The 144,179-nt window shown below is 36.7% G+C and overlaps 4 protein-coding genes, 1 long non-coding RNA gene, 1 other non-coding gene and 1 pseudogene across 7 annotated transcripts; 3 read left to right on the forward strand and 4 right to left on the reverse strand.

Annotated features, from left to right (window-relative positions):
• Positions 1–12,432: 12,432 nt before the first annotated feature.
• Positions 12,433–16,312, forward strand: MOL1 (Leucine-rich repeat transmembrane protein kinase family protein). The gene is made up of 2 exons (XM_079008915.1): positions 12,433–15,155; positions 15,787–16,312. The coding sequence occupies exons 1-2, from the start codon at positions 12,719–12,721 to the stop codon at positions 16,089–16,091; spliced, it is 2,742 nt and encodes a 913-aa protein (XP_078865041.1). The 5' UTR covers positions 12,433–12,718; the 3' UTR covers positions 16,092–16,312.
• Positions 16,313–20,329: 4,017 nt separating this feature from the next.
• LOC145063639 (large ribosomal subunit protein eL39z/eL39x) lies at positions 20,330–21,504 on the reverse strand. Its single transcript, XM_079011236.1, has 3 exons — positions 21,374–21,504; positions 20,632–20,735; positions 20,330–20,514 (listed from the first exon to the last, which is right to left on the reverse strand). Exons 1-3 carry the CDS (start codon positions 21,374–21,376, stop codon positions 20,466–20,468), a joined length of 156 nt encoding a protein of 51 aa, XP_078867362.1. The 5' UTR covers positions 21,377–21,504; the 3' UTR covers positions 20,330–20,465.
• Positions 21,505–27,058: 5,554 nt separating this feature from the next.
• On the forward strand, positions 27,059–28,666 carry LOC145063214 (VAMP-like protein YKT61). The gene is made up of 6 exons (XM_079010806.1): positions 27,059–27,480; positions 27,698–27,795; positions 27,879–27,983; positions 28,061–28,126; positions 28,215–28,301; positions 28,465–28,666. The coding sequence occupies exons 1-6, from the start codon at positions 27,282–27,284 to the stop codon at positions 28,513–28,515; spliced, it is 606 nt and encodes a 201-aa protein (XP_078866932.1). The 5' UTR covers positions 27,059–27,281; the 3' UTR covers positions 28,516–28,666.
• A 2,086-nt stretch (positions 28,667–30,752) lies between these two features.
• LOC145064078 (uncharacterized) lies at positions 30,753–33,121 on the reverse strand (annotated as a pseudogene).
• A 4,725-nt stretch (positions 33,122–37,846) lies between these two features.
• LOC145064079 (uncharacterized) lies at positions 37,847–41,052 on the reverse strand. The gene is made up of 5 exons (XM_079011597.1): positions 40,652–41,052; positions 40,221–40,582; positions 38,981–39,532; positions 38,268–38,756; positions 37,847–37,920 (listed from the first exon to the last, which is right to left on the reverse strand). The coding sequence occupies exons 1-5, from the start codon at positions 41,050–41,052 to the stop codon at positions 37,847–37,849; spliced, it is 1,878 nt and encodes a 625-aa protein (XP_078867723.1).
• A 2,196-nt stretch (positions 41,053–43,248) lies between these two features.
• On the forward strand, positions 43,249–59,929 carry LOC145061742 (uncharacterized). 2 transcript variants are annotated; one of them, XR_013687300.1, is made up of 8 exons: positions 43,249–43,392; positions 43,580–43,818; positions 48,007–48,098; positions 49,009–49,080; positions 49,671–50,081; positions 50,734–51,938; positions 54,497–55,247; positions 59,821–59,929. It is a non-coding gene; the product is annotated as an uncharacterized LOC145061742 (long non-coding RNA). The 2 variants fall into 2 exon arrangements; XR_013687301.1 differs by lacking the exon at positions 50,734–51,938 and having other exon boundaries at positions 59,821–59,928.
• A 76,399-nt stretch (positions 59,930–136,328) lies between these two features.
• LOC145065091 (small nucleolar RNA R71) lies at positions 136,329–136,435 on the reverse strand. Its single transcript, XR_013688243.1, has one exon. It is a non-coding gene; the product is annotated as a small nucleolar RNA R71 (small nucleolar RNA).
• Between the last annotated feature and the right edge of the window lie 7,744 nt (positions 136,436–144,179).

Consider the following 144,179-nt stretch of genomic DNA (forward strand, 5'->3'; position numbering starts at 1 on the left):
AAAATTATATTTTATACTATTATATGCTTTACAAGGCATTTCATGTAGGATGCATTATATTTGTTTTTTTACGCTTAAACATCAATTTAACCAACTTTAATATGTATGTTAAAGGTTACACGCAATAAATGATGTTCAACGCATCGTGGTTCGTTGGATATTTCCTACATAAAGAGTCTTGTGTCGAGTCCTAAAATTCTAAGGATTTATCACACATGTTCTTTATCTATTGAATGTGTATAAGTTGGTAAAACAAACAAAGACCTTGAATGTTTATGTTTTGTGACAGTTGGAGCGAAAACAACAATGTCCAAAAATAAAAAATCATTAAGGTTTGTCACTACAGCATTGCAGATTTTGATAAATTTAATGACAGGCATGAAAGTCACTTTTTTATACCTTCCATTTATATGGTTTTATAAGATTGAGTACATGTGATGAACTCTCCCCTTTCTATCCTCTAGTCTCTAGTACGTGTAATCAATTCCTAAAACTTTGTACGTTGCTTGGAGTTGAGGTAATGATAGATATGATGTATGTCATGCATTTCATATTTTTCACTGTCATATGCTTGTGAGTTTTTATGTAGTTTAGTGTAGTATTTATGTTATATGTGATGTTTATCTATCTGGGGTTAGATTTTAGAATTTGGTCTTTGGATCTAACAAAAATAGTAATCTCATTTACCCTTTCCCTATGTACTAAAGGTTCAAATTGAAAGTCCTAACAAGTAATAAATTGATGGGTCCTTTGGAGTACATACATTCACGAGGTGTGTGATAAGTATTTTTCCCATCACTTCCAACCTCGTGATTGTAAATAGCGTATCAATTTAACTATAAGGGTAAATTACGAAATTGTCCAGAGTGTCGAATTATGTAGGAAAAAAATCAATAAGATTATAAATCATCAAAGAAACTAAGCCAAACCAGAAAAAAGTTGTTTATATTCTCGGAAAAATGGTACCTTAGAGCATCTCCAATTCACTTTCATTTTCCAACTTTTCTCTCGTTGCTTCCTCCATTTCTCTCCAACCCTACCATATTTATTCCCCATTTTGGGGGAAATGAATAGTATAACACCATATTTGGTGTAATAGTATTCATTTCCCCCAAATGGGGATGAACTTTGAGTTGTCAGTTTTAGTCTCTCTTTTTATATATTTATACATTAGTAGTTTATTTTATCTACTAATTATAATTTAAATGTATTATTTAATACTTATAATATTATATTATGTATTAAATTATATTAATTAATTATAAATATAAAGTTTATTTTTTGTTTATTAAATTCATATGAAAATTTAAATACATATTGAAATTTTAAAATACGATAATGTATTTTACAAAAGCTTATAATTACATGTTATAAATATAATCTTATTTATTTAATAGTATTGTAATGAAAAAAAAATATATAAATTATATATTTGTTAAAACCAAATTAGTAGAAGAAGTATAATTGACAATCTATATAAGTTGGAAAAATGGAATATATTAGGAATATACTTTTTTTGGGGTAAAAATTGGGCAAAAAATAGAATAGGATTTGAGATGAAACATTATTTACCATATTTTTTACTTCATTTTTTTAAAACCAAATTAGTAGGTTTTATAGCAAGGGGAGATATTTGTTAGGTTTTATATTCTAAAAAACTTATTAATCATAACAGAAATTAAATATCATTCAATCTTTTCTTCCTATTTGTATTTCTACAGTATGACCAAAGGGCTTCTAGCTCAACGATATCCGGTATTGCTCTTCCTTCTTGAGGTCGAGAGTTCAAGTCACGTGAGGGACATAGATGGAGATTTAGGAGAATTGTAAGAGTAGAATACAATAGATTTGTCGTTCAAAAAAATATATTTTTACGGTATGAAGTGACCATAAATGTCGTATTCAAATAATATTATTTATATTTTAATATTTTTATCGTCATTTCAAATGGATAGAAAAATAAATAAAAAAAAATAATATGAAATTTAATTTCTCAACTAAATAAGGTTTTTTATTTTTGTTTATGGTACTCTTCCGAAAATAATCTTTTTTGTTTACAATGTATAACATCAACTCTTCTATGATATAGAAAGATTATATGGATTTTATCACCTTCATATGATTGGTTATTTTTTTGTTGACTTGCTCGTATTTTAAGAAATAAAATTAAAAAAAAAAAAAAATTAAAGGCAATAGAGCACAGAATGATCGTGGGTCTATGTGTTAAGCACATATTTTAGCATCGGTATAAAAAATTCGAAAATTATCCGAAATCAAAATAAGAAAATTTTGAATTGGTTTATGATCGGAGAAATTAAATATTTTTTTATATTTTATTCCTATTTATATTTTTAACTATGTGAAATGGTGATAATGGTCGTAATATTATTTATATTTTAATATATTTATCCATTTCAAATTGGTAAAAAAAAATGAATAAAAATATGAAGATATTAATTTTCTCAATTCCAATATGACATTTATCACCATATCATATTTCATATGAAATATGAATAAAAATATAAATAAGAAGAAAAGAAAGAAAGATATTTAATTTCTTAGTCATTCAGCTCAAGTCATGCAATAATTAATCCATTAAGCTTTGCATGATATAGATCGTAAAATTTATCATATCATCTCACAATGATCTTCAAAAATCATATTTGCAATAATTAGATATATAATTAAATGAATAATATAATCACATAAATTTTACATACATATAAACACCAAGACTTGCATAGACTCTTTGAAAATAAAGAATCACGCTTTCATATAAGAAAAATATTTTAGACATGCATAATCTCTTTGAATTGTGCAAACCAAACATCATTCATGTAAAACATATTATGCAAGAAAAACACCTTGTCATATTTATGCAATTTTATATTAAGCACGTCCAAAAGTCATTACATAAATAATATTAGTGCATTTATAAAAAAATTATCCTTTTGCTTAATTTTAGACATTTATCTACAGGAGCAAACTCATTCGGTGAACAAACTCAAAGTTTAATAGTTTATTATAAAAACTATCGACAAAAAAGATTATATTAATCAATAAAAATGAAATAATAACAAAAACTATGTTATATATTAATCAATAATAATAGTAAATGATGTCACTAGATTTGAGAAAATAAAAAATCAAAATGTTTTTTTAAGTTTACATAACACATCTTTAAATATTATTAAAATAGAAACTTTATAACATCATCAAAAACAATATGGGTCATTGATTGTGTTTTCTTTATAGGTTTTACACCTTTAGATCAATTTGCTTACTTCACATTGATCAAACAAGAAGTCAATATGTTTGTTTTGAAGCTTCACGAGATGATTTTGAAGTTTCCAAAATCATATTCTGTTACCAATATTAATTTTCGTTCGTTATATTAAGAAATTAAATGTAGGAATTGAATGAAAATAATACTTGAATTCTTTCCAAACTTACAACTACAAAATTGGTTCCTTATTACTGTAAACCTTAAATTTAGGCTCTATTTCCATTCAAAATTGATTTCCAAATATATTATATGTTGAAATCTCGGAAACTATTAATTTCAAATTTTAAAAGTTTCGGATATTATTATGAACCAATACATTTTCAAGCATAATATCTTCTATTTTAAGTTTAAATGAGATTTCAATTGATTACCTGCTAATTTTCATCATATTGACTTGTATATATTTTTCAAACCTTTTTAATAATTGATTTACACAAACATTCTGACATAATTCTTCCGCATAAAACAAAAGCAAAAAAACATCAACATTCTCATCAGTCTGATTAGTCGAATAAATGTATGTACTTCTTCCTTAAATCCTTTTAATCTGTAAGATTGATATTGTTTTCGAATTTATATGTTTTTACTCATTCGTATGGTTCTTTGTTAAGTACTTATAACTTGGATGTATAATGTTGTTTTTTATTTTGATTTTTTTGGATGTTGTGTTTGATTCTTGGTTCCATCTTTTTAATCGGTAACTATGATCCTATTTTTGAAAACAGTAAACTCAATGTTAAAATTGGTTGTTATATATAATCAAATTATGATGTTACATGTGTGTATACCTTTGTAAAAAAATCAATAGACAAGACAAGAGAGGACATGACATAATATAACAGACGGGTTGTACAAAAGACATGAACGCCCTTATTAAAAAGTTTTCTTATGTCTTCGGTAGTAACAGAATAAGAATAAAAAATATATCTTCTCAACAACTGATGTGAGCTTTAAAGTTAAATATAAGCAAGTTGTGAAAGATGAAAATAGGGTCTCTTATTCTTTGTTCAAAAAGAATCGGTACCATATATGGGCAGGTAAGAATGCATGGTATAATAGAAGTGTGTACTCAACTAGAGTCAGCATTTGACCCTGAAATACCAAAAACGCCCCTCAGAACCTTCTGGAAAAAAAATCAGGTATACTCAAGGACCAAAAATGTAATCTACTCTAAACTTAATTTATATATATATATATATATATATATATATATATATATATATATATATATATATAATTTGTTGTTATGTTATACTCTTTTTTAGTTTTGGTCCAAAGGCAAAATGGTCATTTAAGAAAAAAACACTAACAGCTAGGCTGTTAACTTATGTAATTATAAAAGTTTTATGAAACAGTGAAACAAGGTCCAAAAAATGCAACCTGGTTCTTTCAAGGACCAAAACTGAAAAAATCAACTAAACAAAGGGACCAAATATGGAAATTACTAAACAGAGCAACCTGGTTCTCTAGTTTTGAGGTCATGGTGTTGGATTGAGCTTCATCACTTCTGTCTCTAATTTGCTCTTTGCTTTGTAGTAAGGAATGTTCTTTACTACCAATGGATCATTTCCTGCACGTTCAGGATCCATTGATATAATTCCTGATGTATTTCAAATTCAATAACAAAACAGTAATTGATTAATTTCTCATTGAAGTTAATAAATTATAAATTTATCTCACTTCTTGCTCATCCAAGTTTTCTCATTGCTACAACATCACGAAGTTGATCATATCGCATATTTTTCTAAATAAGAAACACTAATATCAACAAAAGAAGCTATTTAATTTTGTAACAAAATTGAATTAAAAAATAAGTAAATAAATAAATAAGAAGAAGAAGAATTTGGTATTACCACCATATTTTATGTTTGACCTCATCATCATATTTAAATCCTCCCATAATTTGAGGCATTGTGATTAACCAAAATCCAACAATACTTGGATCTTTCATGCTCTCAATAATACGCTGAAACACAAAAACAGATGTTTTGAAGTTTTGAAGTGAGATAATTGTTATAAGAGTAAAAGGGGTGAAATCGTAATTGGTGTTTACCTCATAAGGTTTTTTTTTGTTTTTTTCATTATGTTGTAAGCTTTGCATGGAGGCTCGATAATCTGCAAAGTAAATAAAACTAAGGGGGTGTTTCTTTTTTCCTTTATTAAACTCTGTAGTGAATGACTATATGGATAATGTAACGCCCATGTTTTCAGGCTAGGCATTATTGTTGATGTAATAGTCTAAGTTAACCCTTGTAAATCCTTTTGAAGTATTAATGATGAAATATTTGAGGATTATGTGAATTATATGAATTATGTGTTTATTTTCTTAATTATTTTAATTTAATGAATTAAGAATAAAATGAGCGTCAAAATTAAAGTGTGAGATAAGTCCAATATCTTTGCATGAAGATGTAGTGGTTGAAACAAGGATTCTGGAGATATAAAGAACGCCGAAATCCAAGTTATAACGAAGAAGTTATGACCTGTCGAAGTTTCGCGACAAAACCGGCACGATGCTCAATGACGTAAAAAGTGAATTTACGTTAGATTGACATTTAGCCTTAGCGATCTAAACGAAAGTCTTATAGGTCGTTAAACCGAGAGCGTGCATAAAAAGAACGCCCAAATCTGATTTCGTATGAGGAAGTTATGATTTTCCGAAGTTTCGACTTAGCAGTATGCAGCCCGAATACTCGATTTGAGACCGAACGGTTTTTAGCCGAAACAATCTAAACGAGAATCGAAGATCTTGTTAATAGTAGTCCAACGGTAAAAAGACAGACGAAAACGGACGTCGAATGAAGAAGTTGTGAATTTATAACGGAGTTTTCCTGTCCCGGCCTACTAAAAATAAATAATAAAAATAAATTCAAAATTAGCCGACAGAATCTAAATGAAAGTTGTAGAGCGTCATGTGGATATAAAGAACGTCAAAAACGGAGTTCGTATGCGAAAGTTATGAATTTTTGAAGATCGTGGCACGCATACCAAAGCTTATCCAAAGCGTACGCCCAGCGTAACCAAAATTACGCCCAGCGTAATCCCAGACCCAGCAACCTATAAATAGAAACTGATATCAGCCATTTTCTTTGCTCATTTTCTTTCTTCTCTCTAAGTTTTTGCCTCGATTTGCGTGCCAATTATATCCCGAAGCCCCGGTATCATTCCCAAGCCCCAAAGCAAGTTTCGAAGTGCTGAAGATCCCGAGAAGTGAGATTCCCGAGCCGAAGCCCTGCCCGCGAGGAGCCCGGTTTTTGTGAAGATCTTCCAGATCTACTCAAGAATACTACTCTACAAGTTTTAGTGTTGTCCGATCATCTTCTGATTAAGTGAGTGTATAGTCACTTTCGTCTTACACATAGATATGAAGTATTTTATAAAATACGTGCTATGTGTATATATATTGTTGTTTATATGTGTGAGTGTGTGGTTACTTTCTTCTAACACATAAATATGAAGTATTTGCTATGAAATACATGCTATGTGTTTATATACTATTGTTTATTTGAGATAAGTGTGGAATAGATGTTTTATATGGTTTTTAAATGAGTTAAGCTGTGTATGTATTTTATATCTACTAATATGTTGGGTAGAACATGGGTAGATGAGATAGTTGGTATGTGATAAAATGATGAGATAAATGATGAGGTATGTAAGATGATTGGGAATGATATTGGCAGATGCACCAAGTAGAAAATGTCATAATACTAGCAGATGCGCTTGAGAATAATATTGGTAGATGCACCAAATAGAGAATGTCATAATACTAGCAGATGCGCTTATAGGATAATCATGGCAGATGCGCTTATAGGATAATGTCGGCAAATGCGCCCAAAAGAGAATGTCATTAACCTGGTAGCCGCGCCTCATAGTGTATGACGTAATCCTGGTAGGGGCGCTTAAAGGATGATGTTGGTAGATGCGCCTTATGTAGCAATGGATTTTGTGTCTATTCCTTAGGTTAATCCTTAGGAATGAATGAATGAATGATAATTGAATTCTTAGGGTAAAACCTTGAGAAATAAAGAAGATAATGGGGATAGGTAATTGGGTTGATTGTTTGATGGTTGAATATAATAATTATACTATTGTGGGTCGAAAACCCTATATGCTCACTAGGATCCCAAGCCTGACCCACTCAGTTTTCTTTGTATCACAGGTATCAATACAAATACATATTTCATTGAGAGATTAAAGGAGATGTAAATCATTAGTGTAAATAAATGTAAAGTTCTGTTTATGCTTATGTGTCTGTATCGGAACATGACATCCCGAGATTTTGTTATATAATGAAAATACTTTTCTTTAAGAAATGCTTTGATAAATTCTTATCATATTTTGTTTTGGGGACAAATTCCGCAACAATTTTCTTTAAACGATTACTCTGATTTTAAAAACAAAGCATAAACAAATCGGTCTTTTCTGGCCGTGAAATTGGGGATGTCACAAAATGTTAGCTGCTCAGGATCGTCAAAAGAGCTATGCTGACAAAAAGCGAAGACCGATGACTTTTGAAGTTGGAGATTCGGTTTTGCTTAAAGTCTCGTCGTGGAAGGGACTTGTAAGATTTGGTAAAAGGGGAAAGTTGAGTCCAAGGTTTATTGGACCGTTTAAAGTTCTTCAAAGGATTGGGAACCAAGCTTACAAGCTCGAATTACCAGAAGAACTAAATGGTATTCATAACACTTTCCATGTGTGTTATTTGAGGAAGTTCACGGGGGAAGTTCCCGACATAATTCCAATTTCTGAACTAAGATTGGATGAGAACAAGAGGTTGATTAAAGAACCCGAGGCAATTGTTGACCGAAAGACTAAGAAGCTTCGATGCAAGATGGTCGAATTAGTGCTTGTTCGTTGGAAACATTCGAATGGGCCAAATCTCACTTGGGAGACAGAGAGTGACATGTTGAGTCGCTATCCGCATTTGTTTGTTGATGTGTGATTCCGGGGATGGAATCATCCTAAGGTGGAGAGAATTGTAACGCCCGCATTTCCAGACTAGGCATTATTGTTGATGTAATAGTCTAGGTTAACCCTTGTAACTCTTTTTGAAGTATTAATGATGAAATATTTGAGGATTATGTGAATTATATGAATTATGTGTTTATTTTCTTAATTATTTTAACTTAATGAATTAAGAATAAAACGAGCGTCAAAGTTAAAGTGTGAGATAAGCCCGATATTTTGCATGAAGATGTAGTGGTTGAAACACGGATTCCGGAGATATAAAGAATGTCGAAATCCGAGTTATAACGAAGAAGTTATGACCTGTCGAAGTTTTGTGACAGAACCGACGACGCTGAATGACGTAAAAAGTGAAATTTACGTTAGAGCAATATTTAGCCTTAGTGATCTAAATGAAAGTCGTAGAGTTCGTTAAACCGAGAGCGTGCATAAAAAGAACGCCCAAATCTGACTTCGTATGAGGAAGTTATGATTTTCCGAAGTTTCGACTTAGCAGTATGCAGCCCGAATACTCGATTTTAGACCGAGCGCTTATTAGCCAAAACAATCTAAACGAGAATTGAAAATCTCGTTAATAGTAGTGAAACGGTAAAAAGACAGGCGAAAACGGACGTCAGATAAAGAAGTTATGAATTTATAACGGAGTTTTCCTATCTCGGCCTACTAAAAATAAATAATAAAAATAAACTCAAAACTAGCCGACGGAGTCTAAATGAAAGTTGTAGAGCGTAGTCTCACCTAAGTGTGGATATAAAGAACTTCGAAAACAGAGTTCATATGAGGAAGATATGAATTTTTGAAATTTATTAAATAATTAAAATATTAAATTTAATTATAAATTCCGATATTATCCAAAGGGGGGGGGGGGGGAGTCAGCGACCTTATCCAGGTTACACCCAGCGTAAATCGAGGATCCAGCCCCCTATAAAAGGGAGTCCGAGGCTTCCGAGTTTCTTTGCTTAATTCTTCTTCTTCTTCTCTCTCTCTCTCTCTTTCTCTCCCGTTTTACCTCGATTTTCGTGCAAGAGATATCCTGAAGCCCCGGTATCATTATCGAGACCCGAAGCAAGTCCCGAAGACCCAGAGAAGTAAAATTCCCGAGTCGAAGCTCTGCCCGCGAGGAGCCCGGTTTTGTGAAGATCTTCCAGATCTGCCGAAGAATACTACTTCTACAAGCTGTAGTGTTGTCTGATCATCTTCTGATCAAGTGAGTGCGTAGTTACCTTCTTCTAACGCATAATTATGAAGTGTTTTATACGAAATACGTGTTATGTGTATATTTTGTTGTTATATGTGTGAATGTATATTGACTTTCTTCTATCTCATAAATATGATTTATTCTCTATGAAATACGTGTTATGTGTATGTATCTCATTTGTTGTTTGGAATATCTATTGAATGGGAATGCTATACAGGTTTTAAACTATGTATAAAAATATATATTTTTTATCTACTAATATGTTGGGTAGAACATGGGTAGATAGTTGTGTGATAAACATATGAGATGCCTCGATGTTGTTTTTGATTTAGTTATCTAGCGGAATTTAGATGACGACCACAGACTTTTCTAGACAGTCTCGTGGAACACTAGCAGGTTCGCCACCTGTAGGTGTTAATGAACTTGCGTGTTCATTCGTTGTACTCCATCCCTCTCATGGTTGCCTTATTTGACATATATTGTTGGGAAACCCCCGAAGCATGTGTTGTCACCCCGATGAAATATTCTAAGACTAGGTCTCTTGTGTTAGTTTTTTTAGGGACGTAAAGTGGGAATAACGGGAATGGGTAATTGGATTATTATTGGTTGATGAAATTAAATTAATTATTTATTGTGGGTTGAAAACCCTATATGCTCACCAGGCTCCCAAACCTGACTCACTCAGTTTTCTTTGTATTACAGGTAGTGGCGCCAGAGCATAAGTTAGATGACTTGTCAAGTTATTTTTAGATTATAGACTTCTTGTTGTAAATAACTGTTGTAAGGTTTGTATTGAAATGTTTATGCTTTTGGTCTGTTTATCGGAACATGACATCCCGAGTATTGTAATATAATGAAAAATACATCTCTTTAAGAAATGTTTTGGTAAATCTTATTTTTATAATATTTTGTTTTGGGAACAAATTCCGCAACTCTTTTAATCAAATGATTACTCTAAAATCATTTTAAAACCATAAATTAAACCGGTCTTTTATGCCCGTGATTTTGGGGATGTCACAGATAAAGTGTTCTATAAATAAAGATTGTAGATAAAGATGGAAAATAAAAAGCAATGGATTATGAGAAATCACGAAAAAAAAAGAACCAAACCTAGTAACCAACATCGAACAAAAACCCTACTTTCTTTACTTCAAAAAAATCAATGTACCTGCACATACTCAAAGCCGTAGAATTTCACAAAAAAATTTTATTTCATAAAAAAAAAAAAAAAAAGAGCCTGAAAAAAAATGGTGATAAACCGAAGAAGGCATATCAAATGCAACAAATAAAACGAAGATATAAACATAAATGATGCACCTAATAAATGATTTCTATCATATTATCCCTAAAATAAAAAAGAAGCCATCAATGAATCTTAACATTGTCGATGTTAGTGATAGTAACTTAGATTAAGCAAAAAAAGACCTGATACTAGAGATGAAGTGGGGGGATACGATCAGCTTCGTTACAGATTTATTGGTTATAGTTTCTTTATGTTTAATATTGGGGGGGGGGGGGGTTATGTGGTTTATTTTGAAGGAACATAAATAAGTTGCTATTTTTTGAAATAAGAAGTTTTATTTCGCAATATAGTCATAAAATAACAACGTATTTTGAAATTACATTGTCAAATGTTGGATTATACTTATGTAGACCCATTTTCACGCATAGTTGACTATATATAGTTGTTTTCCGTGTCACAATTAAAAATGTTTGAAGGTACTTACTTATATGTGATGAACAAGGTTATTGAACTAATAAAACAAAAAAAATGTTGTCTATACAGAGGTCCTTCAACGCTGTATATATATTTACCGATTTTAGTGTAATTTCTACACATTTCAATAATACCAAATTACCAATAACCCTGCTTTTTTATAATTATTCTGTAATATTTATATAAATTTGTATTTTATTTATGTGTTCCCTATGTTTAACGTTGGTCATAATCTAGTTGCTATCTCAAATTGAACTAGTCATCCCGCTTTCTAATTTTATATTTTTTGTCTAAATCTAAAATTCTGTTGAGAATTTAATCTAAACATCAAATTTTATTTCACATATGTAGAGGTTGTTAAAATTTGAAAAATGAAATGAAGAAAAAAGATTATTTGAAAATTTATAAAGCTCTATTTTAGGGGTGCATACATACATGTAAATGAAGTTGAATCATGAGTTTAAGATTTGAATTTTGAAGTTGACAATAATGATTCTATATCTATTTTCATCATTTTTGGTTTTCTTATCCATTGAAAATATCTTTAAATCTAGGTTAATTTTTTTTTTTGGCAGCTTGTTTACTAAAGCATGTATGTATCGAACCATATGGCATTTTTTGTTTATTATTTTTTTTTGTGTATCATTTTTAAAAAATTTAAACCAACAATTTAATTATGTCTAAAATTTCCAGTTATTTTTTTGGAAACATATTCTCATAAGTTGGTGACTTCTTAAAAGGTATAGATACAAACTTTGAGCTTACATTGATGTTTCTATTTGCTAGCATATTGAATGTATCCCTTATAATTCATTCTAAACATCAGTTGCAAGTAATCAGTACATCCAAATAGTCCATGAATTATATTTCTTTTTTTAAAACGACATACATCAAACACTCCAAATCAATTATCCAAAACTCTATTATTTATTGTATGCACCATTATAATCTGATCAACTACACAATGAATTTAGTAGCTCTGGTTCTTGAGAATATTCGGCTAAAAATGTATAAATGACCAAATTAAAAAAAAAAATCTGGCTTTATTAGACCTAAAACATTTGTAAAACGGATATTTTTTTGAAAAAATATACACTTGTAAAACGGATATTTTTTTGAAAAAAAAAATCTGGTTTTTATGTCATTTGCCCTATGATTCTAATAAAATTAATTTTTATATTTTTTTTTTTTTTTGATTTTGGTTAACAGAATTTCACTATAGAACTTGAACTTGTGTTGATAATGTCTTTTTGTGGAAGGAGTATAGAGTACTTCACGAGTTATTATCCGATCTTCCGACCCCATGGCCATTGCAATTGGCAATACTTCCAAAAGCAATTCAAAACCCCAGCTTACGACTTCACAGTATGATGCCATTCCCTCCTTTTCTGCCAACTTTTTTGCAGTCCCAATGCATTAATAAATCATAATTACGACGAGCATAAATTGACCTAACTTTCTTCGATGTGTGTAATTCAATCCGTTCACAAGAAAACCCCCAATCGAGTTCTTGGATTCAACCTTTCTTCCCCTCTCCAGCTGTAGGTTTGAGATGGAGATTCTTTATTGTTATCTCTTCTTCATGTTCATCTTCTCCGTTTCATCTGCTTCCGATCCTTTCTCAGAAGCACTATTGAGCTTGAAATCGGAGTTCACTGTTCCACCAGATATTTTAAACGATTGGGTTATCCCTCAAGAACAAAACCCATCTCCAAATATTCATGCTTGTTCTTGGACGGGTGTACAATGCGATCAAAACTCGACAAAAGTCATCGGCATAGACCTTTCCTTGAAAAATCTCAGTGGGGTTTTATCTGGGGTTCAGTTCAATCAGTTTGTTGACCTAATTGATCTAAACATAAGTCACAACTCGTTCTCCGGCGAACTCCCTATCGGGATCTTCAATCTCACCAGCTTGAAAACCCTTGACATTAGCAGAAACAATTTCTCCGGCGATTTCCCAATTGGAATATCCAATCTCCAGAACTTGGAAGTTCTTGATGCTTTCAGCAACAGCTTCTCGGGATCACTTCCGCCAGATGTCTGTGAAATTGCCTCTGTGAAAGTTCTTAACTTTGCTGGAAGTTATTTCAGTGGACCCATTCCAGGAGCATACGGATCATGCAAAAGTCTCGATTTTCTTCACCTCGCAGGCAATTCTCTAACTGGGTATCTACCAATCGAGTTTGGACACCTTCAAACTGTCACTCACATGGAGATCGGATACAATTCTTATCAAGGAAACATCCCATGGCAATTTGGTAATATGAGTGAGCTCCAGTATCTCGATATAGCCGGAGCTAATCTTTCAGGTCCAATCCCAAAGGATTTAGGTAAATTAACCAAACTTAACACACTTTTCCTCTTCAAAAACCATCTCTCTGGTTTAATCCCAGTGGAAATCGGCAACATTTTGACTCTTTCAAGCCTAGATCTTTCCGACAACATGCTTTCCGGCCCTATTCCAGAGAGTTTTTCAGATTTGAAAAGCCTAAAATTGCTTAGCCTTATGTATAACGACATGAATGGTTCTATTCCCGAGGGCATCGCGAAGCTTCCAGAGCTCGAATCGCTTCTTATTTGGGATAATCTCTTTAGTGGCACACTTCCACAAGAATTGGGCAAACACTCTAAACTCATATCTGTCGATGTTTCATCAAATGGTTTTGTGGGTGTGATTCCTCCCGATATATGTTCACAAGGTGCGTTAACGAAATTAATGCTCTTTTCGAATTATTTCACGGGTTCCCTTTCGTCAATTTCCAATTGTTCTTCTCTTATTCGTATTCGCCTCGAAGACAATTCGTTTTCCGGTGATATATCTTTGGATTTCAAGCTTCTTAGTAATGTCTCTTATATCGATTTATCTGGGAATAGGTTTACCAATGGGATTCCTTCTGATATATTTCTTGCTTCAAATCTCGAGTTTTTTAGCGTCTCTAATAATCCCGAACTTGGTGGGACCCTCCCGGAAAAAACATGGTCGTCGCCGGCGCTCCAGAACTTTTCAGCTTCTTCTTGCAATATCTCCGGCGAAATCCCTGGATTCCAGTTCTGTAAGTCGTTATACTCCATCGAATTGAACCAGAATCACTTATCCGGAATCATCCCAGAGAGTTTATCTGTTTGCAACAGCCTCGGAACATTAAATTTGGCCGGAAATAACTTTTCCGGCGAGATTCCGGCGAAGTTAGGAAACTCCATGAAGTTGAAATCTCTTAACTTGTCAAACAACGATCTTTCAGGTCCAATTCCATTTACATCAATGGAAATTACTTCCTTTCTTGGAAACCCAAACCTTTGTGGTGCACCCCTGGTAACCCCATGCCACAACGGGAATGGAATACACACCGGAATGGAATTAAGAAGCCGGAATCACAAAATAGCTTGGGTACTTATACTAAGTGCAATAGTAGTTGTACTCTTGGCTTCCCTTTTCGGGATCATTTACTATCGAAAACAAAACGTAAACCGGAACTGGAATCTCGATTCCTTCGGTGGATTACCAAATCTCACGGCTTCCGATGTTTTAAAAAGTTTTGATTCCATTGAAGCGATGGAATCCCCACATTCATCTAATTCCGTTTGCAAAGCGGTTTTGCTAACCGGGATGACCGTAATTGTGAGAAAAATCGAATGGGGGGCAAAAAGTTCGAATCTTTTGATGGATTTTGTGAACCGAATTGGGAATGCAAGACATAAGAACGTGATTCGGTTGTTGGGTTTTTGTTATGATAAGAATCTTGGGTATTTGTTGTATGAGTATTTGCCTAATGGGAATCTTGATGAAAAGATTGGAATCAAGAGAGATTGGGGTTCAAAACATCGGCTTGTGGTTAACATTGCAAAAGGGTTATGTTTTCTTCACCATGATTGTCGTCCGGCTATTTCTCATGGAAATTTGAAGGCAGGTAATGTGGTTTTTGATGAAAATATGGAGCCACGTTTGTCCGAATTCGCATTCAAAACAATATCTGCAATGGAATCAGGTAAACTATATATGAGTGTTTCTTTTAAGATAATGCAGAAATTAGTTGATAAGCTAGCTTATTTTTCGAGTTTTTTTAAGTTGTCATGTATGGCAAGCCAAGAAGTAACTTATAAGCTAGCTTTTAAAAAAATTACTTAAATTAGTTTTTCAGTTTTTTAAACAATTTTCAAACATACCCTTAATTAATTATAAATCACATATTTTTCTAAATGCATTTTTGTGTCATTTTATATCTTCCAACTAGTTTATTAATTAGTTTTTACCAAATGTCATTTTTAGCAGCTAGTTTATAAGCCAGTAGCTAGCTTTTCAGTTAACAGTTAATTTTTCAGTTAGCAACTAGTTTTTCATCTAATATGTCAAACATAGTCTTAATAGAAAAAGACAAAGTAGTTTTTTCCAATTAAGTCCATAACCTTTTACAAATTTCATTTATTTATTTTGGGCCAATCACAAAAATAACCAAAAGCAGAAAGTTAAAATAACCAACTTCGTAACTTTTATTACAAAATAGCCACCCATTTTGTACATGGGTTTTGTGAAATACCTTTTAAAACAAAATTGCATTGCGATTTCTTGCATTTAACAATTTTCTTGAAAATATTTTAAACATCCTTTATCTATGACAGGCGAATACAACGGTGTCACGGATCACGAGTTGAAAGACGATATATTTAGCTTTGGGGAACTCGTTCTTGAAATTTTAACAAATGGAAAACGAAAAAAATGGGGAATGAGTGTCCAACGGACACCGAAAGATGTTATTTTGAAGGAAATATATAATGAAAATGAAGTTGGTGCTTCTTCTTCTTCAAAGTCTACTCAAGAGGAAATAAAGGTTGTTCTTGAAGTTGTTCTTGGATGCACTACAAGCAAGGTTTCTGATAGGCCTTCAATGGAAGAAGTTCTAAAGATTCTTTCACGATTGAAATAATAATAAATCCCATGAGGAATTAAAGATGGATTGTGTATTTAATTAGTGTTTTGCATGTAGGGTTTTAGTTTATAAAAATGTTGATATGTGGTTTGTAAAATGGTTTTGTTTTTTGCTTGTTTTAGAATGTTATATGTTGCGAATTTATGGTGTAGATAAATTGTTTATGCTCTTATTGATTAAAAAAAGATGAAATAGTAGTTTTTACAGCTTTTCGTGTATGTTTTGCTTTTTGGGTGAGTTGATCATTTTGCTTTATTGAATTGTATTTTCGGATCCTAAGTTGATGTTTTCACTTTGCTATTAGGGTAAAACCCTTCCTGGTGAAAAAAGCATGAATAAAGTATGTCATTTACCTACAAATGCGATTATATCTTCTTTTCTGTTTAAGTTTATTTTTTGTTATCAAGGTTATTAAAATTGAGATATCATACGATTTCATCTAGGTAAATCTAGCCCGATCATATTAGGATCGGAGGGATGACCGTGAGATCGTTTGTAAAGTGAATCTAATATGAATCTTATAAAACTTTTTTGATTTGTTTATTGTTAAATGGTGTATTAGAAATGTATTTTTCATGTTATAAAGTATTTATTGTTAATTGATGAATGAATAAGTTTTATGTTAAACGATTTTATATTGCATCCCAATCTTTATAGCCTTAGATTATATATCCATTAGAATTTAAGATAAATCTTGCTTTATTTAGCCGGTTTAAGATGATCTAAAAATAATCCAATGGTTTTATTATTTTGTATTTTCTGAAGATTGATAGTTGTCTAGAGAAGTGATAGAAATAGATGAGTAGGATAAAAAAAATAAGGGATATTAAGTAAAATTAACATAATCTCATGTAAACTTAAAGGAAATAACCCAAAATTTTACTTTTGTAAAATAATCGATTAGCCTCGAATGTTGTGTTCCGGATCGGAATTTGACTGGGTCGTTAGCATGGTACCGTTACTAAGGTCCCCTATATATATCACATTTCGAAGATTTAAGTTCAAATGGTATTTTAGACTTAAGCCAATCTCCATTCTGGTCATTTCACAATTCTTTTTTCTTTTTAAAGAGAATGTCTTCTGATAGTGAATAGTTCGAAGTTTTATCGGCAGTTACATATACATTGCATTAACTTAAGCACATTACATATTTAAATGTTGTCTAAAATACAAATATCTTATTAGGAACATGCACAACATGTCAGGAATGTAATGCATTTTTAGATAAAATATTTCCTTTGAAGTGGTTATTGCTATTTAAATCTTTTGTATGAGTAATAGTTATATTAAGAGCAACTAGAACATCTACCGAGCTAGAAAAAACATATCTAGAACACGAAGTTCATGTCCAAAAAGTGAAGAACTTGTCCGAAATAACGGTGAGCATTTGGACCTCTGGACCGTCTAGGTCCAGGACCAGGACCATGACTTGGACCTAGTAAGCCTCAACATGTCTGGTCCAAGGTTCACCAATTTCTACTAAATCAGTCTGATCCAAGAGCTAGGTCCGATTTAGTCCGGTCAGATTCGGTCCAAATACTTGCCCCTAGAGTCGTAATAGATAAACTAACTTTCGGTATGGCTTTTACGAGTTGTACCATATGCACCTAAAAATGTATACCGGAAAACTCAAACCTGGACATGCCTCAACAGGTCTGGTCCAAAGTCCACTAATTTCTGCTAAACCGGTTCGGTCCAAATTCTTACCCCTAGTTCGAAACACTAAGGACGAATCTAGAAACACAACAAACATTTATGGAACACACGAAAATCTTGTCTGAAATGGGATGCTAATATATAATTTTTGCAGCATGACAATATATATGATGTGATTCTCACAACAAAATTTAAACCATAATTGGATCAGGAAATTATGGTTAGGTTGTAGCCTACCTCGACACAAGCGACACTTTTCTAGGTGCCTTTTTTGGTAGGTGGGTCAATGTCTCGATGAGTGTAGAAGGCCACTTGTTACTATGTTATTATGTAACATCCCAAAAACCTAAATTTAAACCATAATTGGATCAGGAAATTATGGTTAGGCTGTAGCCTACCTCGACACAAGCGACACTTTTCTAGGTGCCTTTTTTGGTAGGTGGGTCAATGTCTCGATGAGTGTAGAAGGCCACTTGTTGCTATGTTATTATGTAACATCCCAAAAACCTAGAATAAAGTTTTCGTTTTTAACATAATATAACATCCATTTTTTATGTAAAGTTACATTCGGAATAAATCATTTGTTCATAAACCATTGTTCAAAAATTAGAGTTATAATGAAGACAATGCGGAATCTCGAATCATAAAGTTGTTGATGTGTGTGTACAGTCACGCCTTCGCAATTCGATAAGTACTTGCAAAATATTTAATCCACAACTGTAAGCACAAAGCTTAGTGAGTTCCCCAAAATATCTCATACAACACAACATAATAATCAGCTATGAGTTATCAACAACCCTGAGGACTATCAGTAGTCCTAGTAGGCTAACAGTATGCCCTGTAGATTAATAGCACACCTCACAGATTAACATTAACCCTAGGGACTATCAGCAGTCCCATGGACTCACAACAGCCCAGGAGTTATCAGCATATCAGTTCACATATAATAGTTATCAACAATTAACACCCAGCTAGTCAACATGCAGATACTACCACACGGACAAGCATAATGAGAGGACTCACCTTGCAAATAGCAGCTAGAAATACGAGAACTCTCGCACACAAGGTAAACAGGAACAACGAGACACCTAACAACAGTAAAGTCATACCATATCAACCTACATTCTTAAAAACCTATCTTGACCCAAAAAGTCAAGCATGGTCAAAAGTCAATGGTCACGTAGTGACCACTCACAGGTCACGTCATGACTAGAAAATGACAAACTAGTCGCGAACACATCTTACGACGTGACATGCTATTTCTCATGTCGTGAGATCTGTTCTAAACAGCTTTGAGCATTAATCTCATAATCCCTTAAGCCCTTAAGCCATTCCTTGAGACTTTCCAGAGGGTCTTCCCCAACCCAAAAGACCATAAAAATCGTGGATTTTCCTCACCATTATCTTGACCCTCTTCCGGGTCCTCATCAACGGCTGGTGCATCAGCCTCGACCAAGTTAAAAATCTTAGATCTACTAACCATGATTCATTTCTAAGCACCATAATAGATCCAAAATATCACAAGACATAGCCTTTGGAACAGGAGTTTTCCAAACTCCACTCAATCAACATAAAGGGATCCAAAATAAGTTAAAAACCTTAGATCTACTAACCAAATGGCATAAATCATGGAGCTTGAATACTTATAAGGGTACATAATATGCTTAGAAGGTTGAAATGCTTCTAGATCTAGCTTCTTGGAGTCACAAACTATTTGCTTCTTCACCAAAGGAAAAACAGAAAGTATTAACTCTAAAAGATGGAAGGAAAAGGGCATGAGATTTGTTCTTTGGATTTCAGGGGATGGAGACTAATGAAAGACAAAACCTTAGGAGTTAGTGCCCTTAAATAGGGCTCAAGGCCCGAGATTAGGGTTAGCGTTTTGCGGTAGTATGTCACGCATAACACTTAGGCGTATCACGCCCTACGTGGCATAACCGCGACACGACCAAGAAACGACGTGTTGTGCCCCATAGCAAAGCCCTATTTCTCAAATTAAAATAAAAGGAATAACTTAACAAATACATATCAGATAACATGTGTTACAAAGAAGATGCAAATGTGTTTGAAACATACGAATCTACAAAATAATATATTAGTAATAAGATCCAATACCTTTATATTATGTAGAAAAAAGTGTGCTATTTGTTGGTGGCATTTGTCTTTATATGTATAACGGTCTATCATTCTTCTCTCAATAGGAAATATAAGCACTCAATGAAATATAAGCACTCAAACAATCACAATTTGCTTCCCTTGTAACATGTTTCCTGTAATATCAACTAATATGTCCTTCAAGAAGTAACTTAACACTTTTTTTTTAGTCGATGATGGGATGCAAACGTGCGATCGAGCATGTCGGACTTGAAAATTATATGCAACCTTATCTTTTGTAGCCCTTAATCGTCGTTTACATTTTTTTCACAAACAAAGTGCTTCAAACTTGTCTATTTTCATCCACAATGCTAACTTAAAAGAAAGTGTTTGATGACTTCAGTCCGAAATACATCAACCATTTTATTCTTGTTAGCTTATTTTTGTTATAATTTAATTATATATTCAAGCAACTTAACAAGCAATTAACGATAACCCAACATTTTCTTACCAAAACAAAATTAAAGTTAAACTACAAAATTAATTTGTCAATAAACAAGGGTATCATCAAAATCCCTATTACAATAATAAAAAAACACATAATTCAAAATCGTAAACACCTCAGAATCCAAGCTTAGTCCTACGCCAGTGTCTGCGCTTTGCATTGTACCTGATTTAAATTTATAGCATGTAAGAACCTAAACGCATTTTCAATTGTTATCACTTTAAAGTTTTAACCAAAGATGATATTTTTAAGTGCAATCATGGGTAAAAACGTAAAATTGACCTGATGGTGTTGTCAGTCCTCATGCGAATCCAGTGAGGAATGGGCCTATTCTGCCTCATCTTCTTCGCAAGCTTCTTCTTGATCATGAATGACTTGTGTGACGGCTGTATACAAAAAAAGGCGACTTATTTAACAGAAGAAAACTCAAATTTCACATCTAGAAAAACAGTTTTTGCTGTGTTTGGTTGGAAGGAATTGAAATCTCTAAGAACCGAATTCAATTAAGGGGAATATTGTGGAATTGGAATCTCTAAGAACTGAATTCAATCTAGGGTTAAAAAGGTAGCTTTATTTAACAAGGGTAAATGCAGAAATCGAATTCCATGGGATATAAGAAGAAATGATGAAACCAATTGGTAAGTAGATTTGTGAAGTCTGGAATTGAATTCCATACTCATTTGGACGGGATTCAAAGGAATTGAATTCCAACTCTCATTATTCTCATTTTGTGAATTTGTACATAATCGAAACGCTTTCTATCTTCAATAACTAAATCTCTGCTTTCGACGTACTAAAGTAGCTTGGATCAAAGCAAATCGATTTAGCAATTAAACATTTAAAAGCCAAAACCGTAAATGCCCCAGAGACGAAATATAGATGCTTCGAAATCAAAATCAACCAAGTATTACGGTTTTACGAAACCTAAAATGTAAAAGTTCTAAATGCCAGATAGAAGCGAATTAGGGTTTGTAATTCGTAAGGAACAAACAGTAAACAAAAAAACCATGGGGAGAGATATTACCATGGCGGAGAATGGAGATCCTCCTGCTTCTTTCTCTAGTGTGGTTTGCTCAGACGACAGACGAAGGCAACGCTTTGAGACTAGTTTATATAGCTAGGGTTTCATTTGTGTGGGTTAGGCTTTAAGCCCAATTGTATTCTGGACTCCTTTGCCATGGTCCATAACAATAGGATCCATTAGACGTGGATAAAAAGGGTCCAATCATCCGGGTTTTTTTTAGGTTTAGTTCGGTCAATGTGTTAACTAATTTTTGGGAAAATGACTTTTGAGGGTAATTAACTTTTGCGTTTGTACTCATTTGGTCCCTTTTTCTTTTTTTTGTATTCAATATACCATCGAACTTGTTGTTGGTGTTTACCATGGCCCTTTTGACCGGCTTTTGACCTGTGATAGTCGGTCAAAGGGTTATGGTGAACACAAACAACAAGCTCGATGGTATATTGAGTACAAAAAAAAAAAGGAAATGGACCAAATGAGAACAAACGCAACAGTTGGTTATCCTCCTGATTCAATTTTCCTTTACTCATTTACAACAAATCCCACATCATCTCCTACTGATATTAATGACTTTATGAGATTCACTCTTGCTTCTCTTCAAAACATAACCTACGAAAGGACATTATTCATGCATGTACAACTTTGTAATGCACTTGAATATTTATTAGGGGAATCTTGACTAAGCCGGCGCATTTCATGACTACATTTACATTTCCAATCAAATGATTTATTGTATCATGGATTCTAGACAAGTCTACAAACGAGTGGAATCACATGTGCTATGATTTTTGAATTTACTTAGCTTTAAGATCGAACTCATGAGATAAGATACAACATCAATATGTACAATATTTTGAATCTACAAAAGCAGCATGATATTGTTAGGGGCAGAACTCTTAAGGGGCCAGGGGAGGCCATGGCCCCCCTGGTTTTTAACCTGTTAATACCCTCATATATATATATATATATATATATATATATATATATATATATATATATATATATATATATATATATATAGATTTAAGATTTTGTACAAGTTATTTAATTTAGAAGGACGTGGTTATAGAAACTTGAAAAGAAATCACCACAAAAGTAAAAATCTAAAGTATGTGAGGATACCTATAATTCCTAATTTGGAGGAAAACTTATCCTCCGAAAAGAAAATATTGAAAATTTTAGTTTTTAATAACCATGGAAACAAAATTTAAACATTAAAATATTAGAAGTAAAACTCAAAACCTAAACCTTAATAATCAGTTATCGACGCTTCTCTTTTGTAGTCACTGACGCTTCTCTTTTGTAGTCTCTGTTACATCGTTGTCAAAGTATTGTTACATGGTTGTCAAAGTATTTGAGTCGATGAACCTTTGCCATCGATTGTCAGGGCTCTCAGCCTCTCTGGCTTTCGCGACTCCGATCGCAGTAAATCTCTACAGCCTTGCTTTACATGTAAGTCGAACACCATACATCTTCTTTCCTTCTTCTCCTGTGTTTTGTTCTCTCTCTTATTAGAGATTTAGAGTTGCTTTAAGGTTTCTTTATTGCTTTTTATTTATCTATGGATGGATATAGTACATTAGTAAACTATGCTCACATGTGTCTCTCTATGCTACACTGTGTCTCATCACAATCACTCAGACTACAACGATAGCTGCTGACTTTTTTTTATTATCCTTTCATAGATACTTACATAACATATGATTATTAGTTACATATATTTTATTAAGTTGTTTAGGAAATAGCTTTGGTTTTTTTTTTTCTTAAGAGACCATAATTTATTTTTTTTTTACTAATGCGTATGACAGAATTTGAGACGTTGGCATGCTTTTATTATTCTTTTTTATTTTTGTGTTTATATTTGCATTGTTTAGTTGTCTAATTAGAGTTTGAGATAAATTGTTACAAAACTAATACTTAAATAAAAACTATAAGGTTTTTTTGATATATTATAAATGTAAACCAAATTAAGCTTTTTCATATTCTCTTTGTTTTTAAGTTTTAGTTTCGGCCCCCCTAATATTGTTGTTCGTGTTCCGCCCCTGGACATTGTACATATTGATGTTGTATATTATCCCATGAGTTCGATCTTAAAGCTAAGTAAACTCAAAAATCATAGCACTTGTGATTCCACTCGTTTGTAGATTTGTCTAGAATCCATAATATGATAAATCATTTGATTGCAAATGTAAATGTAGTCATGAAATGCGCCTACTTAGTCAAGATTCCCCTAACAAATATTCAAGTGCATTACAAAGTTGTACATGCATTAATAATGTCCTTTCGTGAGTTATGTTTTGAAGAGAAGCAAGAATGAATCTCATAAAGTCATTAATATCAGTAGGAGATGATGTGAGATTTGTTGTAAATGAGTAAAGGGAAAATGAATCAGGAGGGTAACCAACTGTTGCGTTTGTTCTCATTTGGTCCCTTTCCTTTTCGTGTACTCAATATATCATCGAACTTGTTGTTTGTGTTCACCATAACCCTTTGACCGGCTATCACAGGTCAAAAGCCGGTCAAAAGGGCTATGGTAAACACCAACAACAAGTTCGATGATATATTGAATACAAAAAAAAAAGAAAAAGGACCAAATGAGTACAAACACAAAAATTAATTACCCTCAAGAGTCATTTTCCCTTTAGGTTATTACGGTTGGATTTCGGATTTTTTGTTCATTTCGGGTTTTTCCCCGGTCCTGTGTTGATGTTAATAAGTTAAATTTTATCAATTAATTATAATAATGATGTTATTAGTAACTAATAAAATACGCTAATTGGCTAAATTATTTGTTAAATAAATTAAACAATAGAGTTAATGTAGTAGCAATGTGAGGAAGTCATCAAAGAGTAAGGTATTGTTTGTTTTTGAATAAGTAAACATGAACCACATCTATAGAAAATGATGTGTGATAAACTTTTGCAGCAAGGAAGAAAATAACTATTTGTTATTTAAAATTTGTAAATTGTATAAAAATAATAAGTTTTTAACTTAAAAAACTTTTCGGATAATTTTAGTTTTACAATACTAAATATGCAACAATCATACCAAACGTCACCCTCAATGACTAAGCTTTATTTACTAAGTTGATATGCATGTGAATTTATTAAAATTTTAAATCGTTTATTTAAATGAGCTAATCAACGGGTTTATCGCAGGTGATCACCAACCTAGCTGGTTGTGATGCATCATGGGTTATAGACTTTAGTGGGTGAGGTTAAGAGTTTGATTTTTGGCTGAACACATTTTGGGGATTTTCCCTGGATTGACGTGGGTTCGATTCTTCGTTCCCTTTGGTGGTGAGTGGTGCCTCTCTTGGTGGCCCGCCAGGCATTCATAATCCATCGGGTCGGGTTACCCTCTATCTATTTGTCGGTTCAAAAAAAATATATATCAGTGGGTTTATCTTAACATAAATATGGATAAAAATAAAATATAGACAAAACTTCATAAATGGTCTTTGTGATTTTATAAAATCTGAAGTTTCGTTTCTAATTTTAAAAAACATCATGAATGGTCCTTGTGGTTTCAAAACTTAGAAAAAAAAAGGTCATTGTGGCTTACTCCGTCAGTATTTGTCCGTTAAATGAATGACATTTCCGTCATTTCGCTATCCGCTGGACCATTTATGAACTTTTGTCTTATTTAAAAAAATAGAAAATAAGTCTTGGACGGTCGCCCCTATCGTCCACCTCTGGGACGGGTCTGCAACTTAGAATAAGATAGAGACCATAAACTACGTAAGATATCCATAGTCAAACCATTAAACCATTAAGGGTGTGTTCGGCAGTCGACACAGAGCATTTGAGTGCTTCATAGTTTAGTCTACTACAAATTTCGTTTCATTTAGATTACTCCCTTTAAAAGTAATATATTTTTATTTACAATCTTTATATCCATACGTTTATTATGAATGTATGTATGGATGTTTTTTTAATAAAATCGTAAGTAAAAATATATTATATTTTAACAAGAGTAATGGTACTGAAAGTTGTAGTAGACTCAAAAAACGAACACGGTGATATAAAGATCGTTAAAATCTGATATAATATGAAGAAGTTATGACGTACAGAACATAAGACCTAATCAAACCACAAGACCTACACAACCATGCTGTCGAGATTGCGATTGACATAAGCATCAACCAGGGGCGGAACCAGAACTTTTCATTAGGGGTAGCATAATTTTTTCTTCACCGACAATAGCAATGCAATTTGTTTTTACCGATAATAACAATGCACTTAAATCTTTTACGAATTATCATAATAGTCAAGTACTTGCATTTCGCTACAATATGGGTGATGTAATATATTTGTTATATATTTGCTATTGTCTTTTCACTAAAAAAATATAAGTACATATTATGGGTAAAAATACAATACTTTTAAAAGACATCTATTTGTAAAAAGGAATATTTGAACAAAGGAAGTAAATGTTTAATTTAATACAATTTTGGAAGCCTATATCAACTCACTTGCACTCCATCTTGTGTTTGCTCCAGAAGTTTCATGGTAATTTGTTTTAGTACTTTTGATTTGTAATATGTACTTAAATTACGAACACTACACCAACCTACCCACACCTAACAATATTTTTATTTGTAGGAACTATAACATATTCACAATTTCCAGAAATGGGGCAATGAACCAAATATGTCATTCGGATGAAGATATTAATAATCCTTTAAATTGAAATCATTATCCTTGAAAAGGAGCTCAAATTAAATAATAATAATTTATTGCTTTTGTGATTAACTCATAGGGGGCACAATAAATAAGGCATATCCACTTTCGATATATGATGCATCAAAAATCAAAAAAACAATGTCTAATTAGAGAAATCGGATTATCTTCTATTGGAAGTTAGAGAAATTTAAAAACAAGACCTAATGGAAGGTTGTATAGATCAAAGGGAGAAATCTAAAAACCTAGAACTAACAAATCAAATCATGATTGCCTTCATTTGGAAATTGGAGAAATTTGGGTTATCTCCATTGTGAAATTGGAGAAACTAACTTTACCTTCGTCTTCATCTCTTAGTAAGGAGTAGCACAACCCATCTATTTTTTCTCCCAGAGTATTTGCTTGCGGCACATTAGAATTAGATATGCAACCGGAGTACATTCAATCTTAGACAAAATTGAGGGGTAGCACGTGCTACCCCTGCCAACCAATTGGTTTCGCCTCTGACATCAACAACCTCAAACACCTTATCAATGATTGCCCCACGTTAGATGTCGTGAGAAAAAATCTTAAGAAATCATTCATAGTATTGAATGAGTACAAAAACAAAAAGATTTATTTTGAAACAAAAAAATATTAAAGACTAAATGAATACAAAAATATCAATGATTAAATGTATACAAAATGAGAAATACATTACCCTATTAAATTATTTTTCCCGACTAACCTGAAGTACTCGGTCATAAAGACCGAATGTATACAATTTAACTAATTGAATGGGTAAATAATAAAAAAAAAAACTTAGGACCCAAAAATATATAAATCAAAAAATAGTTACCTTTTTAAATATTATCCCAATATAATTTTGTCGACTAAAAAATTACGTCCAGATACCCCGACTTTTTACTTCGTCCGGTTGTAATGTTGACGGCTGGATGAAACGGAACATTTGAAGCGAAGTCGGTAGATTTAAAATACGAATCCAACCCCCTTTTTTTCGTTCATAAAGCAAAAACCTAAAGATTTCTTCCCCTATATTCGATCGTCATTGCAACGCAATTCAGAAATCCATATCTAGAATCACTATAATCCTTCTTATCGACCCACGAATTCGGCACTATTTTTCCATTATCGATCACCTACTCACCATCTTCAACTCTGTAGTTGAAACCCTAATCCTGATTTGTCTCAATTAGATTCAGTCATTTGCCAAAGAGAGGCGGAAGAAGATGAAGATCACCGCGTTACTAGTGTTGAAGTGCGACGCGAGATCCGACGGATCGGAACCCGTGATACTAGCAAACGCGACAGATGTGAGTCATTTTGGGTACTTCCAGAGAGTCACCGTCAAGCAGTTCATCGTCTTCGTTGGTCGGACCGTCGCCAAACGCACCCCTCCCGATCAACGCCAATCCGTCCAACACGAAGGTTTGTCTTTCACTTTCATCTTACTCGATTTCTCATCAAATTGATCAGTTGATCCTAATTTTAAGTTTTTAATCAATCATTGTTCTACCAATTTCGATATCATTGAGATTTGGAGCTTGGAGTTTGGACTAGTATTAGGTTAAATTATAGATCTTTGCTTTCGTTGAAGAAATGATCTGACTATTATCTAATTGAATTTGTTTAATCTGTGGTAAAGAGTATAAGGTGCATTCATACAACAGAAATGGTCTATGTGCGGTGGGCTTCATGGATGATCACTACCCCGTTAGAAGTGCTTTCTCTGTATTGAATAAGGTAAAACATCCATATCACTTCCATCTTAAGAACAAATTGTCTTTCAGAAGATTCAGATGCCATAACTAATTGTTCTTGATCAGGTAATAGATGAGTATCAAAAGTGTTTTGGTGATTCATGGAGGACAATACAAGCTGATAGCACCCAACCTTGGCCTTATCTAAATGAAGCTTTAACCAAATTTCAGGTAAATTTCTACTTTTTAGACTTTAATTTCTTAATCTTAATCTTTAAGCTTCGTTAATTGATTTTTAATCTCCTTAGGATCCTGCTGAGGCAGATAAGCTGTTGAAAATTCAAAGGGAGTTAGATGAAACCAAAATTATCCTTGTAAGCATATTCGTATTTTATTGTCATATTTTATATATAAATATGTGAGATATTTTAATTTATTTTGCTTTGTTGTATTTTTTTACAGCATAAAACCATTGATAGTGTTCTTGAAAGAGGGGTAAAACTTGACAGTTTAGTTGAAAAGAGTTCAGATCTGAGTGCAGCTTCACAGGTACATGTTTATTACTTTCCAAAAATAACTATGAATGATTTTTTACTTTTAGTTATTTGAAATGCATATAGTTTAATATTTTCAAACTATATTTAATCAAATTAAATGTTCCCAAGAAGTAGAGAGAAATAACAAGAATTATGGTGTTGATTGTGAAAAACAGATGTTCTACAAGCAAGCAAAGAAGACAAATCAATGTTGCACAATATTATGAGAGTATAGAAATTCTTATGACACACTTTTCACTTGATTTTAAGTAAAAGGTTTTTCACTTTCATGTGTTGAATCATTTGGAGATAAATTACATGTAATATTTGTGTCTACTATTTCTAATTCCTAAATCCCATGTACCATAATACTACTCATGATGTCTATGTTTATGTTATTTGTAATGTTTTTTTAACTAAAAGTTATAAGGATTTGATATTTTTTAAAAGCTAAAAGTTTAAGCTCTCAAAAACAAGTAAAAACTATAAAAATACTTCTATAACTTGTCTAATTTGAATTCAAAACTCTGTTCCAACATCAAATTACACAAATTACATCCCTAGTTACATTCTTAAAATGATTAAATCACAAATATAAGAAATTAAAGTTCAAGTATGACTCTTTTCATTTCTTCAAAATTTACACTTAATCAAGTCTTGAGTGAAAATCACACCCTAATTTTTATTGGTATAGTTTCAAATACATGAAACTTTTCCATATAATTTCTTATAATAAGATATCAAAAGATAAATTTTGAATCCATTTTATTGGAAAGAATATTTGAATTATTGTTTGGGTATTTCTTTTTAGCCGAGTTATTATGAACGATTGCATGAATTGCATTTCTTGATGTCCTTTATCGAAATTGAACCCACAATTCAAAACAATTATAAGTTTGAAGTAAAATATTCTTTTAAAATCATGTCATATTATTATATAACTCATTTTGATGTTCAAAAACTAAAAACATAATAACCGGTTTTTAATTATGATCCCTGAACGCGCCACCCTGTGACCACCGGCACCGCCGCGCCGGAGGTTTCCAGTTTTAAATCAATCGTCACAGCCGCTAAAAAACCCACAAAACATGAAACAGAAAATCATCGGCACAAAGGTAGCATTAACATTTGAGGCTCAGATCTGTTATTTTGATCGGAAAAATGGGCCAACACCGCCATGGCTGCAACAACGGTTGCCCCGCCAAGATACGGGCTGAAATTTCACCATTTCCCCAATCTGATGCTCAGATCAACTACAAAAAAACGAAATCATCACAGCCTCCTTATAACCAAATCCAATCTACAGGCGACAAATTATAAGAAAGGAACATGGAAGTAGAATGATTAATGAAAGCGCACAGAAAGAGCGTGAAGAAACAACAAAAGAAGCGATTGGAAATTTCACACTCACACATCTGTTGGTGAGTGGAAATTAGCTTTCTTTTGTGCTCGATCATACAAGTTGTTGATTGTTATGGTTCATGAAAAAGGGGAAAATGAAATCATTGACTCGTATGATCCGATCGGCGCTCAATGGCATGGATCTAGTCATACGGCGGAGAACGAGAGGCAACCACCCTTGAAAACCTCGATCTCACTCGCCGGAGCCTCTTTCATGTCTGTCTGAGCATCTAATTCAATCCCCTTTCTTCTTGGGAACTTACGAGTCCCGATTGGTATATATTCGTCACACCAAAGTTGTCATTATGGTCCTTTGTTTTTATCAATTGTTACAGTTTTGCACCCTGATATTTTCATCAATTGTTTTTCTATTTTCTTAGACAAATTGGTATAATCTATATCTATATATATATACAGTTATAAATAAGTATATTACAAATAGAAGACATACCTTAGACTAATTCTTACTATAGTAAATACAAGTTTCAAACCAACGTTTAAGTGTACTTTGTTATTAGTTTAGTTTATAATATGAGTTAAATTGTCTATTTTGAAACTTTGGCTTTTGATAATAGAAATCTTTGCTTGATTGTAAAATTATATGTTGATTATAAAGTTACATATCATAAAATAAACATTAACCGAAACTATGTTAACTTTATGTAATATCTACCACGTGTGTGTTTTTTTACTCAAATTACAAATTATAAATATGGAGTAAAATTATACGTTGATTGTCAGGGCCAGCCCCGAGATATTGGTGACCCTGTGCAATTTAACAAAAAAATAGGCCCTAAAATTTGAAAGATCTCAAAATTTAAGCAAAAAAAAAAATAATTTAATTTTCTATTGCAAATACATAAAATTAAAATTCCATTCAAAATAATACAAAAAAATAGCTTCTACTTGAAAACAGTCATCCTCCTAATATTCGTTGAAATAAACTTTTCAATAACATCTTCATAAGTAACTTTATCCAACATGTTACGCTCAATCGTCATCAAAGCCAATCCATTAAGTCGTTCTTGAGTCATTGTAGATCTTAAGTAGGACTTCAAAATCTTCAATTTGAAAAACTCCGTTCTGCAGATGCAACAGTAACAGGAATAGTCAACATAATTCTATATGCAATAGATGTAATAGGAAAACAATCAACGCGTTTTAAAAAATTTAGAATATCAATTGCTGGCAATTTTTCCTTAGGCAAGAGATGTAAAAGTAATTTTAATTCAACATATAAGTCATTTCCATCAATATCCGATTGTTCATCTTTCTTGAGTGAAGTTTCAAGAGACATACAGCAAGACTTTAAGGTTATATCATCTAATGAAAGTAATTTTTCTGAATTAAACAAAAAGCCAAATATTTTATCATATTGTTGATATTATTCAAACGTTGTAGTTAAAGAAGTAATTGTTTGATCAACAATATAAATAAAATATTTAACCCTAAATTTCTCTTGGGCGGATTGTGAAAAACTATAAGAAGTATCGTTTGAAATCTCATCAAAATGTTTTTTTATTTTAGGTTCACGTTTTTTAGGAAATATTGGATCAATGTCCATTTCTAAGGCAATATCTTTTGCAGTTTGTAAGGCATTTAAAAACCCATTTTCTCTATATTCCTTAAAATACGAAATCAACCCCTTTATTTTTTCCATAGCAACATCAATAAGCATATATTTTGATTGCAATTTTTTGCTAATTAAATTAACAGTGTTTAACATTTCATACCAAATTACTAATGCCAATATAAACTCAAAGTTGCCAAGTTCATTTTTTGCTAAGGATTTTGCTTCACTTGTTATTTTTGGATCATTATCATTTTTGGCTACTTGAAGTAAAGCTTTTTGTATATCGAAAATTTGAAATCTTATAGCTTTAACACTATCAACACGACTCTCCCAACGAGTGGATGACAACGATTTAGGAGTTAACCCTTTCACATTATCTTTTAAAATTTGCCATCTCTTAGTGGAATTTGCAAAAATTGTATAGATACGTTGTATTGTTCCAAAAAAACTTTAAGCTTTACCACAAGTATTAGCCATATCACACAAAGTTAAGTTCAAACTATGACAACCACAAGGAGTATAAAAAGACCTTGAATTTATATCTAAAAGCTTTTTTTGCACTCCTTGATGTTTTCCTTTCATATTTGATCCATTATCATAACCTTGGCCACGTACATTATTAATGTCAAGATCAAGCAAATTCAATTCATTTTGTAAAACATCAAAGAGTCCTTGGCCGGTTGTATCATTTACATCTAAAAACCCTAAAAAAGATTCTTCAATGCAAACAACATTTGATGAGACATCTACATATCTTAAAATAATAGTCATTTGCTCTTGGTGACTTATATCGGGAGTACAATCAAGTATTATTGAAAAATATTTTGCATTTTTTATCTTTTTAATAATCATAGACTTTATTTCTGAAGAAAGTAAAAGTATTAATTCATTTTGTATCCTATGCCCAAGATAATGTTTATGGATAACAATTTCATTTGTAATACGTTGTATATGGTCATAAGAAACCATGTCAAACTCAGCCAACATTTCAAATAATCCTAAAAAATTTCCATTGTTATCTTCATACAATTTCTCATTAGTACCACGAAAAGCTAGATTATGTTTAGCAAGAAATTTCACAATAGAAATAATTCTCAACAAAACTTGTCTCCAATGAACTTTTTCTTTTTCTAATTGTTTTTTAGCCGCATTATCAATAGTTTATTTTTTTTTTGTAATCTTAAACGCAAATCATACCAAGTATTTATATTTTTAACATGTTCCATACTAGTTTCATGCTCTTTAATTCTAGTGTTAAGATGTATCCAATCTCTAAAACCCTCATTTGCTAATTGACCCTTCCCACACCCTTTTCGAAATATTTTACAACAAAAAAAAAGTTTTTTATCAATTTTTTTAGAATAAACAAGCCAATCTCTATCACATTTTTCCCCATTTAGTAAAGTTTTAGTATAATATGTTGCAGAAAATCTTCTTAAATATTTATCTTTAGGACCTTTTGTAATAGACAAATCTCTTTTAGGACCTTTCAATACTAAAATATTTATCATATTAGAATCAAAAGCATCCCAATTTCTTGGATCAAATATATCAAAAATGTGAAAATCAACATTATCATCAACAACATTAGGATTATCATTAACATCAACATTATCACTAGCATTCAAATTAACATCAACATCAACATCAACATCAACATCAACATTAACATTATCATTATCATTATTATCAAGATTAGCTTCATTAACGTTTTGTGTTTCATTTTCCGTAAAGTTTTGTGTTTTTTTTGTTATAAACTTATCCATAGATCCTGCTTGAGTTTTATTATCTTCTTCAATTGTTTGTTTCTTCTTAAGTTTTTCATATCCAGATGCATATTTTTTTATTCTAGGAGGCATCATAAGTTATAGAAAAGAAAGAAACGACCTTATTTATGACTTCCAATTTATAGATTCCTTCTTGATTCAGATTTTCCACACTTCTAATCACCAAGAGAAGTATCAAAACTGGACTGCAAAGAAAAAAAAATCAGAATATGCTTTTAAGAAATCACAAAATCTGCAATGATATCATAGCATAAATCCGAAAATACCTTATTATTTTTGACACTTCAAATAAAAAAAACAAGAATGTGCTTCTAAGGAAATCAGAAAATCTGCAATCTGAGATGGTGAGATCATAATTACTTCTTAGTTCTTACAAATTAGAAATTATCATAAACAAAAAATCATAAAAAATAGAAATTTGAAATTAGAATTTACCTCAATTCCTTGTTCCTTGTAAGTTCAAAGCTGTGAAAACTGATATTGTTGATTGTTCCTCCTGATTCAGTAATTTGGAATTAAAGAAAATGAATAAAGAAGAACCGATAAGAAATCTGAAATTATGAAATTACTCAATTAGAAAAAACAAACCCATGAAAAACAAAACTAAAGTTTCAGTTTAGTATTATACCTTTGATTTCGAAACCTTAAGCTATAAGATTTTGATTTTTGAAGCTTCTTATTTCGAATTTCAGAATTCTGATTTTGAACCTTCTGATTTCGAAATTTGATGATTCTGAATTCTGATTTTGAAGCTTCTAAAATTGTTGGTAATCTTTGTAAAAACTGATCAGTGAAGAAGAAGATAAAGAAGGAAGAACTAAGAAGTGAATGTAAATTGATGGAATAGAATCGAAAGATAAATGAATGTAAATTGAAGTTACCGTTCCAGTAATGATGATTCCTATTATCCATGCGTGCGTTATCAATGAAGAAACCGAAGAGTTTTTTTTCCCCGAAAATTCAGTTCCCGCTCCCGCTTTTGTTGCTTCCTGTGTTCGTCAGCTTTTGTTGCTTCCTGTGTTCGTCGGCTGGTGATATATGGTTATGACCTAATTTTTTTGGGCCGAATGAACATACCCTATTACAGACTGCAAAAAAAAAATGGGCCCTCTAATTTTTTGGGCCTGTTCAATAGCACTGGATGAACCTGCATTGGGCCGGCTCTGTTGATTGTCTATTTTGAAATATCAGTTTATTGGATTTCTTATCAAACCCAACGAACGATGAATAAATTTTGTATCAAATTCAATTTTACATGGGGTTTGGAGTTGTATTAAGTTCATTTATAGAAAGGATCAATTGGGATTATAAATATTCCCAAAGGTACATTCATCTTACAGAAAATAATGTATATGTGGTGTGCTTCATGGATTATCATTATTTTGCTAGAAGTGCATTCTCTATAAATGCCCATGTTATTTCCATCTTAATCGATGCTCGTATCTTTGAGCATATCAAATTGACTAATTTATGTTGATCACATGATTTATGAGTATTAAAATTCAAAAGTAGAGTGACATGGGTAGACCTGGCAATAGGGTGAATCTTGATCCAAATCATTTTAACAAATTTCAAAATATGATCCAAACCTGTTTCGTAGTTCACAAGATTTTGAATAATCAAACTCATACCCTTGTCCATCAAATCAACAGATATCCAAACCCGCCCAATAACCCGTAGGTTTTTTGAATAATCAAACATATTTTACTTAATTCTTTATCTATCACATTTCTTAAATAAAACAAAAGTTGATTTAGAAATCGTTGGAATTAAATCAATATTGTAGTAGCTTCCGATTGAATTTTTACCGTCGATTGTAGTGATAGAGATTATCAATTGCAAACTTTCTTCCAAACGATAAATGACTTTATTGATTTATCATTTATACATGAAGTTGATGATTGTTTGATGAAATATAAATAAAATGACATCATGATGCTTGATAGAAGATTGAAAGTCTAGAAGTCGACTCCTCGAGTCCTATATAAAAACAGTTTGACCTTTGGTCTTTGTTATTTAGACTTTCGATTGGAAGCAAAATTAAACTTTAGGCGGTATAAAATATAAATGTATAATTCTAAAATTTATATGGGGAGGGTTATAAATAAAGCAGATTAGTGATGATCTATACCTAACCCTTATGATAAAAGGGTTAGCGGGTATGATCATTAACGGGTAAACAAATCAAAAAATATGCAAACCCATATAATTCTTAAGGTTTGGATCGGATCATAATGCTAACGTTCTACATAATTGGTGAAAAATGAAAGAAGAATACAATACACAGTCTTAAGAGTCGCATAAGGCATTGTAGAGTACCTATCAATAACCATAAATATGGTGGGTGACACCCTATCACCACATACAACTACATTATATCTGTTATACACATCACTACTGATCATCGTTTTTATTTAAAACTAAATAAAAAATAAAATAAAAAACCTACATATTTTTTAAATTACTTTTTCATTTATAAAACTAAAAACAAAGACATTTATTAAAAAAATCCAAAGAACTAAAAAAAGAACATAAAACTCCTATCCATAGAAAAAACTAATCTTTATTCCTATATCTAGCTTGGATGGAGAAATATCTTCAATTTTTCGTCTTTGTGGTCTTCATCTTTCATTTTCAATATCTCGAAATCGGTTTTCGTTTGTAATGAGGTTTGCACGTCTATCATTGTTTGTTCCACCCAACTCATCATCGCGACTTTGCTCACTTGTACTTGGACATATCAATCAGATTTTTCTCTAAAATGATCGATAACGCTAGAATCAAATTTTTTGAACCCGAATAGGAAGATGATTTCTTTGCTCTGTTTCTTCTTATCGGTCGATGAAGAGGTTGTTCATCTTCAACATCCACCGGCTCATCAATGATGTCGATATGTATTCGACCGTCTGATTGTTTCGAACTTCCAATGGTTTCAAACCAGAAGAAGTCCTTTGTGTCATACGTATCCATTTTAGAGCATCCTTTAACCTTAGCCAAAGTTTGACATAAGGAAAAGTTTTGCAGGTTACTATTGTTTTTTCATGTTGTTCCATGGTCGTGTTAAGCACATCAAAATCGTTTGACCCACTTTTGTATAGGTTGGTAAGATTGTTGTAAATTTTGCAAAATTCGGTATATTTTATCCTCACATCATGCAATTCGAAGTAATTTGGCATGAATGTCGACTTATATTTCCCATTAAATTATAGAAAATGGTTCGAACTTTTTCCTAAAAATAATTAGATGTTTGAGCATCTCCGATTAAGGGGCATAGGGAAGTCGAAATCCACGTCTGTGCTAAATTGTTTTTTTTTCTCTTTTGTCAGAACCACCCTCTCACTTTGATTGGTTTAAGTAGTTTTAGAGAGGGAGTTTTTCCCTTTATTCCTTGTTCGACAGAATTGTTTTAGTTGTCTTTCAGCTACAAAATCCAAGGAACCTGATGGTTAAAAATATAGTTGTGAAGGTTGGAGTGGTGAAGTTTTGTGGTTGTGAAGGTGTCATGGTAAGGGTAGTGGTTGTGTTCGAAAATGTTGGTATATGAAAATGGATTAAAAGGTATGTTGAGAAATGATTTCATATTTAAAATGTATGTAATGTTTAATGAATAAGAAATTAATCTTATAAGGGGGTGTTTGGCAAAAAAAAACTTATTGTTTATTAGCTTATAATTTATTAGCTTACTAGGTTAAAACCCATGGAACCCATGGGTGTTGATTTTTAATTGAATTTAAAAATTATTTATTTAATAAAATAATATTTCATTAATTTAGAAAATTTATGAATTGTAATATTTTATTTTTCAATAACTTTTTGATTTGTAAGTATTTAATTACACAGCAAATGGTAAGTATTTAATTATAAATAGAGATTTTTGAAAACCCTTATTTTTGGTGCATGATTCTCGTTGAACATATGCAGATGATACATTACCAGTGTGTGTAATGAAATTAACATAAAAAAAACAATACGTAATTATAAATAAATAAAGTAATACGATGGATTAAGTGTGATTTGCTAAAAAAGAATAAAATATGCTACAAAAAATTGGCTATAAATTTCGAAAAACTTCCTTATAAACAACATTTAAAGTTTTATTTGTGACTTTGCCATCTTTATCTAAAATTAATAATTTTAATTCCTCTCTGCTTTGAATTCTAGATAAGGCAACATACAATTGTCCATGTGAAAAAACTTGATCTTTGAGAAACAAACCAACCTTTGATAACGATTGTCCTTGATTTTTATTAATAGTCATCGCAAAACATACGACTAAAGGAAACTATCTTCTTGTGAATTTGAAAGGATTTTTTTTCCTGATGGAGTTAAAGACATTATTGGAATAAAAGTTCGGTTTCCAATATTAGTTCCGGTTATTATACGTGCCTCAATAACACGTTTGCCCAATAATATCACTTGTAGTCTTGTGCCATTACATAAGCTGTTTTTCTGATCAACATTTCTCAGTAACATTACTGGAACACCAATTTTTAAAACTAACTTATGAAGTTATGATTTGGTAAACTGGATACTTTGAAACCATTTAATACATCAGGAGAGTATAAATTTGCATCAAACTGATCATGGACAAATTCGGATTCACATATGTTGTCTGAACTTAAATATTCAACTTCATCTCCTGGAAACTTCTTAAGAAAACGGTCGTTTATTTCCTGAACAACTTTATTTTTTGGAGCAAGTATCGCTCTTTCTTGGAAATAATTTATATTGATATAGTTCTCTAAAATTGAAGGATATACAAAGTTAATTAAGGAATCTATAGGATCATGTGAATCATTAATTAATGAGAATATCATCTAGAATATCAATAATCGTTTCACCGTCGTTCGGACCACCAAGTTTGCCTTCTCCTATATCCAATAGCCAATTTGCAAAATCTCTTATTTTTTCTATACCAGATTGATCCCTTCCAACAGTTAGCCTCATGTTTTTTGTTAATCTATGGACTTTGCAATGTTTCCATAAATATGAAGAACTCAAAGAAGCATTTACAATGTTCTGTCTACTGCCACCCGAAACAACAGGTAGAATCTGTCTGAAATCTCCTCCAAAGGCAATATATTTGAGATGCTTGAATTTCCGCACCTTAATAAATCTTTTAAAGTTCGATCTAAAGCTTCAAATGCATGCTTATGGACCATTGGTGCTTCATCCCAAATTATTAAAGAGGTTTTTCTTATTAAGCTAGCCAACTAACCATCTGGATTTATTTTACAAAAAGAATCTTCTGTAAGTTCAAATGGAATTATAAATCGAGAGTGTGCTGTTCTACCACCGGACAATAATAAGGAAGCAATACCGCTTGAAGCAACATTTAAAACAATATTACCATCAGATCTAATTGTTGCAGATATTGTCTTCCATAAAAAAGTTTTACCCGTTCCACCATAACCGTAAACGAAGAAGACACCTCCTTTATTTTCTTCAACAACACTCATGATGTTTAGGAAAATGTTACGTTGCTCATTTGTTAATATAAGAAAAATACGATCATAGTCATTCTTTATAATGAGAATGTCGTAATCTAGCTTCTCGGTGATAAGTCGATTGTTTGAAGAAGAAACGGATTCAACATTTGGGTATGACATCTTTGTGAAGTTTTTGAGAGTAAAGTTGTTTCGAAGTAAAATTTGTTCTATTTCGAACAAATTTAAGTTCTTAAGTTTATCTACTCCGAGTGATAATTCTGCACGAAAATATTAAATAATTTAAAAAATATGTGGTCGATATTTAATAATTTTATTACTAATTATTTAATGGGTGTTGAATAATAAAAAGAAATTAATTTAAATAAAAAATAAGAAAAAAAAGTAATACCTGCAGACTTAAATCTTTGTCGTTGGTTATATAGAATTTCATCTGCCAAATATTCTCATGTATTTTCCCAAACGACCTCTGGTTTAGACATACTATTGCACATCAACAATATAGCAAATAAAAATCGTAGATAAAAACTAGATATAGAATGAATTGCTTCTTTAATTGCATCAATGTATTCCTTGTCATCATCTAATAGCCCGAGTGCATAACAAACATCTCTAAAAGAAGAATGTGTTTCACCATTTACCGTGCGAATTTCATCAAATGATGTCGGACATTTTACTTTATTTAAAAGAATCCTTAAGAAATATGCTTCACCTAGTTTAGGTGAAACCGAATGAATTCTACCGATGGCTTTTCTTACTTTCATTCGCTTCCAAAACCGACCATTTAATATCCAAACGAACTTTGTAGGAAATTCAACATATTTAAGTTTTCGTGCTTCACTATCGATTGCATTACACTCCATCCAAGATGTGGATTTTGAAGCAGCAATAGAAGGTTTGTCAAGAACATCATCAATATCATCGTCTTCGCCATATACAATCTGTTGTTGATTAGGAAGATGAAAAGGTAGTTTGAACACAGAAGGATATCTGCAATGAACATCATATTTAAAAATTTGCCATGATGCTTCACATGCTGATAAAAATATACAATCGTAATATTCAGTATTTCATCGACCACATCGTTATTTTCACATTCATTGTTGGTTGGTACAACATCAATTGTAGCTCTATCAGGACCCTTATTTATGTATTTAAACAAATACTTTATAGAAGATCCCTGATTGCACCATTCAACATTAATATATGCCTGATATCTTTTCAATAGATATTTTTTGTATGGAACAACATTTCTATTATCCAACCTTACACCTGATTTTTCTACAAAATGACCATCGTTTCTTCGCCTATATAACAGAAAACCATTTTGATCAACAGACGAATGATTACAAAATTGTTTTAGAAAGCTTTTAGAGCACTTTTTATCCACCACGCATGGACAATTCATATTTTCAACTCCACATGGACCATGAATCATAAACTCATTCACAAGTGAATATAATTCAGGATCTTCAATTCTGTCTGGTATCTCGGCTGAAATTATCGGATCGATAAATTCAACAGTTGGTAGATTGTTGTCAGAATGCATAAATAGACATATATAACTATGCGGCAAACCTCTCTTTTGAAATTTAATGGTATAAACATATGTAAAAGAATTTGCCAAAAAAACCAAAATGTAATTAGATTTTAAAAACATATAAAAAAAATAGAATAATAAGACCAATGTTTTATAAATAATTAAAAAATATAGTTTTAATTACATGCTTGAACTTTGCCGAAAATGTGATTCTCCTTTAATTCTTTAATGAATGCATCAAACTTGATCTTGAACAACCTACATAGTATATCAGGCATGTCTTCTGGTTGAAGTGAAGTATCCTTAAGAAACCTTATAATCTCTGGCCATTTGGTATTACACGTAAAGGTTATGAAGAAATCAGGATATCCAAACCATTTACATAGTGACATGGCATCTAAATAGTTTTGCAGCATATAACGTGCTCCACCGGTAAAGGACGAAGGTAATATGACACGTTGGCCGACATTGGAGATATCAGTAGTTCCTTGAGCTTTTTGGTTACGTAAATTTTCATAACAGTCACATCTAAGAACATGTTGTTGCCTACGTATGTATTACAATCTCTACGTTTCCATCATAGTATAGGCATCTACCAGAAACTGTTGAAACAACCTTTTTGAATTAAGAATGAGAGAGAACGAATGATCTCTGTATTGGATTCTATAAGCGAAATATTCTCTCATTGTATATTTCGCCCGCTTGCTGTTGGTCGTAAATGACACATCTCTATGAAGAATGTCAACACTGTAACCATCATCCCCATATGGAAATAACAATGAATATTGGAGAGGAAGGTACAAAGGATGCAATTCACTGATATGTTGTAGAGAACCATTTTTTGTTTGAACGACAATATCCCTCTTTTCAATTGAATCATAAATGTCACCAACAATTAAAGCGGCAACCTCAGAAGCAGTCGGTAGGTTATATGTTCTTCTATCTTGCTCCATTCTCCCGATAAGTCGTAATTTCATATCAACTTCTGGATTTTTCAGAAAAGTATCTCTTACCATCCTATAAGATCTAACCAAGACATTATTTGAATCCAACATCACCTTAATATCTTCATTAATATCACTATCAATTGATGTTGATTGATCCTTTTCCCCACTAAAATAAATCAATTTATACATAATATTAGTAATATAATAATAATAATAATAATAATAATAATAATAATAATAATAATAATAATAAAAAATTATGAATAAGAAGTTTGAAAAAAAATACCCAAAACATCTTTGTCTATTTGAAATTTCGTTCTCAGTATCATAAATGTATAACTGAGAGAATTTTGGTTCCGATCATTTTGCTGGTAAAAGGCTTCCAATACTGTGATAATTTTGACCACCCAATCTGAAAATGTATGAAGCGTTTCCTCTATTGATTGAATAATCAATTTTACCACCCATCGACGTAAAAGAAAACATTGAATTGTAACGTTGAATGTTTTTCATGAAGTGTTTGCTTTTAGAATCCATATTTCGAAACATTCTTTCATAAGTTGGGGGTGCTTTCTTTAAATCTGGAAGTTGAACTTTGCCGTAAGCACAACATAATAAATAATACGTGTTCCCTTTTTCTTTACCTCTAATGGATTCATTTCTCCATAGCTTTGCATGACATGTTTGACATACAACATCTTGATAACCATGATCCAAATATTCTGTAAAATAAAAGGTGTAAAAGAAAATATCGATGAATTTTATAAGTATATACAACACAGTACTTGAAATGTAAAATGGATATTATTTTTTGATTAACATTTGAGATATCAACTATAAAATTTTCATTTACGACTTGATGTATATTAAATACATCTTCTATCAAATCAATAGGATATGAGATAAATGTCTCATCTTCGTTTTAATTTATGAAATCCTGGATTTAACTTGATTGATGATGAAGAGGTGGTTATTGTAGATGCATTATTCGATGTCATATCATTTGAAAGTACATAGTACTGTCTTTTGTTTGGTAACTTGGAAGTGGCATATTTATCGAAACTGATGTTATCTGACCAAAATAAATAAAATAAGTATATATATCCCGATTATATACAAAATGGATAATAGTATATTTTAAAAACAATAAATAATGACCAGTTCTAATCTTAGATAATGAATTTCTAACATTTGTAATGTGACGTTCTAACATCTGTAAAGGAATGAGAGTATTGTATGGTTGTATTATGGATTCCAGGTGAAGTAAATGAATTGACATTTTGAGTTTGACAAAAAATGTTAGTTCATTGATCTGCAAATAGCAAAAACTTATAAAACTTGAAAGCATATGTATAAAATAAAGGAATAACTTGTAATCATATAATATTAGAAGATAATTAAAAAATATATTAGAAACCATTTATTTTATATAAATGTAAAATAACCGTAAAACATGGAATAAAAAATAATAATAGAGTTTAAAAAATGTTAGATAATAATATATTTATATAATAATATTGAATAAATAAACGTACATTTGTAAGCATCGGTTACTAATTTCGAAGAATATTGATTTGCAGCAGATGAAGAACTTGACAATTTATCTATTTTTTATATTAATACATGTGTATTTTATTTAAATAAATTTTATGTTAGTTAAAAAATAAGAAATAATAATAATGTAAATTTATGAAAAAAGTTACCTTTGTAAATTGAAGTATTAAGAGTTGTAGTTGTTGAAGATAGATGTGTTGATGTAGTACCAAATTAATATTATTTGAATTATCTAAGTATAAACTATTTAATTTTCTAGTATTTTTAGAAGAAAGGGAATGCTTTATATGTTTGCAACCTTAAGAAATAAATGAGATTAGTTTAAAATTAAAATGGTTAAGAAATTGCAAATCAATAGTTCATATAATATTTATCTAGCGAACAAATGTGTAGAATGTGAATTGGTAGTATTTTTAAGTATTTTTGTTAAGGATCGGCAAAAACAATTCAATAATATTATGTAATTTTTTAATTCGTTTATTAGAATGTTTTTATAAATAAGAATTAATTTAGTCAATTATTATTTCTTTTAAAAAAATAAGTCAATTGAAATTTTTTTAAATTTTTAAATAATGTAAAACCGAAATTTGATATTTGTTTATATTGTGTAATTGTGAATTTAATTTAAAATATTAAAGTTAATAATTTAGGGTTAATAATTTTAATCAATAATATACCATATGAAATGCGAAACATATTTTGGCCTTACAACCTGGAGGGAAATCGAAGTTACAGGATACGAAGAGGAGAATGAACCCTAACCCTAAACATGATTTCAGCAAAAAAACAAAGAAATCGAAGAGGAATGAATCAAATTTCAGGAAAAACACTACCTGAGTCTCCTCGTAACCATAGGTCGGACTCCCTATCTCGCTTACTGTTTCAATTATTTCTTGTCCATGTTTCCGTTAATTCGTTTTTATTGAATGAGATTACAATTTTCTGGATAGAATTTGTTTATTGGGTACATAATAAGTTTATGATTAAAGTGTTATAAGATGGTATTTTTCTCAATTTCTCTGTTGTTGTTGTGTGTATGTAGATTCTATCAACCCTAACTTGTGAAAAAACATACCGACAAAGATCTGTAAAGCACAAGGGAGATTTTTTCCAGAATCTTCATACGGAAAAACAATGGCGTACATTCAATCGATCGAGAATTTGATTGCAACGTATCCGGATTTACAGAGGTTGACGGAATGTACGCCGATCAGAGATGCAATTTCCGATGTGGCTTTGCATTAATGCAAACCCTTCAAAAGCTCGACTCGATTGCTATGGGTTTGTTTTCTTTCCCTTTCTCAATTTCAATCGGTTCTAACGTAAACAGTAAAATATTAAATTCCATACGACTATGTTCTTCTTTCTGAATTTCATTGCTTGATTCTCTTGTGTTGGAATAAAGGGGTTTATTTTATTCCAGATGAATGTCTTGCTCAACTTTATTGTATTTGCTCAACTTTTATTCTACATAACCTGATAAACATTTTCTCTACACTATTTGAATTAACAAAGTATTTAACAACATCAACTACTCATTTTCATTCAGGGATAATCAGTTGCACGTAGAACAAAAATGAGCTGATATGGTTGTTTTGGGTTTTCATTTGCACACAAAATCAGAGGCCAATGATACAGGGGGAAAACATGTTCATTTAGGGAATATGCTTTATAAAATATAATTTAAAAAGATAAATTTGACAAATGCAAAGTGATAGGGGGCTTTCTGTTTGCTGGATTTGATTTTATTTGGGCAGAATTTAGGCCTGTCAAATCGGGCCGTCGTGTCATGTTTTTGTCTGACATGACACGACACGACACGACACGACAAAGTTTTTTGTAACACGAACACGACACGACGTCGTGTTTTTTTTCACTAACACGAAAATGAACCAATTGAAAAACGACAATATGACACGACACGACAAAGATAATATTACATAGCTATTATCTTATTTAATTCATATTTATTCATATATAACACGATAAAAACAACAAACAAAACACGACAAACACATGGTCAATCGTGTCAATTTCGTGTGGATTTGTAAACACGAACACGACACGACACGGCATCGTGTTTTTTAAACTTGACACGAACACGACACGAAAACGAATTCGAATTTAGATTTTGTCCCAATTTCATTTTGTGTCGTGTATTTTTGTCGTGTCGTGTCATAAATTGACACCCCTAGCAGAATTGGAATATAATTTCATTATAGTTTTTGTTTTTGTAGATCCAGAAAATCATTTGACTAATGGATTTCAACATTACATTTTAAAATATATGAAATTCTATTTCAAACATTTGATTAACATAATTGAATTCTTCTTTTCTTAGAAGTACCGAAATACCCTTTTATTATTAAAATGGTAATTTCTATATTCATAAAGAATCTTAAGTGAGAGCCATTGAATGTAAATTTTAAAAAGTAGGATGATAATGTGGGTAGATTCTGAAAGTGTAATAGTTTGAAATATAAGTGTAAGAAAAAATATGTTATTTGTCAGGAAAATCATGGAAAAAAACGATCATTTAATATTTTGTTACACAATAGTAATTGTGGCTTATTGTATTAGAAACTAGGCGAATGCCTGCGCGTTGCGCAGACACATCTATATAGTTGAAATCTTTATACATATATGTTTTTTTTTAAATATAACAATAGTTTTTAAACTTGATATAATAATTTTTATAGTAAATTGATATAATATATTCATTATTTTGAATTATATGATAATATATACATTTATTATAACTTCATAATCTCAATCGTTTGAATGACTTCTACCCGCGAGTTACACATGAATAAAATTAAATATAATATATGATATAATGTTATTTATAGTTGTTGTTATTAAAATTGATTTGCTTAATGTTTTAATTTCTAACATTATAATTATTGAAACATCAAACATTAATTTTTAATTTTAAAGGTAACAATATAATCATTTATTATAGAGTTATTTTAAACTATTGTTATTGTAAGTTATTTTAACTTACTTATTTAAAAACTTTTAACGATTATAAAAATAGCTTTGGGAAATATTTTAGTTAAATCGAGATTACATTTTAGTTTTTTGCATTTATCACTACAATTTATCAATTTTAACTATTTACAAAATATTCTTTGGTTTTTAAAGGGAACTGAAATTTATATTTAAGTTGACATTGTAATGTTAAATTTAAGTTAACAATTTAAGTATTTTGTCAAAACTGTTCAAAAGTTGTAGCTTTAAACTGACAATGATTTACATATAACAACATATTAAATCTAATAAATTAATTATAATGTGTTAAAAGTTAAAAAAAAATAACTTTATAAGTAGAAGTAAAGATATTATTTTAATATTGAAATTTAGTTTATATATGATTACACTTTAGGTTTGATATTTATTTAACCTAATTAACCAAATTATAACTATTATTAGAAAGAAATTGAAAAGTCATGGGAGTTTCAAATGAATGTGGTGAAAGAAAAAATACATGGGAGTTTCAAATGAATGTGGTGAAAGGAAAAATGTTTCCTTTATAAGTATACTAGGCGAATTCCCGCGCGTTGCGCGAGAATACAATTATATAGTTAAAATAATAGTAACTTTTACCAAATTATTATTTAATATTTCTACTTTGAAACAAAATGTTAGTAGTAAAGCAAACACATAGTTAACATATTAGTTTTATTAAACATTATAGTTTAACTTTTAAGTCATTGTGATATATATAATTATTTGATAACTTTATAAACCGTATAAAATTGTGTAAATTATATATCAAATGAATGATAATATAACGGGTAACAAAACGTATAAACAAAAATATGAACTGCAACTTTTAGTAACATAAAAATAGAAAAACATCTATTATAACATTTGTATTAAAAAGATATATACAACGAATAACAAAAAATATGAAAAATAAACACTATAACTTTTAATAACATAAAAACACTAAAACATCTATTATAACATTTATATTAACTCTTCATATTTAAATCATAAATCACTTCATATACATTAATGTTTTTAATGAGCAAAACTTTACAACCTTATAAAAGAAAAGGAAAATAAAAAATTATTAGTGATTACTAATTAATAATCATAAGTTAAAACTCTTGAGTTTTAACTAACAAATATACATAAATTAGAAAACTCTTGAGTTGTAGTGTGAGTTTCAAATGAATGCGGTACTTGGAAGTATTATTATTATTATTATTATTATTATTATTATTATTATATTCTTCTAAATAATTGGTTTTGATGCATCATTTTAATCCCTTCAATTATTAAACATAAATATATTTAATTATAAATTTATAACATACATAGGTGCATATACATGTTAAACAAACCACATTATATATATATATATATATATATATATATATATATATATATATATATATATATACACACACGTAAATGTCATATTTAATTCTTGTGGTAGTAATATGGATAAATTACTTTCATATGAAGAACGTATCATGATAAGTCTATCATAATTACATATCAAATGTTCAAAATTATGTTATCTTTTAAATATGGTCTTTTGAATATGTTGTGTAGGATAATCCAACAAAAAAATAATAGAATATAAACATAATCAAAATAGAAAAACTATAATAAAATAAATAAGAGTATTGGGTGGTTGAATATATAAATAAAGATGTTACATAAACATACATTTAAATCAAAAGAAAAAAACTAACATTCGTCAACTTTGCTCAAACAAAAAAACCTATATCCATTTTATGAACCTTCTTTCTTTATTTAACATCATTCAACCATAGAAACTTGATGAAAATTCTTCACTAACCTGCAATCAAAATATTTTTCTTGAAAAAGAAGAATCAGAAAGATATTCCAAGCAAAACATTGATCTTTGGAGAGTCACATTCAAGATTGAGTAATACACACAAATCACATATAAATATTAAATGAGAAATTGAATATAAAGAAAGAATAGAAAAACTTCATTTATTTTGGTTGAAAGAAAAAATCATATTACAATTATCATCGATGCGACATAACCCATTTCTTCAAATCATCATATTTGGATCGTGAATGCTTCAACTATATGAAAACTTTTGAATCACAATATTTTCAAATCCTTCTTACATGTAAGATTTTATATAACACAAATGACACATGTAGCACCTGGTTCCTGGTATGTATTCTTGGTTATTAAATCTCCTTATATTGCATGATTAACCTTGGACTCGACGAGTTCAAGGACTAACTCGCCGAGTAGAAGCGGGACTAGACGTGGGATCTACTCGGTCTACTCAGCGAGTAGGTCCGAGGGACTCGGCGAGTAGACCCTGTTTGGACTTAAACCCTAACCCGGGTGTTTGCACCCTATTTAAACGATCTAACCCAACTTCCATTTCCCCTAGCACTCCCAGAGATCTGTAGAATGAAACCCTAGCCCCTTTTGTGTCCTTGTGGGTGATTTTTAGCATTTTGAAGGTGGTTTGGAGCTTGGGAGAAGAAGGAGAGGGTTGGAGAGTGCAAGAAGGGAAGAAGATCCGGAATCTACTCTGTGAAGGGCTTCTATTCAGGTAGAAAAGTTCCTACCTTGATCTTTAGTTCATTGAGTCCCCTTTTTGTCCCTAAAAAGAGGTTTTAAGCCCTAAGAACCTAAATCTCTATGTGTCTATGGTTAATGTTCTGCAAGGACTTCGGATTTGGACCTTTTGGACATCCTAGTAGCATAAAGTCTCTGTGGTTGAGGTGATTGAGGTCCCCATTGAGTTTTGGACCTCTTAAAGAGCTTGGAATTGCATGTTTGAGCTCATAGGGCCATGCATGCACGTAAAGTTTGCAACTTTACGTGGTAAATGAGCCCTAGGACCTTGGATCTGTGGTTTTGAAGTGTTGCATGTCCCAGATCTGGCCTACTCAGGGAATGGTCGAAGGACTCGGCGAGTCCCAAAGTGGAACTCGGCGAGTTCTATGAAGATGGTCGTCGACTCGGCGAGTTTGAAGAACAACTCGGCGAGTCCTATGAAGATTGCCTGGAGCTCGCCGAGTAGTTCCTCAAACTCGGCGAGTCATATGAACATCCACAGATCACGAGGGGTTTAAGCATCGAAGGCTCAACCCTTCGTACCTGTGCGCGGAATTAACTGTGTAACGTAGTCCCGAAACCCCAAACCCTTGTATGGGGTGTTCTGGTGTGGATTGAAAGCGAGCAGGGGATCTGCTCGAGGAACTCAGCGAGTTGGGACTCGAGTCGGCCCCATAGTCCCGGGTAGCGAGTCAAGGGTGACTCAGTGAGTGGGGAGAGGGACCTGGTGAGTGGGACCGGATCAGTAAGGGATGGACTCGGCGAGTTGCCCGCGGACTCGGCGAGTCCAGTCAACTGGAAGTTGACCTTGACCTGGACTTGACTTGGTAAGGGGTAAAAAGGGTCATTTTACCCTAAGAACATCTAGCGGTGTTTGACTGATCGTTTTGTGGGAATTATAGCCGGGGGACGTCCGGAGCAGCAACAACAGCAGTAGACAGTCAAGTCCCACACAGACCAGCAGCCTTTTCGAGGTGAGTTGTCTTCTAGTAGCAGTGGGTCTACGACCACAATGCCGGCCCACCAGTAGGAGTTGTATGTAGATGTTTGTCTCTGTGATATTCATCTAGGGGTTACTACTACCTGTGCTATGTTTATGTGCTAATATGATATGATGTTAGGTGTTAGTAGTGGCAGGGGAGATAGTCCCCAAGATATCCGGTCGATAGGGCCGAAGGGGTAGTTATACCCAGTCATGCTAGTTGGATTCTGATATTATGATATGTGCTATGTGGTAGTAGTAGAGGGGGAGAGATAGTCTCCAGTATCCAGTCGAGAGGACCGAAGGGGAGGCCAGCACCCAGATATGCTAGGCAGTATCCGGTCGAGAGGACCGAAGGGGAGGCCAGCACCCAGATATGCTAGGCAGTATCCGGTCGAGAGGACCGAAGGGGAGGCCAGCACCCAGATATGCTTGGCAATACCCGGTCGAGAGGACCGAAGGGGTAGGTCAGGCACCCAGATATGCCTGACAATATATGTGTGTTATGTTATTATTGTGGTATGTGGTACGGTGGGGGAACTCACTAAGCTTCGTGCTTACGTTTTTTAGTTGTTGTTTCAGGTACCTCTTCAGCCAAGGGGAAGGAGCAGGCGCGGTAGCGGCTCATCACACACACACTCTTGTTTCCGCAGTTATGAGTTTATTCTGGGATTAACACTCTGATATTCTGGTTGTTTAGATGATGGTGGATTTCAAATTGGTTTTCGATGTGAATTGGTTTAAATCAAACAATGTTTTAATTATTAATGCTTTTTATGTAATGTGTTATAACGAAATTTTTGGACGTGAAATTCGGGTCGTTACAAGTTGGTATCAGAGCCCTGGTTTGAGGGATTTGGACACACCTTCGGGGGTGTGTGAACTCAAATCGAGGGATTAAAAGATTTTCTAAAAGAAAATGTTTCCTAAAAATTGAGAAAAGAGTTTCGAGAAAGAACGAAGTGTGTTATGTGCGCGACCGGCCGAGCTCAAGTAAGTATTCCCCAAAGTACCCATACGAGTTTATGTTATGTTTATCAGCTTTTGTAGAACAGCATGCTAGAATAGGACTAAGAATCTAGGAGTGATGCCTTATGTGCCTGCTTTATGTGTTTCAGTTGTATGAGAATTGCATGCTAGTTATTGAGTAGACAGCAAGTAGGATAGCCTGATTAGGTTATGCCTGATAGTATGAGGTTAGCACTTTATGCTAGTACAGTTCCTGTAAGCAGATAGAGTTGATTGAGGTTGTTACCCTTGTCTGAATGCTGCTTGCTTCGTGATATGTGGGACTCTGAATAATGGGAGTTAGCCATTAGGCGAATACGTCACATCACATGTGATCAGGGTTGAATAATCTTAGAGTGTCGGATTTGATCCTACTGCGTAGCTCTTGTTTGAGTCCAACCGTTGTAAGGACGAGTCGGGTACTCGAAAGATTATCTAGGAACTTGTAAGTAGCAGTGATCCCTCAGGAAGTATCAGTATCACTAATGATTGTGGAAGGTAGTATGGGCCTGTACTACTGAAAGCAGAGGATCCGTACCCGAACCAAGGAATGCCAAGATAAGACCAGGGAACTTGTAAGTAGCAGTGATCCCTCAGGAAGTATCAGTATCACTAATGATTGTATTATGTATTGCAGAATGGTGGTACTTCGATCGAGGCCGATAGATGGCGGTTCAGGAGAGGGGTCAGGTTCGGGATCAGGTTCCGAGCCGGTAGATGAGGGACTACGCGAGTTCATCGCGTCAGAGATTACCAGAGGCATCCTTGAGTCGACCCCCATCATCTTCGGGTCGATCAAGGAAGGGATCATCGAGTTGATGGAGGATCGTCTTCGGGCATTCAGGAGTGATATGGCATCTAGCCAGTCGGGATCTCGCACACTGTCCTTCAAGGACTTCAGGGGCAGTGGTGCGCCAGATTTCCACGGGGTGAAAGACCCCATTGCTGCCAGGCGATGGATTGCAGACATCGAGTCTGCACAGTTGACTAGCTTTTGCCCCGAGGGGTCGAAGGTGAGGTATGCAGCCAGGTGTTTACGGGACCGAGCCCGGGATTGGTGGGAGTCAGTGGGTGACTCGTTGGGAGCCTCAGCTATCGAGGCTATGACCTGGTCGGACTTTGTGACTAGGTTCAGGGCAGAGTTTGCGCCGGCTGTCGAGCTTCAGCAGTTGGCCAGAGAGTTTTTGGACATGAGACAGACGACGGAGACTATGGCGGAGATCACCGCCAAGTTCTGGGAGAGGGCCTTGTTGGTGCCCCAGTATGCTGGTGACGAGGATATGAGGAGGACCCGTTATCATGATATGCTACGAGCTGACATCTAGGAGCATGTTAGCTTTTTGGCTTGCCCTACCCTGGATTCCATGATTGCCAGGGCGAGGGAGAGGGAGATAGATTTGGAACACATCTGGAAATGGAAGACAGAAGAGGGTCAGTCAGGAGGGGCTTCGGGGAAGAAGCCCAAGGGATCAGATGCGGGGCCGAAAGGCCAACATGGACGGGGACGCTGTAGGAAATGCAGCAAGGCGCACGAGGGGGCGTGCAGGTTGGGATCATCAGGTTGCTACAAGTGCGGCAAGTCTGGGCACTTTAGCAGGGATTGCACTGCTCCGACAACAGTTATTCAGACGTCTGAGTTGCTGTGTTTCCACTGCAACCAGAGAGGCCACAAGAAGGCCAATTGCCCCCAGTTGACAGTTTCAGCGCCGGTGAAGGCGCCAGCTCCAGCTACCCTGCGGATCACGGATGGCCGGCAGGGCAAGGCAGAGGCTCTAGTGGTGAGGAGCCGAGCGTTTCAGCTGACTACCGAGGAGGCACGCGCCGCACCCGATGTGGTGACGGGTATGATTCTTTCCCTCTCTTTTATTTTTATAATGTTATGATATTGATATGTGCTCCGTATGTATATGTATGCACTAGGATCGTTCCATGTGAACGACATCCCAGTTCAGGTGTTGTTCGACTCGGGTGCGTCCCGATCATTTGTTTCCCTTGCGCTTAGCAAGAAGTTTCAGGAGTCTTCGGGCGAGTTAGATTGCCCTTTAGAGGTAGAGATTGCTGATGATCGATCGGTGCGGGCATCGATGGTATTTCGAGATTGCGTACTGCGTTTGTTTGAGGAGCGTTACTTGGTAGACTTGGTTCCCATTCCGTTGCGTGGGAACAAGGTGATTATAAGCATGGATTGGTTGAGCCCTAATGGGGCAGTGATAGATTGCCCGCAACAGCTAGTGCGAGTCAGGACCCCAGGAGGGGGAGGGTTAGTGATTCATGGCGAGAGGCCACATGGCGGACCCACTGTATGTGTCAGCAGCGAGGGCTAGGCGCTATCTTCAGCAGGGATGCACAGGATATGTCGCGTATGTGATGGATACCCGTGAGGCGGGTAAGACGACAGTGAGCGAGGTTCCGGTGGTTCGAGATTTTGCAGATGTTTTCCCGGAGGAGCTTCCTGGGATACCTCCGGAGCGACAGGTGGAGTTCAGGATTGACCTCGTTCCTGGTGCGGCTCCGATAGCCAAGGCACCGTATCGGTTGGCTCCTCCCGAGATGCAGGAGTTGTCTACGCAGCTGCAGGAGCTACTAGACAAGGGATTTATTCGTCCGAGTAGTTCACCCTGGGGAGCCCCGATCCTATTTGTGAAGAAGAAGGATGGGTCGCACCGGATGTGCATATACTATCGGGAGCTGAATAAGGTAACGGTGAAGAACCGTTACCCACTCCCGAGGATTGATGATCTCTTTGACCAGCTTCAGGGAGCGTCTTGGTTTTCCAAGATCGACTTGCGTTCGGGATACCATCAGATGAGGGTCAGGGAGGAGGATGCGCCGAAGGCCACTATGAGTTCGTGGTGATGCCGTTTGGGCTCACCAATGCTCCTGCCGCGTTCATGGACCTCATGAACCGCGTATGCAGACCGATGCTGGATCGGTCTGTGATAGTCTTTATCGATGACATCTTGGTTTATTCCAAGACCCAGGAGGAGCATGAGGAGCATCTGAGAGAGGTGTTGGAGACCCTGAGGAGGGAGAGCTTGTATGCGAAGTTCTCCAAGTGTGAGTTTTGGTTGCGCGAGGTGCAATTTCTCGGGCACCTCGTCAACCAGAACGGGATTCTGGTCGATCCGACCAAGGTTGAGGCCGTGATGAGATGGGAGGTTCCGAAGTCTCCATCTGAGATTCGGAGTTTTCTGGGACTAACAGGCTACTATCGGAGGTTTATTCAGGATTTCTCCAAGATAGCCGTACCCTTGACGCGACTGACAAAGAAAGCCGTGGTCTTTCGGTGGGGACCCGAGCAGCAGGCTGCATTTGAGACGCTGAGACAGAGACTGTGCGAGGCGCCGATCTTTGCCCTGCTAGAGGGCGTAGAGGATTTTGTGGTATACTGCGACGCGTACATTTATGGGCTGGGCGCGGTACTGATGCAGAGGGGGCATGTCATTGTCTACGCATCGAGGTAGATCAAGCCTCACGAGGAGAACTACCCGACGCATGATTTAGAGTTGGGGGCGGTGGTTTTTGCCCTCAAGATTTGGCGGCATTACCTCTACGGGGTTCGATGTACCATCTACACGGACCACAAGAGTTTGAGGTACCTCATGGATCAGCCGAATCTGAATATGAGGCAGCTTCAGTGGTTGGACGTGGTAAAGGATTATGATTGCGAGATCCTCTACCACCCAGGGAAGGCCAATGTGGTGGCCGATGCGCTTAGCCGCAAGGTGGCTCCGATCAGGGACGTATGCATGAGGATGACCGTGGTGACCCCCCTGTTGGAGCGAATTCGGGAGGCTCAACAGGAGGCTATCAAGGAGGATCATCGGAAGAGCGAGCGTGTGGTGGGTCAGGTTTCCTCCTTCGATTATGATAGCCGAGGGCTATTGACACTACACCGTAGGGTGTGGGTGCCGTATCACGGAGGGCCGAAGGGGTAGTTATCCGGTCGATAGGGCCGAAGGGGTAGTTATACCCAGTCATGCTAGTTGGATTCTGATATTGTGATATGTGCTATGTGGTAGTAGTAGAGGGGGATAGATAGTCTCCAGTATCCGGTCGAGAGGACCGAAGGGGAGGCCAGCACCCAGATATGCTAGGCAGTATCCGGTCGAGAGGACCGAAGGAGAGGCCAGCACCCAGATATGCTAGGCAGTATCCGGTCGAGAGGACCGAAGGGGAGGCCAGCACCCAGATATGCTTGGCAGTATCCGGTCGAGAGGACCGAAGGGGAGGCCAGCACCCAGATATGCTTGCCAATACCCGGTCGAGAGGACCGAAGGGGTAGGTCAGGCACCCAGATATGCCTGACAATATATGTGTGTTATGTTATTATTGTGGTATGTGGTACGGTGGGGGAACTCACTAAGCTTCGTGCTTACGTTTTTCAGTTGTTGTTTCAGGTACCTCTTCAGCCAAGGGGAAGGAGCAGGCGCAGTAGCGGCTCATCACACACACACTCTTGTTTCCGCAGTTATGAGTTTATTCTGGGATTGACACTCTGATATTCTGGTTGTTTAGATGATGGTGGATTTCAAATTGGTTTAAATCAAACAATGTTTTAATTATTAATGCTTTTTATGTAATGTGTTATAACGAAATTTTTGGACGTGAAATTCGGGTCGTTACAACACAAAAGATTGACCTTTTTATAGTAACATTTTCACTAAATGCTAATTAAACATAATATAAGTTATAAAACTTTTGAGTGTTAAATCATAATTAAGAAAACTTTTGAGTTGCATTAGTTAAAAAATGAGGTTTCAAATGAATGTGGTTTGAGAAAGTTAAAAAATGGGGTTTCAAATGAATGAGATTCAAGAAAAATGCTAGCTTTATAAGTATGTATGATAATGATAATGACATGGTGTTTGTTCTTATACATCAGGTGTAGTAAAAGAAAATACAGACATAAACTAATGAAAAGAATACTACCAATTAGTTTGAAAACACTAACCTGATATGGGATTATGGAAGTGTTGCAGGATTAAGAGGGCGAAGGATTCACTAGTAGTTGATGTGTGAACTGAATAGATGGATAGAAAGTTGATGAAGCAGTTTGAGGTAACAAAGACGATAGAAATTTCACAAATGCTTTTGAAGGACCAAGAAGACGAATATTGAATTTCATAAAGATGGATTTCACGTATAGAGGTATATCCCCTATCCTAATAAATAAGTACAATATGTCCACATACCACTCTCCCACCCCCCCTAAATTGTGTTTTCCCGCTTCTTTTCTTCATCTACATTTACGTATCTGCCCTCCGAAAAAATCTGCACCGATCAAATTAAATACATTCAACAAACGGAAATATATATGAAAGATTTCCAAATAATAATTGAAAATAATATGCAGAAATCGTAAATTCAAATTTCAAATTCGTTCATATCCAATCCAATAAAATATGGAAGTTTGTTTATTCTAATTGGAAGTTAATTAATTTCCAGTCATTAAATCCCAAAAAAATCTGCACCAAATAAATGCATACCGAAATATATACCACTATACCATTTTTACGCTTCTATTTTGTTCACGATTCTACTTCAGAGAATTCATTACAAACGGTATGCTTCTTCAGTTCCTCTTTACTGTATCTTCTCAGTTTTATTTCTTTTAATATAATTTATTCAATAAATCAAGTTGCTAACATAAGTTCTTCAATCCTTCTTGTCTGCACCAATTATAGTTTTCCTTGAATTTGTGATCGTTTACTGCATATTCATCCTCCATGACAGGAACAACTACACAAGGTTAGCAATCTGAAAGCCTGTTCAGTCTTTCTTTTACAGGACAATCTGAATGCATGCATTTGTACAAACTCGATAACTGCATATATTTTTCAGAGTTTTCATGTTTATGTACTTAATTCTTCCTCTTTAAGAATTGTACAGTGTTAATCTTCTATTCTTTCCTCTTAAAAAAATATCAATTTATCATTTTTAAGGTCGATACTAATTTAAATCTACGTACGGACCAATTTAGTATGTATTATTTTTATTGTTTACGTTTTTTACATTTGACAATCAATCAGTACACCAAAATGACCAATTTATTCATTTTAAATCTTGTTGAAACATTTCCCATACGGACAATTTATTCAGGTTTAAAATTCAAACACTAATATTTTTTTAAATCCTGTTTAGTTTTTACTTTACAAAAATGCCAATATTTATTTACAAAAATTTTTATAGGGATCAATAATGTAACACTGTAACTTTTCCATAAAACTGCTATGTTTGAAGAAACTTTCAAACACTTTTTTTTTGTTATCTTATTTGCTATATTTCTACTAAATATGAACCATTTTATTATGTATTTGTATATATTCGATAATTGCATATATTACGTTACAAAAATGCAAATATTTTTTTACAAAAATTTGTATAGGGATCAATAATGTAACACTATTAATTTAGATATGCTATATTTGTACTACATAGAAATCATTTTAGTATGTATTATTTTAACTATTTAAGTTTTTTTACGTTTGATAATATTGTATTACACTAAAATGACCAATTATCTAAAAACATTTGATCTAGGGACCATTTCTATAACTTTTCCAAAAAACTATTATGTGCAAAGAAATTTTCAAACACTTTTTTTTTTTATTATCTTATTTGCTATATTTCTACTAAATAGGAACCATTTTAGTATGTATTTGTATAAATTCGATAATTGCATATATTACTTTAAAAACACTACAAACATTTTTTTACAAAAATTTGTATAGGGATCAACAATGTAGCACTATTAATTTAGATATGCTATATTTGTACTACATAGAAACCATTTTAGTATGTATTATTTTAACCATGTAAGTTTTTTCTTTTGATAATGTTGTATTACACTAAAATGACGAATTATCTAAAAACATTTGATCTAGGGACCATTTTTGTAACTTTTCCAAAAAACTGCTATGTGTAAAGAAAATTTCAAACACTGTTTTTTTGGTGCATATATCTTATTTGATATATTTTTACTAAATAGGAACCATTTTAGTATGTATTTGTACAATTTCGATAACTGCATATATTACTTTACAAAAATGCTATTTGCTTACATTTCTATATGCTTTCAATCGTTTTGCAGGAAATGGATATAAGGAATAAAGTTTACCTAAAAAACATTGAACAAATTGATGATAATTCACATATCAAGGCACGGGTGCTGAAAATGTGGAACTTTACCAGGAATAATACGGTTTGTTCAATTGAAATGATCCTGATGGACGAGGAGGTTTGTTGTACTTCGCTTATTTTTTTGTAGCCCATTCAATATTACATATGTTTCAACAAACAAATAATTTTTATTTATTTGATTTAACAGGGTACAAAATACCATTCTCGTGTCTTCAATCAGAATTTCTCCAGATTTGGTCATCTATTAAAGGAAGATGAAACTTATGTAATTCTAAAACCCAATATGGCGGTTGTTATTAACGGTTTTAGTTATAAAGGTCATAACAAACCATAACTTTGGATTGGAAAAGTATCCAAAAAAAAAACGTGAGGATACTTTTCCAACCCAATGTTATGGTTTGTTTATGACCTGTATAACTAAAACCATTAATAACACCCGCCATATTGGGTTTTAGAATTACAAAAGTTCCATCTTCCTTTAATAGATGACCAAATCTGGAAAAATTCTGATTGAAGACATGAAAATGGTATTTTGTACCCTGTTAAATCAAATAAATAAGAATTATTTGTTTGTTAAAACATATGTAATATTGAATGGGCTACAAAAAATATACGAAGTACAACAAACCTCCTCGTCCATCAGGATCATTTCAATTGAACAAACCGTATTATTCCTGGTAAAGTTCCACATTTTCAGCACCCGTGCCTTGATATGTGAATTATCATCAATTTGTTCAATGTTTTTTAGGTAAACTTTATTCCTTATATCCATTTACTGCAAAACGATTGAAAGCATATAGAAATTAAGCAAATAGCATTTTTGTAAAGTAATATATGTAGTTATCGAAATTGTACAAATACATACTAAAATGGTTCCAATTTAGTACAAATATAGAAAATAAGATATATGCACCAAAAAAGCAGTGTTTGAAAATTTCTTTACACATAGCAGTTTTTTGGAAAAGTTACAGAAATGGTCCCTGGATCAAATGTTTTTAGATAATTCGTCATTTTAGTGTAATACAACATTATCAAACGAAAAAAACTTATATAGTTAAAATAATACATAGTAAAATGGTTTCTATGTAGTACAAATATAACATATCTAAATTAATAGTGTTACATTATTGATCCCTATATAAATTTTTGTAAAAAAATGTTTGTAGTGTTTTTAAAGTAATATATGCAATTATCGAATTTATACAAATACATACTAAAATGGTTCCTATTTGGTACAAATATAGCAAATAAGATAATAATAAAAAAAAACAGTGTTTGAAAATTTCTTTACACATAATAGTTTTTTGGAAAAGTTATAGAAATGGTCCGTGGATCAAATGTTTTTAGATAATTGGTCATTTTAGTGTAATACAATATTATCAAACGTAAAAAAACTTAAATAGTTAAAATAATACATACTAAAATGATTTCTATGTAGTACAAATATAGCATATCTAAATTAATAGGGTTACATTATTGATCCCTATACAAATTTTTGTAAAAAAATATTTGCATTTTTGTAACATAATATATGCAATTATCGAATATATACAAATACATACTAAAATGGTTCCTATTTAGCAGAAATATAGCAAATAAGATAACAAAAAAAAGTGTTTGAAAGTTTCTTCAAACATAGCAGTTTTATGGAAAAGTTATAGTGTTACATTATCGATCCCTATAAAAATTTTCGTAAATAAATATTGGCATTTTTGTAAAGTAAAAACTAAACATGATTTAAAAAAATATTAGTGTTTGAACTTTAAACCTGAATAAATTGTCCCTATGAGAAATGTTTCAACAAAATTGGTCATTTTGGTGTACTAATTGATTGTCAAATGTAAAAAACATAAACACTAAAAATAATACATACTAAAGTGGTCCATACATAGATTTAAATTAGAATCAACCTTAAAAACGATAAATTGATATTTTTTAAAGAGGAAATAATAGAAGATTAACACTGTACAATTCTTAAAGAGGAAGAATTACGTACATAAACATGAAAACTCTAAAAAAATATATGCAGTTATCGAGTTTGTACAAATGCATGAATTCAGATTGTCCTGTAAAAGAAAGACTGAACAGACTTTCAGATTGCTAACCTTGTGTAGTTGTTCCTGTCGTGGAGGATGAATATGCAATAAACGATCACAAATTCAAAGAAAATTATAACTGATACAGACAGGAATGATTGAAGAACTTATGTTAACAACTTGATTTATTGAATAAATTATGTTAAAAGAAATAAAACTGAGAAGATACAGTAAAAAAGAGCTGAAGAAGCATACCGTTTGTAATGAATTCTTTGAAGCAGATTCGTGAACAAAATAGAAACGTAAAGATGATATAGTGGTATATATTTCGGTATGCATTTATTTGGTGCAGATTTTTTGGGATTTAATGACTGAAAAATAATTAACTTCCAATTAGAATAAACAAACTTCCATATTTTATTGGATTGGATATGAACGAATCTGAAATTTGAATTTAAGATTTCTGCATATTATTTTCAAATATTATTTGGAAATCTTTCATCTATATTTCCGTTTGTTGAATGTATTTGATTTGATCGGTGCAGATTTTTTCGAAGGGCAGATACGTAAATCTAGATGAAGAAAAGAAGCGGGAAAACACGATTAAAGGGGGTTAGGAGAGTGACATGTGGGCATATTGTACTTATTTTTTAGGATATGTGATTAATTTATAAGTTAATAAGTAAATGTAAGATAAATTATGAAAAAATGATTTATTAGAGGTTCTCCATTAGAATAATTTATTTTCATCCAAATATTTTTTAAACTTATAATGGTGTGGAACCTTAATAAATTGTTTTAAAAAACTTAGCCAAACACCCTTAAGACTATCAAATTAATTATCCTCTTTATTTACCTTCACGATATGAATTTAAAACTGAGCCTATGTGATTTATATGTTTTAGACCAAATTGGATAAACAAAATTAATGTTTTGGTGTGAAAATAAATGCAAACAAAAAAAATAATATGATTAAATAGAAGCCTCTATATTTTGTGTAATTATATTCATTAATCCAAAATACCTTTTTGAATTGTTTAATATTATTTTGGTTAGATTCTATAACTTCTACAATTTTATTAATTGTTACAGTTTATATTATAATATTAAAATATATTTTTTGTATAACTTTTTACTGTAAGATTGTAATAGAAAAATGTTTTAATGTTAAAAATTCATCAATTTAGTATTTTTTTTAGTGGTAAGTTGATCTTATTAGTCACAAAGAAAAAGAAAGAGCGACTACACAACAATCTTATGAATGCCATTTTCAATTTCTATATTCAAAGAAAAACCATGCAAATAAACATATTATAATTATAAATTCTAATATTTTGTTGTTACTCAAATATTTTCATGAATACATTTAAGCAACCAATCGTTATAATTTCAAATTCACAAAAATTCATATTAAAAGTTTTCAAGAAAATTGGTAAAGTATACAAGAATCCATATGAACTTAATCATCGATAAACGAAGTCATAAACGAATAACGAAAGAAGGCTCAGATTCGCCTTTATTCAGACAAAAATCGGAGATGTCGACAGCCATGGCTGCGAACCCAGTTGCCCGGCGTCGCCTCCCTATGACCACCGGCGCCGCCGTGTCTGTGATTTTTCATATGAAATCAATCGTCACAGCCTCCGTAAAAACACACACACACAGAATTTGAGATTTAAAATCATCGGCAGAAGAAACCAATCGGAATCTCTGTGCGTGTTTTCATCCTTTCTTCCTGCCTCATTCTTAAACTAATGAGATTTTGCCAATGTTTGATCCGTTTCCCCATTATAAGTCACCCTTCTGGTCTCTGAAGTTGACCTAATTATTTTTAGGCTTTCTCGATTTTGAATTGGGCTGGCCTTAATTCAGGCATGAAAAATGGGCTTACTGACTATTGTAAAAAAGTTCTTTGCTCAACATATAAAAATGATATTCTTCTTGATGAAAGTAAACGTTATAAAAATGAAAGCAAATTTCTTCAGGTACTTTGGTTTAGATGAATTACACCTTAAAAACATAGACAATTGCATATACAAATTCATTTATTCATGTTCACTGATTCCTAAAATGATTAGATTCGCGTTCGCTACAACTAATCCTTTAGCAAACAAGTCAATTCAAACAGTGATCAGTTGATTAAACTAACATGCTTCCTAGTGTTCGGTTCGTATCGAGCAAGACTTGTACTAATAGTTAATCAAATTGGTCATTCAATTAACCTCTTGTTGATGGTCATCAAACAAGGCTCACACATTAACTTACTTATTTCCAAATTAATTCTAGTTTCACATTCGCTATTTCTAGACTTATAATATTGATGGTCATCAAAGTCATAAGACACAAGTAATCAAGCAGATGTTCATACAACTTAATTTACTTAATAATTAACAGCAAATAATTATCATTAACACATAAGGATCTTTTAACAAGCTTGGCAAGATAAATTAAACATAAACAAACAATTCAATATAGCAATTAGTCTAATAATCAAGGTTTCATTCAATAATAAACGCAAAGTAATATGTTTTTTACACCTAAATCAGAAACTAAACACATAATAGTATCACAATGGAATGCTAAACATGGTCACGTTAACAACCCATATGATTACCGACATGTATTCGCTCTCCAATCCTTTCGATCTTCGCTCCCGTTAGCTTAACGGCCTTCCGGCCGCCTTCTAGATCCTCAAAACGGCTTAACAGAAGTTAATTGTCGACAAAATTCGGTTAGAAGTCGAATCCCCCCTTCTGGTTAGATGATAATCGTTTTTATAGCCCTTGGAACCGACTTACGTACGTTGGGCGTAAGTCGGATTACGCTGGGCGTACTTAGAAACTTATCGCGGAGAGGTTATCTGGATGCAACAGTTACGCGGGGCGTAACCATATATTACGCTGGGCGTAACTCGTTTTTTCTATTACGCTTAGCGTACATGTTCATTACGCGGGGCGTAATTGACTCTTACAACATTTTTTTCTTTCTTTTAGCTTGTAAGCCCTAATTCCGCTCCAGTCTTTTCTTTTGTGCTCCATCAACAACGAATAGAATAATAAAGGCTAAAATATTACTGCAAATCATAATTCAAAGCATTATAAGTACTTTTTACTTCTAAAAGAGAATAATAAAGGCTAAAATATTAAGATATAATGTATAAAAATATATATAAAAATACATATATCAAAATACCCCACACTTAACCTTTGCTTGCCCCCAAGCAAATTTACTTTTATTTTACCAATATCGCACTAAACAATCCATTTTAAACTTAGCCATTATGTCAAAACCACAATGCATGCATTTGTGTCTAAAAATTTTCTTAAAGTACCCCCCCCCATATTTTAAATATTCACAATCTTCATAAACACTCGCCCACTTCTTCGAACAATGCTCATTTTATGCATCCCTCCGAATCCATCCGCAGAAAACCTCCTAACTCAAGGTGTTTTTGGTTGAGCAACCCAAACATACATAATCTAGAATTACAATTTATGATACCACTATGGAGCTCTTTTGAATTCTTCACTTTCTTGATAATTTAATCTTTGATTTCTTTGAATTCACCACCTTGTTTGATTTTTGATTTCTGGTATCTTCAACTTTTTGAACTTTTGGAATTTTGATCTTTTGATCTTCACTTTAGTTGCTCAAAAATTCTTCAAACTTTTCTTGCAATTCTCTTTTTTTTTTTACATGTACCTCACTTTTTTCACTCAAAACCCTACATGCTTAAGCAGGGGCGCTCAACTTCAACCTTTATTGGCTAACGATAATAATTTTCCTGGATACCTTTTTGGTTTAGGCTGCTAAACATATTGCATCTCTCAAACTAAGCGAGGTTGTGTTTTTGTTCCATGATTTCACTAAAATAAGGGAGGCCACAAATGCACTATAACGTGTATTAGCTCAACTAAACATTTGAGTTCTCATCGGATCATCTCATATAATAATAGCAAAATTTTTTTAAATTATCACTAGATTTTTCTAAATTAAACTATTATTTCAAGTTTCTAAATTTTTAAATTTCCTAAATCTAGCAATTTCCAAACTATTATTTCATTTTTTTTTAATTTTAATTTACTTTTACCGACCCCTACCCCACACTTATTTCATACAATGTCCTCATTGTATGTATAAAACTAATTAAGCACATAAAAAGGGAGAAAAAGGAACAGACTACCCATGGGGTAGTTGTGGCGAGACCGAATGGGGCTGCTACAAGTTGCTCCAAATATTGCTGAAAGACTGAAAACTAGAACTGTTGTTTCTAAATTTGCCGATAAATACAATCAAGAATGCCGACTTCGAAAATGTGGTGCAAAAGATTGCAAACAAATGCATGTATAGTAACCATGACATGGGAAAGTGTCGACCACGTTGTCTCGTCAAGAATGACAGCCTCTTCTCGCGATGAAAACTCCCCCACAACATAGGAAAGTGTCAACCATGTCGTGGCAGCCGGGATGATACTTCTTCTTCGCGTCGAAATAAAAATCTATGGTGTGGGAACAGCTCATCCATACCATAAGAGTTAAAAATAAAATGCCACTCTTCTAAATAATCGCTCACGAAATCAATATGCACCCCACACTTATGACAAATCGTGGGTCTTGACTATAATCTTCGAACTCTCACACGACTCTCTCTAGCAACAGTCGGACCTAGCTGCTGAACTTACTGCCAGCTTTCTAAGGGCGAAAATTCTGCAAAGATCTAAAACAATCAAAGAGCATCAACATGGAAAAGAAAAGTAAAACACCCTAAATTAAACTTAATTACACACCAAATAAAAATAAAAACTAATACTAAGCGACACATAAATAAACTACAAATAACACAAAAATAAAAATAAAAATAAAAATGATAACTAAATCACTCGTCATCCCTATCATCATGCTGTTGTATCCCAGATGTACCGGCTCCATCAGGTCGTGACTAAAATGGTGGAGGGAAAGGAACCGAGTACTGAAACCCCTGGTGGGCAAAGAATGCGGTCAACGCATCCCCATACCACTGCTGTTGTCTCTCCACGTGTGCAACGCGCTCCCCCAGGCTCTGAAATCCCTCGTCAATGCGGAAAAATTGCTTGTCCATGCGCTGAGCCAGATAACGTATATCAATCTCCGGCTCAGGTCCCTGCTGCGCTCCCCGTGGAGCAGGTCTACGCTGCTGGGCTCGTCTCGGCTGTGGCTTGACTGCACCCTCCTCGTCCGCCACGTCATCTGGTCGTACCCGCAAGACACCATCTCCGCCCTGCTCAAGTACACGCATCGACTCCAATAACTGAAGGCTCATCGGCCTCATATCATGAAACACCATCGATCTCGTAATCTCACGCGTCAACAACTGATATGATCGAGCTAATCGCGTGATAAAATGCCCCCCCACAAATCGGGCTATCCTCCTGAAGTCCCCTGGCCCTCTTACCCAAATATGCGGCTAAAGCAACTGGAAGGTTCAGGTGCCTCCCTGGAGTAACAAGTGCCCATAAGAAATACAAGTCTGTCGAAGGCACTCTCTCACTGTTCTTATGGTGCGTGAGAGATATGGAAATCAAACGGTGCAGCAGTCTGTATGTGGTAGACCGAATCATCCTCCCCCGTGTAGTAGATGGCGTGTATACTCCCCCTGTAATCTCGACCCAAAAAGTGTTTTCATTATAGTCATCTGGCCGGACCGTGAGACAATCAACAAGGAATGCCGGGAAGTGGACACTCCTCGTCTCATCCGCTGTATATATCCCAACTCGAGGGGAGAGCTTAATCACACTGCACTCCCGACTCACACCACCCAGTCTGAAGGAAAAGGTTGTCCTATCATCGGGTGTCTTCCTAGGGTCATAGGAAACTGTAGCATAAAACTCCAGCAAAAATTCCCGATACACAGGCTCCTGGATCCTGAACAGTCTTGCCCATCCCTGACATACGAACAAATGCACTCCACTCACGTCCGAGTGCGTGTATTGCAAAAAGTCCTAGATCAACGCAGTAAGTCCAATCTGGGTCGCCAATTCCCAGTCAAATGAAAGTGCTATGTCGATCTCCTTAGCGAGCAGCAGACTCAGATTGGTGACATATCGTGCCCGGGTTGCATCGTTTAAAGTTCGCGGAAATTGTAAGAAACGGTGATCGGTCACGTCCTCGGGTGGGTTGGTCCTTTGAGTTCTTTGGGCCATAATCTTTGTGATGAATTTTTCAAGAAAGGAAGAAAAATCGGAGATCTTGTGAAGACTCGGCCGTCAAAGCGTATGCGAAGGAAGAGGAGTTTGAAAGAATAACAAAAAAGTCAAAGGGTAAAAAGATATAACCTGTCGTCGATTTACGCTGGGCGTAAATGCACATTTACGCGGGGCGTACCTCCAATACCGAGAAAGAGTCATCCGCGATCAATGTTTAGTACGCTTGGCGTGAACTCCATTACGCTGGGCGTAAATTAGCTAGAATTTTTTCCTTTTCCTTATTTGAAATTCCTTTTTTTTTTTTTTTTTAAATTTGGGAACTTCTAAATATAATTTTTTTTAATTGCTTCAACAACAGCCATGACTTTCCGATGAGTGACATATTAAAAAATGAGACATCATGATCGTTTGTCTTTGTCGAGATCAAACAACAATGGTTGATTAAAACCCTTGCATGCAAGAATTGGTTTGTGAAAACAACCACTTTCGGGACCCGTTAGAATATTTTCTTTGTTTTCTTTGCACCTTTAACTAAAAATAGAACAAGAAGTGACCTGACTAGTCAAGAACAACAAGAGCTCGGTCTTCCACTTAACCACCACAATACGCCTTGCTATACTACGCCTCATGGATTGAGTTGGACAAATCAACAAAGTAGTAGGCTAAGTAGGTCAAGAATTCTCTAATCGCTTGCATTCTCGAAACCCATGCAAAAGGTAAAGTCAAACAATGTGTACGATCCCAAATTCCTGCAATTAACAACAAGAACCTTCCCGACAAGTGAAATGATATCATCGAAAATAAAACTAAAAGAAAAATAAAAACTAACTAAAAACAAATAACGAATAATCAAATAAACTAAATTAATTTCAAGCCGTTCCCCGGCAACGGCGCCAAAAACTTGATGTGCACGAAAGTACCCACTAATTTTAATATTTATAACCTAACAAACTTAGACTAACTATGCACTTATAGGCAGTGTATCTAGTCAGATTACAGTATAGCTTAGGTAAGTCGGGTGTCGATCACAGAGAACGGTGATGAATTAATTTAAAATATTTGATTATAGGTTACAGGACACACGAAAGGAATAAAGAAATGGTTTTTGAATCTCGAACGAACAATTAATTAACAAATCTCGATAAACTAACAGGAAAGCAAATCTCTTCAGGTACTTTGGTTTAGATGAATTACACCTTAAAAACATAGATAATTGCATATACAAATTCATTTATTCATGTTCACCGATTCCTAAAATGATTAGATTCGCGTTCACTACAACTAATCATTTAGCAAACAAGTCAATTCAAACAGTGATCAGTTGATTAAACTAACATGCTTCATAGTGTTCAGTTCGTATCGAGCAAGACTTGTACTAATAGTTAATCAAATTGGTCATTCAATTAACCTCTTGTTGATGGTCATCAAACAAGGCTCACACATTAACTTACTTATTTCCAAATTAATTCTAGTTTCACATTCGCTATTTCTAGACTTATAATATTGATGGTCATCAAAGTCATAAGACACAAGTAATCAAGCAGATGTTCATACAACTTAATTTACTTAATAATTAACAGCAAACAATTATCATTAACATATAAGGATCTTTTAACAAGCTTGGCAAGATAAATTAAACATAAACAAACAATTCAATATAGCAATTAGTCTAATAATCAAGGTTTCATTCAATCATAAACGCAAAGTAATATGTTTTTTACACCTAAATCAGAAACTAAACACATAATAGTATCACAATGAAATGCTAAACATGGTCACGTTAACAACCCATATGATTATCGACATGTATCCGCTCTCCAATCCTCCCGATCTTCACTCCCGTTAGCTTAACGGCCTTCCGGCCGCCTTCTAGACCCTCAAAACGGCTTAACATAAGTTAATTGTCGACTAAATTAGGTTAGAAGTCGAATCCCCCCTTCTGGTTAGCTGATAATCGCTTTTTATAGCTCTTGGAACCGACTTACGTACGTTGGGCGTAAGTCGGATTACGCTAGGCGTACTCAGAAACTTATCGCGAAGAGGTTATCTGGATGCAACAGTTACGCGGGGCGTAACCATATATTATGATGGCGATTGAATGGCTATCCACTCTTACCCACCGCACTCTTGACTAGTGGAGGTTCGTTAGCCGAACGGGTAGGATAGGACAAAACCTTACATTATAAGTATAATCAAGTACAAAAGTAACTAAATATTTTACAAATTCCCAGTCTTAGTTACTTAGGAAAAAGTGAATTGATGCAATTCCATGAAATTACACTTTGTGCCCTTGCGAAGACGTTAGTGGAGCGTGTGTGGTTAACCGGCACACTAAATGGTTCTAAGCAAAGGTAGCAAAGGGTGACTCAATGTTTGTCATAGTTCGGTGGAGCGTGTGTGGTTTACCGGCACATCGAATAGGTGACTGTAACATGTGAGGGCACCATTTAAGTTTGCATGGTTATTCACACCCGCTTTGTGATCCTCAGCATCCCAGTCACAAACTAGAAGGGCATATCGTGATTTAAACATGTCATTGAAATGTTCAATGAATCTCAAAGGATCTAGGAGTTTTCATAGATTTAAAACTTAAATTTCTTTTTCGTCTTTCATGGTGGAAACTAGTGAATCGCCATTCACTTACCTTCAAATATTCTGCAACTAGATTACGACATCCCTTTTCTAGGTTGTAGCATATTGTGTTGGGTCCTAGCCTTAGTATCTCATTTGGGTGATTTACTAAGGACTCAATCAATCAACTAACTTGAATTCGTTTTCTCCCGTTTTGTAGATGTCAAAGTGTGACAACTATGGTCTTCCCAAATCCCATGGAACAAGCATTCCGCATGAAGATGATATTCCACGATTCGATCGAGGAACAAGAGATCATGCTTCTCTTCCTCCACCTCCTCCAATTATTCTCCCTAACCCACAAGTTCGAAGGCTTGAAAAGTTCAAGCTCACTCAAGCCCTTTTGGAAAGTAAACATAAAGAAGGAAAGTCGGTGTGTGCACACGTCCTAGGGATGAAGTCACACATTGATAGGCTAAGAATGTTAGGATCCACTGTCTGTGAGGAGATGGCTGTTGATTGGGGTTCTTCAGTCACTTCCTATCTCATATAGTGAGTTCGTAAGAGAGTACTATATGATGAACTGCGACGTGACCCTTATAGATCTCGCCTATATGCTTATTGCTGCTGAATCAGCAATGGTTTGGCGCAATAGAAAAGCAAAGTTGATTGGTGAATCTACCTTCAATACCTCTATGGATATAAACAATGGCAACGAAAGACATGCTATGATCGAAAGGTTTGATCATAAGAGAAAGGAAATGTCTGAAGTAGTTCCATGTCTTGTTCCAAAAGAGTCAATTTGCTTTTATTGCCAAGAAAAGGGGCATTGGAGACGAAACTGCCCTATTTACCTAAGAGATCTAAGAGATGGGAGATTCAAAACGTATGGCTTTGCTTTAAGTAAAATCCATTGACTAGCTCTTTTAAGCTTCATTCTAGATTCTTAATACATAATGTGATAAGATTACAATTGATGTTTTGTAGGATCGAAGAAAAGAAAGGAAGCTTAAGGGAAGAAGTGAGCAGAATCTAACCGTGAAGAAATGGATTTCAATCGCATTACTTGAAGATTAGATTCTCGAGCTGCTACTTAGAGTTAGAATTAGATTGCTAAGAAAGATGTATTAGCATAGTTTTTCAATGAATTGCATTGTAAGGACAAATTTTTCCGCAATAAAATAAATTTTGATTTTTATATTATTTATTTATCCTTGCAATGGCGTATATGAAAAATTGATGTTTGAATGTTTCTATTATTAGCACTAATGGATTTGATTCTTAATTATATTATTTGTGGAAATGTCGAGAATTCACCAAATAGGGAGAGTTTCTCATCACCCAAGTTTCAGTTGGATAGAAACTTGGAATCATGCAACTTGGTTGCACGATGAATGAAAAATTTCATATTTGGAAATTAGACTAATACATTGACAAAGTGTCAAGTGAAGGACTAGGAGATCGAGTACACAAAGTTGCGTGTTGATCAAGTCCACCATAAGAGTAACAAAGATATTCGTCATGATTTACTAAAGGTTTAGTAAATGTGATTATACTTATAAGATTAAGTGTAATTCTGAATTGATTGAAAAAGTTTAAATCAATAGCAGAACGAATAAGAAGAATCAAATAGGCAGAAAGATAAAAGTTTCTCCATTCTAAGAAGAAGGGAGAGTACCTTTTATGTTTTATGATAAGTCTTAATGATTAAGAACCATATCTCAATTGATCCTCTAAGTGAGTCTTAGTACAATTGTATGTCTAAGAAGAGGAATCAAGAATTGAAGAAATGGTTAAAATCAAGAAGTCAATCATACTTCGTTCCAAACAAGTCTTAGAGTTAAGATTATGACAATGAGTGATATGTATTAAGAAGGTTTATAACATTCATCAAATGAGGAAAGTTGTGATGTCTTGGATAAGACAAAGACCAACTAGGACCAATTTATGAAGTGTTTTGATAAAAACTACACTAACTCTTGAATATTTGTTTGTCAAGAAATGTTTATTGACAAGAGAATCTTATATGTCAAGGAGTTAGTGGGAGTCTTAATGGTCTTGAAAGGTTTCGAGAACAAATCAAAATAAACCTTATCGGTCATCACTAGCACACGAGTTGAGGTTTACAACCTATCGTGTTGACATTATTATGTTTCTGTGCCGTTCCAATTAAGTTAATTATGTATGTGAGTTCTATGAGTTCTCATTTGAATGCATAAAAGCCAAGGACCTTGATCGATGAAAAGTACATTGATAGGAAAGGGTGAGCTGCTTAACTACTTGGAAGACATGGTGGGCAGCTGTGCTACCATAAGGCAAAGAAAGTTCAGTCCATATGAGTTTGAATTTGTCGTAAACTTTGGTTTTGACAAATTCACATGGATAGGAAAACATACACCATTAAAATCTAAGTGTCAAAGATTCCCTCCTTCATGAAAGTGACTGTGAGGAAATGCTTTCACTAAGAAAGATTTTAAAAAGATAGTGATTTTGGAAATTGTATTCTCGAATTCGATTATGGTTACGGTATCCCTTTCCATGATTCAAATTGTGAGATTTGGCAATTGATCTGAATTGTTTAGACACACATATGAACTATCTAAGGAAAATGTGTATAAGAACAAGAAGCCTTGATAAAAGATTATCAAAGCATTGGGTATTAGAAACATGAACTTAAAAAATTCAATAAGTATTGTTTTTCTGGAAGTTAAGCTGGTTTCTAAATACATGTCAAAGCTAGTGGGAGCATAAGTGTTATGTTTATAATAATCATTATGATAGTGGGAGCATAAATGTTATGATTGCATGATTATTATGGAAAGTATTGCAAGTTAGCAATATTAATTATAGAAAAACAAAAGTCATACTTTGCAAAGTTGTAAAGGTTGAATAGTTGTTTTGCTATAATTAAGGGAGAGAATATTATGCTTCATTTCAAATCTAAAGGCTTAGGTTGTGGAATGTTAATAATTTAGTCAAGGAAACATAGTGTGTTCTCAAATTTCGATTATGATTACGGCATTCCTCTTCATAGTTCGAATTTTGAGAACGCGCGTAGCACATAAAATATTATGGCAGAAGATTGATAAAGTATCAAATCTTTATGTAAGACATTATGCATCGTGTCCCATACGCTTCGGGTATAGGATCGATTGCAAATGCTATAATATTTGACCATTCTAAAATTTTCCAAATGTCTAGCGCATTTAGAGGGAAAAAGGACAAGAATCGGTTTTGACTAAGATAATTAAACAACTATCAAAGGATAATCCAAAGTTCGCCTAGGATTGGTCGCTTGTGAGTAGTTGGAAGTATAGTATTGGATGGACCATATCGACATTATTATGAATAGATAAGATTCTATTGAGAATGAGTTGTCATATGGTAAGTATGGAAAGTTTTCCATATTGGGAATTGAATATTGAAAATCTATGTCTAGATTAGAAACTTTTATGCAAAAGGATGTTCAAAGAAATGTACTTTGAGTGAGAGACATCATATCTAAGGAATTGTCTTGTAACAATCTACGATAGAGGACTTTGTAATTTCATTGGCAATAGTCATTGTGACTTTTGTGCTATGACATTACGAAAGGATCATTGCATAAAATGTTAGAATCTAGCATATTCCATAAGTGGCAAGAATTTGATATTCTTTCACTTGTGAAAAAGGATTGGGAGTTATGAAATGAGTATGATTGGAAATGTGTTCATTTGATCTATTTCGCAAAGTAAGAACCATAGGTAAACATTGTGTGCATGCTAAGAGCATGGGACAAGTGTTGTAATAATTCAAGTAAGAAGTTGATTACCCGAAAAAACAAATAATGAGTAATCGATATGGTGATAAATAAAAGGTGTTTTATTTATACTCAAAGGTTTGAGGCCATATGGGATTAATATTATTCTTGTGTTTCACTTTGCATGTTTTGACTTCCTGAATAATTTAATTGGTTTAGAACAGTCAAATTATTCGAAGGGGCCATAGTCGTTCATATGTTGGAAGTAAGTATGAATAAAGACTGTCATGAATTGGTGTGTGGATTGTCTAAAGAGTATTAGACATAAGCAAATGTTTGCTGCAAAGTTCATGAGTGCTTATGAATATGATTTGAGCATTGGATTAAACCCACGCTCACTTGGATCACTCCATGAATTGTATCACGAGTGATTGGTGAGACGATAACATCTTATATTCTTGAAACCGAGGTGTGTGAGTTGTATCTTGCAAATCGGTTGCACATTGATAATATGTAAACGCACCAGTAACTTGGTGTTATAAAACTTATTGTTGTGTGTGATTCGGTGAGTAAGTGCAAGCGAGGATTGAATCAAAGTTTATCCGTTCCTTTTATCCAAAGTAGGATAAAAGTGATATCTTTGGGCCCCTCGATGATTTAGTGATGACAAACGTAAATGATCGGCCGGGCTAGGGCTAACTTGATTTGTTCAATTAGTCAGTCATCATAAATCAGAAGTCGAGAAATAGTACAGAGAGAATGATTAGAAATCATGTCTCATACGATATCTAGAATGGAGGAATATATGATCCCTTATCTAAAGGACACGCGTATCTGATAGGATAAGAGTTGACAGTGGCTTTGGAAAGCTACGATTGCAGATCAGGATCTGAAGTCATACGCAGAATAGTTATTAGACTTATCCAAGTGGGAGACTGTTGGATTAGTGTCTAAGTCCATAACTATTTTGGTATGTACTTGACCTGATGGTGCATGGTCCTTTTGGGTTGCCTTCACCAAAGCAACTTGATAGGATGAATTATGGAGAGAAAAGATTAAATATGATTTATTAATATATTATGAGAATAATATATTAAAGGAGAAATCATATTGTTTAATTAATATTAGTCAAGAATTAATTGGTAATTAGTTATGTGACTAAAAGAGATTAATTAAACTTAAGGGACTGGAATTGTAATTATAAGATAATTGCAATTTGGGCTATGGATTGCCTTATATTAAGGAGTGGACGAATTCTATGGGGAAACCCATTAGAAATCGTCCAAGGCCTTTAAGGAAAGGAGTCCATGGGTTGCTTAGGGCTTAAGCATCCAAATTAGGGTTTCCTTGTTAGATAACCCTAATAGCCTCACTATATATAGAGTCCTTATGCCCCAAAAACGTGGACAAGCTTTCTTCTAGGGTTTCCACACGTTTTGGGCAGCCTTCTTCTCTTCTCCTCTTCATCCTCTTGCTTTTGATGTTTGTGAACCATTAGAGGAGTGACATTTGTGACTCTAAGCTTTCTAAAGTCAATACAAGAAGGATTTAGGATTGTTATTGCTACATAACAATCAAGGTATGATCTAAACCCTTATTTATATGTTATCTTGATTATCATATACTAGATCTAGGGTTTATAGTCTTGGATAACTTGCATGTACAATAGAGAAACCTAGATCCAAGCATTAGGGTTTGTATGAGCACATAGGATGTTCTTATGACCAAAACCCATCAAATATACCTTGAGGTAAACGTTTATATTGATAAATATACCTCTCATACACAATCATATCCTTTTGAAGAGAGGTGTTGACAACTAACCATAGTAAGCATAACATAGACCATGTTTTAACAAAGTTACCCCTCTAAAACGCTCTTCATATACGTTATAGCCAAAGAAGGTTGTAGTCTTTGATAATTTTGCAGCTTTAATTTCATTTAACTTTTCGGGGAAAATGACTCACAAGGGTAACAAACTGTTGAGTTTGTTCTCATTTGGTCCCTTTCCTTTTTTTTTTGTACTCAATATACCATCGAACTTGTTGTTTATGTTCACCGTAACCCTTTGACCGACTATCACAGGTCAAAGTCGGTCAAAAGGGTTATGGTGAACACAAACAACAAGTTCAATGGTATATTGAATACAAAAAAGGAAAGGGACCAAATGAGTACAAACGCAAAAGTTAATTACCCTCAAGAGTCATTTTCCCTATTAACTATTCGCAACACGCATATTAGTAATTGTTGCAAGTGTTGTTTGGAAATTTTTGATCAGGCTAGCTAAAGTTGTCGTATCGTAGTTGTCATGGGGTGGAGGTTCGAATCTTGCCATGCCCCTTAAGGAGGATGTGTGTACTCCCACCGCACACTGCAATGGGTTGAGCTGGCTAGTGCGGGGTGTGGGGAACACCACATCTAGTGGTGTGTGGGTGTATGGTGAAGTCCCACAAGAGATGATTCCACCATGTGGTTCTTCACTTTTTGATCATTGCAATTAATAAAATTTGATTTTTTTCTTCATTAAACAACACACCTTAAATTCTATAAATAAACATCTTTGTATTCTTTATATATGAAATTCAAAATGTCAATATCATCTTCCACTTCGTCGGATATGTTGTCTTTGAGGGAATCGATGTTTTCCGGAACATTATGCAAAGACCACTCGTTTATCTACAAAAAAAAAAAAACGAATTCGAAAGTTCGTGTAAAAAAAAAAGATAAAGTCCATTACAAAGAAGGTGTGTGGCTAGAAACAATCATCTTGTACAAAGACTATTTTGTCGATGTGACATGATGCCCTACATTGTAATATACAATGAGAAAAAGGAAAGTATATGACCAAGCTGAACATCACAACCATTGTATTGATTTGGGGGAACATATTTATAACACTAATCTAAATACTGTCGACGACAATTTGTAAAAGGATTTTTATTAGACCATACAAATAAGGATAAGATCAGGGGCGGAGTCAATAGGGGGACTAGCAGGTGCGCTGCCCCCCTAATGTTCTCTTATGTTGCTTATATTAGTTGTATTGTATATATTACTTTCTTAGTTTCTTACTAATAAACCCTTTTTAATTCTTTAAGCCCAAAAGAAATCCATCATAAGCCCAACAGCCCATTCTATAGCCTATTTATGTATTGTGCAATTACAATTTCCCTATACTACAAAAACAATTGCATACCTAGGGCGATTACAAATCATCAGCAAATAGGCTACTTCAATTGAATTTATCGGCATTCTCTTTTACCCACTTCAATTTCAAAAGAAGGTAATATTCAATTCTTATTAGTTATTACATATTTAAGTTTTTTGAAATTTGTGATTAATATTTTCGTTGAACAATATAATTTGCATTTAATAATAATATTCAGATTGGATTTTTAATTCTTATAATCATAGGGTAAATCATTAGCAATCATTTTTGCAAAAGAAAAAATATGCTCATGACCTACAACCGCATCTTGTTAGTGATAATATTAGTATAGATGTTCATAATACATATCTATAACCTTAAAAAAAGTAATATGAAAAAGCCGATTAGTGTTGAATCTGAAAAAATGATATTTCAAATTTATAAGAGGTAAATTTAGATTCTTTCATTCTTCATCCCATAGATGGAAACAAGTGAATTGTGGTAACAATTTTTAATATATAAAGCCCCCCTTATCCAAAATTTCTGGCTCCGCCCCTGGATAAGATGTTTGAGGATGATTCGGGCGATGATTCATACAACAATATGACCAACTATGAGGCATGACGTACTATTTTGATATGTTTTAGTTTCGTTTGAATTTTAGTTATGTAATTTTTATTTCGATTATGTAATTTTTTTTAATTAATGAAATAGTTTTTTTTATTAATTTTATAGAATTATAGAATTATCTTTTTATATAATTATTTTAAAAGAAAAAAAAGAAAATAAAAATAAGGACATGTGACAGATGATATGTCCTATCAGTTGCACCATGGGCGAGAGAAAATAATGATGAATTGATTTGAAAAAAATTAAGAGAAAGTGATCCACACTGCTTAGGCTTAATTGTTTTGTTTTATGTAGTTTTTACGCCATAAGACTAGATAGAGTGCATGGGCTAAACCCACTCGCCACGCATGTTACACATGTCAAACATTGTGCCCTAACACATGCTAAGGGGGTTTGCTATGTTCCATGCATTGTTTCACTAGTGAGAAGAGATAATGAAAGATTGATTGTTGTTGGCCCCTTTTGACTATTTGACCAGATTTTTACCTATGTCAGACAAAATTTCAATCGTTTCTTTTAAAAACCAACCATTTATTATACAATTCAAACCATTTTTATGAAAAGAAACTAGTCAATGTTTTTTTATAAAATTTAAATTGTCAAACTTTCTTACAACCACTATTAATACACACTTGAAGCTTCACATTTCAGCACATACAATTCTCATTACATCTCTCGATACATCCATCACTTTATAAAAATGTCGTCGTCATCTGATAGGTTTTTCTAGGTTACAAAATTTTAATCAAAATGATTTGCACATCGGAAATTTACAAAAATGGCGCACACCCAAAACCATAGAAACTCTAAGGAATGATTTGGAGAGTGGATATATAACATCCCAAAAATGTAGATAAAAATTTTCATTTTAAAAACATCAAATCCATACATCATTTATTTCAAAATCAATCATAGTACATTATGAGTTATATATGTTACAAAAATCTTATTTTGGCGGAAAAACTTAAGCTCTAAGTTCACATGCAACCTAAAGGATCTATCTTCTCACTATGATTGACAAACAACTATTGAATATCAAGAACTCTAAAAGTATGTTGATATTTTCGAAATTAAGAAAGGGTTATTAGAAAAACATAACTTTAGTTTATTATAGCAAATAAACTAATATTCTTTATTTGTTGGTCTCCAGAAAGAAAGCATTAGAAGTATTGTGTCTCTAATGGCTCATATTCAAACCTTAGCAAGTTTGAGGCTTAAGAGGAGAGAGGAAGATGAAGGAAGGAAATTTCAGATTTCTCTCTTGGAATGAAGTGAATTCTGAAAATCAAACCCAATGGGGTTTATATAGGTGATAGGGAGGCTAAAGATAATGCATGTTCCTTTTAGATAATCCTAATCCTTTTGCTTTCTCCATAAGGCATACAAGTTTCCTTAGATCCTAAGAAAAGCTCTATAAACCCTCTAGAAATAGTTCCCACTATGGTAGGTTCTATAATTGTTCAATGTTCAACTTTTGAACATTGTCACCTTTCGTCCTTCCACTTTTAATTAATCCAATTAATCCCAAAATTAATTCCAGTTAATTTCTGATTAATTTTTAATTAAATAGTACTATTTCTAATCAACATATCATTCTCATAATATATTAATAAATTATTCATTTTAATTTCTAATTAGTTTATTAACCATATAATAAAATAATGAATCAATCTCTCTCTCTCCAAAAAGCATTCTAGTCAATTACCAGGTTTGAGGACAACCTAAAAGGACTTTGTTAATAATTCAAGATTATACTAATTTAGTTATTGGCTTAGACACCTAATCCAACAGTCTCCCACTTGGATAAGTCTAAAACTAAATTACATGTATAACTTCTAAATCAAACAGTGAAGGGTGCTTTCCAAAGAAACTGCTGAACTCTGATTCGATAAGATATTTGTCCTTAGATAAGTGATTAGATATCCATTCATTCTACAAGATATCATATGAATATGAGACATGGATTAGAATCAATCTTATTGTCCAAATTTTGTTTCCCGATTTCCTGATTTGTGATGATGTCATAAGACTTCTAATTGTAAACATCAATTTAGTCATGGCTGGGCATATCACTATAAGTCAACACCAAATCACCGAGGGTACGAAATATATCACTTTTCTGGTTAGTTCAAATGGAAAGAATAAAATTTGACTCGTATGCTTCTATTCTTTACTGACCAAATCATACATGGCTCTACGTTTTATAACATCAAGTTACTTATGTATTTTCACAATACTAATGTACAACCAACTTGTAAATTACAACTCATATATCTCCGTTTCAAGAATATAAGATATTATCATCTTAGAATTACTCGTGATATAATCCATGAAGTAATTCTATGAGCGTGGGTTTATCCAATACTCAAATCTCCATTTTCTAAGTACTCGTGAACATTGTAGCAACACAATTGCCATGTCTAAACTCCTTAGACAATCTACAATCCAATTCATGTCAGTCTTTATTCACTACTTACTTCCTAAAGTATAAGTGAATGTGGAGCTTCGAATAATCAACTTATTTAGGAAGTAAAATATGCAAAATGAAACACAAGAATAAATAATTGACAAAGGCAGTAAACAAACTCATAAATAATCTGTATTATTCAATCACCAAAATCAATTACATTTATTCTATTACAAGTTTCAAACTAATCATCTAACTATTAAAAATAATATCATCTCTCAAATCAATGCTCCTAGCATGTTGACTATGTTTAACCCTACTCAGAGCCGTTGTGAAAGGATATGCAAGATTCATTTATGATGAAACTCTCTTTACTATGAGATAACCTTCTTCAACTCTATGTATAATATAATGGTACTTTTTTCGATATGTCTTGATTTATGATATATATTTTATGTATTAAGTAATAAACCTACTAATCTAGACTAACTAGTACACAATAGGGAATGTACCTAATCGAATAACAAGATAGTTCAGGTAAGTAAGGTATCGAACACTGGGAACAAAAATATAAGCTAAAATACTAGTAGATATTAACTAATTTAAACAAGTCATAAAAGAAGGGGGTTTTCTAGTTTTGCAAGTCTAGAAACTTAAAACTATTATCACCAAAAGCAATTAAACTAACAAAATCAATTCAAATTAAGAAGTAAAACAAGATATTAAAGAGACTTCCGTATAAATTCGATTCACACTATTCCTATGGTTGATTTCTTGGATAAGTACAATGGATTAAGTTGTTTGTTGCTTACCAATTCCTAAGTTGATTAGACTTTATGATCAAAAGAATAATCCTTTAGTAAACTAATTCATTCATGCATTGGTCAGGTGAACAAACAAATAAGAGTGCTAGTATTAAATTCAAGTTATGATAGACGTGAACTAATGATTGGCATTAATGGATAATAACAACAATTCAATACATGAATGATCATCACATATTAACTACCACATTAATTTACCTATTCTTCTATTTAACCCTAGATTTATGATCAAAACACTAGTATAATAACTTTGATGGTCACAAATTCATAAGATTCAAGTTTACCAGATAAGAATGATCATCCAATTCAAAAAAAACTCAACAATAAATAGAAGAAGTAGTTTTCATTAACCCAAAAGGATCTTTAACAAGCTATCATAACAAATAACCAACCAAAAACAATCCAAAATCCAATAAATCAACCATAGTCATAATGATCATCAAATCTAAACAAAAGTTAGAGTTTTTATCCCAAGATTTTTGGATACAAACACTTAAAAACGAAGTTGATAATGTAAATCATAATGAAGAACAAAGTAAATAAGTTTTAGAAGTATTATTGCCTCAAATCTCTTCAAAATCTAATCTTCAATTGAAATCTGAGCTCCTTCTGTGTTCCAACACTTCTATGGTCTCCAAAAGTCGAATATAACTCTAAGCATTTGTTAGGGTTGAGAGAATAATTATCATATTTATAAATCTCGAATATGACACACCATGTCATGGTTGACCGCCACCACGATGTGGTCTTATTTAAAAACACACAATCGCCAAGTCACTATTTGATCGAGATTTCTTCAACCACCATGATGTGTTGGAGATCACCACGTCGTGGTCTTCCAATTTTAAGGCTTCTTTGACTTTGATCCAATTTTCAGCTTCCATCTTTGTAATAGATTCTTTTTTATCCAAATCATGTCTTCGCTGCTACAAAATAGATTTTAATCAAATTAAGTACCTTTTGTTATATAATGAGCATAAATGTAGCAAAAAGTATTTAAATAATGGATGAAATATATAACTAAATATGCACATATCAATTTACCATGATCTCTCAATTCTTTGGTCAAAGCAACCGCTCCTTCATTATCACATAAAAGTTCCATTGGTTACTGAATGGTCGGAACTACTCCGAGATTGCCGATGAAGTGCTTTATCCAAGCTGCCTCCTTTGATGCTTCACTCACTGCTATGCACTATGATTCACAAGTAGAATCAACCACCATGTCCTGCTTGGAACTTTTCCAAGTAATTGCTCCTCCATTTAGTAGGAACACCCAACCAAATTGAGAACGAAGGTTATCTCTATCTGTTTGAAAGTTGGCGTCACTACACCCACTTAATCTCAATGTATTACTGCCGCCAAGGACTAGAATTAGATCCTTTGTCCTTCATGGATACTTGAGAATATTATTTACTACTATCCAATGAGCTCTACCAAGATTTCCCTAAAAGCGTCTGACCATGCTTAAAGCAAATGACACATCAGGGTGAGTACATGTCATAGCGTACATGATTGATCCTACAATTGAAACATATAGGACTTGACTAATTTCTGCTTTCTCTTCATCTCTACTAGGGCTCTAAGTCTTACTCTGAATATGTAGCTCTCCTTTCTTGGAATTCTCCATACTAAAACATTTTAGTACCTTATCCAAGTATGTACTTAGACTAAGACTAATTAATCTTTTCTTTCTATCCCTTAAAATTTTTATCCTAAGAATATAGGCTACCTCTCCTAGATCCTTCATAGCAAAACACTTTCCAAGTCATGACTTTACTTCTTACAAATTTGGAATGTTGTTTCCTATAAGGAGTATGTCATCAACATACAATACTAGAAAGGTTACTATACTCCCACTAGCCTTGACATATATACACACATGACTCATCTTCACTCCTAGAGAAACTAAATTCTTTGACTTTCTCATAGAAGAAAAGATTCCAGTTGAGAGATGCTTGTTTCAATCTATAAATGGATTGATCAAGCTTACACACTCTATTAGGAAACTTTGTATCTACAAAACCCTCTGACTGACTCATGTAAACATCTTCAACCAACTTTCCGTTAAGGAAAGCGGTTTTGACATCCATCTGCCATATTTCATAATCATGAAAGGTAGCTATGGTGAGCATTATCCTAATAGACTTACCTTGGCCACTAGTGAGAAAGTCTCATCATAGTCGATCTCTGGGGTTTGAGTAAAACCTTTCGCAACCAGTCGTTCCTTGAAAGTGTGTACCTTTCCATCCATGTGGGTCTTCTTTTTAAAGATCTATTTGCACCCAACTGTCTTTCGACCAGGTTCTTGATCAACCAAATTCCAAAGTTGGTTATCATACATGGACTTGATCTCGCTATCCATTGCCTCTTTCCATTTAATATCCTCAGGGCCTGCAATCACTTCCTTGTAATTAGCTGGCTCATCCAAATTTACTTGTGTATGATCACTGATAAACGTATCACCATTCAATGTTATATGGAAACCATAGAATGTTGGTGGCATGCTAACTCTACTAGAACGTCGAAGAGGTAACGAATTGTTAATGTGTTCAACAGGAGTCTCATCCTATGGTCGAGTTCTAGTACCTTCTAAGGTTACTTCATTGGTTGGTTCTTGAATATCGTCAAGGTAAATTTTACTCATACTATCCTCTTTGCATATGATCTTTCTCTCACACAAAAGACTCATCTTCATGCTACAAAGACCACGTTCTCACTAGGTATGTAGAACAAATATCCAAAAGACTTTTTGTGGGTAGCCAATGAAAATACATCTCTCACTTCTAGGTTCTAGCTTTTCATGAATCTCTCATATAACAAAAGCTTCACAACCCCAGACCTTGATTTGTGCTAACGAGGAATCTTTCCCTGTCCACATCTCATGAGGTACTTTGGCAACCTTATTGGTAGGGATAAGATTGAGGATATGGATGGCTGTCTCTAAGGCATACCCCCAAAAATAAATGGGAAGAGGAGATCAACTCATCTTGGAACAAACCATGTCTAACAAGGTCCGATTATACCTTTTAGCCATACCATTAAGTTGTGGTGTCCTAGGAGCAATTAATTGAAAAACAATTCCACATTCCTTGAGATAGTCATGGAACTCAATACTAAGATACTCTTTGCCTTTATCAGATCAGAGCATCTTTATATTCCTACCCAACTGACTCTCAACTTCATGGTTAAACTCTTTAAACTTTTCAAAGGTTTCTAATTTATGATTGATTAAGTAGATACAACCATATTTGCTATAATCATTTGTAAATGTCATATAAAATTGATTAGCATCCCTTATGGTGGATCTGAAGGGTCCACACACATCTGTATGTATAAGATCCAATAGACCTTCACCTCTTTCATAAGATCTAGTGAAAGGTGATTTTGTCATCTTCCCTAAAAGACAAGATTCACATTCATCATGTAGCCTTAAGTCAAATGATTTCAACACTCCATCCTTTTGGAGTTGGGTGATGCGTTTCTTGTTAATGTGCCTAAGACGACAATGCCACAAGCATGCATACCATTAGACGAATCTATATGGAATACACTATTACCTAAGCTATCAACACAAATCATAGTTTCATACACACCATTAAAAGGTAAAGCTTTAAATATAAAATTCCATTCATATAAAACAAAATCAATCCATTCATATCATTAAACGAATATCGAAAACCTTGTCTAAATGTGCATGAAAAGAAATAATGTTTCATATCTTTTCTTACGAATAACAACAATTAAAGAAATATAATATAACATCACCACTAAGCATAAGACTATAAGTTTCAATCTTGGTAACAGGAGATGATCACCTATTGCCCATGATTAGATTTATCATTCCATGCTCCACCTCTTCACTTTCTCTTTAGTCCCTACAAATCAGAACAAATGTGAAAACTACATCCTATATCAAGGACTGAAGAATGAGTAGGTTGTGAGTTATTAGTTTGGATAGTGTAAATACCTGCCGACGATGGCTTCACTTTTCATTACTTGATGTCCTTCAAGTACTTGGGAAAACTTCGTTTCTAACGGCCCTTATCATTGCAATAGAAGCAAATGGACTCTTTGGGATCACTAACAAAAGGAATTATAGAATTGGGCTTCGCCTTTGGGCTATTGCTAGACGACCCAACATGGGACTTTCCCTTCCAGTTTTGATTAGGACCGCCTTTCCTTTTCTTTCATCTGTTTTACCCAATTGAAAGGACAAGAGCATTTATAGGGGTAGGAGTTTGATTCTTCTTCATTTCTGACTTAGTTGTTCACAACAGGTTGTGGAGTTGGGCCTATGCGGTTTCTGTGTTGTTCAAATTATAAGCTAGAATGAACAGATCATAATAAGGTGGCAAGGAGTTAAGAACCATGTCAATGGCCAACTCCTTTTTGAAATTCACATTTAGCCTTTTAAGGCGCTCCACGTATCTTTGCATTCTTTACACGTGATTGCAGACAGACTTTCATTCCTTCAATTTTCAAGCCATTAAAGCTCTGACGACCTCATACTTTTCTTGATGGTCTCTCTTGCGAAGCTTTTCCATAAGATCCAAGTTCATCTCGTATGGCTAGTAGTGGCAACCATGATGCAAGCAACCTTAGTCGCATCCTCATAGTGTTTCTTGTAGGAGACTATTTCTTCAGGAGTAGCAATAGCTTCATCCATCTCAACGAGTTGTTTCTTAAGGACATACTCTTTGCCCTCATATCAAAGAGCCATCTTGATGTTGCACATCTAATCATTGTAGTTGGTGCCATCCAATTTCACCTTGGACACAATCTAGAGAAGCGAAAAGTTGTGGGAAGAGTTTCGAGGAGCAGAAGCATCACCAGAAGTAGACATCTGATATGTGCATATATATATATATATATAACATCACATCTTAATATTTTTAGTAATTTTTATGCTCATTATAGAACAAAAGATACTTAATCTATTATATGTTGTTTTGTTGTAGTGGTAAATGACAAGCTCGAAGCAAAGAGGAAGCCGGAAGCTAGGAACTTGGATCAAAGCCAAAATGAAAAAAAAGACCCATTCCCACGTCGTAGTCACATTACCTTGTCGTGGTGTTTTGAAGTTTCCCGTCGAACCTTGAAGACTTGTGTATTACGTTATAAACCTGAAGACCACGTCATGGTGCACTTACCAAGACGTGGTGGACCGACTTTTAGAAAACTATAAATAGAAGAAATATTCCTCCGAAAACCTAACTTTTGTTGGAGCTTTTGTTGATGTCTGAAGGACAAGAACATACTTTGAAGCTTGAAGTTGTAGAAGATCGATTAGGAGCTTGGATTTAAGAGATTTGAGGCAAAATAACTTTTTAATACTTTTTCTTCTTGAGTTTGATTATGAATTACAAGATGAATTTCATTTTTATGTGTTTACTTGCTAAAATCATGGGCTAAAAACCTATGACTTTCATTTAGATTAGATTACTTGACTTTTTATGGTTTGATTTATGGTGGATTATGATTAGTTGGTTAGATTAGATTACTTGACTTTTTATGGTTTGATTTATGGTTTGGATTATGATTAGTTGGTTATTTGTTACTTTAGCTTATTAAAGAACCTCTCTATGCTTATATGAACTACTTTTCTGTTTATTGTTGAGTTTAATTTAGTTTTCATGACCATCATTCTTGATTAAAATTGAATCTTATGATCTTTGGGAATTGTAAAATTGTAGGACTAGTGTTTTGACCAAAACCTGGTTAAAGTTCAATGTCAGCAGTGTGACAACCGTCAATTTTTGGCCAAGTCAAAGTCAACTAAAGTCAACAAGTCAAACCGGTCAACTCATTTAACCCTTGTATGTTTGGGTTTCCATTATGATTCTTATTGTACTACTCGCAATCTTAAAATAAAGTATCACTTAGAGTTTTCACGCGTTTGGAAATTCTAAACCCTAATTAGGGTAAGTGATGAGTCTACTCGATAAAACATTATTCCATATCCCTCAAGAGCGTATAACGTTTGTAACAAGGCTTAACAGTGTGTAAGAACCTTGCGTTGCGAAGCCAAACACTCAAAAAGGTCACGAAAGAAGTCTCTCCAAATCTCTTTCACTCTAACTCTCCCAAATATATCTTTGAATGAGAAATCTCTCCAAGAATGTCAAATCTCTCCCAAATCACTCCAAGTATGTGAAATCTCTCCCAAATATCTCTCTAAATGAGAAATCTCTCCAAGAATGTCAAATCTCTCCCAAATCTCTCCAAGTATGTGAAATCTCTCCCAAATATCTCTCTGAATGAGAAATCTCTCCAAGAATGTCAAATCTCTCCCAAATCTCTCCAAGTATGTGAAATCTCTCCCAAATCTCTCTCTATATGAGAAATCTCTCCAAGAATGTCAAATCTCTCCCAAATCTCTCCAAGTATGTGAAATCTCTCTCTGTTGAGAAATCTCTCCAAGAATGTCAAATCTCTCCCAAATCTCTCCAAGTATGTGAAATCTCTCCCAAACCTCTCTCAAAATCTCTCTCAACTTTTTATAATCACTCGGGGCATCCCGACCCTCGAATTTGGCAGAAACGGCTAAAAAACGGAAGTCTACGCGAAAAATGGACTTAAGGAGCCGAAACCCCTCTTAGGAACCGAAACCCCTCTTAGGAACCGAAACCCCTCTCAAGGAACCGAAACCCTCTCAAGGAACCGAAACCTTTTAGGAGCCGAACTTCATAAGAACCGAACCTCCCTTAAGGAACCGAAACACTAAGAAGCCTCCTGGACCGAACTTCACTTTCGCTTCTGACAAGAATGACCCTCGAGTCTGACAAGAATGCAACCTTCGCTCCTTAGCAGCCTGCGAGACCCTTCGGTTCCTATGCTCAGCCGAGCCTCGCCTTCGGTTCTAAGCTCCTAAGGAGCCGAACCTTCGCACCCTCGGTCCAGAACTTTGGATTTCAACACTTTTTACCCGGTTTTCAATATTTTGAGCATTTTAATCCCATTTTTGATCATTTTAACGCATAATTTTCACCCAAAATTATATTTTAACATATAAGACCCAATATTTATTAAATAATCACGTTTTTGGGGATAAATCTTATCCAAGAAGAGTGGGTGAAGTACAAGAGGTGGAGTGTTGACTTTTCTTTGATTTATGACACAATCAACCACCACACCCACTCCATGACTAACCCACACACCTCCCCACCATACCTTGTCACTTCCTTGTACTTTTTTCCCTCTCTCACAAGTTATTCCCACATTCTTAGAGTTGGACACTCATCTTCTCTCCTCATTCTCACTCACTTGCTCTCATTTCACTAAAGATCAAACTCAACTTTTCTCTCTAACTTTCTCCCTCAATTTCGGGATTACAAGGCTGATCATCAAGCTTTCTTACACTCTTGGTAAGTATAATTCATCCTCCTTGTGATAATTACACTTCATTTTACTCCAATTATAGATTGCTTACACAAATTCCATCACATTGGTGTTAGAATATCGAATCTTCAAGGCAATCTTCTTAGTGTTCTTGAGTTGAACACTCCTTTTTCTTCAACATCCATCCACTGAAATCACACAAGGTGAGTTCATACCCCTACATTTTAATGTTTTCTTATGTTTTAATGGGGGGATACAAGTTAAAACACCAAGAACACAACTAAACTTTTTCAACAGCTTTCATCAAGAAAGTTTAGCTCCATTCACGGACTGTTTTGGTTAACTTAAACATTTTAGTTTTCAAAACTGTATTAGATGCAAATAGTTCAGGTTTATACCTTTAAAATGACTACCTGCACATCTCCTTACGATTTTTTTATGATTTATGGTGATTTTTACAAAACAGCCTATCATTTCAAGAACAATTCCGGACCAGTATGTGAATATGGATATTTTTACACAAGTTAGAGAGCACTAAAAATCATAATAAAATATATGAACAAACTAGACTCATTTTCCAAACTCTCAGAATTTACGGATTCAGATTTAGGCCTTTAATGATTTTTCTATGAATTTTATAAAAACAGAATAGAAGTGGTAATACTAGAAAAATGTTTTCAATTTCATTTGCACCTTGTAACTTGTTGAGCAAGGTGTGTACCTTCATGTGATGATATGTTATTGCCATATTTTTCATTTTATCTTGTTATGTAGACATACATCAGAAAACAAATGGATTCTTACCTTCATAAGTATGGTAAATATATAAATGGTATTACAAGGTTATATCCATTGAAATACGAACATTGGTAAACTATGACAAGTATAGTTTATGCTCACTACCCCAACAATTATTTGATAAACTATAATAGGTATAGTTTTTGATTCATTTACATAATAAACACATTACTAAAGGTATTACATATACAAAAGGGTTACTACCACTACAAATAATTATGATAAACTGTAATAAGTATAGTTAAGTCTATTATACCCCCACACATGAATACGCTAGTTATAATCGATACAGTTACGGCGTATATACATTACAAACAATGTGATAAACTATAATAGGTGTAGTTTATGTTTCATCCACACTACGAACTTATAACATGAAGGGATTCATTATCACCACCACTTTTGATAAGCTATGATATGCATAATTCATGTTCACTACCACTATCACTATTTGATGAACTGTGATATGTATAGTTTATGTTCACCATCGCCATCACATTTGATAAACTATAATATGCATAGTTCATGTTCACTACCACTATCACTATCCGATGAACTATGATATGTATAGTTTATGTTCACAACCACTATTACTATTTCGTACACTACACTAGGACTTGGTTTCGATCTTTGGTTTAAGACTACATTCTATCTAGAATTGTTAGTTTTCAGCTATAGTTTCTAAGTGTATATGCTAGAGTTATATAGAATCTAGTCGTGATTGACTTAGAATTGGTGGGTCCGCCTTATTTCCTGTTCCTTGTTTGGTTGTGGGCCTAGGGCAGACCCATTACATTCGACGTTTTATCTAACTTTAATTTTATATAACTTATATATATTTGGAGATTATAGAAGGAAACTATAGAGAATTATAGGATGCACTATTTCATAACATAGAAACTTTCAATTCACTCTTTAAGGAAAATATCGGATTTTCTGGAACAACTTAATTGCTTTTACAAGGAAAATAGTTTACTTCTCAATTAAAACTCTTATGAACTCACCAACCTTTGTGTTGACACTTTTTCAAACAACTTGTATTGTCAGGAAATCGCTAAACAGGTAATCATCCGCTTTCGAGGACGGGGCGCTAAGGCGTTAAATTCAAAACTTATTTTGTTATCATGATGTAATTGATTTTGAAACATGTAAACTTACTCTATGATGTAACTCTTTCAATTATATTGATGATGGTTGTGTTTGCTTTCTTTACTATTATATTTGTTGTTATGATACTATACATGAAGTCATCCACCCATGAACGTTTCCGCCGTTCTGGTTTGGGGGTGTGACAAGCATCATAGAGGTTCAGAGTAGACTTGGGAGCCGAAGTCCGAGATGTGTGAGCGGTATCCAGAGCTGTTTCCAGAGGATGACTTCGAGGGCGAAGTCTGATCTTAGTAGAGAGAATTGTAACATCCTGAGATAAGGTATGTATCGATGACCCTAATGTTTATTGTATTTGTCAAAAATATCCCTTAATTGAGAAAAAGGGGGAAAATAAGTATGCGGGCGTACGAATGGGTACGCTCAACATACTCATGTGCGTATCATAAACGCGGAGACCACCTAGTACACTGGGCGTACTAGGCTCAGAGTGTAAACGCTAATTGCCTTGTGTGTCCCTATTTAAGGAGCATGATAGCCTCATTTCTGGCCACCATTTCCAGCCTCCAACTCCCCTCAAACCCTAAATCCCGTTTCCATAGCTTGTGTGAGCATTTGTGGCTTATTGAGTGTTCTTGTGGAGTTCTCTTGTGACACTACTAGAAAAACAGCCTTTTACGACACTCATTGCGCGTCGTAAAAGGCTCAGACGACGCGCAAATGTGCGTCAAGGAAGGCCCTGTCATAAAGAGAGACGATGCGCATTTACGACGCGTAATTACGACGTGCGTTTACGACACGCAATGCGTATCAAGGAAGGCCCTGTCATAAAGGAAGACGACACGCATTCGCGTGTCGTAACCTTACAACGCGAGTGTTAATGACACGTAATGCGTATCAAGAAAGCCCCTGTCAAGAAAGGCCATGTCATAAATGAAGATGACACACATTTTTGCGTATGATAATTTTAAATGTTTAAAAAAAATATTATTTATAGATTTACTTGTATTTAATGTTTCATAATAGAAAATAAAATATCATATACAAAAATTAGAATCCATTGCATAAATTTAATGTCATACAATTCTATTTCTTACAATATATAAATTTGCATCTAATCTACTATGTACATCAAATTCCAACTAAGTAAAGTTGCATCTTGCCTTTCATAATTCTTTAAGACTAATGCTCCAAATAGCTGATTATATGGATAAGAGTTGTACATTGGCCCATCTCACTCGATAATGACTTAGCCAAATTCAACTCCAAGTCTGTAATGTGGATTATTCTCAAGGGCATCGCTATCACTTTGCTCTTTAGTATCCTCTACAAAACAAAACAAAAAATATATATCAAAAAATGAAATTTTTTTTATTCATAAGAATAGGATATAAAATATACGACGCATAATGGATATAAAATATAAGTTACCTCTCTGAAATTGACAATGTCCTAAGGATAGGGTCTTGACTCTTTGTAGAGTTGACCTAAGCACATATCACAAGGACAAATCCACTACTATTAAGTTAACAATAAATAACAAGTGTAAAAGAAAGTATGTTGTTGTTTCTTGCATTTAACAATAAATAACAAGTGTAGTAAAAAGTAAAATGTAACCCTGTGTAGCTCCAGGGGCAGGAGTGCCAGTAGGTTGGGTGGTGGGACAGATGTGATGCCAGATCAAGAAAGTATGTTGTTGTTATTTGCTACGGCTGCCACTTGTCCCTGTAGTTACAGCATGACTTGCCAGCAATCGTGTGTTGAAATGTGATGCCAGATCAAGAACAACATCAACATATGCCTACATATTTGTCATTTCATCCTTAAAATTACCAAACAACTAACAATATGATCAATAAAATCATGATTCAGTTCAGTGACAACTGCCAACCTGGATGGTTAATACAAGTGCAGGGTCAACAACCATTGCTACATGGTCAATGTTGTTTAATGTCTCACCCGATGCCTACCATGGCTTATCAACTAGAGCTGAAGGATTAATCAGAGCTGATTCTATTCCTTTCCCTAACATATCAAGTAATAATCGCACTTGCATATATCCAACACCATTGCTCTCACCTCTTGAGCATTTGTTCCTTCTAATAGCTTGCATTTTATCTTGTCTAATCCCTTCATTTTTTTATTTTTTAATTAAATCCAACAGAATAAGAACCATCCATAAATTAGAGAAATAGCTTAAACAAATTTATTTATTTATACTAAAGTGGCATGTTTGAAAAATTGAAAGAAAATTTCATACCAAGAAAAGAACATACCTTTTGTTCACTTTCAGGGTGCCCAGCAAAAGATGCACCATCACAATACCACATCTTTACCTTGTTCCAGTTAAAGAAATCTGAACAAGTGTCAATGCATTGAATGCTAAAATAATGAATAAAAATGTAGCAACTTTTTATACAAATCTATGAAAAAGTTAGGATAAAGAACATGTGAAATTACATTTTTAGCCAAACCTTTTGCATTCTAATTGATGTCAAAAGTAGCAAAAATTTCTATTTTAAAAGATTTATGCCTAAATCAAAAATCCAAGTGGCAGCAATAGTCAGTCATATCTAACTTGGGTTATGAGATGGATCACTGCTTAAAATCCTAGAAAATTGAACTTGGTGTTCCATGAAGTTTGAAAAGCTATGAAAAAGTGAAAATGCCCAATAACTTCGACTCAGTAGTTTAATTGTAATTTATCGTATTCTCTACTAGAAAAAAGCACATACCAAGGTTTATTCAGATAATATCATTCATCAACCATAAACGCTGAAAGTATTTGGGTAAAGGGAGCAAGCATCTAATAGTTGATCAATAACCTTGATGTGTAGAGGCCATCTCCTAGAGCCAGATCCAAAACCCTTCTGAAAATGATATGCAGGAATACTTCCATCTAAACAATCTGCATGTAAAATTTTGCAAAGAGAAGTAATGATATGCTTCATTCATTATCACTCAATCGATGCATCATCAGGGTACAAACCCTATTCTACTCCTCGTACAAAAATTACCATTAACTAATAGCTAATATTTATATCTGCTTCAAAATTTAATGATTGCTTATAGGTTTGGAGTTTAAGAAGTTCAAAAGTTAACCACCACATTCAGAACCGCAATCACATTGTTCAGTGAAACTGAGTAACAATATAACAGCCACAACATCAGCATATGTTCTTGAAATGACAAAACTACCCTTCACTAGCTAATTTTTTAGGCCCAAAGTTTTTTTGGATTACAAACTTTGCTAATTCATATTATTACCAATTCCATCCTCAGCAGCACTTTGTGTACAAGCAATAGCATCCCACCAATCAACTCCAACCATCAGACTCCACCAAAATCTGGGATGTGTTGATACAAAATGCCATGTCAGCATTTCTTATAGCTTCAAATTTCACGAGTTATGTAGAAATTAACTTAGAATACCTTTCTGCAATTGCACGTTCCTTGGTTATATCATGCTAGACAGTAGCAAAACCGCAACTTGTATAAGAAAATGCATGAGAAGCAATTGCAGAAAAAAAACATTGATCTGATAGTTATTAATAGGTGTAAAACTAGAACCAGAATAAATATGGACCCCACCTCTTAGAAACACAACAACAACCTCACCACCAAGAGCAGAATAGACTATGCGAGTAAGGGTTCTAACATCACTTGGCAAAACTTACATGGGAAGGCTGAGTCCAGATAGTGATTCTCCCATGAAGGTGACCATTCAATAAATTGAACTGAATCGCGTTGAGAATCTGGAATAGTTATTCAATAAAAAAAAATCATGACTTAGAATAAAGTTAAACCACAAGGAACAGTTTAAAGATACTAAAAGAATTTCACATAGAGTACCTGCTATGACATTGAATACGGTTGACTCAGTAGGTCGTTCAGGGATCACAATATGTATTGGAATCCAAAATGGTGGATTTGCATTAGAACTACAAGAAGGAGAATAAATCTTAGAATGAAATGTATTAAGTATTAACCACAAAGAAATTTTTTCAAATTGTGGAAGGTTTACATGGAATTGTGTGCACGCATCTTAATATTTCTCCTGAAAGTGAACTAGATGATAAAACTTGAAACTTTACCCCGATACAAAAAATATGCCAGCCAACGTCACATGGTTGGAATACAGATCATATTTCATTCCACTCTTGACCAGCCTGCCCTTGTCCTGTGCACCATCTATAACAAAAAGGATCATTATTTATTTTATGCATTTTCCCCTGTTCATAATCATATAACATTCAACTATTCTTGCCTTCATTGCTTGAATGATATCTTTATCTACTTTGCTTAGAGAAAGATTGGTATCTGTTTTGATTTAGGTACAGAGGAAAGATCGTTCACCTGTCAAGTAGTAATGAAGATGATGATAATAAAAGAATAAGAAATTATTTTTCTTTTTTAGGGGAATGAATCTAACAGAATCTTGTATTTGGCCTTGGGTTGACACCTTTCATACTGGAAACTCAATGTATTTCCGATTGTTTCAAGAGCTTTTTGTGAGGCCATAGAAAATGGATCTGAAATCAAATACATGTAAATATAAACATCTGAAGCTCTATATAACTAAAACAAAACTGACAGCCTTAAAGAAGAAACATATGTGTTAATAACAAGAAGAAGAATGTGAATGTCATAAACTCATAACTATACCTATCCAGCACTCCATTTTGGCACAATGTGAAATCTTTATTACATCGGGTGGGTCCACGCTGATATTCAAACATAGAACAAGAGCAACACATCCTGTTTTCATCTGTAGTTATTAAAAAAACATCATTTCAGAGCTAACTATAAAGAAATACACTACTAATAACCACCCAACACAGCATACCATTTGTTTTCAAATGCATATTTGTATTAGCAATGAATTATCACTGTTACAAGAACAACATGATGAGCTTTGTCTATCACAGCAACAACAATATGTTGCTGTGTTTAGCATATAACAACAGCAACACCTCCTCCAGTTTCTTCCTACTGTATGTCAAAACAAAGCCAAGTTCCAGTATGAATCCACATCAAATTCAATTCCTAGCATTTGGGGGATTCAATCAACGGATAAAATTTAGATTTGCAAATGTACTGGTAAAATGAAAGGCGTATACAATACCTAAACTTCATGTAAGTATAGGCGTCCTTTCTACTGAGTTCAGATAAAGAAGCAGCGGAAGTAAACAACGGCCGTCCGTTGGGGCCGATGTCAAGTGACATACCACGCTCATCTTCATCGAGGAGGCGCCTCTGGTTTCTTTCATCCGAGATGACATCATGAGTTGCATCATCGATGGAGGAACCAACAGCCTCTTCCTGTTTCGACTTTGTTTCACATCGACTTTGGATTTAGGCTGAGCTTTCTTATTGCCCGCCTTTGCACCCGAGGAGTTGGCTTTCTTTGCCGCGAAGGCTCTGGAAGATGTCAACTGAGAAGATTTCGAATTCGATGCTGCAATGGACGTCAGGATGAGATTTGATTCTAAGCCTTACAAAGGTTCCGTGATCTGGTCCTTTTCTAAGAATACCAGTAGAATGAAAGAAGATCAACTTCAGTAGATAGCAGAATGAGTGTGGATGGGTCCGATTTATCATCATCAAAAAGCTCCGATCTTTATGATAGTATAGGATCTCCAGTCTCTTCTAAAAAAAACCCTAAAAAGACAAATCACAATCGATCCAATAATCGGTGATTTTAATCCAATAATCAATGGGGAAGGACCAGTGGTCAACAGCAAATGTGAGGAACGATATTTTTGATGAGACCGATAAGAAGGAGGTCAGGAGTAGCGGAGAAGCGGATCGGAGAGGAGAGAGATGAACCGAGAGAAGAGAGTCGATCGAGAAGATGAAAGACAGAAAAAAAAGGTAGAAGGCGGGCTTTCAAAATTTTTGGGGATTTCGTTTCCCCATCTCTAAACGCGTGTTTCATTATTAAAATTATAAAGCGACAAGTATAGAGGACGCGCCATTAAGATAAAGCGCCCTCCGTGTTTTTTTTTTCTTTAGACACTAATTTAAGGGCACGCCATAATGCGTGACGTAAATCCTTAAATTTTTTTGAAGAGATAACACTATTTTAAGGCCACTCTCCTTTGCATAACATAAATCATTGTGTGTCGTCGTTTGCGCGTCGTAAAAGGCTGTTTTTCTAGTAGTGTGAAAAAGGACCCTTGAAGGATGAAGAGTTGGTGTCCAAGCTTTTGGATCTGAGTTTTTCTGTGGTTGGTGCATCATCCAGAGGTATCAAGCTTAAAGCTTTCTTATTTTTTTTTGCTTAGTTCATGTTTTGGTCCATTTTTAGGGTTTTATGTCCCAATCTTGAAGCTTTTCGAGTTTGATGAACTCCAGAGCAGAATACTTGTCCTTTTAGGTGTTTTTAGTCGTTTGGATTCATAAAAATGAGATCTTGGTCATCAAAATCTCTCCATGCATGAGATATGTGGACCTTTGTGAGTAAAGGATTAGAGCTTTTGAGTTTTAGACTTGTCCAACCATGCTAAGGCTTAAAGTCACAAACTTTGTCAAGTAATAGTCTCTAGTTAGCGCATATCTAAGATTGTAGTAATTGTCTTAACGGATTAAGACCAAGAGAGTAAGAAAAATGAATATGGGACGTACGCTGTGCGTACCCCCAGTTACGCGCAACGTAGCGCTGAGTCCACCCCGATGCATGCATGACCAGTTCTATGCCTAGTGTAGAGGGTTGTACGCCAGTGTACACATTGGGTGTTGACTTCCGTTGACTTTTAGAATTTTGGTCAATTTGGGGACCGTGGAGGCCATAGAGGGGTAAAATTGTCATTTACCCTTCTGAGGTTTAGTAGAGAAACTTAGCCAACATCTTTTACCCTTATAGTGTTACAAGTTGGTATCAGAGCCTTTGTTTGAGGGATATGGATGCACCCTCGGGTATGTCTGGACTCAAACCGAGGAGTTGATAAATTTTCAAAAAGAAATGATTTTCTAAATGAGCAAAGAACTTTTAATAGGAAAGTGAGACAAAGCAGTGTGTACAACCAGGCAGAGCCCGAGCAGTGATTTCCCAAAATACCCTTACTTGAGTATATTATGAGATGAGTTACTCTTAAGCTATTAGTATTGCATGCTAGATGGTAGGATAGGTATTTTCAGGAATTTTGAGCTAGAGTTGCCTGATTCATGATGCTATAGCCTAGGAGGTCACTCTTGAACGACGTTATTCTTGCCATTTACTCTGTGTGTGTTGCTTAGTTATACATGGCGGAGATATTTACGAGACAGATTAGAGTTGAGGAGTGATCTAGGAGGGGTATCTAGATGTTTAACTTAGGAAGTCTATTGTGAGAGTAGTTAGATATCCATACTGAAAGCACTGGATTCGTACGCAACTCAAGTAGGAATCTCAGGATACTAAGGATCATGTAGGGATGTGTAAATGTGTGTGCGCTTTAGCACGTCCCTGATGATTTATGTGTTTATGTTTCAGAGAGAGACTATGGTGGTTACCCGAGGTTTAGGCTCCAGCAACCCCGAGAGGGTGAGTACCAGTGACGATGAGATCCGCAGGATTATTGCGGGTGAGGTGGCCGCAACTATCCGGGAGGCCATTCCGGAGATGTTCGAGTCTATTAAGACCACGCTGATCGAGAATTTTGATGAGCGTTATGCTACCGTCACTGAGGCTGCTGCTGTCCCAGCCACCACAGTCCTTGCAACTGCGGGGCCATAGGGGTGATTCGTTGATGTTCCGAGAGTTCAGCAACATGAAGCCACCAGTATTTGATGGGACCCTGGACCCGATTGTTGCGATGCGATGGATCTCTGATATCGAGGGATTCTTTTATACTTGTTCATGCCCTGAGAACCTGAAGGTTCGATTTGCGCTGAACCAGATTCACTTGGGAGCGAAGGATTGGTGGAAGTTTGTGACAACTGATTATTCTCCTACAGACCATGCCATAGTGACTTGGGAGAGATTCATCCAGCTATTCTGAGATGATTTCATTCCCCAGGTGGAGAGGGAATGGTTAGCCCAAGAGTTTTTGTCTCTCAGGCAGAAGACAGAGACGGTGATGAAGATCACAAGGTTGTTTCATGAGAGGGCGTTATTTTGCCTTGAGCACGTGTCTACTATGCAGGCACGTGTGAGCCGACACTTGAGCATTTTGAGGAGGGACATTCGGAAGTTCGTGGCGAACTCATCATATCAGACATTGGCTGAGCTACAAACTAATGCCAGGCGGAAGGAGATCGAGCTGGAGAGTCAGACGAAGGAGGAGGGAGAGTCTCAGGGGAGAGACAGGAGACCAGTGCAGTCGCAGCCAGCGACCAAGCGAGCTAAGCCCGCTAATACTAGAGCATAAGGCCAGAAGGGACGCACTTGTGGTAAGTATAATAAGAGTCATGAGGGATCTCGCTGATCGGGGATTTGTTCTAAATGCGACAAGGAGGGGCATATGGCGAAGGATTTCCCCAAGGGATTTTTGGTTTGCTTTCATTACAACCAGAATGGCCACCGGAAGGCTGAGTGTCCTTAACTCACTCAGGGATCAGCCCAGGCCCCTGCTCCTGTTACCTTGTGTGTCACTGATGGTCGTCCCGAGAAGGCCGATACTCCGAGAGCTCGTGGGAGAGATTTCTAGTTGACTGTGGAGGAGGTCCGTGCAACACTTGAAGTTGTTGTTGGTATGTATCTCTTTATTCATGTTGTTATTATGATTCGTTTATGTTTATATTGCGCTGTCCCAGCCACTGCATCCCTTGCAGCTGCGGGGCCATAGGGGGTGATTCGTTGATGTTCCGAGAGTTCAGCAACACGAAGCCACTAGAGTTTAACGGGTCCCTGGACCCGATTGCTGCGATGCGATGGATCTCTGATATCGAGGGATTCTTTTATACTTGTTCATGCCCTGAGAACCTGAAGGTTCAATTTGCGTTGAACTAGATTTGCTTGGGAGCGAAGGACTGGTGGAAGTTTGTGACAACTGATTATTCTCCTGCAGACCATGCCATAGTGACTTGGGAGAGATTCATCCAGCTATTCTAAGATGATTTCATTCCCCAGGTGGAGAGGGGACAGTTAGCCCAAGAGTTTCTATCTCTCAGGCAGAAGATAGAGACGGTGACGAAGATCACGAGGTTGTTTCATGAGAGGGCGTTATTTTGCCTTGAGCACGTGTCTACTATGCAGACATGTGTGAGCTGGTACTTGAGCATTTTGAGGAGGGACATTCGGGAGTTCGTGGCGAACTCATCATATAAGATATTGGCTGAGTTACAAACCAATGCCAAGCGGAGGGAGATCGAGCTGGAGACTCAGACGAAGGAGGAGGGAGAGTCTCAGGGGAGAGACAGGAGACCAGTGTAGTCATAGCCAGCGACCAAGCGGGCTAAGCCCGCTGATACTAGAGCATAAGGCCAGAAGGGACGCACTTGTGGTAAGTACAATAACAGTCATGGGGGATCTTGCTGATCGGGGATTTGTTTCAAATGCGAAATGGAGGGGCATATGGTGAAGGATTTCCCCAAGGGATTTTTGGTTTGCTTTCATTGCAACCAGAATGGCCACCGGAAGGCTGAGTGTCTTCAACTCACTCAGTGATCAGCCCAGACCCCTGCTCCTGTTACCTTGTGTGTCACTGATGGTCATCCTGAGAAGGCCGATACTCTGAGAGCTCGTGGGAGAGATTTCTAGTTGACTGCGGAGGAGGTTCGTGCAACACTTGAAGTTGTTGTTGTTATGTATCTCTTTATTCATGTTGTTATTATGATTCGTTTATGTTTATATTGTGCTTAATATAGGTACTTTTCTTGTGAATTTTGTGCCTGCCTTGGTGCTATTTGACTCGGGTACGATTCGATCCTTCATGTCTTTATCTTTTAGTCATTGCATTAGTGTTAGACGCGAGGCTTTAAGTCGACCACTGAGGGTTTCTATAGCCGACGAGCATGTGGTTTTTGCTACTGATTTATTCCAAGATTGTGTTTTGGAGATTTTCGGTGTGGAGTTTCCGATAGATCTAGTGCCGATAGTGATGGGCGATGTTTGCATCATACTGTACATGGATTGGTTGAGCCAATTTGGAGCTGTGATTTATTGCGAGCATCAGATGGAGACGATTTGAGACCCTAGTGGGGGAGTACTTACTGTTTATGGCGAGGGAACTAGATCGGTATCAACTTTCTGCTCTGTCGCTAGTGCAAGACAGAGTCAACAACATAGATGTATGGGCTTCATATGTTTTTTTAGTGGATACTCAGGCTGTCAAGGAGAGGTTGATTTCTGTTTTCGATGCTCCAGTGGCATGTGATTTCCCGGATTTTTTTCTCGAGGATTCTCCGGGTGTGCCTCCTGATAGGCAGGTGGATTTCCAGATTGATTTGGTTCTGGGGGCAGTGTCTATTTCCAAGGCACCATATCATCTTGCGCCTCTCAAGATGCAGGAGTTATCCTTGCAGCTTCAAGAGCTTTTGGGGAAGGGATTCATTCGGTCGAGTAGTTCGCTGTGGGGAGTGCCGATCCTTTTTGTCAAGAAGAAGGATGGTTCACACCGGATGTGCATCGATTACTAGGAGTTGAACAATTTTATCAGTTGCAGGGAGCGTCTTGGTTTTCCAAGTTTGATTTGAGACCTGGATATCATCAGACGAGGGTCCACAAGGATGATATTCAGAAGACGACCTTTCAGAATCGTTATGGGCATTATGAGTTCATGGTGATGCCTTTCGGGCTCACCAATGCACCGACAACGTTCATGGACCTCATGAACTGGGTGTGTAGGCCCATGTTCGATCAGTCAGTGATCGTGTTCATTGACGATATATTGGTATACTCAAAGTCTAGGGAACAACACGAGGAGCATCTTCGGGAGATTCTTGGAGTGTTGAGGAGGGAGAGGCTTTACGCCAAATTCTCCAAGTGTGATTTCTTGTTACGAGAGGTTCAGATCTTGGGACACCTCGTTAATTAGAATGGGATTTTGGTCGACCCAGACAAGATTGAGGCGGTTATGTAGTGGGAGGTACAAAGATCCCCATTCGCGATAAGAAGTTTTCTTGTCCTGGCAGGTTATTACATGCGATTTATCAGAGATTTCTCCAAGATTGTTATCCCGCTCACCAAGTTAACCCAAAATAATGTCGTTTTTACTTGGGGGTCTGAGCAGCAGGCATCAATCGAGACTCTTTGTCAGAGGTTATCTGAGGATCCAGTGTTAGCTCTCCCGAAGGGAGTAGAGGACTTCGTAGTCTATTGTGATGCATCCATATCGGGATTGGGTGTTGTGTTGATGCAGAGAGGTCACACGATAGCATATGCATCGAGGCAGCTGAAGCCTCACGAGATGAGATATCCCACCCATGATTTGGAGCTGGGGGCGGTGGTATTCGCCCTCAAGATTTGGCGTCGCTACCTCTATGGTGTCCGATGTACCATATACACAGACCATAACAACCTGAGGTACCTTATGGATCAGCCTAACCTGAATATGAGACAGAGGAGGTGGTTGGATGTAGTGAAGTACTAAGATTGTGAGATTTTGTATTATCGAGGCAAGGCTAATGTGGTAGCTGATGCCATGAGTCTTAGAGCAATGAGTGCTCTGATTCAAGACGTGTGTATGAGGATGACGGTGATGACTCCAGTCTTAGATGTCATCCGAGAGGCCCAAGTGGTAGCCATGGGACTAGAGAACCGCAACAGAGAATGGGTGATCGGGTAGATTTCTGAGTTTGGGACGGATAGTCGGGGGATTATGACCTTCCATGGGCGGATATGGGTGCCATATACAGGTGGAGCTCGACATATTTTAGTAGAGGATGCCCATAAGTCAAGGTTTTCCATTCATCCTGGGGCCACGGAGATGTACTTGGATTTGAAACACGGTTATTGGTGGCCTTGTATGAAGAGGGACGTGGCATGGGTTGTTGAGAGTTGTTTGAACTATTGTAAGGTCAAGGTAGAGCACCAGCGCCCTCATGGCAAGTTGCAGCCTCTGGAGGTTCCCTTATTGAAGTGGGAACAGATCTCCCTGGATTTTATTACCAAATTGCTGAGGACTACGAGGGGTGTGGATACGATTTGGGTGATTGTGGACCGATTGAAAAAGAGTGCTCACTTCCTGGCTATAAGTGAGAATTATTGTGTGGAGAAGATGGTCGAGGTCTACGTTCGAGAGGTGGTCGCTCGACATGGAGTGCCGACATCGATAGTGTCTGAACATGATGTGTATTTTACTTCCAGGTTCTTGAAGAAATTTCATGAGGTGTTGGGAACTCGGTTACATTTTAGCATCGCATACCATCCACAGACAGACGGGCATAGTGAGCGAACGATCCAGGTGCTCGAGGATATGCTACGCGCTTGTGTTATGGACTTTGGTGGGAGTTGGGATTCCTATTTTCCCTTGGCTGAGTTTTCATACAACAACAACCATCACTCCAACATTGGGATGCCTCCCTTTGAGCTTTTATTTGGGAGGAGATGTCGGACTCCTATGTGTTGGGGGGAGGTCAGACAGAGGGTGATGGGGAGCACCGAGATACTGCTCAAGACGACAAACCATATCCAATAGGTTAGACAGAGGTTGTTGACGACCCAGAGTCGTCAGAAGAGTTATGCAGATCGAAGGCGTTCTGAGCTAGAATCCCAGGTCGGCGACTTTGTTCTCCTAAATGTATCCCCATGGAAAAGGGTGATCTGATTCATTAAGCGGGCAAGTTGGGCTCTAGATTCATTGGTCCTTTTAGGGTGATTGCTTGAGTAGGTAAGGTAGCTTATCGGTTAAAGCTTCCTAAGGAGTTGAGCTAGATTCATAACAATTTCCATGTATCCCAGCTGAGGAAGTGTGTAGCTGATGAGATGGTAGTGGTTCCTTTAGAGGAAATTCAGGTTGATGACCGATTAAACTATATTGATAGGCCGATAGCGATATTGGATAGGAAAGTAAAAATTTTGAGGAACAAGGAGGTGCACTTGGTTAAAGTTCAGTGCCAACATCGTAGAGGTTCGGAGTAGACTTGGGAGCCGGAGTCCGAGATATGCGAGCAGTATCCAGAGCTGTTTCCAGAGGATGACTTCGAGGGCGAAGTCTGATCCTAGTGGGGGAGAATTGTAACATCCAGAGATAAGGTATGTATCAATGACACTATTTTTTATTGAAATTTGTCAAAACTAGCCCTTAATTGAGAAAAAAGTGGCAAATGAGTATGTGGGGCGTACGCATGTGTACGCTCAGTGTAATCATGTGCGTATCATGAACGCGAAGACCACCTAATACGCTGGGCGTAATAGAGGGTATGATGGGCGTACTAGGCTCAGAGTGTAAACCCTAATTGTCTTGTGTGTCCCTATTTAAGGAGCATGATAGCCTCATTTCTGGCCACCATTTCCAGCCTCCAACTCCCCTCAAACCCTAAATCCGGTTTCCATAGCTTGTGTGAGCATTTGTGCCTTATTGAGTGTTCTTGTGGAGTTCTCTTGTGAAAAAGGAGCCTTGAAGGATGAAGAGTTGGTGTCTAAGCTTTTGGATCTGAGTTTTTCTGTGGTTGGTGCATCATCCAGAGGTATCAAGCTCAAAGCTTTCTTATTTTTTTTTTTGCTTAGTTCATGTTTTGGTCCATTTTTAGGGTTTTATGTCCCAAGCTTGAAGCTTTACGAGTTTGATGAACTCCAGAGCATAATACTTGTCCTTTTAGGTGTTTTTAGTCGTTTGGATTCATAAAAAAATGAGATCTTGGTCATCAAAATCTCTCAATGCATGAGATATGTGGACCTTTGTGAGTAAAGGATTAGAGCTTATGAGTTTTAGACTTGTCCAACCATGCTAAGGCTTAAAGTCACTAAATTTGTCAAGTAATAGTCTCTAGTTAGCGCATATCTAAGGTTATAGCAATTGTCTTAACGGATTAAGACTAGGAGAGTAAGAAAAATGAGTCTGGGACCTACGTCGTGCGTACCCCTAGTTACGCGCAGTGTAGCACTGAGTCCACCCGATGCATGCGTAACTAGTTGTACGCCCAACGTACACATTGGGTGTTGACTTCTGTTGAATTTTAGGGTTTTGGTCAAGTTGTGGACTATGGAGGCCATTGAGGGGTAAAATGGTCTTTTACCCTTCTGAGGTTTAGTATAGAAACTTAGCCAACATCTTTGAGGGTTGTTAATATCAATTTTTAATTAAAGGTATATGTGAAATATGTTAGGCGGAGTTTAGACCGGCAGTTCAGGTGCGAGATTTACTTGCTTTAATTTATGAGGTGAGTCTTCTCACTATACTTACCTGAGTGGTAATTTATATGTGACCGAAGGGTCTTGTTCGTGTTACTGACCGGAGGGTCTTATTCGTGTTATTGACTGGAGGGTTTTATTTGCTTATACTAAGTTATGTGTTATTATGCATCTTGTCTTTATGACTTATGCTGTTATATTATTTTGTGTATATATTGAGTTATGACCGGAGGGTCCATACCGAGACGTGAGACCAGAGGGTCTTCACCGAGACACATGACCGGAGGGTCCTTATCGAGATATAGTCATGAGAGGCTAATTATTTGTGTATGTGGTATTTTGGGGAACTCACTAAGCTTCGTGCTTATAGTGTTTGTGTAAAATGTGTTTCAGGTACATCTCAGGATTGCGGGAAGGTGCCGATATGATTGTACACACCAGCTTGATGATTTGTGTTTTTGTGGATTCTGGGATATTTAACAAACAATTTCAGATGTTTTGTGTTTGAGAAAATTTCAATTTGACATGAGAAATCTTAAACTGTGTTTTCTATGAAACTTTTAAAATGAAAATTTTGTTTGAAAATTTAGAGTGTTACAAATAATGATAATTTTTGAGATGACCATTATTACTCTTTATAGTCACAATTAGTGTCGGTTAACCACACACGCTCCACTAACCACATATAAAGTATAATGTGAAATTTTATGGACTAGGATACTTTTCATATTTTTCCTAAGGTAACTAGGAGTGAGATTTTATAAAAATAGTTTAGTTACTTTATATCATTATACTTATTAATGAGATTATGTCCTATCAAACTCATTCGGCTAACGACCTCCACCATACAAGAGAGCGGTGATAAGAATGGATACTCAATGACGGTATACCATTGATTTGACTTACTTTATCTTATACATATAGTAAATTAAACTTTTAATTATAGTATAATGTGTATTTTGAAACTTTTCTAAAATATTAGGTTTAAATTAAATTTTTTGAAATTAATAAAATTTAATTTAATTTAATAATAAACCACTCTTGATTTAATATTTATCTTTTAATTAAACAAATAATTAAATTAATTAATCATTATGTATTAAAAAATTACTTACAATTAACCAATTAATAAAATAATTCAAATTTAATCCTAATCCTAAGCCTTCTAATTTTCGAAAATAGGGTAGGATTTATCAGGGGTTAATTGTTCAATTTTAAGACTTTTAAAATAACAAATAAGGAAACAAGGTAAACCTTAAAAGGGGAACCTCAATTTCCAAAAATGGGTAAAGGATGCTAGGGTTTCTAAAGTCGTTGCTAAAATCGAAAATATGAGGGTGGAGGCTAGGGTTTCAAGAACCCGAGGGATTTTTCGAAAATTGCCTCCTTAGGGTTTAGTTTCTATAAACCCTAATTTTGATCTATTCAGCTTTGTGCAAGATTAATGAGAACAATGGTTTTGATACCACTAATTGGTTATATAGGTTGCAAAGTCTTATTTTGGTAGAAAATGTTAAGCCTTAAGTTCACATGCAACCTAAAGGATCTATGCTCTCACTATGATTTGCAAACAACTATTGAATATTAAGAACCTTAAAAGTATGTTGATATTTTCAAAATTAAGAAAGGGTTATTAGAAAAACATACCTTTACTTTATTATAGCAAATAAACTAATATTCTTGTTGGTCTTCAGAAAGCAAACACCAGAAGTCTCATGCCTCTAATGGATCACACCTAAACCCTAGCAAGTTGGAGACTTAAGAGGAGAGAGGAGGAGGGAAGGAATAATTTGGATTTTCTCTCTTGGAATGAAGTGAATTCCAAAAGTCAAACCCAAGGGGGTTTGTATAGGTGATAAAGAGGCTATAGATAACGCAGGTTCCTTTTAGGTAACCATAATCCTTTTGCTTTCCCACTAAGACATCCAAGCTTCCTTAGAGCCCAAGAAAAGCTCTAGAAAACCTCTAGAAACCCTCTAAAAACCATCCCCTCTATGGGATGTTTCTAGAATTGGTCAATGTTCAACTTTTAAACATTGTCACCTTTAGTCCTTCCACTTTTAATTAATCCAATTAATCCCAACGTTAATTCAAATTAATTTATGATTGATTTTTAATTAAACAATACTATTTCTAATTAATATATTATTCTCATAATATATTAATAATTTATTCATTTTGATTTCTAATTAATTTATTAACCATATATATATTAATAAATCAATATCTCTCTCCAAAAATCATTCCAGTCAATTACCAGGTTTGAGGGCAACCCAAAAGGACTTTGCTAATAATTCAAGATTATACTAATTTAGTTATTGACTTAAACACCTAATCCAATACAGATATATCAAAATCTGCAGTGTAAATAATCATCGATGCGGAAATCATAAGGGGATGATGTGCAGTCAAGCCAAGCCCTCCCTTTTGAACTGGAAGTACCTAAAAATGTTAAACCACAAAATCTTAAGCACAAAGCTTAGCGAGTTCTCCAAAATACCACATACCATACAAATGGGTCCAATACAGCATGTAAATGAGCCCAACCCAACGTACATAGAAATGGGCCCAACCTAATCATGAAATGGACACAACCCAACATACATATAAATAGGCCCAGTCCAACATATAACAAATGAGCCTAGACCGACAGATAAAAAACAGACCTGACCCAACATATAATAAATAGGATCAACCCAACATATAATAAATGGGCCTAGTCCAAGATATAACAAATGGGCCCAACCCAACATAGACATGCAAAATTCACATAGACAAATAGCATCCTACACAATATAGTGAGAAGACTCAGCTCGCAAATGTAATCAAAAGTCAAAGGTTTAGACAATCAGGAAATAGGTGCTAAATGCCACCTAGATAAACACATAAGATAAATCCTTAGTCTACCTATCAAAACTAAAATTTTGATCAAAACTCAACGAGGTCAAAGGTCAACCCTCAAAGTTAACGATCAAAGTCAAAGTCAAAATTGCCAACAACAAGCCTCCATGTCGTGCCCTCCCATTGGCCACATCATGGGCACAAGATGACAAAAGAGTCGACTAATCCCTCAGTTGCCACATCGTGGCAACCCCAGGTTATGCCGTGGGAGTTGTTCTGAACAGCTTAATCAGGCTAAGCTACTTTCTGCCAATTCCAAGGGCTCTAAAGCCCAAATCTGATCCTTCCCAAGGCCTTGATGGATAAAGCTTCCAACTTTATCCATTACGATATCTCAGTAAGACATGATCTCTAGCCCTAGGTCCTTAAATGATTTAAGAATAAAGAGCTAACCATTAAGCCCTTAATCATCAAAGACACTCCTCTAAACTTTCCTTAAGGTTTTCCTTTATCCAATGGATCATAAAGATTGGTGCTTTATGTACATGCATGTCTAATTCATTTCTCTTTCATTTTAGGTTAAACATGTGGATGAAAAGGAATCAGACTCATGCATGATTTCCAAACCACAAACAACTCTTAGATCTATGAGATATAATGTTCTTGGGACTCATAGAAATCATAAAGTTTCAAACTTTATCTCTTGGCTTCACTCAAAATCCACTAAATGGTTCTAACATGTAAGATAACCTTAGATCCACTACGAAGGAACTAAAAGATCATATCATGTAACCTTGCAAATGGTCCAGCAAGGTACTTTCAGAGATCAGGAAGTGTTGCTTGCTTGCTTCTTGCACAAAACCTTTATCTACTTCCTTTAAAATGCACTAAAACACCAAAAAGAGATTAAGAATCACTAATATGGACTTAAAGATCACCAAAAGGGATTAGGGTTAGGGTTATGAGGTTTGAGAGTGATGGAGGCTGAGGGTAAACAAACACTAGCACATACTTTCCTTTAAATACTAAAAAAATTAGGGTTTTCTCATCAGATGGTCGCCACACCATGGGAACGAACTTAAGACCCACGAGCATTCTGGATTTGCCATGTCGTGGTGGTGCCTCCACCATGTTGTGACAAATCAGACTCAACATTTTAAATTATATAAATAAAATAAGAATGCCTTTAGGAATCCGGATGTTACAACTCTCCCCCACTTGACTCAGACTTTGTCCTTAAAATCCACCGTTGGAAATAACTCGGGGTAATGCTCCCTCATCTCCTCTTCGATTTCCCATGTCCATTTAGAACCCTTTCGGTGCTTCCATTGCACCTTCACCAATCCTACCACTTTGTTGCATAATGAATTTGTTTTCTTGTCAAGTATTGGAAATGGTCTCTCCACGTAATTCATGCGCTCATCCACCTGAATATCATCCAATGGAACTACTGTAGATTCATCAGCTAAGCACTTCCGCAGCTGATAGACATGGAAACTATTGTGGATTTGGTTGAGCTCGTCAGGCAAGTCCAACTGATACACAACCTTGCCCCCCAGAGCGATAATCCTGAAAGGACCAATGTACATGGGGGCCCAAATTTCCCCTCTTCCGAAACTTTATGAAACCTTTCCGAGGCGAAACTTTAAGAAGCACAAAATCCCCAACCTTGAACTCGAGATTTGAACGTCGCTGGTCGACATAACTCTTTTGACGACTCTGCTCAATCTGCAGCCATCTGCACAACTGTTGTATTAACTCGGTGGTCTTAAGTACTACCTCAGTACTCCCCACAACCCGATTCCTGACCTTGCCCCAACAAACTGGGTTCCGACATTTCTTCCCATAAAGCATCTTGAAGGGAGGTCGATTGATACTGTCGTGATAAATGTTGTTGTAGGAGAACTCGGCCAATGGAAGATAAGTATCCTAAGTCCCTCCAAAATCCAACACACACGCTCTGAGCATATCCTCAATCATCTAAATCGTTCGCTCACTCTGTCCTTCATTCTAGGGGTGGTATGTTGTGCTAAAATGCAGCTGAGTACCCAAATCCTCATGAAATTTCCTCTAAAATCTAGAGGTGAAACGAACATCTTGATAAGAAACCATCAAAACTGGCATCCCATGTCGAACCACCACCTCCCTAATGTAGATGTTAACCAATTTCTCGACAGAGATGCTCTCAGTAATGGGTATGAAAGGAGCACTCTTTGTCAATCTGTCAACAACCACCCAGATAGAATCAATCCCCCGTGTTGTCCTAGGAAACTTTGTAATAAAATCAATAGTGATCTCTTCCCACTTCTACATGGGAATGGGTAACGGCTGCATTTTGCAATGGGGTCTCTAATGCTCAACGTTGACTTTATGGCAAGTCAAGCACCGCTCCACGAACCAAGCTATCTCCCTTTTCATACATGGCCACCAATTACTCAACCTTAGATCTTTATACATCTTTGTGACCCCCAGATGGATCAAAAACTTCGATTTATGAGCCTCCTCCAGTAATGCCTTCCTAACCCCACCAGGATCCGAAACCCAAACCATACTACACTGAGTTAATAACCCACGACTATCCTTGAAAAATAACATGATTTGACCCCTGACCATCCTTCCTTGGTTACTTTTGAAAACAATTTTTGGAAACCATTTTGAAAATTCTAACAGGTCCTTAGTTTGAGTATGGATTCACACGAATGATCATCCAATTCTCTCAAACTAGGGCTCTGATACCAACCTGTAACATCCCAAAATCACAATAAAAAAATTTCATTTTTAATTAGAGAGAAATCATTATTTTCACTCAAATCCAAGTCATAAGTGTTGGATAAGGTGTCTAAGTCCATAACTATATTTGAGATGTACTTGACCCGACCCGACATGGTCCATTTGGGTTGCACTTCACCCGAACAATTTATATGGATAATCTTTAGAGAATAGTATAAGTTATGATTTATTAATATATTATAAGTTCTAATATATTAATAAGAAATCATATTATTTAATTAGTATTGATCTAAAATTAATTTACTGATCGAAAGTCTAACTAATTAAATATGGACTCTTGTATTTATATAGTGTGGGCTAAGTGCTTATTTAGAATGGGCTAGGCTTGCATGGTAAGTCCATGGATAGTCTATGGAGATCTAACCCATGGATCTCATGGAAATGAAAGGTCATGGGTATTAGGGTTTACATGGATGTAACCCTAATCCACCACATTATATAAAGGAGTCCTTGACACTTGAAATCAAACTGGTTATTGTGTGAAAACTAAGAGGGCCAATATCAAGAAGAGTGTTACTATTCTCTCAAGTTTCCAATGTTTGTGGTGATTTGTGAATTCCATTTTAGGCATCCCCATTATTGGTGCTAGTCTCTCAAACTCCAAGCAATCAACCATTACTAAAAGGATGTTACTCTACTAGCTTATTATGTTTTAAAAGCTCCCCATGCCATGCTAGTTAGGTTAAGAACCTTGGAAAAACAAATTTGCATGTATCATAGTAAAACATAGATCCAAGGTTTCTAGGGTTGCATGTACACTATAGGAGTGTTAGAATGCTCAAAACCCTAAAGTGGTATAAGAGCCTAGGCTTGTTTATTTGATACTTGATGCAAATTGTTGAAAAAACTCAAGTTTTTTGCATTCTGAAGCATGAACTCGCCGAGTCCATGTGTAGCACTTGGTTCTTGGTATGTATTTCTTTTTATTTTTATCTAAGTATTTTGCATTTTTGGCCTTGGACTCGGCGAGTTGAAGGACCAACTCGTCGAGTAGAAGGGGGGTGGGACGCGGGGTTTAAGCAATGGACTCGACGAGTCGGGTCCCGGACTTGACGAGTAGACCCTATCTGGACAAAAGCCTTAATCCAAGGGTTTGCACCCTATTTAAACAATGTTATGTCGACCACAACGTCCCTTATGCTCCCAGAACACCTCTCATTGAAACCCTAGTCGTTATTGAAGTAATCTAAGCCTTGTTGGTGGATTTTGGTGCTTGTGGTCTTAAGAAGGAAGGAGAAAAGCTTGAGGAAGCAATTAGAAACCAAGGGAACCCGAGTTTGTGCACCTTCTACAGTTCATTGAAGGTAAAAAGCTGTAACCTTGCTCTTTCATTTGTTAGTTCCCTCTTTTGGGAGATTTAGGGCTTTTATAAGCCATTTTTATGACCAACCATGATTGCAAACATGGTTGGGGGTTGGAGCTTCTAAGTCAAGTCATTAAAGGAGTCACAAGGCAGCTGGGGGTTGCTTTTGCACCCATGAAGTGTCCCATGCATCTTAAGAGCTTGTTTTATGTCTTTTTAAGCTCAAAGTCCCATGCAAGCACGTAAAGTTTGTAACTTTACGTGCTAGATCGATTGTAGAAACTTGGATCTATCTTTTGATTAAAGGTTGTACATCAGAAATCGAGGATTTAGAGTGTGGACGTGACTGACTCGGCGAGTCCGTTCCTGGAACTCGACGAGTCCAAGGCTTTGAGTCCCAAATCTGTTGAGGGTCAAAGAACTCAGTTGAGTGTTAGAAGGTTTGTAGTCGGACAGAAAGAGTGACCCAACGCATTGGGCGTAATTTTAGACCTGGAGTTCATGGGACTCGACGAGTGCTAGAATAGAATCGGTGAGTCCAAGGCAATCTCCTTAAGATTGGAGATGAACTCGATGAGTTGTTCATACAACTCGGCGAGTCGAGGACAAGACTTGTTCATCAGATGAAGGTGGACTCGACGAGTGTTCATACAACTCGGCGAGTTGGATGAGGTTCATACGATGTTCATATGAGAGAGGAACTCGTCGAGTCGATGCCAAACTCGACGAGTCGAGTCATGGATAAGGACGAGTAAAGGGTTAGGGACTCGACGAGTTGACGGCCCAACTCGGCGAGTCGGGTCAACTTGAAGTTGACTTTGTCTAGACTTGGACTAAGCCTGTTTAGGGTTGCACGTGCTGTGTGTAGACTTGAAGGTTGTCGTGTAGGGATCGAGGAGCCGAAGGGAGTCGACTTGTGCGCCGAGGATAATTCAAATACTGCACAACATTGAGGTGAGTTACCTTCCAGTAGGGGTGGGTCTAAGGCCACAATGCCGACCCACCAAAGAGGAGTATTTAGAAGATGATTGTCTTTGTGATAGTTATCTTGGTCTAGCTATGTGCTTTGGTCATGAGATTTATCTGTATGATATGTTATGTGTATAACAGGGATTAGTTTCCCTGACAATGGTCCTTAGGACCAAAGGGTAAGTCAGTACCCGAATATGCCTGACTGTATGCTTATATCTATTGTTGTATGCTAGTAGTAGGGGGTGAAATAGTCCCCAGTTACCGGATGAAAGATACCGATGACGGATACCGGTTGAAAGATACCGATGAAGGTTACCGGTTGAAAGATACCGATGATTTTGTATGGTATGTGGTATGATGGGGGAACTCACTAAGCTTTGTGCTTACAGTTTTGGTTTAGGTTTCAGGTACCTCTTCGTCGAAGGGGAAAGAGCCGACGGTGTAGCAGCGCATCACACACACACGCAGGGTTTCCGCATTGAGTTTCTGGGATTGTACTATGATTTTTATTACTTTTGATGTCATAGTTTGGGACACAACACTATGATTTTCAAACGTGTTGTTATTTGACCATATTTTGGTCAAATGTTTATTAAATTATTAATTTAAAAATGAAATTTTCGGGCTTGAATTTTGGGATGTTACACCATGGGGGGAGTCGACGAGTCCATGAGTAAATTCATCCTACTCGTTGAGTAGGTTAGTGCACTCGATGAGTAGGAGCCCCAGAATGCAGATTTTCGAGTTTTGCTACTGGAAATGGAGTAGAAACATTACCCTAAACTGTTTTGGTGCTATAAAACTTGTTTTAGATGGTGTAATGGTTATGCTAATCCATTTTCAATAGCTATTATCAAAATTTCAAGTTTTATATGGTTATTTTATGATTCTTGAAATTGTTGATATGCATATTCATAAACTTATGAGTTTAGAAGATCATAAGAATTATTTGTAACTGGCTTGTTAGATTAATTCTTGATCATTATGTGTTTTAATGGAATCCATAATTTGTCCTCAAGTTATGGATTACCAAAAGTCACTCTTTTAAAGTCCATTAAAGAAACACATATGTTACATAAAATGAAAAGTCTCTCATTTTATTAAACCATTAACTCATAATTTATGAAAGATGAAAAGTTTTGAAAGTTACAAAACTTGCCCTCAAGTTTTGGAACATGTAAAGTCACTTTAAAAACTTTAGTTCCAACCCCTAGAATTTTAAAAGTTAAAATTCAACCCTTATACTTTATAATATTATAAGTTTAATAATAATTATATATGTATAAGAAAAAGTCATTTTACTGTTAGTAGGCCTCATTCACGAAGCCGGTCTATAGGGGGGTATAAGGTTGATGCCTATAAAATGGCAGCTTAATGGGTGTCCACTCTCACCCACCGCTTCCTTGATCGGTGGAGGGTCGTTAGCCGAACGGGTAAGACAAGGACTTTAAATTCTCATTAAAAGTATGATGAATATAAAGTAACTAAATGTTTTTATAAATTCCCAATCTTAGTTACTTTAGGAAAATGTGAATAAGGCGCTAACCCATGAAAGTACACTTTGCACTTTGATTAAGTCGTTAGTGGAGCGTGTGTGGTTAACCGGCACATTAACCTGGACTTAACAAGGTAGGCAAAGGGGAACTTAATGTTTATCATAGTATCGATGGAGCGCGTGTGGTTAACTGGCACATTGATTGAGGGGTAAATATTAAGGGTACCAAGTAATTTGCATGGTTACTTCACACCTTGTTTTGTGATCCTCGGCATCCCAGTCACAAAACCTGAAGGGCACACTCGATATTGAAACATGCCATTGAAAAGTTCAATGAATCTCAAACAATCTAGAAGTTTCAAAACCAATTAAAACCTAATTATTTATTTCATTTTTCATGATGGAAATTGGTGAATCGTCATTCACCTACCTTCAAATATTTTATAGCTTGGATTACGACATCCCTCTTCTAAGTTATAAAATATTGTGTTGGGTCCTAGCCTTAATATTACGTTTGGGTGTTTTGTTAAGGACTATCTTTATATCTAATCTAAACTTGTCTTTCTTCTTTTAGATGACTTCCAACAATGTTGCTTCTGGCTCAAACCCTACCGGCTCCTTCTCTCTATTGAACGTTTGTGGGAGAGTCATCTTTGATGGTACCAACTTTAATGATTGGATCAGGAACATCAGGAGGGTCACGCGTTACGAGGACAAGGAATATGTCCTCGACAAGGAGCTGAAAGATATTGATGAGTCAACTGCCACTCTAGAGGAGATCGCAGACTTCAGGGCACATGAGAGAGATGCAACCACAGTGGCATGTATCATGTTGGCCACAATGACAGCTGAACTCTAGATGTCCTATGAGGATTACTACCCTTTTGAGATGCATATGGACTTGATGGACCACTACCATCAAAGTGCTCGTCAAGAGAGGTATGAAATCATCTCTTCCATGATAACAACCTGAATGAAGGATGGTGAACCCATCACGGGCCACATGCAGAAAATGCAAAGGTATGTGGACCGTTTGCTGAAGCTAAATGTGAACTTCCCTGAGGAGTTAAAAATTGACATCATTTTGCACTCCTTACCTTCATGTTATGATCAATTCCGTATGATATACCACATGAACAAGGAGGAAGTTACACTCAACAAACTTCAAGGACTCTTGAAGACCGCGGAAAGTGGTCTTAAAAGTAACTCGGTTGTTACCACTCCTACTCCTACTGCAACCCTTGTCTTGGCAATCGGTCAAGGCAAAGGAAAGAAGTGGAAAAGCCCTTCGAAGGGCACCAAGGGAAGACCCTTGATGGCTCCTCTTCAAGTGGAACCAAGAATGGTATCGTCACTCCTTCTGCTAGCCCTAAAGAGGCGGAATGCTTCTATTGCCATGAAAAGTCGCACTGGAAGCGAACTGCCCAAAGTACCAACAAGATGTGAAGGATGGGAAAGTAAAACCTAACCATGCAGGTACATACACTATATTGTCTAATAACTCATCCTATTCTTATTCTTGGGTCCTTGATACAGGATGTGGTATTCGGATATGTACTGATTTGCAGGGACTAAGAGGAAGTGAGAATGTGGAGCATGGGAAGATAAACTTGATCATGGGGAATAGGAAAGCTTCACCTGTCACCAAGATTGGAGTTTATTCTTTGTTTCTAAGTAGTGGATTAGTATTAGATTTGAATAAGTGTTGTTACTCGTCTGAAATGGCGAGAAATATTATTTCCTTTCATGGTTTGTACAAACAAGTTTTTACCTTTTCATTTGATAATGATAGTGGTGGTATTAATGCTTCCTTTAATAATGTTTTTTGTTTTAAAGTATTACCTTGTGATGGTGTGTATGAAAATGTGTCGGTTGTTGATAACCTAGGAAATAATGTATTGTGTATCGATTCTTTCACTAGTTTAGATAAAGCATCATTATGGCATTGTCGTCTTGGACATGTAAGTAAGAAACGCATAGGCCAACTCCAAAAGGATGGAGCCTTGGAGTCGTTTGACCTAAATTCAGATGATAGTTGTGAATCTTGTTTGCTTGGGAAAATGACAAAGTCATCCTTCACTAGTACTTGTGCTAGGGGTGAGGGTTTGTTGGACCTCATACATACTGATGTGTGTGGACCCTTCAGAACCGCCACAAGAGATGCTAACCACTTTTATGTGACTTTTCCTGATGATTATAGTAGATATGGATATGTCTACTTAATCAAGCATAAGTCAGGGACCTTTGAAAGATTAAAAGAGTTCAAACAGGAAGTGGAGAATCAGTTGGGAATGAACATTAAGATGCTTCGATCCGATCGAGGTGGTGAGTATCTTAGTATAAATTTCCTTGACTATCTTACGGAATGTGGGATTATCTCACAATTGACACCTCCCAGGACACCACAACTTAATGGTGTGGCTGAGAGGCGCAATCGAACCTTGTTGGATATGGTTCGTTCCATGATGAGTCGAGCTTCGCTACCAATCTAATTCTGGGGGTACGCCTTAGAGAATGCCGCCCATATTCTTAATCTAGTCCCTATAAAGAAGGTTGCCAAAACACCTCATGAGATGTGGACCGATAAAGTTCCCAGTCTGGACCACATCAAGATTTGGGGTTACGAGGATTTCGTGAGGCGTGAGTCCCATGACAAGCTCGAACCTCGAAGTAAGAGGTGTATTTTCGGCTACCCACAGAGATCTGTTGGTTACCTCTTCTATAGACCTAGTGATAATGTGGTCTTTGTAGCAAGGAGAGGAGTCTTTCGTGAGAGAGAATTCATGAGCCAAGGAAACAGTGGGAGGAAAATTGACCTTGAAGAAATTCAAGAGTTAAGCGGTGAAGGAACCTCAAACCCTAACAATCAACTTGAGGAGGAAACTCCTATTGATCCGACAGAAGAGTCTGTACCTCTGAGACGTTCCACGAGAGTTAGGAATGCACCTCAGCATTACTATAGTTTCCATATTATTGCGGAAGGTGATACACTTATCAGTGATAGCACACTGGTAAGTCTGGATGAACCTAACAGCTACACAGAAGCCATGACAGGCCCTGAGGCTGCTAAATGCAAAGAGGCTATGGACATCGAGATACAATCCATGTATGACAATCAAGTTTGGAACCTGGTTGACAATGTGATAGTCGGGTGCAAATGGATCTTCAAGAAGAAGACCGACATGGATGGTAATGCACACACTTATAAGGCGCGACAGGTTGCAAAGGGATTTTCTCAAACTCCGGGAGTTAATTATGATGAGAGCTTTTCACCAATAGCAAAGATTAAGTCTATTAGGGTTATGTTAGCCATTGTTGCATTTCATGATTATGAAATATGGAAAATGGATGTCAAAACCGCTTTCCTTAATGGAAATTTGGCTGAGGATGTTTACATGAGTCAGCCAGAGGGTTTTGTCAGTACAGAGTACCCTAATAGAGTGTGTAAGCTTGAGAAGTCCATTTATGGATTAAAGCAATCACCTCGCAGATGGAATCTTTGCTTCGATGAGAAAGTCAAAGAGTTTGGCTTTTCGAGGAGTGAAGATGAATCTTGTCTATATGTCAACGCTAGTAGGAGTATAGTCAGCTTTTAGGTATTATATGTAGATGAAATACTACTCATAGGAAATGACATCCCAACTTTGCAGGAAGTAAAGTCATGGCTTGGGAAGTGTTTCGCTATGAAGGACCTTGGAGAAGCTACCTATATCCTAGGGATAAGGATTTTGCGAGACAAGAGTAAATGACTAATTGGACTTAGTCAGAGTACCTATGTGGATAAAGTGTTGAAAAGATTTAACATGCAGAAGTCCAAGAAAGGTGAGTTACCGATCCAGAGTAACGCCAGACTGAGTAAGACTCAGAGCGTGAGTACAGAGGCTGAGATATCAGAGATAAGTCAAGTTCTGTATGCTTCCGTTGTAGGCTCGATCATGTATGCTATGACTTGTACTCGTCTTGATGTGGCCTTTGCACTAAGCATGGTCAGCAGATATTAAGGGAATCCTGGAAAGGATCACTGGATTGCAGTAAAGAACATTCTCAAGTACCTACGGAGGACTAAGGACTGGGTCCTTACCCTTGGTGGGAGTGATGACTTGAGAGTAGTAGGGTATAGTGATGCTAGCTTCCAGACTGATAGGGATAATTTCCGCAAACAATTTATATGGATAATCTTTTGAGAATAGTATAAGTTATGATTTATTAATATATTATAAGTTCTAATATATTAATAAGAAATCATATTATTTAATTAGTATTGATCTAAAATTAATTTAGAATTAATTTAGTGATTAAAAGTCTGACTAATTAAATATGGACTCTTGTATTTATATAGTGTGGGCTAAGTGCTTATTTAGAATGGGCTAGGCTTTCATGGTAAGTCCATGGATAGTCCATGGAGCTTTAACCCATGGATCTCATGGAAATAAAAGTTCATGGGTATTAGGGTTTACATGGATGTAACCCTAATCCACCACACTATATAAATGAGTCCTTGACACTTGAAATCAAACTAGTTTTCGTGTGAAAACTAAGAGGGCCGGTATCAAGAAGCGTGTTACTATTCTCTCAAATTTCCAAGGTTTGTGGTGATTTGTGACTTCCATTTGAGGCATCCACATTATTGCTTCTAGGCTCTCAAAATCCAAGCAATCAACCACTACTAAAAGGTATGTAAGTCTACTAGCTTATTATGTTTTAAAAGTTCCCCATGCCATGCTAGTTCGGTTAAGAACCTTGGAAAAACAAATTTGCATGTATCATAGTAAAACATAGATCCAAGGTTTCTAGGGTTGCATGTACACCATAGGAGTGTTAGAATGCTCAAAACCCTACAATAAGAACCCCAGATCAAGTACAAATGTTCCAAAATCAATGTATCACAATCATCTCCAAAACATGTCACTAAAAGTTGTGTACGATCATGCATTTACTTTCCCCCGATCGTCTTAAGTACCTAAACCATAAAACTTAACTGCAAGACAAAGCTTAGTGAGTTCCCCCAAAGTACCACGCACAAACAATTACAGATAACAACATGTATATATGAGCCTTCAGCCTAACTAGACCACCTTTACATGGCCTACAACCTATCTAGACTGCTCTTTAGGCATTTGGCCTGATTGGACCACCTCACAGGCTTTCAGTCTATTCGAACTGCCCCATGTATCCTGGCCTTCTGCACAAAGCAGGACCGTATCAACCCAACAAACCATAACATGTCGACATATACAAATAACGATCGATAACCAACAAATACAGGTAATCATACTAATCTACCGATCTAACACATACCCAGTGAACACATGTAATCATTCAGACATACCAGTCTATCAAATAACCAACATAACCTCATTCCAATAAACCAAGATACATAATCCAGTGGGCCGACATTGGTGCCTTCGACCTACAAGTACATTGAGGAAAACTCACCTGACAATCTGGAAGGATAGCTAAGCAGATCACAACTCCTATTGCTGACTCTACAGGTCACATACACAATAGACAATGACCTAGTCTCACACTACTGCTCAAAATACCCAAAATACTCCTAAGTCAAACATGGTCAAAATCTTGGTTAAAGTCAAGGTCAACAAGTCAAATATTCCATATTGGCTGAGTACGCCCTGCTTACTCCCCTCTACGCCTAGCATAGAGGGTGCCCTTCCAAAACATGGGTTCGATCCCTGGTACACGTAACGCACCTCCAGCTATGCCCAGAGTACCAAAGTTGAATCTCTAAATCACTATTAAGCTCTTATGTCGTTAAGCCAAAGCACTGAACTTCAGATCCAGGTGGATATCTTAATGGATAAAGTCTCTGACTTTATCCATTTGCATGCATACAAGAGGGTAAAAAATCAAACCCTTGATCCAAAAGTTATCCAAAGTCCCAAAACTCTTATATGCATCAAAGAGAATGCCAAAGCTCTTATTTTTATGAATCTACAAGCTCAAAACTATAGAAAACTACATTTCAAGGATCTGGAATAGCTCATACATTCTGGATCCAAGATGCCTTGAGCTTCCAACTGGATTCCACTTCTTTCTTCTTCATTCAAGATCACCAAAAGCACACTTCCAAACTCAAGATGATCACATAATGGGTTAGGTTTAGCAAGGGACAATTTGGGAGGTGGAGGCTGACGAGGGAAGACGACTTAAAGAGATAATGATGTTTAAATAGGGCTCAAACTTCAAAAATTAGGTTTTGATCCCCATTCACGTATGCCCTGCGTACGTCGAGTAAGCCTAACATACTTGACAAAAACACGCGATCTCACTTAATGAGCCAAGGGACTAGTTTTGTAATTTAATTTCAATCAAAGGGTATAAACGGGAAATACCTTGGTCAATATGTTACATATATGTTTGTTAAACATTTTTAGATATAATTCTTAGCTAGTATGCATGAAATAAAAGAGAAGCAATGAGAGTAGGTGCAAACCCGTCTTGAAAGGTAGGAGAAGCAACAAAAGGAGGTACTAGCCAGTCTTGAAAATGGGGTGTTGATATGGGAAAAGACGTAACACAATCTTCAACAATAAATGAATGGATTTTTGATGATATTCAACCAAAATGTGTAACATTCGAAAATTCTTGAAAATTTTAAACTTTTAAAATAACTACAAAACCATCATTTATTACAATTTATTTTCAAAATAAGTTTCACATTAGAGTTTTCCCAGAAATCATAACATAAAACACGAGGAGGTGCATGATCAAGCCTTCGCCTTCCCACGATCATCTGAGGTACCTGAAACATAATCAAAACTATAAGCCCAAAACTTAGTGAGTTTCCCCCAAAATACCAGCACACAACAAAACCCGAACAATACAATAAACAACATGCATATAGAGCCTTCAACCTGACTGGAATGCCCCACTGTCCTTCAGTCTAACTGGTATGATCTTCGGGCCTTCGGTCTGACTGGTAAGCCACCTTCGGCATTCAGCATATCCTGGACGCCCTAGGTTTGTTGGCCTTCAGCACAAAGCAGGACCGCCTTAACCCAACCACACATAACATAACAACATATATCATATCAAGTACTAGCTAGCATGCACAATCAATTATACGGATCTAACAGATCACTAAACATAACATTATTCTATAATCGAAATACATATCTAACAGATCCCTACACATAACATCAGACAATAACCATGGTAACAATCCAATGGGCCGGACTTGGTGCCTTCGACCCAGTATGTATAGTGAGGAAAACTCACTTCACGAGCAACGCTGACTGATAAGATCCAACTCCCAATCTCAGCTCCTGACTCTAATTCCTACAACCACCATGTGACTAGTTCCATCAAACTCTGAAATACCCAAAATGCCCTGAAAAGTCAAACTTGGTCAAAGTCAATAGTATATGTTGACCCAACTCGTCGAGTGTACCTACCAACTCGTGAAGCTCCTATAGTATTCAGAGAATCAGGAAAACCCTCGCCAACTTGACGAGTTGGCTGGAAAACTCGTTGAGTTTTCCCAACTTAACACATTCAGTCCTTTTTCATCAAGTTGAATGCTTTAAAATGTAGATCTGATACCCGAGAGCTGGAAAACCATGTAAAGTTGCTAACTTTACGTACATGCATGTTACAAAGAGGCTTCAAAACTCAAGGAAGGCTTAATAAGGGACCTAAAGCATCAAGGAGGCCTAGAACTTGATAAACCTTGAAACTTTAAGTCCAATGAGGCCACAGAATGTTCAAATCTGAAGTAATAACTTCAAGAAATACTCAACCCATGAACAACCCCAAAAATGAGCCAAATATGACAATAAACTTCCAAGGAAGAGATCTAAGCAATAGATAAGCGAGTTTTCGACTTTTTACCTCAAAAGAACTGCAATACTAAAAGTATTTTTGGATCTGAAGCCTTCCCTTCAATCTAGACACTTCCAACCTCAAGTTCCTTCAAAAGAACACCAAAAGGACACACTCTTCAAGCTCACACTCTCAACTTGGGAGAGGATGCACAAAAATTAGGGTTTTTGGACAGAGGAGGCAAATAGGGAGGCCATTCATGGGACTTAAGACCGTTAAATAGGGTGCAACACCCTAAAAATTAGGGTTTCTTAATCAGCCACCAACTTATCGAGTTTACCTCTCCAACTCGACGAGTTGGTCAAAAAAGATTTGCGGCGTAAAGCTTTTCAACACTTGAAGTTGAGGCCATCAACTGGACGAGTTCAAAGGAAAACTTGACTTTTAAAAAATAATACATATCATACCTAGAAACCAAGATGTTACAACTCCCAACCACTTGGACTAGGTTTTGTCCTCAAAGCCTGCTGTGATGAACAATTTCGGATAATGCTCCCGCATCTCAGCCTCCGGCTCTCAGGTCCACTCGGATCCCCTCCGATGTTGCCGCTGTACCTTTACCAAAGGTACCTACTTGCTAAGCAGAACCTTTACCTTCCTTTCTAGAATAGCTACCGGTCTCTCGACATAGTACAGGAGCTCATCAACTTGAATATCATCCAAGGATACCATTGCATTCTCGACCAAAATGCACTTCGGTAACTGCGAGACGTGGAAAGTGCTATGAATCTGACTGAGCTCCTTCAGAAGATCAAATCTATAAGAGACCTTGCCAACCCTAGAAATAACCCGAAATGGTCCAATAAATCGGGGACCTAACTTCTCCCTTTTCCTGAAGCGAATCACACCTTTACAAGGTGAGACCTTCAGCAACACCATGTCACCGAACTGAAACTCCAACTCAGATAAACTTCTATCGGCATAGCTCTTCTGCCGAATTTGTGCAGTCTGCAATCTCTATCTGATTTGCTGAATCATCTCTGTAGTCTGTAGAACCACCTTGGTCCGAACCGTGACCTTGTGACCACCTCCCTCCAACAGACTGGGGTATGACATCTCCGCCCATACAAAAGCTCAAAAGGCGGGGCCCCAATACTGAAGAAGAAACTGTTGTTGTAGGATAACTCTGCAAGAGGTAGGTAGGAGTCCCATGTCCAACCAAAATCAATGATGCAGGATCACAACATATCCTCGAGAGTCTGAATGGTACGCTCGCTCTGGCCGTAGGTCTGCGGATGATAAGCTATGCTGAAATGCAATCTTGTGCCTAGTTCCTCATGGAACATCTATTAGAAACGGGAGGTGAACAGAACATCACAGTCTGAAACACTAGAGACCGGAATCCCATGGAGAGCAACGATATCATGAATATACACATCGTCCAACTTCTCGGCTGACGAGCTCTCCCGGATTGCTTGAAAATGGTCACTCTTGGTCAATCGATCCACGATGAACCAAATAGCATAAAACCCTTTGTCATCTTCGGCAACTTGGTGATGAAGTCCATTGATATCTGCTCCCATTTCCACATAGAAATCTCCAGAGGCTACAGCTTGTCGAGCCCCCTCCGATGCTCCTCAAGCACCTCTTAACGTACCAAGCGATATCCCTCTTCATGCATGGCCACCAATAACTCAACCTCAGATCCCGATACATCTTGGTGGCCCCCAGATGAATAGAGAAGCGGGACTTATGAGCCTCCTCCAACACAATCTGACTGAACCCACCGGACACGAGAACCCATACCTGGCCGCAACGAGTCAACAACCCATGACTGTCCGGAACAAATCTGGTAATCTCACCCCTGATCCTATTAGTCTTCCAATTTTCCTCTCGAACACCCTCAGTTCGAGCTTCTCTAATCAAACCCACAAGTGGAGAATCCACATATATCCTCATACATGACACCCGAACAGAAGATCCAGCCGACTTGCGACTCATGGCATCCACCACCACATTCACTTTACCCGGATGGTAAAGGATCTCACAGTCATAATCCTTGACTACGTCCAACCTCATGTGCTCACCTCATGTTCAACTTAGGCTGATCCATAATATGCCTCAAACTCTTGTGGACCATATAGATAGTACTGAGGACTCCATAAAGGTAATGTCTCCAAATCTTCAGGGTGAAAACCACCGCCCCAAACTCAAGATCATGCGTGGGATATCTCGTCTCATGCAGCTTCAACTGCCATAAAGCATAAGCTATCACCCGTCATCTCTACACGAGGACTGCTCCCGAGATGGTGATGGAAGCATCACAGAAAACCACAAAATCCTCAACTCCCTCCTGGATAGTCAAAACTGGGGCCTCACAAAGTCTTTGCCGAAGGGTCTCAAATGCGGACTGCTGCTTAGGGCCCCATCAAAAATCCACCCCCTTCCTCGTCAGATGAGTGAGGGGTACTGCAATCTTGGAGAAATCTAGAATAAATCTCTGATAGTACCCTGCTAAACCCAGAAAACTCCTGATATCCGAGGGAGATTTCGGAACCTCCCACTGCATCACCACCTCGATTTTGGCCGAATCGACAAAAATCCCATCTTGGTTAACGAGGTGTCCAAGGAAGTGAACCTCTTGCAACCAAAACTCGCACTTCGAGAACTTAGCATATAGTCGTTCTCACCTCAAAACCTACAGAAGCTCACGAAGATGCTCCTCATGCTGCTCTCTAGTCTTGGAATACACCAAGATATCATCAATGAACACAATAACTGAGAGATCGAGCATAGACCTACATACCCGATTCATTAAATCCATAAATATCGCATGCACATTGGTGAGCCCGAAAGGCATCACCACGAACTCGTAATACCCATAACGAGTCCGGAACGTGGTCTTCTCCACGTCCTCCTCCCTCACACTGACCTGATGGTACCTATACCTCAGATCAATCCTGAAGAACCAAGACGCTCCCTACAACTGATCAAAGAGATCATTAATCCGTGGAAGGGGATAACGGTTCTTCACTGTCAACTTGTTCAGCTCCCTATAATCGATGCACATCCGGTGCGAACCATCCTTCTTCCTGAAAAATAGTATCGGTGCTCCCCACGGAGAACTGCTCGGACGGATGAACTGCTTGCCTAGCAGCTCCTGCAGCCGAGATGACAGCTCCTGCATCTCAGGCGGTGCCAATCGGTACGGCTGTAACATTCATAAAATTCTTGAAAACTTAAACTTTTTAAAACAAAACACAAAACATCATTGTTTACAATTTTTTTTCAAAATAACTTCCATATCAGAAAAATCCCAAAGTCATAAAACAAAACATGAGGAGGTGCACGATCACGTCTTTGCCTTCCAACGATCCTTTGAAGTACTTGAAACATAATCCAAAACTGTAAGCCCAAAGCTTAGTGAGTTTCCCCCAAAATACCAATACATAATAATTAGCATATATATATATATATATATATATATATATATATATATATATATATATATATATAATAACAACATACTATGGGCCCAATCAACCATCGAGTTGGAATGCCAATATACTATGGGTCCAATCAACCATCTCGTTGGAATACCCCAGGCCCTCAACCATCGGGTTGGAATGCCGACATAGTATGGGTCCAATCATCCTTGGGATGGAATACCCTAGGCCCTCAACCATCGGGTTGGAATGTCCTGGCCTGTTGGCTTACGCACAAAGAAGTGAAGCCTCAGCCACCAACCAATCATGTGCACATAATACATATAACCATACTATTAAACAGCTAGCAACAAATAAGCAGATCTTACAGATCACAAAGCATGGCATCATCCTAACTATAAAGATACTAATCTATAGACCACTATAGCATAACATGCACAACATGATATCAATACAAGGGACGACATTCGTGCCTTCGACCCGCAAGTACAGTGAGAAAAATCACCTCACAATCAACTGAACCGATAATGCTCTAACTCCGAAACTCAGCTTCCGACCCAAATGCCTACAACCACCATGTGACCAATTCCATCAAAATCCTGAAATACCCAAAATGTTCTCAAAAGTCAAACTTGTTCAACTATGGTCAAAGACAAAGGTCAAGGTCAATAGTCTATGTTGACCGAACTCATCGAGTGCACCCACCAACTCGTGGAGTTCCTTCAGTACTCAGAAAGTCGTGAAAACCCTAGCCAACTCGCCGAGTTTTCTCCCCTGCTTAACACATTCAGATGATTCTTTGATTCTAGGGACTCTAAGGCTCAGATCTGAACTCCAAATGTGTCTTAAAGGATAAAGTTTCCAACTTTATCCTTTGGAACCACCCTAAATGCTCAAAGGCTCTTATCCAAGGCTTGAAACTCAAAGACTTAACCATTAAGCTCAAAACCCTAGAGATCCGGAACCCTAACCTTTATAGAAGATATTTTAACCTCAAAAACATCCCAAAGTTTGATGCTTTATAGACATGCTTGTCCAATGCATGTCTTGAAGCCAAAATGGGCCAAAAAGAGGAAATATGCCCAAAAATCCATGCATGGCATCAAAGCTTGACAAAAAGCTAGATCTAACCCTCTATGAGGCCATCTTGCCCTGGAGATTCATACAGTTGCAAACTTTATGAATTCCATCCATGCAAAAACCAAGAACAGGGAGGAAAAAGGGGTAAAACTCAAGATCTAACTATATATATAGATAAAAATAAGATCTTGAATACTTACAACAGTCCACAAGAGTGCCAAACTGAAGACTAAAGGCTTTGCTTGCTAGATCCTTGCCTCCTCACAATCTTCTCCTTCTTTTGCTCCAAAGTGCCACACTAACTCACAATATGAGACAAAAAGAAGATTAGGGATCACAAGGTCGATATTAGGGTTTGGATACTGAAAAAAGATCAGCCTCAAAGACTTAAGGAGATTATATAGGATGCAAAACCTAAAATTTAGGGTTTCTCTTCCAGCCGCCAACTCGTCGAGTTGGTCCAAAAAGATGCATGACCAAAAGCTTTCCAACACGCCGAGTTGAGGCCATCAAATCGACAAGTTCAAAGGGAAACTTGCCTCATAAGGAATAAATTTCATACCTAGAAATCGAGATGTTACAACTATGCCTTGGCAATAGGGCCTGCACCTGGCACAAGGTCGATCCTGAACTCGACCTGCCTCTCAGGAGGCACAACGGGTAACTCCTCCGGGAATACATCAGTGAACTCCCTGACAACTAGAACATCAGCAACCGACACCTGAACCCTAACCCGCATGTCCACCACATAAGTTAAGTACCCTACACACCCGCGCTAAATATACTATCGAGACCTGACTGCCGAACAAAACCCTGAACCCAACATGGTGCCCTCTCCATAAATAACCAATTCTCCCCCACTTGGGGTTCGAACTACCACGCATTGACCCTCACAGTCGATCATGGCTCCGAAATGGCTCAACCAATCCATACCCACAATCACGTGGACATCCCCCATGGGAATCGGAATCAAATCAATCGAAAAGGATACCCCAAAGATCTCCCATTTGCAACCTTGATAAATGGACGAAGCAAAAACCCCATGTTCATTGGCAATAGAAACTCACAACAGACACTCCAACTCCCCTATGGGCAAAACAAAATCCCTACTGAAGGACCGATAAACAAAAGACTGACTCGCACCCGAGTCAAACAAAAATAAAGCAGACAAGTAGTTCACTAGGAATGTACCTACCAGAGCTATAATTATAAGAGCATAAAACAAACATAATCAATAAGATAAGGGATAGAGACATACCACCCATGACATTTGGAGCGGCTCTTTCCTCCTCGACAACGATATGAAAAGCACGACCCCGAGCCTTTGGGGGCTCCACCTTCACCTGGCGTGTATCTGCAATCCTTAATTGGGTTGGCGTGGGGGCCTACGCCGACTTGGCAGCGAGCAATGGATAATTGACCTTGATATGTCCAACCTAATCACAATGATAGCAAATCCTCGCACTCTGAATGTAACGCTCCGATTCTCAGGTATTGATTAAATAAAAGGTTCTTTGGTTTTAAGTCCTACTCGACGAGTTGGTTGCCCTACTCGTCGAGTAGCAGCGGGGTGGGATCGCTTGTTTAGTGACCTACTCGCCGAGTCCATAAAGGGACTCGACGAGTAGGAGCTGGCAGATGAAACCCTAAATTTCGGGGTATTTCACCCTATTTAAAGGATCGTTGGCCTTCCCCAGCCTCCCCTTCACTGCTTCTTGTCCCTCTAAAGCCCTAATCGTGTGTGTTCTCATTTTGTGCATTCTTAAGCTTGGAGGAGGATTTTCTTGGAGAAACGAGATTGGGGATCAAGCATTCAGAAGCAAGGAGCTTGAAGGACCTGAAATCTATTGTATTTAGCTTCTTCTGGAAGGTATAAATCGTTACCCAAACCTCATTCATTCTAGATCTCCTGTTTGGTCAAATTCTACGGTTTTCATAGTATGATTGGAAGCTATTCTTCTTTGCAATCTCAGATATGAAGTTATAACTTCAGAAATGAGCTCCCTTGGGCTTTTTAGTACATAAAGTTTCCAGCTTGTGCAAGAATGAGACTCTTCCAAGGTGTAAAGCTCCATTGGAGGCATAGATTGGTCATTTAGGGCCTTTAGAACCTTGCACGTGTGTAAAGTTTGCAACTTTACGTGATAATCGCGCCTTAGAAGCTTGGATCTGTAATCTTGAGCAATGACATGGCTTAAAAAGCGTCTGCATGTGTAACACCCATAACCAGAAAGACCAAGAAAGGAAAGGAAAACCCTAAGTCAAAGGGGTCAACTCGTCGAGTCCAGGGTGGAACTTGACGAGTCCGAGCGGCATCCGTGTTGAAGAGTAAGTGATCGACTCGACGAGTCGGAAAGTGGACTCGACGAGTCCGGTCTGGATTGGGAAACCCTAAGTTCGGGACTTGGTGCCCTATTTAAACGTCTCATTCTCTTCCCTAGGGTTCATATACAGTCTCTCTCACCCAGAATACCGAACCCTAGCCACCATATCCATTTTGAGCAAGATCTAGCCTTGGTGAAGTGATTTGAAGCTTGGAAGAGAAGGAGGTTCATAGTGGTGCAAGAGGAAGCCTTGGATACAGAGTTGGTGTGAATTTTCAGATCCTTTGAGGTAATAAGCTAACCTTATTGCAGTTAGATCTGTCTTAAGGTTGAGATTTGGGCATTTTGAGTATGGAGGAGGTCTATTTCGAGTTTGGAGTAGATCTGAGGTTGCTAGCTCAGATCTAGGCTATTAAGGATCCAGAAACCCATAAAGTTTATGCCAATAAGTTGTTGGTGAAGCCCCTTGGTCACAAACCCTATCCCTAGAGTGTTTTAAGCCCATATCTCTTTGGTTTCACATAAAGTTTGCAACTTTATGTGTGGAATAGACTTAGGAAGAGTGGATCTATGAGTTGGAGCCCCTGCATGGCTCGAAAAGCCACTGTATGGATTAAGAACTAAAGCGACTCGGCGAGTCCCATGGGTGGACTCGGCGACTTAGATGAAGATGGGCATGGACTCGATGAGTTGGAAGAACAACTCGACGAGTCTGTTGAAGATTGTCATGGACTCGGCGAGTCTGTTCTTGGACTCGGTGAGTCAGGTCACAAAGCACTAACCCCTTCTGGTTAAGGCTCAGATCAGTGAGTTGAATGGTGACCCAGTGAGTTGGATAGGATGGGAATCAGAGATCATTGAACTCGATGAGTCTTGTGGTGACTCGGCAAGTTGGGTCGCATTATGAGAGTTCTGAGTATATGTACTCGACGAGTCAAAGGACTGACTCGGCGAGTAGAGTCAACCAGAAATATTGACTTTCACCAGAGTTGATTTAGTTTGGCTTCTAGAGTTCATTTTGGAACTAAGAGATATATGTATATTGATATTGGTAACTCGGGGAGCTAGTGGAGCAGCGGTTCAGAGAATTGTCGATCAACAGTCAGAGGGTTATCAGCAAGTTCACAATGGGTCTACGGCCACAATGTCGGCCCATGTAGTTATGAGTAGGAAGACCCGGGGGTTAGCCTTAGGCACTGTTTGCTAGTATGATATTTCGGACCAAGGTCCGATGTCGTTCGGGTGCCCAAGGAATGGTTTGCATGATAGAGTATACTTGTTGTCTGGGTGATGCAGGTATGTTCCTGGTAGGAAGGTGAGTGTGGGCGAGGTCGCGTATCTCACCAATAGCAGAGTATGGACGGTGTTCCATATCTCATTGGTAGCAGAGCATGGGCGAGGCCCGAGATAGGCATGGAGTAAGTGTGGGTGTGGGCCCGTACCTCACTTACCGTAGGAGCTTGGACGGGGTTCCATGACTCACTAGTGACAGGACATGGGCGAGGCCCAAGACAGGCAAGGCCTAAGGACAAGAATGTAGTAGGGTATGTTCATTTACGTGTTATATGCTATTTTGTACTATATGTGGTTAGCGGGCAGGGTCCAAAGACAGGAAGGGCCTAAAAGAAACAGATATGTATCCGAGCGGGGCTCGAAGCCAAGCGGGGCCTGGAGCGGCGGGGCCGTTGTAGCAGGCGGGGCCCGAAGTAGCGAGCGAGGCCCGGAATAGCGGGTGTGGCCCAGTATATGCTGTATGTGTTTGTGCATGGAATGTGGTAGGTTGAGGAACTCACTAAGCTTCATGCTTACGAGTTTTAGTTTTGGTTTCAGGTACTTCCGGTAGTGGAGGGAAGAGGTCGGGGTGATCGCATGGCACACGCCATTGATTAGTCAGCTTGGGATGTTTTACTTTGATAATGAAATATGTTTTGGAATTAATACCCTGAATTTATGTTATGACTTATGATATGTTTCTATGAATATGGCTTGATAATGATTTAAAGAAAAAGTTTTCGTATGGATTTTTGGGATGTTACAAGTTGGTATCATAGCCTTGGTTTGAGGGATTTGGACATACTCTCGGGTGTGTCTGAACTCAAACTAAGGGATTGGTCTAAAAGTTTTCAAAATGAAAAGACAGTTTTGTAAAAAGAGTTTTTAGAAAGGAAACAATTTTAGAAAAGCGAAAAGAATTCAGAAAGAAAAAGAACTTTGATAAGAGAAAAGGGTGTGGTGCATGTAATCAGCCGAGCTCAAGTAAGTACCCCAAAATACCCATACAAGTTTATGTTATGTTTATCAGTTAGTAGAGCAGCATGCTAGATTAGGACTAAGGATCTAGGAGGATGCCTTATGTGCCTATTATATGTGCTTTGAGCTGCATGATAGTGCTGATTAGACAGTAGTAGGATAGCCTGTTTAGATTATGTCCGAGTTTATGAGCTTATGTCGCATGCTAGTGCAGATTCTTGATATGAGATTATCATTGTTGAGTATGTTATGGTTAGATTTTTTCCCTTGTCCGAATGCTGCTTGCTTTGTGCATTGTGGGATTCTGAGTAATGGGAGTTACCCATTAGGTGAATACGTCACGTCACATGTGATCAGGGTTGAATAATCTCAGAGTGCTGGATTTGGCCCTATTGCGCAGCTCTTGTCTGAGTCCAACCGTTGTAGGGATGAGTCTTCTACTCGAAGGATTATCTGAGCCTCGTCACATGTGATGGTATTCAGGTGATGGCTAATTGGCATCACAAGGAGGACATCAGCTGCTGAGGACTGGTTTGAGTTGAGTCAGAGGTTTCCCTAGGGTAAGCTTAGGATGAGATAGTGCTGGGAGCAGTAGTAGTAGAAGAAAGGCCCTGGTGGAGTCGAAGCAGTTCTTGAGGAAAGTACGGATAGATGTGGAAGGTAGTATGGGCCCGTACTACTGAAAGCACAGGATCCGTACTCGATTCGAGAAAGGCCGAGATGAGACCGGGAAACTTCTAGTGTGTGCGTATGATCCCTCAGTAGTGATGAGTATTCTGGTAGTTATTGCGATATGTTTTCAGCATGGTGACATTGCGAGAGAGACCAGTGGGCAGATCAGGCGCCGGAGAGGGATCAGGCTCGGGTTCAGGGGCCGAGCAACTCGAGGAGTGGATAAGGGAGTTGATATCAGCGGAGGTTACGCGCATTATCCTAGATCAGACTCCTGTGATCTTTGGCACGGTCAAGGAGGGTATACTGGAGATCTTGGATGAGAGGCTGGGAGCCTTTCGTACCGAGATAATGGCTTTGATGGGAGAGCGTACTATGACATTCCGAAAGTTTAGAGCTTGCGGAGCACCAGATTATCATGGGGCTAGGGACCCCATCGCTAGCAGCAGGTGGTTGGCCGATGTTGCCAATGCATTCCGTACGAGCCGGTGTCCCGAGGGGGACAAGGTCAGACTCGCCTCCTATCTTCTGAAGGACAGAGCGAGGGATTGGTGGAAGGAGGTTGGTCATGCCATTGGTGATGATGCCGCATTGGACACGATGACATGGAGAGGTTTCTCAGCCAGGTTTAGGGCTGAGTTTTCACCGATTATTGAGGTGCAGCAGTTGGCACGGGAGTTTCAGGATTTGACGCAAACTACTGAGACTGTGGTGGAGATCACCGCCACGTTCAGGGAGAGGGCCCTCCTTTTTCTACAGTATGTCGCAGACGAGGAGATGAAGAAGGCCTGATATCATGAGATGTTGAGGGCTGACATCAGGGAGTTCGTGAGCAGGTCCGGTTGTAAGATGCTGGAAGATATGATTTCTCGAGCTAGAGAGAGAGAGAGATTGATTGGGAGCAGATCCGGAAGAGGAAGCCGGATGAGGTTCAGGTAGCCACAGGTTCGGGCAAAAGGCCCAAGGGGTCAGATTCGAGATCGAGGGATTACCAGAGCCGCGGCTGATGCGGGAGGTGCGGCAGGATGCACGAGGGTGAGTGTAGGAGTGGTAGTGGTGGAGATTCGGGCTGCTTTAAGTGCGGCCAGACTGGTCATCTTAGTAGGGATTGTACTGCTACCACTACACAGGGATCAGACTTGATATGTTTCCACTGCAGTCAGCGGGGCCACAAGAAGGCCCAGTGCCGCAGTTTGTTTTCGGCAGGACGGGTGATAACACCTGCCCCTGCAACTCTGAGGATCACAGACGACCGTCAGGGCCGAGCAGAGGCTCCTGCAGTAGGAGGCATGGCTTTTCAGATGACTGCCATGGAGACGTGAGCAGCGCCGGACGTCGCAGGTATGCGACTTCCGTTTTCTGTTTCCTTCATTCATGATTATATTGTTAAGGTTCTGAATCATTATTGGTATAAGTATTTTAGAATTGTGTGGCTTGCTTGTGATTTAGTTATATGCCATCTGCATACCTTGGATAATAAAATGGTAGTTTAGGGGGTGGGGGTTGTGCCCTATGGAAGCAGGTTACTTAGGATGTTGTAGCTATAGCATGCTTGTGTGGAACTCAGTAGTGACCCGCTGGATTCAGGAAGGTGTTATCGAGTAATGGATCGGTTAGATCCCTAGTTGTGGCAAGCTTGGGATTTTCAGCAGATTGTCTAAGGTATAGTAGAGAAGATTGGGAATTTCTCTCAAGCATTGAGCAGCGAGGTATAAACAGGATCACAGTAGGGGAGAACCCTTCGAGTGTACAGGTGTAAGAGCACGCAGATCCAGAATGAGTATGTGACCTCTGAGAAGGAAAAGAAGTAGCAGAGCGATTGATGGATTGAGGAGTTCAGCGTTGGGAGTTTGAGGAACTTCCCAACAGTTAGTTCATGTAATCAAGATGGTTAGTATCTGGGTGGAATTTCAGGATGGAGGATCGCCTGCAGAACTCGAAAGAGTTGGAATGAGGATCTTGAGAATGGTTAGCATGGGATGCTTTTGTGTTAGTAGTCAGTGGCAGAGACAACATGTAGGGCATGGTAGAGCGGCGGGAGAGCCGCAACATTTTGCGTCAGCGTCCCAGAGGTGGAAAGTGTTGTAACACTACGGGGTAGTCATAGCATTCACTAGCAGTCAGTGATTATGGAAGGTGTTGTAAGACTACGGGTAAGTCGTAGCATTCCCTAGCAGCTTAGTTAGTGGAGTGTGGGCGGAGGCCCGTATCTCCTAGTTAGCAGAGTTAGGGCGAGGTCCTTACCTCCTAGTGATCCAGGTAGGAATCAAGAATGGGTAGTGGATGAGAATAGTATGGAGCTTGCCTGCATAGCACTAGAGAGGTGAGACGTTGGGAGAGGCCGCTCCAGGATGTAGTTGGGTGAGACCCGTGGGCAAGGCCCGTATGAGAGTAGCAGTATAGGTAAGACCTGAGAGTAGGGTTGCTCAGTAGTGTGGTCGGGTGAGACTCGTGGATGAGGCCCGTGAGTTTTAGTAGCACATGTGGGACCTGGTAAGGACCTTAAGGTCGAGTTGGGGGGATCGAGGATCCCAGGACTTGTAGCGCCAGAGTGGCAGAGTAGAGGCGGCAGTATTAGGTAGCCTAAGTTTCCTCGGAAGTCGCTGGGAGCTATTGGAAGTTTGTGTTGGGGCTAGCGACCGGTGGGAGCCGGTAATCTAGATAGTGATAGATCAGTAGGGACCAGGGTGGTCTCGGGTCATCCGGAAGGCGGATAAGGGACAACATAAATTTTCAGTCAACGGCAGTGATGGTAAGCAGACTATGGTGGAATATAGTTAGTTGATCGAGGGGTGCTATGCACATCACAGCAGGTTGGTAATCTCAGAGGGAAGGGTTTGATCCTGTTGCGCAGATCTCGTATGGGTCTAACCGTTGCGGGGATGAATCTTTTACTCGAAGGATTATCCAAACTATTTGCTGGGAGGGCTGCTCGGCACTAAGTTATAGTAGTGAGAAGTGTCCAGTGGATACTGGCGGTAATGACTCGTACTGGAAGTAATGGGAGTAATGGAGTTGGTGAAGGATAGGACCTTCACAGTGAAGAGGAAGTAGTTGGGTATGGAACGTTGCCTTGGGGAGGCCAGAAAATGCACAAGGAATGGGGGTGAACCCCTAGGGTGTCCAGCATAAGTACTCGGGGAGTACTAGAAGGTTTGTCAATTGAGTAAATTGTGTTCCCAGGATGGTCAGGGTTAGGGTTAACCTGAGAATATTATCCGCAAGGATTAATATTAGTCAGAATGACCGGGCGGAAAGCTAGCGAAGGTACTCAGCGGATGTTAGGTCTACCAAGCAGAGTGTTAAAAGCAGATTGCAGGGCGATTGGCCGTAGAGAAACTTCGAGGATGAAGTTTAGTTTAAGTGGGGGAGAGTTTTAACACCCATAATCAGAAAGACCAAGAAAGGAACGGAAAACCCTAAGTCAAAGGGGTCAACTCGTCGAGTCTAGGGTGGAACTCGACGAGTCCGAGCGGGATCCGGGTGGAAGAGTAAGTGACCGACTCGACGAGTCGGAAAGTGGACTCGGCGAGTCTGGTCTGGATTGGGAAACCCTAAGTTTGGGACTTGGTGCCCTATTTAATCATCTCATTCTCTTCCCTAGGGTTCATATACAGTCTCTCTCACCCAGAATACCGAACCCTAGCCATCATATCCACTTTGATCAAGATCTAGCCTTCGTGAAGTGATTTGAAGCTTGGAAGAGATGGAGGTTCATAGTGGTGCAAGAGGAAGCCTTGGATACAGAGTTGGTGTGACTTTTCAGATCCTTTGAGGTAATAAGATGACCTTATTGCATTTAGATCTATCTTAAGGTTGAGATTTGGGCATTTTGAGTATGGAGGATGTCTATTTCGAGTTTGGAGTAGATCTGAGGTTGCTACCTCAGATCTAGGCTATTAAGGATCCAGAAACCCATAAAGTTTATGCCAATAAGTTGATTGTGAATCCCCTTGGTCACAAACCCTAGACCTAGAGTGTTTTAAGCCCATATCTCTTTGGTTTCACGTAAAGTTTGCAACTTTACGTGAGGAATAGACTTGGGAAGAGTGGATCTATGAGTTGGAGCCCCTGCATGGCTCGAAAAGCCACTGTATGGATTAAGAACTGAAGCGACTCAGCGAGTTCGATGAAGATGGGCATAGACTCGACGAGTTGGAAGAACAACTCGGCGAGTTTGTTAAAGACTGTCATGGACTCGGCGAGTCTGTTCTTGGACTCAGCGAGTCAGGTCGCGAAGCACTAACCCCTTCTGGTTAAGGCTTAGATCAGTGAGTTGAATGGTAACCTAGTGAGTTGGACAGGATGGGACTCAGAGATCGTTGAACTCGACGAGTCTTGGGGTGACTCGACGAGTTGGGTCGCATTATGAGAGTCCTGAGTATATGTACTCGACGACTCAAAGGACTGACTCGGCAAGTAGAGTCAGCCAGAAAGATTTACTTTGACCATAGTTGACTTAGTTTGGCTTCTAGAGTTCAGTTTGGAACTAAGTGATATATATTGATATTGGTAGCTCGGGGAGCTAGTGGAGCAGCGGTTCAGAGAATTGTCGATCAGCAATCAGAGGGTTATCAGCAAGTTCAGCAGTGCAGGTGAGTTTCCCTTTGTGTGAATGGGTCTACGGCCACAATTCCGGCCCATGTAGTTATGAGTAGGAAGACCCGGGGGGTTTGCCCTAGGCACTGTTTTCTAGTATGATATTCTAGACCAAGGTCCAATTTCGAGCAGGTGCCCAAGGAATGGTTTGCATGATAGAGTATACTTGTTGTCTGTTGTCTGTGTGATGCATGTATGTGCCTGGTAGGAAGGTGAGTGTGGGCGAGGTCCCGTATCTCACCAATAGCAGAGTATGGACGGTGTTCCATATCTCATTAGTAGCAGAGACAGGTGATATTGCCATATTTACACTTATTTTTAGGCAGTATTTAAGTACATTTTTATTAATAAATTGATAATATGTTTAGAATAATGATACTTATGAGTTTAAATTGTTATTTTCAGTCAATACAAAGGATTTTCGAAGAAAGGGACCAAAGGTGACAAAATGGGGAACATGGGAGGCTTGGAAGACAAGAAAATAATAAATTCACGATAAGAGCTAAATTCACGACGTGGCGATGAAGCCCACGACGTGGCACGGGTGTTCCAGAAGATAAGCATCGCGACGCGGAGGATTTCCTTGAAGGATACGGATTGCTTGAAGCCCACGACGTGGCGAAACCTGGCCACGACGTGGCGCGAGTTTTTAAGTATTATATAAGTTCTCCTGATTATTACGAAAAGGAAGACTTTTAGCAGAAGAAAAAGAGTTCCAGGAGACGAATAAGAACGAAAGAAAGGTTCTGGAAGAGGGTTTTCAACACCAAAAGAAGTAAAGGTTTATTTTTAGAACATGTCTTTCATTAGTTTTAGCTGTGTTAGTTTAATTACTATGATGAGCAGCTGAATCTAGCTACTCTTGTTTAGCTAGATGAAGCTTTGAACTTATGAATAGTTATATGATTATGGATTAAGCTTAGTTGGTGAAAATTTGCTTGTGTTTGATTTGTATGACCTAGCATGTTAATATTTGTTTATCTAATTGCTTAATTACATGTTCTGTGTAGCTTAGTGACCGTTAAACTGCATGAACCTGTTTACCTAATAATTTAGTGAACATTGAATTGTTAGAGCTAGGATTGACCAATCTTAGTTAATAATTAGAATAAATAAAGTTTAGCTATGCTAGAGAACGAGAATTGTGATCATAATTGCGTTTACACAACAAATCTTATATAGCGTATTTACAACTATAATTAGTTCTGTGTTTAATTATGTGTGAACATACATGGTTTGACATGAATTAGTTAAATATTGGTAAGATAGAACTAAATTACTAATATAATTAAAAACCAACTTAGTAATCCGTAATTGTTAGCTAGCCATAAGGGAGAAGTGGATTCAATCTAAACAAGAGTGTGTGTTTTTACTTATTGAATTGGATTTAAGTTCATCTGATCTTGTAAAATCAGATAAAACCCCTTTATTAAATTTGTTAATAAATTAGGTTAATTTAATAGTAAGTAAATTAATTAGAACACCGTTCCCTGTGATCGACACCCGACTTACCCAAGCTATACTGTAATCTGACTAGGTACACTGCCTATAAGTGCATAGATAGTTAAGTTTGTTAGGTTATAAATATTAAAATTAGTGGGTACTTTTGTGCATATCAAGTTTTTGGCGCCGTTGCCGGGGAACGGCTTAGTTTTTAGTTTATTTATTTGCATTAAATTAATTGATCCTTCTTGTGGAGTCACAGCCACAAAAAGTTAATTTTTCAGCACAATAAATTTTTTTTTTGTTAATCACAGAGTCCACGACGTGGCCACATACTTGCCACGACGTGGACAGGCAAAATTTTTAAAATTTTTTTTTTTAGTTGGTAGTTAGTTTTTCTTATTTTAGTTCAGTTTTACGTTTTAGTTTAGCAAGTTGCAGGAGTTCATGACCAGAAGCTCAAACACACACTTGGTGCCACCACTGGAAGACCTCGAATCTGCACTTCACAAGAAAAAGACGCCCTTGCAAGAATTGAAGTCAGCCTTTTCTAGGAAGTCGGGAAAGAAGACAGGAGAGTCCAGTTCATCAGCGAAGCACAAGAGCAATCTTGAGCATTTGGATCACACACCCGTGCAAACCGAGTCCGAAAGCGATACCGAGCCAGAATTTGAAGAACACACAAGTGAACCCGAGAACGAACCAAGGAACGAGATGACAGCGATTGAAGAAATGTCCATGGGAGCATACAAAAAGCGGATCCGAGATGATATGGGTCCTGGGTTAGTCCAACCCGCAATTCCTGCCACTGCCACATTCGAGCTGAAGGGACACATATTGACAGCACTGAAGGACATCCCATTTTTCGGGAAGGATCATGAGGATGCTTTTAAGCATCTAGACGAAGTCAACGACATTGCAGATTACTTCAATGTCCCAAATGTCACCAGAAATACAGTCTTTCTTAGGATGCTTCCCATCACTTTCAAAGGAGTTGCTAAGGAGTGGTTAAAAGCACTCCCACCAGGTACAATCACCACTTGGGCTCAAATGCGTGAGCAATTCCTGGACCAGTTCTGCCCGCCATCCAAGATAGCCAAACTCAAGAAGGCGATAGCCAACTTTGAGCAACAACCGGGGGAGTCACTATACGAAGCATGGGAGCGGTACAAGGGCTTACTCAGAAATTGCCCTCAACATGACCTAAATGTGCAGCAAGAGATGTCAATCTTTTATGATGGGGTCAATGTAATGACAAGACAACTCCTTGATTCTCAAGGACCGTTGACAAAGAAAAATCCAAGGGAAGTCAAGGAGCTCATCGAAGAATTCGCGAAACACTCCCGCGAATACCATAACCCCAGGCAAGACGGAAGTAAAGGCGGTGGAGGGGCCCAAACTGAAGACATTGCAGCTGTCATGGCCATGCTAAATAACATGGATCGCCGGATAACACAAATGGACCAGTCGATACATGCTATAAGAGTGGGGTGCGAGCGATGCAGTGGTCCACACTTGACCAAGGACTGCAATATGGATGAGTTTGGGAACAGAAAAGCTCAAGTGTGCTACGCTAGTGGGGATAAGTTTGATGACGACTGGAGGAAACCAAAGAAGGAGTGGCTGCCATATGAAGAGTATAAAAAGCAAAAAGAAGAGAAGTATAGGCAGGCAGGTCGAGGCTTTTACCAAAAGGAGCAGCCACCAATCGAGAAGAAACCCGACCTAGAGACCATTTTGATGAAGTTTATGGAGGCTTCGGAAAAGAGACATGATGCCACGGATTCCGCTATCATGGAACAACAAACATTGATAAAGAACCAGCAAGCCTCCATCCATAACCTTGAAGTACAATTTGGTCAACTAGCCACTTTAGTCCATGAAAAATTGTCCCCGAAGAATCCCGAAGTAAAAGCCCAATCTCACGTAATGGCCATCGATACTGAAGAAGATACAATATCCGAGTTCCTGGAGGCGTTGGAAGAACAACCGCAGCAGCCCAAGAAATCAAGGATCGAAAATGGAGAGAATGCTGAACCAGGCTCGCCACGACGTGGCACGCCTCTGGCCACGACGTGGCGCAAGTCTGAGCAAAAATCTTTTGAGCCTATTCCAGATTATCATCCACCTATGCCATTTCCCACCCGTGCAACACTTAGTCAACTGGAGAAGGAACATTTAGAGTTTATGAAGCATGTGAAAGGGATTCCAATTAATACTCCCTTTGTTGAGTCCTTATCCAAAGCTTCCGAGAACCAGAAATTACTGCAAGACTTGATAGATACGCGAAGGCAATTAAAGAAACAGTCTACAGTGATTCTAAGTGAGCAAATTTCAAAAGTTGTGTTGGGAGAAACACCAGAAAAGATGGGGGATCCTGGACGCCTCACTCTTCCATGCGAGTTTGGGAATAAAATGAAGGTTAATGCTTTAGCCGATTCCGGGGCTAGCATTAATCTAATGCCTTTTTCATTTTATCAAAAATTGGAGATTCAGAAGATGAAGGCTACAAAGATGAAGATTCACATGGCGAACCGTTCGGTGACACAACCCCGAGGCATAGTGGAGGATATTTTGGTGAAAATCGGAAAATTTGTTTTTCCAATAGATTTTGTAGTCTTGGACATGAAAGAAGACACGGATGTTCCGATAATCCTTGGTTGGCCATTGCTTAACACTGCTGGTGCCCTGGTTGATATCCGCGAGTCCAAGCTCACTTTGAGGGTTGGAGATGAACAAGAAGTCTTCGGGATAAGAAATGACTTTCAAGAAGATAAAGAAGAGGTGTTCACGATTAATGAGGAGAATGAACTAGAAGAGTTGGAAAAGCTTATGGAAGAAGAGATAAAGGTAGTTCATCAAGACAAGAGAACAAAACCAAGGGCATCTGTTCCGTATTTGATTGAAGTCATAGCTTACAAGAACCCGCCTTCTTGGGTGAGCAAAGAGGATGAGGAAATGACAAGTGATGAAGAGGAAGTCACTTCAAAAGTAACAAGGCCGGTGGTGAAAGAAGAGGGGAACGCTATGGAGAGCAAGGAACACACAAAGGGCACAAAACGCAAGCATGAAGAAGATGGAAAAGCTAAAAAAGAAAATTCAAAGAAGGCGTATAAAAGGAGAGTTCAAGCTTATAAACGGCGGTTCAAGGAACAAAAGATCCTGGTGGTAGACTCTTCCGAAGAGTCAACGTAGAAGGCACGGAGTCTAGCTCAAGACTCCAAGAAAAAGAAGCGCTTCTCGGGAGGCAACCCGAGTTTGGTTTGCAATTTTTTTCTTCTTTTTTATTTTCTTTTTAATTAGGAAAGACATCAATTCATCATTTAAAAACCGGTAATAAGTAGAGAAATAGTTGTAGGGGACTTTAAATAATGAATGATTTGCAAAGAAATTAGTTAATAAGATGAATATTATTAAAATTTGGCATCTGACAGCTCCCACGACGTGGGCATAGCCAGCCACGTCGTGGGTTAAACTATAATACGCGATCTTAGGAAATTTAAGGTCCACGACGTGGGCAGAGCCCGCCACATCGTGGCCTTTAAAAATCAGGGGGGGACCAATCGCTTAAAACCCTTTGACCGAGAAACCCCTTATCCCCCACTTGGAAGACTGCCGCACTCACGGGAACATCACAACCCTACTGCCAATTTCTTATTATACTTCCAAATTCCTTGCAAGATCTTGCTAATTACTCCATTTGGTATGTGTTTTACTCATTATTTTGCAATTACTTCTTCCAATTTCAAGTTTTCGTGATTAGGGTCTGAATGATTCACGAAATTGGTTGAATCTAGTGTCCGATTTTAGTTTGCATGTTATTTAAAAGTCCATAGGAACAAACCCCAAGAACTATTTTTATGGAAATCGCACGTAAACATGACCGATTCAGAATCTGGGTTCGACGTGACCCACGACGTGGCGCATCCTGGCCACGTCGTGACTTCTGGCAGACCATTTATATATGTTTTAATGTGTTATTTGTTTGCTGCTTTGCTTTGCTTTTGTTTGCAGAATGGGACCACGACGAGCTGTCCAGCAGGAAGAGGACCCAATAGATGTAGCAAGCATACATCCTCTATACCAGTTCCCTCAAAACATTCCCCGACCGTTGCTAACAACCTACGAGAATCGACTTGGATGGTTATACAATAGGGAGTTTGCAATAGCCCCAATTATTGATTGGGGATGGCTTGGTAGAGTGGGAATGGTAGTGGAGCTGGAACGATATTGGTCGAAGACTTATGTTGGAGATCAATTTTCGTTCACTTGTCACGGGTGGAGGAATTTATTCGCCATTCAAGAACCCGTGTTCCGGGAATCGTCGGTAGAATTTTTTTCTACCGTTTGTTTTGAAGAGCGCACCCTTGATGTCACCTATAATAGGGCACTTGTGTTTCGTCTTGGGGGTGTATATCGTGAGTGTAGTCTTCGGGAGTTTGCTTGGCATATGGGGCTCTATACGGAAGTGGAGACGCAATCTCCATTTTTTATTCCTTTCTTGCTTGGATGTGTGCGGGATTTTACTCCGGGTACTTTGGATGTGCAGTTTTGGCGGGGCATTTCTAACCATGAGTACAACACTCGTGACTCGTGTGAGTCACAAATACGGAATCCTGTTTTCCGATTTTTGCACCGCCTTATCACGTTTTCAATCAATCACAAGCGTCATGGTGATAAGGTCCCCATCCAGAATCTATTTTATTTATGGACAGTTATTACCCTGGGGGTTTGTTGTGATTTGCCTTATATGTTGGCAAGGTTTATGGGGAAGAAAGCGGCCAATTCTAGGCCTGGGAGCCCGATTACTGGGGGGGCATTTGGTTACTCGCCTGGCTAGGTCATATCAAATTTTGACCCATGACTTTGTGAGGAATCTCACTCGATTCCCGGACACAAACTTGACCATTCAAGTATTGGGTGTGATGTGCGCGGCGGTGAATATCGGGGGTCGCTTTGTTATACCATCGATCGATGACGAACAGGAAGAAGTGCAGCCGGGACAGCAGCCACCAGCCAGGCCGAGGCGTCGGAATGTGCAGGCTAGAGGAGAGGTCGAACGAGAGCGTGCTGCTTCGCAGTATGTGTAGGGAGTGCCCACCGACCCTTTTCAGAGTCGGGTGGGAACGTATTTGGATAATCTACGAGGTCATGCTATTTACCATACCCAGCTTACTGAGGGTATCTATTCACATTTGGGTGTGACCCGACCACCTTCTATGCCACCACAGTATCCCTATTTTCCGACATGGGAGGAGCTATGGCGTCCGCAAGATGATGGAGCAGGGCCAAGTGGAGCACAAGATCAAGATGATGATTGATTTTATTTCTTTTGTTTTGTTTTTGAGTAGTTTTTTTGTTAACTTTGGTGTGTGATGTAAAACTTTATTAAGACTATTATGTTACTTTATTTTTCTTTTGGGTTGATCTAATTTTTCATATTAGCGTTGGAATTCTAAGGAGCATAGAAGGTTAACTTTCGAGTCGTGTTTGTCTAGTCAAAGAAGCTTAGAGTCGTGAGTCGGAACCACAATTCAAGATAAGTGTGGGGTCTATTAGGAGAGAGGTTATAGTTGGGAAATATATTTGCATAGAAGCGTCGGAAACCAGTTAGCCATTGGTCAAAGCTGCTAGAGTAAATAAAGCAAACAAGTCATTTTCTGTTGAGGTTCAGTTTCCACGACATGGACTCCTTGTGCCACGTCGTGGCGCTCTTGCAATTTATAGTAGTTTAGCTTTTTGGTGTTCGCGGTTTCAACCCATATCACGACGTGATCCAGTTTAGCATTGCCACATTTTTCCTTACAAATACACACTTTGACGAATTGACGTTTCGAGTTCGGTTCGTGGTTTATTTACGTATTCAACCAGTTTTACACCGAGTTTCGATTTTTGGAAGTCCAATTGTACATTGTCCACGCTTTTGGAGATGCTCACGCCACTATCCCAGGGGAGTCTGTTCCTTTTTCTCCCTTTTCTTTAATTTTGATTTGTTTTTATACATACAATGAGGGCATTGTATGAAATAAGTGTGGGGTAGGGGTAGAAAAAGTAAATTGCTAGAAAATTTTGGAAAATTAAAATTAATTGAATCTAGTACTAATAATTTGAGCTATAATTGCTAGTATTATGCGGGATGATCCGATGAAAGTTCAAATGTTTAGTTGAGCCAATACACGTTATAGTGCATTTGTGGTCTCCCTTATTTTAGTGAAATCATGGAACAAAAACATAACCCCGCTTGGTTTGAGGGATGCAATATGTTTAGCAGCCTAAACCTGAAATGTATCCAGGAAAATTATTATCATTAACCAATAAAGGTTGAGGTTGAGCGCCTCTGCTTAAGCATTTAGGTTTTGAGTGAAAAAAAAAGAGGTACATGTAAAAAAAGAGAGAAAGAATTACGGAAAGAAAAGTGTGAAGAATTTTGGAGCAAATAAAGTGAAGATCAAAAGATCAAAATTCTCAAGAAATTTAAAAAAAGTTGAAGATACCAGAAATCAAATCAACAATGGTGGTGAATTCAAAGAAACTAAAGATCAAATGTCAAAGAATTGAAGAATTCCAAAAAGAGCTCCATAGTGGTATCGAAAAATTGTAATTCTAGTTTATGTACGCTTAGGTTGCTCAACTAAAAATACCTTGAGGTTGGGAGGTTTTCTGCGGATGGATTCGGAGGGTTGCATAAAATGAGCATTGTTCGGAAAAAGTGGGCGAGTGTTTATGAAGATTGTGAGTATTTAAAGTATGGGGGGGGGGGGGGTACTTTAGGAGAATTTTAGACACAAATGCATGCGTTGAGGTTTTGGCATAATGGCTGAACTAGAGTTGGATTGTTCTGTGTAGTTTTAGTAATTAAGAATTAAGTTGAAATTTGCTTGAGGGCAAGCAAAGCCTAAGTGTGGGGTATTTTGATATTGCCATATTTACACTTATTTTTAGGCAGTATTTAAGTACATTTTTATTAATAAATTGATAATATGTTTAGAATAATGATACTTATGAGTTTAAATTGTTATTTTCAGTCAATACAAAGGATTTTCGAAGAAAGGGACCAAAGGTGACAAAATGGGGAACATGGGAGGCTTGGAAGACAAGAAAATAATAAATTCACGATAAGAGCTAAATTCACGACGTGGCGATGAAGCCCACGACGTGGCACGGGTGTTCCAGAAGATAAGCATCGCGACGCGGAGGATTTCCTTGAAGGATACGGATTGCTTGAAGCCCACGACGTGGCGAAACCTGGCCACGACGTGGCGCGAGTTTTTAAGTATTATATAAGTTCTCCTGATTATTACGAAAAGGAAGACTTTTGGCAGAAGAAAAAGAGTTCCAGGAGACGAATAAGAACGAAAGAAAGGTTCTGGAAGAGGGTTTTCAACACCAAAAGAAGTAAAGGTTTATTTTTAGAACATGTCTTTCATTAGTTTTAGCTGTGTTAGTTTAATTACTATGATGAGCAGCTGAATCTAGCTACTCTTGTTTAGCTAGATGAAGCTTTGAACTTATGAATAGTTATATGATTATGGATTAAGCTTAGTTGGTGAAAATTTGCTTGTGTTTGATTTGTATGACCTAGCATGTTAATATTTGTTTATCTAATTGCTTAATTACATGTTCTGTGTAGCTTAGTGACCGTTAAACTGCATGAACCTGTTTACCTAATAATTTAGTGAACATTGAATTGTTAGAGCTAGGATTGACCAATATTAGTTAATAATTAGAATAAATAAAGTTTAGCTGTGCTAGAGAACGAGAATTGTGATCATAATTGCGTTTACACAACAAATCTTATATAGCGTATTTACAACTATAATTAGTTCTGTGTTTAATTATGTGTGAACATACATGGTTTGACATGAATTAGTTAAATATTGGTAAGATAGAACTAAATTACTAATATAATTAAAAACCAACTTAGTAATCCGTAATTGTTAGCTAGCCATAAGGGAGAAGTGGATTCAATCTAAACAAGAGTGTGTGTTTTTACTTATTGAATTGGATTTAAGTTCATCTGGTCTTGTAAAATCAGATAAAACCCCTTTATTAAATTTGTTAATAAATTAGGTTAATTTAATAGTAAGTAAATTAATTAGAACATCGTTCCCTGTGATCGACACCCGACTTACCCAAGCTATACTGTAATCTGACTAGGTACACTGCCTATAAGTGCATAGATAGTTAAGTTTGCTAGGTTATAAATATTAAAATTAGTGGGTACTTTTGTGCATATCAACAGGCGGGGCCTAAAAGAAACAGATCTGTATCCGAGCGGGGCTCGAAGCCAGGCGGGGCTGCTGTAGCGGGCGAGGCCCGGAATAGCGGGCGTGGCCTAGTATATGCTGTATGTGTTTGTGCAAGGTATGTGGTAGGTTGGGGAACTCACTAAGCTTCGTGCTTACGGGTTTCAGTTTTGGTTTCAGGTACTTCCGGTAGCGGAGGGAAGAGCTCGGGGTGATCCCATGGCACACACCATTAATTTGTTAGCCTAGGATGTTTTACTCTGATAATGAAATATGTTTTGGAATTAATACCTTGAATTTATGTTATGACTTATGATATGTTTCTATGAATATGGATTGATAATGATTTAAAGAAAAAATTTTGGTATGGATTTTTGGGATGTTACAGCATGGATGAAGGTCTGCGAGGACTCGACGAGTTGGATGAACAACTCGGCGAGTCCGTTGATGTTTGCCTTGAACTCGGCGAGTCGGCTAGGGTTTCTCCTAATTCTTGGACACGTACGAACTCGGCGAGTTGAAGGAGAACTCGACGAGCCAATCAAGGATTTCACAACTTCTCGAGTTCAGAAAGGGCTCGACGAGTAGGTGAACTGCACTCGACGAGTCGAGTCAACATGGACTGTTGACTTTGACCATGGACTTTGACTTTGACCTAGAGTTGACCAGTTGACTTCTAAGGGTATTTTGGTAATTTGAAGAT

This window comes from Lactuca serriola, chromosome 7 (genome assembly GCF_051521515.1).
Source record: "Lactuca serriola cultivar US96UC23 chromosome 7, Lser_US96UC23_V15, whole genome shotgun sequence".
In the NCBI taxonomy this organism is placed as follows: domain Eukaryota; kingdom Viridiplantae; phylum Streptophyta; class Magnoliopsida; order Asterales; family Asteraceae; genus Lactuca; species Lactuca serriola.

Bases quoted from the DNA above. Each gene is read 5' to 3' on its own strand.
- MOL1 (XM_079008915.1), top strand. From the start codon at position 12,719: ATGGAGATTCTTTATTGTTATCTCTTCTTCATGTTCATCTTCTCCGTT. The intron at 15,156-15,786 runs GTAAACTATATA...TATCTATGACAG, and splicing joins AATATCTGCAATGGAATCAG to GCGAATACAACGGTGTCACG.
- LOC145063639 (XM_079011236.1), bottom strand. The intron at 20,515-20,631 runs GTCAATTTTACG...AATTTAAATCAG, and splicing joins AGGACTGACAACACCATCAG to GTACAATGCAAAGCGCAGAC.
- LOC145063214 (XM_079010806.1), top strand. From the start codon at position 27,282: ATGAAGATCACCGCGTTACTAGTGTTGAAGTGCGACGCGAGATCCGAC. The intron at 28,127-28,214 runs GTAAGCATATTC...ATTTTTTTACAG, and splicing joins ATGAAACCAAAATTATCCTT to CATAAAACCATTGATAGTGT. The intron at 28,302-28,464 runs GTACATGTTTAT...TGTGAAAAACAG, and splicing joins ATCTGAGTGCAGCTTCACAG to ATGTTCTACAAGCAAGCAAA.
- LOC145064079 (XM_079011597.1), bottom strand. From the start codon at position 41,052: ATGGTAAGAGATACTTTTCTGAAAAATCCAGAAGTTGATATGAAATTA. The intron at 39,533-40,220 runs GTAATTAAAACT...TATTTTTATCAG, and splicing joins TTTCGGCAAAGTTCAAGCAT to CATGTGAAGCATCATGGCAA. The intron at 37,921-38,267 runs GTTAGTTGGCTA...TATTGGATATAG, and splicing joins TTGTAAAATAAATCCAGATG to GAGAAGGCAAACTTGGTGGT.